Below are 143,565 nucleotides of genomic sequence, written 5' to 3'. Positions count from 1 at the left end.
CTCTTCGATTTCCCTCACCACTCTGAAAAATATTGGAGCCAGAATGATCCAGAAATCTTTGTAGAACTCTGCTGGAAACCCGTCTGAACCTGGAGCTTTCCTATTTGTCATGGATTTAAGGGCTTCCTGGAGCTCCGCTGAGGTTAGTGGCGAGTCCAGGACTGTAACTTGGCTGTCTGATAATTTAGGAAGTGTTATCCTGCCAAGGAACTCATCGATCTCGTTATCTGATGGGTTTATCTGTGGTGAGTACAAAGTTTGGTAAAAGTCTCTGAAAGTGTTGTTTATTCTTTCAGGGCCATAAACTATATTCCCGGTTGAGTCTTTAACAGCAGATATGGTAGTTTTCTGCATTAGTTCCAGTCTAATAACCCTTGATACGTCGAGAGGAGCCAGTTGAGGTGGCCTCCTGGATGCCTCCTTGGTGAGGTTTTCCGGGCACGTCCAGCTGGGAGGAGACCTAAAGGGCGACCCAGGATGCATAGGAGGGACTATGTCTTTCACCTGGCCAGGGAATGCCTTGAGATTCCCCCGGAAGAGCTGGCTCAAGTAGCTAGAGAGAGAGAAGTCTGGGTCTCTCGCTGCTGCCCTGGCGACCCGACACAGGATAAACGGAAGAAAATGGATGGATGGTACCAATATGTGGTTTCCTCATCATTATTATTATTATTATTATTGTTGTTGTTGTTGTTGAACATTAAAAAAATTGTGCTTGACAAGCTGCTTATGATTTTTATCTTGAAAGGCGGTAAATAAAAAAACTCCTCTTCTTCTAAATGCATCTGAAAGCGAGAAGTTTTGATTGCACCTTGCTTGATGATTCACTTACTTTTCGAGGTTAGCGGGCATCTGATAATTTGCAGTTATGGCGAGAACTTTGAGGAGCAGGAACTCTGAGAGAGAAGAGAAAATCAATCTTTTTACATCTGAATCAGCTTTATTGGCCAAGATCAATTAAGGAATTATGCTTTGGTTTCACACACTCGCATCTTATGATTAATATGGATAACTAAAACAATAGGAAACAAGAAAAAACAAAAGAAGAAAAAAAAGTTTTCTTTTTTAAAATGTAACAAGAAAAGCCAAAAAGGGTGGGTTGAGTTAGTGCAGTGCACTCGTTACATCGTAGAGTCTGTCTTGGGCCATTCCCATCTGTACCGGGTCGGCCCGGGCCGGGTAGCGTAGGTTGTTTACATATCTGGGTGGCCTGGTATTTTTCCGGGCCAACCAAGGCCCATTCTCAGCCCTCTTCTTGAGGGGGTCTGCTTCAGGCCGACCAGGGCCAACACACCCACTGCTGACAGTAAATTCACACCTTCCATTAGAGCAAGCCTCTGATTGGTGGGTAGAATCAGCCCACATGGCCTTAAGGCAAGGATGTGTGGAATCAACCGGGCCAGGCTGGGGCCGACTGGTGCTACCCGGCTGTTCATCAGAGAGAGAGAGACTGGGGCAAGAGGCTATCTGTGTGGTGGCTGGTTGCTAATGGAAACGCTCTGCAGCACCAACTGTAAAAGATTCAAAAGTGTGCAGGGTGTGTCTCCCCCGGGGACGTCCACCAATGCGAAGAAGTCATGCATGACACAGAGGAATGTTTCACCCAAAAGTTCTGCTCACTCCTCAAGCTCTGAACCAAGAACAGGGAAATAATCAGAGCCACATGGTGCCAAAACATTTACATGCTGACCTGTAGTGTGAGTGTAGCTGCCTAATGGCCCACCACACACACACACACACACACACACACACACACACACACACACACACACACACACACACACACACACACACACACACACACACATACAACACCCAGACAATCCATTACAGGTCTAAGTTCCTGATCTTGATCAATTTAAACCAGCCAGAGAAGTTAAACCTGGGTGGCGTGGATCCCGCCTGTTAAAGTCAATGCTGGTGTGGGCGAGAATGGTGCCAGAGGTAAAGGAAGTTGGCTGTGCAGCGAGGGGGTCAAGCCCCCACAATGTGGCTCAAAAATTGAGCCCAACCCGGAAGTACCAAAAATTGCAGTTCCACCCTCATCCACTGGGGGCTGGTACCAGAAGCGAGCAAATCCTCATTGACTCCCATGTTAAAAATACCAATTTCACAGCAGAAATAAACATGTTTACAGCCTGGTACCAAAACATGTTTTTGGTTTAAATTATCTAGTTTACACTCATGACAACTCTGAGGGGGTTGAATTTTTTTCTCACTCTTCTGTTTAAGTGTATTAAAAGCCTAAAATTCTGTATAATTTATAATATTTCTGCGTAGCAAAATAAAGAAAATAAACCCATTTTTCATGTTCTCTAGTATTTTGTGCTATTCTGCTAACTGATTGCTTCCAAAGATCAGTTGGCCAAGCTGGCAGGTCTCGTTAACTGATTTTCCAATAAAGCTATTGTGGTCTAGTATACAGGTGCTGGCCAGTAAATTAGAATATCATCAAAAGGTTGAAAATATTTCAGTAATTCCATTCAAAACGTGAAACTTGTACATTATATTCATGCAATGCACACAGACCAATGTATTTCCGATGTTTATTACGTTTAATTTTGATATTTATAGGTGACAACCAATGAAAACATCAAATCTGGTATCTCAGAAAATTAGAATATTCTAAAGGCCAATGAAAAAATGTTTGTTTCTCTAATGTTGGCCAACTGAAAAGAATGAACATGAAAAGAATGTGCATGTATAGCACTCAATACTTAGTCGGGGCTCCTTTTGCCTCAATAACTGCAGTAATGCGGCGTGGCATGGACTCGATCAGTCTGTGGCACTGCTCAGGTGTTATGAGAGCCCAGGTTGCTCTGATAGTCGTCTTCAGCTCCTCTGCATTGTTGGGTCTAGCGTATTGCATCCTCCGCTTCACAATACCCCATAGATTTTCTATGGGGTTAAGGTCAGGCGAGTTTGCTGGCCAATCAAGGACAGGGATACCATGGTCCTTGAACCAGGTGCTGGTGGTTTTGGCACTGTGTGCAGGTGCCAAGTCCTGTTGAAAGGTGAAGTCTGCATCCCCATAAAGTTGGTCAGCAGCAGGAAGCATGAAGTGCTCTAAAACTTCCTGGTAGACGGCTGCTTTGACCCTGGACCTCAGGAAACAGAGTGGGCCAACACCGGCAGATGACATGGCACCCCACACCATCACTGACGGTGGAAACTTTACACTGGACCTCATGCAACGTGGATTCTGTGCTTCTCCGCTCTTCCTCCAGACTCTGGGTCCTTGATTTCCAAAGGAAATGCAGAACTTGCTTTCATCAGAAAACATAACTTTGGACCACTCAGCATCAGTCCAGTCCTTTTTGTCCTTGGCCCAGGCGAGACGCTTCTTGCGCTGTTTCTTGTTCAAGAGTGGCTTGACACACGGAATGCGACACCTGAATCCCATGTCTTTCATGAGTCTCCTCGTGGTGGTTCTTGAAGCGCTGACTCCAGCTGCAGTCCACTCTTTGTGGATCTCCCCCACATTTTTGAATGGGTTTGTCGTCACAATTCTCTGCAGGGTGCGGTTATCCCTAGAGCTTGTACACTTTTTTCTACCACATTTTTTCCGTCCCTTCGCCTGTCTGTTAATGTGCTTGGACACAGAGCTCTGCGAACAGCCAGCTTCTTTAGCAATCACCTTTTGTGTCTTGCCCTCCTTGTGCAAGGTGTCAATGATTGTCTTTTGGACAGCTGTTAAGTCAGAAGTCTTCCCCATGATTGTGGTGCCTTCAAAACAAGACTGAGGGGCCTTTTAAAGGCCTTTGCAGGTGTTTTGAGTAAATCAGCTGATTAGAGTGGCAGCAGGTGTCTTCTATATTCAGCCTTTTCAGAATATTCTAATTTTTTGAGATACCAAATTTGGAGTTTTCATTAGTTGTCACTTATGAATATCAAATTTAAATGTAATGAACATTGGAAATACATTGGTCTGTGTGCATTGCATGAATATAATGTACAAGTTTCACGTTTTGAATGGAATTACTGAAATATTTTCAACCTTTTGATGATATTCTAATTTACTGGCCAGCACCTGTAAATGAATGCCTTGTGTCTTTTTCTGTGGAAAAAAAATGCTCTGACAAGGCAGTTTCAGAAGTTTGTCAGAAGTGGACTAGGTCGGTAGAAAAGGACAGGACTACGAGTTTTACTAATTAATATTCAAGATATGTACACATCTTGCCTCTGATTGGCTACCAGCAACATATGCTGCCTTTGTTCACTCTATTTTCTTGGATAAAAATAATGCAGCATTGATGTTTTATCTGCACAAATAACATAAGCCTGAACGTGGTCTGCCATGTTGCGGAGCTGCTAATGGTTAGCTTGTACTAGCTGAGATGCGCTCTGCTCTCTCCAAAAGAGCAGTGATCCCGAGAGCTGATTAATATTCAGCATGTTTTACTGTTTTCCCCACTTATAAACATCTGATTTTAATCAGCATGTGATTTACAGGTCTCTGCAGAGCTTGATAAGCTGCTGAACAGGTGAATCAAGTGTGTTGGATTAGGGAAACAACTAAAACATGCTGGATTGCAGCCCTCAGAGAAGGGAGTTGGGGATCGCTACAATAGAGCCTTTCCGTGAGCAGTCGCAAGCCAAGGTGGGCGGGGCCATGAATAAGGATATTCTCTGTGACATAAATGAGTCTGGCTTTTTCTGACCTGATCTTTTCCCAATATATTTCCTTTCTGCAGCTGATGCAGGCAACGTGGGTTGAAGGACCCAATGGTATTATAAAAAGAGGACGTATTACACGATTTCTCATTGGATAAGACCTTTAATAATAAAATAAGTTGGTTAAAAAAGGGTGAAGGAGAAGACAAGACAGAAAACAAAGAAGCCAGTCCAAACAGAGGCAGCGTTTGCATGCTTGTGTGTGAGAACCAGAGCAAAAGTACAATATGAATAAAAGTATAAAGTCAACATACCACTGCCCTTAACGCCATAAGGCAACGGCAGCTTTGACCGATGCTCCTTCCAAAAGAAGTCCTTCAGCCTCAGAAAAAGCTGCGTCTGTCTGCTAGAACTGCACGAAATAAGCAAATGTAGCGATTACAACAGAAAAACTACACTGGGTTTCAGGATATAGGACGTATGCTACAGGACGATGTGAGTAAGGCTTGGGGCAGCAAGGAGGAAGAAAACTCGTATGCAAAAACAAAACGCATAATAGCTAATACCTTTTTATCTTTGGTGTCTATAGCAGCACAGTAAAACCGGCTCACACGCTTGACTTCTGTTAACCATTAAAGTAGGTTATCCAGTCTTGGTTAAAGAAAATCTGCCACTTTCATGATGTCATCTAACAGCTATTTTCCTCAAAGGCCCTTTTGAAGCATTTCTCAGCTGAGGAAACTGAAAAAACAAAACCAGTAACATCCAGAGAGTCTTTTCTGTGCTCACTGGCTTCAAACGGCAGCCGTCTGTGAGCTGCTGTCTCTGACACAGAGTCCCTCAGACCACCTTCACCAGCCAGCTCTGCAGGAGACCAGGACCAACTGTGTTTGAAAAGGTTTAATTAAAGAAACATCACAGACTGCCAGAAGAGATTTAAGAACCAGGAACCTCAGAACAAAATGTTTTTTTCTAAGAGTGTCTGTTGAGTGAATAAATGGTGTCTTTGCTCTAATTGACAATAAAACCAAGCTGATGGAAGCTCCACCATCACATTTTGAGGAAAATAAGAAAATGTTTGAAATGATCAGGCAGAGATTGTGTACCTGTAAAGAAGCATATTCATGAGCCAACATTACTTTCTGGTGAAGGCATTCCAGAATAGAAAAATGGAAACTGTTTTCGTATTAACGTCTGCTCTTTCTCACTAGAATAATCCTTTCCTTCATGATGGATAAAAAGAAATCCAAGCCCAGGGAACCTGGGCACCTCGTGTGAAAACACTGGCACACTGTTTTCCTTTAATAACCCACCCACTCCCTTCAGTTTGTGGAAAAAGGAACACACAGACATGCCATTACTCACTTGAAATTAAGGCTCTCCCACTTCTTCTGGGTTAGCCAGCCACCACACAGCGCCTTGCTACTGTTCGGAGACTTGCTGGTGCCTCCATAGCTGGAAGACATGCAAACGCCACAGCTGCCATCAAAACTCATGGCCAATTCTCAGAAAATCTCATGTGCCAAAAACTGGTTGGTCCCAAACCACAGAAAGAAAGTGCAAACGTGGGCATTAGTGAAGGTCTGACCAGCAGCTAAGACCACTGGATGATCAGAGAACTGGGCTCACAGTAACTCAAAACCTTTTGAAAGGTAACAGAAATGGCTCTTTGACCTGAATACCCAAAAAGAAGTGTCAGTGTGTGAAGTTACCTCTGTAGTATGGAGTAGGAACAGTAGTACATGACAAAGGAGATGAAGGAGAGGAGAAATGGGAGAAGCCGAAGGCTCCATGCTGGAGTTTCAAAAAATATAAAAAGAAAAGAGAACAGAAATTAAAATGATTCAAATTTGTCTTCAAAATGTTTGAAACCTTCAATTACCTCTCTGCTTGGACCAATCAATCACATTTCTTTTATAAAGCAGATTTTATTTTTAAAACATCAGCCACAAGCGCTCTACATTAACAACAATGCAGATTAAAAGCACAGCCTTCACACACCAATGCTAAATCATAAATTATCACCAACACCAGGGCCATCCCCATGGCAAAATACATTTTAAAGGAAGTCCAAGTTAAAAAGTTCATAAAGATGCTTGAATAAAATACAGCAATAAAAATAATACAGAAAAAAAATGAATTCAAATGAATGACTCAATAAAAATCAGCTCATACAAACTTGGATTGACTGAATAGTGTTTGTTGTTAGCCTGAAGGGCAACCTGCTGGCTTGATTATCATCTGTAGGCCGCTTTGGACAAAGGCGTCTGCTACAAACATAAACAAACTAAATTATTAACCCCTACTTCCCACTGGAAGCACCAGCACCGTGGAATGACAGCGGAACGTTGTCACGATTCCAGCCCTCCACTTTACACCAGACCATAATTAAGACTCCACTTCCCAGCACTCCCCGCATCGGTATTCACCTTTCCATGTCATCACGCTCACCCTATATCAAGAAGTCCACCGCAACAATCGTGGCTCCGTCATCGTTCTGTCCGTGTCCTTAGCATTCCTGTTTCAGGCCAGATAGCAGCGTCTTACGCGGTAGCGTGTTTAATGTTTGTTCAGCCTTTACTTTTTCAGCGCGTCGGCTAACTCGGTCACGCCACGCCCGTAGAGCTCCCACGCTCATTCCACTCTTTAGTTCCCTGGCTGCCGCGGCTCAGCTTCACGCTGGACAACCCAGAGCTTCCACGCTCACCTCATCGACCTGCATCTGAACAGTAAGCCTATTCTTTTTATTTTCTGGAACGCCGCCACACACTCACTTCCCTTCTAGGCTTGTGTCGATGTTCCTAGCTTAACTGCGTGTCAGACGTCTCCCATAGCTAGCACTTCCGTGTTTGGGTCTTGTCACACGCCACAGCTCTCTTCACTGCTCACTATGTTGAGCCCAGGTGAAGAGCCTGGCAAACGTCACTGCTTCAAACAGAATCCATTATAGTCTATGGGGGGAATTCAAACCAACGGCAATGCAGAATTTTTCAGGTGTGTCCCAGAAGCTCATGATATGATCAGGTTCTGTTTTTACCACGACCCGCTTCTGGGATGTGACAAATTCTGCAGTTAACATAGAGCTAGACAGAAAATTACACAAGGTTTCATGTAAAACCCCTGGTGATTTTCAAAATAAAAGACTATTCCAGCGATGCAATTTCATATCTATGTAGATTAAGTCAATAACTGTGACCTAACGGCTTATTTACTCTGTGCATGGTTCCAGAAGTGCAACAGGGTTTTACATGGCTTTGATCCTGGCAGTGGAGAGGGACAACATCATATATGACATCAAATATTGGTTTAATGGCAGATGGCATAAACTCGAGGGATTATGTGATGTCGCCAGTCCAGCGAGGAGCACATCAGAGATCCTCCCGGTGTTTACTGGACCGCAGCGAAAGTCACGAGCAAACCGCTCCGCTCCGCTGATGCTTCCAGTGTGACGTAGGGGCAAACGACGTTAAGCTGAAGATGTACATCTTGAGGCTCTTTTTACAAATGAAATGGACATACCGACAGGTTGTATATTTATACTGCTAGGTACAAGGATGTCGTATCTGTCATACACCTGTGACTGGAACACACCTGGCAGCACCCGGAGCTCAAAACAACAGTGACCCCCAACAGGAGCGTGAATCAACTCCCACACTCATCCAATCCATGTCAATTCTGGTTTTTCCTCAATCTAACTCAGAGCTCTAATTTCCATAATCAAATAAGAGAAATGGTTGGCGGATCTTGACCCAGTCAATGACTTACTAAGAAAAACAAAAGGTTATTTCACCCAACAAATGCCCAGTAGAAGCAGGTGGGCAGTTTGTGTCAAACTGGGTAGTGAAATAAGAAACAGAAATACCAACGGCTTTCCAGCATCACTTACGTTTTACAGCCACCTACGAGGGTTGAATGAAACCCTCTAACTGTTTCATTATCCATAACCGTTTAAATTCAAACCAGAACAAGTTTGAACTGGAGTTCAGTGCTATTCAGTGAAATAAATTTGGTGGGCTTCTGACTGCTGTTATCAGGGCTTTAGCTTTTTCTGGCAGCTGCCAGGAATCTTTGAGCAGAGAGGATTAAGCACTGCAGGTGAGGCAGCACAAAGAGCGTCCAGATCCACATGCTACGCAGGGCACAGCGGATAAATGGAACCAAATCAAAGAGCAGCCTGGATGAAGTTCAAATCCAGAGAGAGAAATCTAATCGGCTCCAGACTTATTTCTACTTTATTTAGGCTTCATAATCTTGTTTGGTGGTGTTTAGAAAGAGAGTGCTCAGAAACCGTGGCAGGACCAGACAAGAACCACACGTTTGGCATGTTTAACATCAAATGAGAAAAGTTTGAACAGCCTCGTTGGTTTAATTTAGACAAGCAAACCACTTCTGATGAGTTAATGAAAATAATGTTTTCAGACAAAAAAAACAAAGAAATGGTCAATCCACTGTGAAGATCACATGCTGATGCTGTTGTGATGTTAAAGTTAGCATCATTCAAATATCTCTACTCAAGCTAGCATCCTCCTGACAAATACTCACAGCAAAACAAAAACAGGTCAGGACACAAAAAAAAAGATTTAAAAGAAATAAATTCTTCATGAACAGAAATAGTCCTCACTTTTAGCCGTCTTCTGGGACATCTTCACGTCCTCCTTGGTGCTCTCACGCCTACATAGTGCCTGAGCTCATCCTGGGTGGTGAAATAAAAGAGTTATTATCTGTTGCATGGTTCATAGGACTTCTTTTAAAAAAGCTCTGAAAGAGGAAGCCAAGTAAAATGAAATGTACAAAAACAAGTTGCTTGGGGTCATGGTGCACATGCATCGCATGTCAAATAAAGGGCAATGTTTAGAGGAGTACTATAAGTTTTATAGGTTATAAATGATCTTGTCCTGAGTGTTTATGAGCTGCTTGTATCTCATTTCAACTTTTTAAAGAAGCAACTCCTCCACTTCATGAACTGGGTGAAATAAGATGTGAGAATTATAATAAAATCACACTGAAAAATGTAGCGTAAAACTTCTTTCTAAAACATTTCAATCAAAGATGAAATAATAACCTGAATTAAAAAAAATAGAATCAGTAAATAATTCACTAAATATTAATCAAATCCAACTAAAGACGAATAGGGTTGTCACGGTGTGAAAATGTAACCTCACTGTTATTGTGACCAAAATTATCACGGTTTTCGGTATTATCGCGGTATTTTTTTTAACGTGTTACATTTTCAGACAACTAAATAAACCCTGTATATCAGGAAAATATTGTCCTCAGTTTGTGTCTAAATTTAGCCTAAAATGTGTTATTTTGTAATTATATTGTTTATTTGTTTACATTTTTCCCCTTTAGTCTATAAAATACCAATATTTGACCATTAATAATATCCGTGGATGCCTTTCGGCGCTGATCTGTGGTGTCCCTCACTCCAGAAGAAGTCGTGCTCTGCTGATGTTTTAGTAAAGTCCTTCATGGACGGATTTCATAAAAAGACAACGGCTGAGAGGACCAAGCCAGTCACTTTTCTCCTTCCCAGAAATTTCCCGGAATGCCGATAGCGGAAAAATGGCTTAAGCTCCACCCTGCATCAATGGCCTTTGTGAAATTACAGAGGTGGGATGAGGCGCTAAAGTCGATCCGCCTCTGAAGTTCCTCTAAGCTGGAAACGGTGGTAGTCACACAGCCCGACTGGCGACTAGGTGTGACGAATAGAAAAGATAACATCAAATGTGAGTAAATACAATTTAATGGCATTCAATCTAAATGTGTAAGTCAATCTAGATATTTAGAATTAAAGATATATTTTTCAAAATGTTATCTAATAGTAAACAAATCTAAAGCGTAAATTTCAAATAAAAGCTCCGTAGCTCATCTACGGTAAATAAATCTAAATATTGTGACAAATATAAACAAAACACTTAGCTTCAATTTACCATTTCCACATAAAAAACATTCTTTCATTTTTAATGTTATTCTTTTCATATTTTTTTCTTAATTGTTTATTTTTAAAATTACAGTGTGTACGGAAAGTCTTCAGACCCCTGCTAAAATCAGTTGAATATTTTTTTGTCCTTAATAATGTACTCAAACCACCCCACATTGACAGAAAAACACAGAATTTTAGAAATTATATCATAAAATTAGAGGTAAAATACCCAAAGATCACTGTGAATGAGCTCTACAGATGCAGTCAGGAGAGGGAGAGGGTCAACAATTACTGCAGCCCTCCACCAGTCAGACCTTTACGGCAGAGCGGCCCGTCAGAAGCCTCTCCTCAGTGCAAGACACATGAAAGCTTGCATGGAGTTTGCTAACAGACACCTGAAGAACCCTGAGATGGTGAGAAATAAGATTATCTGATCTGATGAGACCAAGATAGAACTTTATGGCCTTAATTCTAAACAGCATGTGTGGAGAAAACCAGGCACTGCTCATCACTTGTCCAAAACCCTTTTCAGATTGACATTCTGGAATATGTGTGGACAATGCAGTCCGGTTTTTAACCAGAACTGTGTTTTCAGACACACAACTTTTGTACCGGAACTTGTCCTTTCGGCTGCCTTCACACAGCAGGGAAAAGTTCCAGGTGTCTGAGGGGGGTGGGAAGGCTGTACCCAAATATTGCGTAAACATGGTGCGGCGGGCATACAATGCGTCATTTACCCAAACAAAGCCATTCAGTCAAACATGGCAGACGAAGAGATATAATTCTTCTCACTGATCGGACTTATGTTAAGCATAATTCTGCGCACACGAAGACACATAAGAGACCTGGATGATGAAGCTCAATGGTTAAAGGAATCACGGAAGCAGTGTGAAGCGCTCCATCGCGCGTCTAGACGGTACTGTAGGAGGCGAGCTGCCATGGTTCGCCGCATGCTACAGGAGCGAGCTATCTAGGTGCGCACAGCGTCCCCCGGTCCCCTCCTCCTTGTCCGGAACTCGACCTCACCAGTCTGAAGCAGCCACCTTGTCCGTGACAAGTCCGGACCTGTTACTAGGGGCGTTGTCCGGTTTAATTACGTAAAAGGTTATCCGGATGTTTGTATTCAGACACAAAGGTCTTACGGACAGAGTCCTGAACATTTCCGTTTTTCATGGCCTGTCTGAAGGGGGCTCAATACAGTACCCACAGTGAAGCATGGAGGTGGCAGCATCATGCTGTGGGGGTGTTTTTTAGCTGCAGGGACAGGATGACTGGTTGCAATTGTGGCCAAGTGCAGGGATATCCTGGACAAGAACCTTCTCCAGAGAGCTCAGGACCTCAGACTGGACTGAAGGTTCACCTTCCAACATGACAATGACCCTAAACACACAGTTAAAATAATAAAGGAGTAGCTTCAAAGCAGCTTTGTGACTGTTCGTGAATGGCCCAGTCAGAGCCCTGACTTTAACCCAATTGAGCATGTCTGGAGAGACCTAAAAATGGCTGTCCACCAACGTTCACCATCCAGCCTGACAGACCTGGAGAGGAACCCCAAATCCAGGTGTAAGAAACTTGTGCATCTTTACCAAGAAGATGCATGGCTCAAAAGGGTGCTTCCACTAAATACTGAACAAAGGGTCTGAATACTTAGAACCATGTGACATTTTTTAATAAATCTGCAGACATTTCTATAATTCTGTGTTTTTCTGTCAAAATGGGGTGCTGAAAAAATAATGAATTTGATCAATCTTAGCAAATGGCTGCAATATAACAGAGTAAAACATTGACTGGGGTCTGAATACTTTCTGTACCCACTGTATATTAATATAGATTTAAATTAGATTAGACATTAAATCCCACTTCCAGATTAACTGAACTATCCCTTTAAGAGGATCTCGGTGGACTCGTGGACAGCTGGACCTCGACCGAAAGGATGTACTGCATCAGCTTGCTTTGACTACACAAACAGACAGCTTAGAATATAGACCGGATCAGTTCAAAGAACATGTAATCCAACAGATAACTGAACATTTTTACTGCCGTGATGTACGTGCTATCAAGGTTTTTATCTGAATGCAGATTTGCAGATGCTTACATCTCTCAGACACACTCGCAGTAACAAAAGTAAAGCAGAAGCGACAATCAGCTGCACAGCTGAATGTCTATTTTAAGATGTTTGAGTGCACCTCCCATGTTGCAACAGGAGTAATGTAATATTCCTGTAAATCTCTTCCTGAATTGAGCTAACACAGCCGAGGGGACGGCGGAGGAGAAGATACCATGTGACCAATTAAAATGGATGCTCTGCATGTTTGTAAAATCCGGTTTAGGGGGTTGCTGAATGTTTTTATCTCGAGCAGGATATGATGCTGGGATGTGTTTATTTCCCACACTATTGTTTTGGAAATGGTAGAAAAATCTGAGTATGGCTTTGTGTCATTACAGAAAGCCTTCTGTACATACGTGTCACTGACCTCGAGGATCATTAGGATGATCAAATATCTCTCAAAAACATAAACTTTTTTTTGTCATTGTATTTGATACATCCAGCAAAAAGTCAAATACTTCCAGTTAGCTTTAATGAACTGCAAGTGGAATGGATTCTGCTGCTTTAGCGTCACTCGGGACATTAGCAAGAATTCTGTTATGTTCAGGTTTAAAAAAGGATCCCTTGTTTCACACCGACTTGTGGCACAGAGGATTTTCTTTTGTCTGTTTTTATTTTACCTTAAAAAATGTTTTAAATTTGATTCCAGCAACAACTTCTAAACAACAGATGATGTCAATGTTTCAAAAGACTGAAAAAGTTCTGTTTTTCCAGTTGAAAATAACTGATGGAACTTGTCAACACTAATAAGGTACAGAGGTTAAAGGCAGAGCTGTGTGTTGTGTAAAAGATAAACTGCCCCGTGTTGCGAATCACAGATACAACAGATACAACGCACCATAATTAGGCTTTAAAATATGTGACCTCTAGCTTTCGAATAAACACGTGGAAAGTGAACTCTCCTGTTTATGAGGCCCTACTGCAAATTCCAAAGGAACAGGATACTGCATTTGTGTTAAAGCCCTTATTTAAACATTTAAGTTTGCCTAAAAATAAGTAGGTATTATTATTATTATTGTTAAATAATATATTATGATTATTATTATTATTATTATTATTATTATTATTATTATTATTAATTAAATCTGCTTAATTGTCCTGGAACAACGAAATTGGACTTCACAACACAACCCAACCAGGTTCAGGCGGGCTACAAAAAGCTGGTTTTCCTCAACAAGGGAATTGTGTTGACTAATTCAAGACATGCTGATGTGACAAAAGTAAAGACAGTGGTTCTTCTTATGTCTTTTTACAAGCACTTTCAAGGTGAGCTTTCCAGGTTTTGCAGCACCTTACATTGTTAGTGATTTTTTTATGCACCAATGATGCTTCAAAGTTCCCCTCTTTTCTCATCAATCATCATTTTCAGTTGCAATTCCAAGCTTAGGTATAGTTACAAGCCCTTCCAAAATCTTAAAAGTAACAGATTAGTATTCAAGCATTTTCAAGGTTTTTAGGAACCCATAAGAATACTGCTGACAGATCTGTGATCTTCATAATTTTCCTGTTGTTTAACAACGAGCCCGCAGCTGAAGCCTTGGGCCCGGTTCGGATGAACAGAACAGCGTGGTTGACCTGACGAAACACTGACCGATGACGGCGTCCCCAATCACCTCAAAACCAGGCACTCACTCGTGCATATGAGCAGCTGGGACTTTAAAGAAAAGAAAAAAAGTTTCCACGCACTGCTGCTTAAACAGTGAGACGTGAAACCAGAATTGTGGGTGGTGTGTTGCTATTTTCATGCGTAACTCAGTTTTGTAAATGCATAAACCTGTACCCACAGGAGATGTTTTAAAGTGTGTTAAAGGTCATCCTCGATATTCAGGAAGCTGAGCTAATCAAGGGACAAGAAATACATATAAGTGCAGGGGCCGTTTTAGGAGTGAACTATGATGAATGTATGAGAAATGTATGTTGATTGGAGCTTTTGGTGATGACTTGGAAGCTTCTGGAAAATGTAAGTGTTAGGCTTGGGCAGTATTACGGTATTACCGTATACACGCGGTATTACAAAATAGCGACGGTGTCAGTTCCAATACCGTCATGAAAAACAGCTGTGCGACTGATCAGTTCCTCTATCCCCATACTCCAGCTCTGCAGGGAGAGCGTGTTGGCTGTGACAGAAAACGACCTCCAGCTTACAAAGTCAATACAAACCACAATTCTAAAAAAACTGGAGGCCAAGTATGAATCTGATTCAGTGCGCAAATTAATGCGAAAATGCACTTTCCTCGATCCTCGTTACCGTGGCAGATATGGGCTTGATGACAACGCACTGGCTGAAATCAAAGCTGAATTACAGGCTGAGATCGTGAGCTTAGGGGGGCAAACAGCACCAGAAGCAGTGGCCATCCGAACTATAGAGGAACGAGCACAACCTGAACCCCCACGCAAAAAAATGTCTCTGGGGGCTCTCCTGCAAAAACGAGCAGCTGACGCTGCGGCGGAGGGTCCCGTCAGCGCAGCGCAACGAGCTGGAGCTGAAATAACAGTGTACTGTTTGGAACCTGTTATTCAAGGGGGCGAAGACCCTCTTCTCTGGTGGAAATATGCAGGCAGTCGTTTTGCCCAGATGTCACGACTGGCCCGGAGGTATCTATGTATTTGTGCCACCAGCTCACCATCGGAGCGGGTTTTCAGCAACGCAGGTAAAGTTGTTGGTCCACAACGTGCAAACTTGAACCCAGAAAAAGTAAACATGCTGGTTTTTCTGGCGAGAAATCTTAACTAGATTTGCTGCAACATGCCGTAATGTTCACACTCCCGTGTGTGTGTGACTGTGTGTGTGTGTGTGTGTGTGTGTGTGTGTGTGTGCACACGCACGCGTGTGGCCGTGTGACGGAGTTTTCTTTTTATAATTTTAATGCTGTTGTTTTGGTTGCAATAATTTTTATAATTTCAATGTTTTTGGTTATTCAACTCTTGTTGACTGTTACGGGCCTATTTGCACTGTTTCATGCTGCTCGTTGATAAGTTGTTCACTTGATTTGCGCACAACAGCTGTCCTGGGTTTTTATGTTGATTTATTGCTGTTGACTCTGCACTTGTTTATAAGCTGCGTTTTTGTGTTAATAAATGTTGTTAATAGTATGTGAGTTGCGTTGTTATTTTTTTAGTAATTGTTTGGTATTTGGATTCAGAAAGGTGAAGGTCCACTTGAGGCTTACGTCATACTTTTTAAGTATTCACGGTAATACCGTATACCGGGGTAAAATTAAGTGGAAGTTAGACGGTATTCAAATTTGGATACCGCCCAAGCCTAGTAAGTGTAAAAGCAATGACAGGACAAAAATCACTGGCTCTCTTATGCCACTTATACATATTAGCAACGGCCCAGCCTGACCGTGTTGGTTCCAATGCGTTTTACTGATTTGTAACAAATGGTTACAAAACTTTGCCATTCTCAAATGTTGTTGTTTTACACATTTACCTCTTCACTTGTTGCCAGTGATGAAAGGGAATCGCCCCAGGGCTTTTTGACCCTAATGGGCATCCATTGGTAAGGTCTTACTCCAACACAAAAATATTGCTTGCGATTTAGGTATCTACTGTTCTATATCGCTCGGAAAAATACACAGTGTTGCTTTAAATCTCAATCTACTGGTATCAGCATTCACTATCATTTCTCTACTCAAAGTGATTTTGGTATATTTTGAACTTTTATTCATTAAGTTTCCTATATTTGAACCCAAAAAAGAGAAACATTGTCTCTGGTGAGTTATTTCTGACCTGAAAAGACTTATTTATTGGTTGACTGAGACACCTTTCTCATTGGGGGGGGGGGGGGGGGGGGGGGGGGGGGGGCTTGGTTCAGAATAACCAGATTTCCTTCCCTTCAGGAAGCCCTGACACCCGACAGCTTACAAGTGAAAGCAGCATCGCTTGGAGCTGGAGTGACCTTGTATGCAGGGCTCCTATCAGTATCCCAATTTACTCTCAGGCACACTGACAAGTGGGGCCCAGGAACCAGGACAGCGGAGGGAATCTCTGCAATTCCACTGGGCTCAGTCCCGAGCGGTAAGTCCAGAGTCCAGGGCCCACTTTTAAAACAAAATTGTATGGCATTGTTTCTCCAGCAGTTGCAAAGGACTTGCAAGCTGATGCTTGCTTGATTAATTTATTAGTCATGTGGTTGCACTGATGTTGTATTGAAAAATAAATGCATTAGATGCACCAATCTTTGCTCTGACTTTAAATTACATTTTAAAAGAAGATCTGACAGAAATAAGTGATATTTGAGAAGTGAAACAAAGTTTGTAGGGTTTACAGAAAGTGTGCAACCAACAATTTATAAAGGAAAAGTCATGGAAATTAACAAGGCTTCCCAAAATTAGACATCCCACTGTGTAGTTTTGTTTGTAAAAATCCATCTTTCCACGGTTCTAAACTTGTTGAATTAAACAATAACACACACATGCCATCATGTCATCTGGTCCACAACATGATTCCACATCTTCTGGGACATTCTGGGATTTATCCTGTTGCTACGTTTTCAAATCTTTCTTTCTGTTGAGTTTTCTATACATTTTTCCCCATCAGGCGGTCTTTTTTCAACAGTTTAAACTGGCTCCCCATAAAGAACCCTGTCTGAAACTCTAAACCAAGCTTCTTTTACAAGCGTTCCTCAGACAGAAACATGTGGCTGAATACAGTTCATATCTGTGTTGATTGGAAAATACTTTCTCGGTTTTCTCAGAAAAAAACTAACAGGTTGTCTGAATAACTCTTTGACGACTTGATTATTATTACTATTCTGAGCTACTACAGCAATCAATTTCCTTCTGGGATTAATAAAGTATTTTTGAATTGAATTGAATGGTTTTAAAAATGCAATCTGCTAACTGTTAATTAATTAATGCATGAATAAATAAATAAGTTTTACCTTTCTCCCCTTTCATTTCAAAAGATTGTGTCCTCTGAGAAGCACTGATGGTCCGAGCTTCCTCCTAAACAAAATAGAAAAAATAGACCATTTAAAAATTGTTATAATATTTATTAGTTCTTGCACTAAACCAACAATATGTGTAAAATAGGGCAAAATTAATGCAATTTTAACTTCTATAAGTGGACAAAATGTTGGTTGTCAAGATTCCAGCATTCATGAAGAGAAAGTTTGGGCTTTAAAGATGTTTCACCATTTTATGTTTACATAAATAATCCATAAGAAGGGTTAAGTTTGAGTAAAACTTGTAGATGGACTTGTGTTTTTATAGCTTTCCGTTTCCGTTAGCGTCCTGAACCAGCAGCAGCAACGACTGGATATTTGACTTGTGGGACTATAAGGCACAGGAAACACAAAACCTCCCCACGGGCACTGAAGGCAACACAGGGCTGCACAATAACAGCACAGCATGTGATACAGAGGGCTAGAGGGTAGCCAGACTAAAGCAGGGGGTGGGACAATGCTGCAGGGCACTCTGGATGGCTGACTGTCACTGCAGAAGTCCAGCACCAACAGAGACAGATTTAGTCCGTCAGAGATGTCCTTCACCACAGACAAACTGAAGGCAATGTTCTCCGCCTGCCCATGGATCAGGCCACGTACTGAGCTGTGTCACACACTGGAGTGATTAACAAAGGGTCAGGCTGCTACCACAGAACTCTGCAGTGGAAGTAATTCCATCAAAGGCTCTTCATGGGAAACTTTCTTTGTTAGCAATTCATTGGCTGAAGCATTTTCCTCCCAATTCCCAAAAAGGAAGGACAGCTACTGAAAGCTCTTAGATAACATTAGAGGAGCAGTTGGTCTAGAATAGAGCTTAAACATTAGCATTCTTGACTTGAAATGTTCTATTGATCACAAATGTTTGAGTAGCGTTGTGTGTCTTCAGGAAAAATATAAAGTGGATCTTCCCAAAACAAAATCACGACATATGTTAAAATATCCCGCTGGCTCTCTGATGATTTAGTTCAGTGTGCAAACACCTAGTCTGGATGTCCTACAGACGTGTTCTGGACCAACGGACTCAATATAGACATGATCTGCACGTCCATGCGACGTCGACTGTTTCCAGGGTAGGGTTCCTATGATTTCAGTGAAGCGGTAATTGCAAGACAGAAGACCTGATATAGACATTTAAAATGGATCATAAGGATTCTTTCAAGACAATCTATCTGTGCTTTTCATACCTTGATGGACAAATGAGAAGCAAAGAGGTGGGCTGCCCCCACCACATTTACACTTTATACCGGACCATGTGGACCCAAACAATAAATATCAGACAAAGATGAACAAGTGCTAGTGAGAAAAGAGCACATCACTCCTGCTCTTAAATCTCTACACCGGTTAGTAAACTATAGTACTGCTACTTTATAAATCACTCAATGGCATGAGCCCAAAATACGTACATGGATCTCCGTGCAGCATATACACCCAGCAGACGTCTGAGATTCTTAGGAAAAAGTCCGCTGATAGAACCTGGGTCAGAATCAAACAGGGTGAAGCTGCTTTTAGCTACTATGCTGCACAGATGGAATCAGCTTCCTCATAGTAACTTTTAAATAAAAATTGAAGACTTTCATGCATCCATCAGCCTTTGAATGAATGTCTCTTATACAGCACCTTCTGCACAGTAGCTGCTCATCCTTTAATTTTTGCCTTTTTATTTTATTTCTTACATCTAATTTTATTTGTGTATTTTACATAACATTTTATAATCTGCTGTTTTATGCTGTTGTGTTGGTTTTAGTGTTTCATGTCTTGCTGTTTTTGCTCCTGGAAAGAAAATTGATTTACTCATGTTGTTTGAAATGCGCTTTACAGATAAAGCTGGCTTGCCTTGCCTGGTGTAAGCCTCGCTTTTAGCTAACTCTTCAACTTCAACTCATCAACAGCAGCCCAAAAAAAGTCACCACCTAGATTTAACTAAGCAAATAGGTATAAGCCTCCTGTTGGACATTTGCTGCATGGGTAATCTTTCAGATCATTGAGTCAATAGTACTGTTTATGGGTAAAGTTCTGGTAAAATGGTTAAGATTGGAACAATTTATGACCTATAGTGAATGATCTTTTCCACTAAAACCCCTTATCATGTGCCTGCTAAATCACAGAGACACAATATTATCAAAAATCTCATGCATGTGGCCACATTAGAAACCATATCTGGGGCATTATAATCCCTGACTTTAATCCAGCAAAAGCACTTTAGCTAGTGTCCATCTCTGATGGTTTGGCTGCCTTGTATAAGACAAAAGCTTTCACTTATGTGGACCGATTATTCTTCCTTTAAGCATCTGCATGTGAGAAGGCATCTCAGTGTGGTAAAACGTGTGTCAAATGTACAGCAGATGGTAAATAGTAAATCTTCTGGGGTTTTATGGCAGAGTCTGCGGGGTAACTAGAGCTCTGCGATGTTTTGGAGTTTTGTTTCCCTCCAAATATCCTGATCCTTTGCATCCCTTCTCAAACCGAACACAACGTTTGCTTTGTTTTCAGGGACAAAACATTATCTCATGGCTTTAATTCAAAGTTGCAAAATATAAAGGCATTCCTGCGAGATCCCTGCAGGCAATCAGAAGTAGAAGAAGCTTGTGGGAAAGAAGACGTTTAGCAAAAGTATTTTATTTCATTTCTCCAAGAGAAAACCACTCCTACTTCCCAGCTCTACAGAGAGAGAGATAGGATGTTATATGACTCACATTTACTAAGAGGTTTCAAAGAACTTTGTGGGTTTTCATCTGGTTGTCAATAATTGACTCAGCTTTGATCCCATTTTAAAAGTTATAAATAACATGTATATTGGCCAAAGACTATAGATTCAACTGTTGAAACTGCTTCAAATCTGCCAAATCACTAAAAAATATATAAAATAAATAACATCCTATACAAAAAACAGCCAGAAAAAGAGACATATTGTAAAATTCAAGGTTCTTAAATCTTTTTCTAATTTAAATTCAAGCCCTTTTGAAGGAAAACGTTCACAACTTTACAGCAGCTAACAGGAGTTATGATTAAATATTCCTTTTGTCATGGATACATTTCTGTTAATTCCAAGCAATAATAAAACTCCAAACACTCTCAAAATCTGAATAAAGCCCCCTTTAAAATCCAAGCCTTTTTAATTGTTTCCAGCACCTGTAGGGATTCTGAATATTTAATTGTTTTCTTAAATCAAATTAAAATCAGAATCAAAAACTGAGAAGTGAATTAGTCCATCCAACAGAGGATTAAAATTTTCATATTTACATCAATTAAAAAATGCATTCTTTATTTTAAGGGGCAATGATACAATAATGTTTAAACAATTTGTATTCATTCCCAACTTTTAGTATATACAGTCAGGTCCATAAATATTGGGACATCGACACAATGCTAACATTTTTTGCTCTATACACCACCACAATGGATATCAAATGAAACGAACAAGATGTGCTTTAACTGCAGACTGTCAGCTTTTATTTGAGGGTATTTACATCCAAATCAGGTGAACGGTGTAGGAATTACAACAGTTTGCACATGTGCCTCCCACTTGTTAAGGGACCAAAAGTAATGGGACAGAATAAGAACCATAAATCAAACTTATACATTTCAATACTTGGTTGCAAATCCTTTTCCCTTCAGTTTTGTCTTCAGTAAGTGAAATGCATGCTCAATCGGATTCAGGTCAGGTGATTGACTTGGCCCTTGCAAAACAGTCCACTTCTTTCTCTTCAAAAAGTCTTTGGTTGCTTTTGCAGTATGCTTTGGGTCATTGTCCATCTGCACTGTGAAGCGCCGTCCAATGAGTTCTGAGGCATTTGGCTGAATATGAGCAGATAATATTGGCCGAAACACTTCAGAATTCATCGTGCTGCTTTTGTCAGCAGTCGCATCAATAAATACAAGAGAACCAGTTCCACTGGCAGCCATGCATGCCCACACCATGACACTTCCAGCACCATGCTTCACTGATGAGGTGGTATGCTTAGGATCGTGAGCAGTTCCTTTCCATCTCCATACTCTTCTCTTCCCATTACTCTGGTACAAGTTGGTCTTGATCTCATCTGTCCATAGGATGTTGTTCCAGAACTTGAAGGCTTCTTTAGATGTTGTTTGGCAAACTCTAATCTGGCCTTCCTGTTTTTGGGGCTCACCAATGGTTTACATCTTGTGGTGAACCCTCTGTATTCACACTGGTGGAGTCTTCTGTTGATTGTTGACTTTGACACAGACACACCTACCTCCTGGAGAGTGTTCTTGATCTGGACAACTGTTGTGAAGGGTGTTTTCTTCACCAGGGAAAGGATTCTTCAGTCATCCACCACGGTTGTTTCCCGTGGTCTTCCGGGTCTTTTGGTGTTGCTGAGCTCACCGGTGAGTTCCTCCACTCCTCCTCCACCTTCAAACCATCAGACCTCCTACTAATCCAGAATCTACTTGCAGGCCCAGAGACATTTTGGTATGGTACATTTAACATCCTAAGCTGCTTATATTTGACAAGATACAGTAAATGCTGTTTTGAATTGTAAAACCTCTTTAAGGCCAAACCAAATACCGGACTACCTGATCAACAGTGACTATAAGGACTGTTAAAGAACCACCCTCTACACAAACATGCACTAGTTTCACAGACATTACTGGATGAGGACATATAACAATGATTTAGAGGCCATTTCCAAACCGCAATATCCGGGTATCAATAATTCATTCCATCACTACATTTATTATTTATATTACAATTTATGAACCACATTTTTTCTCCTGTTAATATCACTGCAACAGTTAAAGTGTTTTATTGTAAATGTGTTGCTTACTTTTCTAAAGATAGAACATGTTTTGTAGTTTGTGTCAAAATTATTTTAACTGATTTGTCCAACTTTTTGAAACTCCAAGCAATGTTGTCCAACTCTGTTTACAGAGGGATAGCAAAGCTGAATGTCATGAAAACATTTTTATGGCTTTTCTTCTCTGTTTAAATTGTGACACCAGGTATTAGTTTATCTGAATCTGAGAAGTAAATAGCCAGCAGAGCCTCATGGAAAATGAATCTACTCATCGTTTGAGGTTAGAAAATGGTTCAATTTTGAGCAAAAACCCAAGATTATTGTGGTTATCCCTTCTTTTTAACGGAAAACTGCGGCACCACTAGGAGAATATCTCCATTAGATCAGACCACTCTCGCTTTTTTTGTTCCAAAACCTCAAAAAAAAAAGGTTTAACACAGCATTTAAATACAAACTGCTGCCTGATTTAATGCACGCACGCAAGCACTGTAGTAAGGTTTAGAGTACATCAGATCCACAGTACTGTTTCCCAATCAGAGACTCAATCTCCCTCATTTGATTATCCCAATTACTGGGTTACAGAGACCGTGCGTAGACAAAGCTTCTATTGGGATTACTGGATGAAAGTGTTTCAGAATAGTCTGAAAAAGAGCTGACATACAATTCTATATAGATAATAATTTTTATTATACTTAAAGTGGCATTGGGTAGTTTCCTGGCGCTAAGAGGCAGTACATACATTTCAGGGTAGTTTTACACCACATCGCCATGACTGTCGCTAGTCGCTACCACAAACATCTTAAAGGACTCAACTAGGGATGGAAGAAAATATCAATATGGCAGTATATAGCAATTTTTTTCAGCAATATTATATCGATATTCAAAAGCTGTTAATTGAAAATATCGATATGACAATATATCGTGATATCGTTCCTGCGATATTACATTTATATTCAAAAAGCGTGTCAAAGTTTTGAATTTCAATTTACATGACAACACTTGTGTATTTTCTTTTCTTTTGGTGCAATTTAGATGCCAACTGCTAGTTGGCAGCAGTGTGAAATGGGTTTTGCTTCCCCATTTGAAATGTAAATCACTCTATTATGGTTCAGATACCTCATGAATGTTAAACAGTCAAATATTACAACATAAAATCAGTCAAAAAACAGCTGATAACGTCTGAATATATCGGGATATGTATCATTTCCCCTGTGTTGTGATACTTATCGTATTGCTAGAATTTTACCAAAACAAATCCGTAGACTCCACTCACCCTGCTAACCATTCTTCCATCTGCAAAACGACACAGGGCAATAAAAGCACGCAGCACCAGGCTGTTAAACCGCTTTTATACAGGAGCCATCACTGAACTGAATGTTGCTGCTAGGAGGTCTCACTAACTGGAATCCTGCTGGACAATTAGTGCACTACAGCACCTTTACATTTAGCTAGTTCATCCTGATACCTCAACATGTGACTGTTTACATTTATATTATGTTTACTTTATTTTTCAGCTTGTAGTTTAGAGTTGTCTTATTGCTATGTTCACATTTATACTTTTACATTTTTGCACCTTAAACTGACTGTGTGTGCGTGCGTGTGTGCGTGCGTGTGTGTGCGCGTGTGTGAGAGCGAGAGTGAGAGAGTGTGTGCGTGGCATCTATGTTAACCTTGTTATTTTATTTTACTCACACTTTACTACCTCTTACATGAGCTGTCTTTTGTGAGCACAATTTCATTTGTAGACCTGTGCAATGACAATAAATTATCTTGAATCTTGAATCTAGTTTAAAAAAAACAATACGTAAACGTTGTTACCTGTGGAGCAGAAAGGATGCGACCTCGGCGTAACTCCTCAGACTTTGATGGTCCTTCAGTTAATTCCATCAACAGAATGCAATGCCGACTGCTGTTTTCTGGCAATGTAGTTACCGGATCTGCCCGGGGTCCTGCGAATGCTGATGATGTCACCATACTACGGCAATTCTGCTCGGCCAAAATATATTGCATTTCTTTTTTGATTCTGTTCTTTCACACATTTTGACATTAGTTTAGCAGTTTTGTTTTTAAATAAAATTTTCTTACTGCCTAAATGTTTTCGAAAGTGGTAACTTAACTTGCGTAAGTCGTACGTCCAGCCGATCATCTAGTGTGACGTCATCGACAGGCACAGAACCCCAAACTGGCCAGAACAAAACATGACGCCTAATATGGCGTACCCCAGAGACGCTAGACCCGCGCCCTCGTACTTTAGACATGATTTTTATGGTTATATTGTACGAAGCTGCCAATAATTTTCAACAAGTGGACGTCTTTTATTAATTTTCAGCAATATTTCGATGGATATTTCCAGAGATCAACAGTAAAGTACGCATTATCTCTTTAAAAACTGAGACTTTGCTAACACATCTACTCCACACAAAAGACTAAGTTAAAGAAAGATGCTTTTCTAATTCAGACCTGAGTACATAGTTGAAAAAAACCATAAAATTCCCACAACAGACAAAGCTTTGGTGCATCAAGAGGAATGTGTGTCTGTTGAGCTGCAGGAACTCCACATCAATCAAATCAAATCCACAGTAGATAACCGGTTGTAACTAAAATCTCTTCTGACCTCAGCCCTGAACACACAAGCTGGAGATAGATTTTATGAGGAAGGTGCAACTGTTCTAGGAAAAGACACCAATAACTGTTTTTTTTATTATCATTCTGCTCTAACTCTCTCTCTAGTGGCAGCAAAAGGTCACTCATAATGTTGAATTTAAATCAATTGTATGTATTTTAATGGCAACATGCTTATTTTGTTTTAACTTAGCAACTGCTGTTATCTCATATTGCTCCATCTGCTATAGGGTGTGTTTTCAGTCTAATGCTCATGTCAATGACAGATAAACTAAATTGTGCTAAAATCTAAAAATACTTGAGAATAATTTCAAAACACTTTGCAGTTGGACTGCAAAGCCTGTACCCATCATCAGTTCCTGATTTAAAGCCTTAAAGGCTGAATTCACAAAAAATATACTTTATATATACTGCAGAATCTCACGCCGAAGCCTCAGTGACGAAAGACCTTGCTCTGATCAGAGCTACGTGAGACACTTCAGGATGTTTAACTACATTCATTCACTCATTTCATTTATAAAGCACCATCCACTACCTCAGCAGAAGTCCAAGGAAGAATAAGAAGGATGCATACCTCCAGTTTGTCTTCCTCCACAGCAAGGTGTATTTCTTTAATTCATTTTGACGGGGCAATACACGTAAAAGGACACACTGCTTATCCTAAATGTGCACATTTTATTTATAAGACTAGGAATAAAACAGCAAACCCAGGCAAAAATGAACAGGACACGAGAACTAACAGGATCACGAGGGTCATAAAACTACCGATAAAGAGTAAAGCACATAAAGGTTTTTGTCGCTAAAGAGGTTGGTCACAGGTTTTATTTTAAGCCTTAAAAGAAGTATCCACCCTATTCCAGCACCGGCTCATATAGAAATGATGATGTGGGCAACATCTGGTCAGATACCGTAAGTGGTGCGAAGCCACTGGCTTGCAGGGGGAGGTTTCGTTGCTAGTAGCAGTTTATTATACCATTTCAAGAGGATTTTAAAAACTATTTGCCACCGAAAAATGTACTTGCATGGCTCGGTAACATGTAGTGCTGTTGGTCGTTGTACTAACTACCAGAGAAAGTTACATTTGTGGCTACAAGAGTGACTGGAAATGATCATTAAACTAAGGATGGACAATATATCGGCATCAATATCGGTATCGGCCGATGTTAGTCATTTTTTAACATATCGGTATCGGTCCGATAAACAAAACCGAGCCGATGTTAACAACCGATATTTTTTCCATCTTGGCTCCATTTGTTTGCTTGTTTCAGAGGGTAGCATAAATGTGTGTGGTGTGTGTACATAATAATGTAAATTCTGCTGATTTTAGCAGCATTAATGTCAGTATATCGGTATCGGCAAATATCAGTTATCGGCCATAATAGTGACATCTGTATCGGCCCAAAAATTTCATATCGGTGCATCACTACATTAAACCTATCATAAAAATGATCTTCCAGAGGATGAAAGGTCTACACCAACAACCCGCTGTTCAGATTTCACCTGGTGTGGAAACTAAAACCCGGGCTTGGTGATAAGGTAAAACCCAGGCTTGGTGATGGGGGATTTGTTCCAAATCTTTGGTGAATGTATGAATGCTTAAAGCTCCGTAGAAAATAATTTCACCCATTTTCATTGACTTGTTGCAATGAAAATGGCATAAAACTTGTTAGATGATTAAACTGGGTGAAATCATAAAGCTTAAAAAATAATGTAAATTTTAGTAAGTACAAAAATTGTAATTTGGAAAAAACAAGAGATTTAAAGATTCCTAATACCCTTTTTGAGCCTTAAGTAGACAAAAAAGTCTCCTGATTTTAATGAGAGTAAATAAGGTCAAATGGTCTGGCTACTGAGTCCTGTCATGTCTGGAAATCCTGCAGCAGCTGCCTTATTCTGCCCAGTTATGGTGCAGCCAGTTATATCATCCTTTCATGGGGGTAACTTGACCTAATTCAGTGACATTAATTTCCTTTGAAACAAAATGCAAAAACTCTCCAACCACTCAGAACACCAGCGGGCTTTAATCCCCATAACGAGTGCACCAAAGTCAGCGTGTGCTAGCATATCCCTAACATTCTGAGGACAGGTCTGGGTTTGTGGAGTTCTGCAAGCCAAACTAATTCATTCAAGCAGGGCTGAGTCAACGTTGCAGAGGGCAAATACTATTTTTCAGCTGATTTACAACAAACCACCAAACTCCATGTGCCAGGGAACTCACCTTATGTTAAACTTTTGTAGATGTGCCTATACGCCAACAGAGAAAACAGTCTGAAAACTCAGTAAACGCCAAACACCATTTTTCCTTCAGAAACCTGGACTGAAGACCTAAACTCTGATTGTGAAACAGAATCAAAAACAGTCCAGAAAATGTGAAATTCAACAGCAAAGGAGAACCAGTCCAAACTCCAACCTGGTTCCAACTGACTGCATGATGAACGTTATGAAACAACTAACGTCTTTCCCAGTGTCTGCTTTATCTCAACACCCAAGACTCGTTTCTGCATCCTGGGTCATGTCAGATTATGTCAATGAACCCAACCGCCCCAAATCATCTTTCCCAAAGATACCTCCAATGCATCTGCCCTGAAATGTTTTACAGCTTTGGCATGTTGTCTTTTATTGCCTCAAATAACCACTCAGATCCTTGTTGTCCAGATGAGATTGCTACTCCATTCCCATGATGAATATGAAAAGGCTATCACCCATAGAGTGATGTACAATAAAACGCGTGAGAAGCAGATTTTTACAACTGACCCCATGTTGAACAATGTGTCCATCTTTTTTAAGAGTTGCTAAAAGGGAAGTCTACTCCCAGCTGCTTTTATGTGTTTTCTGTTGCTTAATTAAAGCCATTTCTGGACTTGATAGCTTAAATGCTCTAAATTAACAAACAGCTGCTTTTTAAACCAGCTCAGAACTGCTTCAAGACAGATTAAAGATAATTTACAGTGACGTAGGTGATCTGCATGAGCAGCAGCGAATTCTTAAAGTCTAGATTCTGGTCTGGATCTGTCATCCAGACAGCATCACACATTGTGTTAGACTATATTTACCTTATAAAATGGGTGTTAATTTCATTCAAAAGCTTGTATTTGTATCAATAAATTGTTTGTTTGGGGAAATTAACATTTTTAAACTTGTACTAAAATACTGGTCATGAGCCTGGTCCAGGGTTAAAGAGCAAGTCACCCCCAAATAAACTTTTTTTTGCTGATAAACTAAATAAACGACTGTCTAATCGTGCTGCAGACACGTGTCGTCAATAATTTGGCACTTCAGTGCATCTTAGTTAAAATTTAAATATTCTGCCTAAAACTGGCAGTGTTGTGCCGTTGTCAGGTAAAAACTCTGCACTGTATTTTAATTTAAATCTGCCACCGCTATTGGCTAAGAAGTATGCTATGATGTAAACTGGTACATTATGATGTCACAATGCTGTCGTGAAACTGAGTGTGTGTGTATTTGTTAGCAGCTCCGCCCCCTCGGTCTGCCAGGCAACAGCATTTGTTGCATTTTTCAAACATGAAGTGGGAGTGGAGTTAGACTCTGGTAGGGGTTGACTTGCTCTTTAAGATCTGGATCTCTAACTGGGTATCAGATCATGTGAAAGTCCACCTGTCTGGGTTCAGCAAACTGTATTAACAGTCCTGTTCATTCTGTCCTTTTCAGTGACATCATCAACCACTGTAACACCTAATTTTGCACATTCATATTAAGGTATTTTAAAATATCAGTGTAAAAGCTCTCAATGTTCTGCAGAATCACAGCATTGTGTTATAGTTCAAGTTAATAAGTCATTGTTTTTTTTTTATTATTATTATTGTGTGGCTACTTATTGGTTGAATTGTTTTACATTTAATTTATAAATGTGCACTTTTTTGAGGTTAAAGCAAATAAAAACGTGGAACTCAGGAAAATAAAAATGGAAAAAGCAGAATTTGGAAAAATAAAAGATTTCAAACAGCATTATTGTAAGATGAAGAATTATTGTTACCGCTCACCCAGAGTGTTACATGATCACTGGCCTTGACGGCTACTGCGTTGTTACGTGTTCATTAGCCTCTGCCAGATGCACACACTAACAGCATGAATGTAGTCGCTGATGTTCTGAAATCACTCAAATAAAGAAACCCGTATGAAAAATGCCCTAAAGCTCAACGTGAAGCTGACCGTCTCAACTTAAATACTGTTTAATCCACTTATTGTGGGAAGAGAGTTTTCTTGAGGCATGGAAATTATATCACATCAATCAAATAACAACTTTAAATCTTCAGCACACATTAGAGCATTTTCACACGTGCAGGCAGTACGCCTTTGTTTATAGGATTTGTGTAAATATGATAGAAGGGATTTTGGTAAACGTATTTTTTTTTTCAAACTGCTTCTTGACATAAAAACATGTTTGTGGCTCTTTTTTTTCAGCGGACAACTTATTGATTTACTCAAAAGAAAACGAAAATGACCACAAAGTGTAGTTACTAAATCCTAAACTGAAAACGCGTGAATGACAACGGCTACGGTATCCTCCAGATGTGTCTGAATTAAAACCGGGTGACATGCTTGTATAAAACCTAACTAATTCGCGTGATCAGCCCCTGTGATGAGCCGTTACCACCGTCAGCATACGTGTCTGTGCCACCCCTGTTCCCCTCAACATTTTTACCAAAAACAAACAAAAACATCACTGGTTGAAACTTTTAAACAAAGGAGAAAGATGGCAAACACAACAGGTTAAAGTCTGAAAAGGGACAAAATATATATATAAAGTTAATCATGGCTTTGTGTTCTCAGAGCGCGTAAAAAGTCCACAGAGGGACAGAGGGAAGGGGGCTACTCCCTGTTCTGTTCGCTAGACCCGGGTCGGAAACACTCACCCGCACCGCTTCAGTCCACGGAAGGACCTCTCCGTCCACAGCTATGATGTTGGAGCCGAGCTCACGCTGCGTTTGTGGACATTCTTTGCACGAGACAAGAAAAATGCCAACGTCTATAAGCGCAGGGCGCGCGCGCACGAGGTCGCACGCGATTGGAAGCAGCGATGCGTTCAGGGCATCGAGAAGCTCGTCCCTCCTAAATCAATGAACACCTCCTCCTCCAGAGGGGCTGACAACTCGGCCTCTCGAGCGTGAGTGTGGTCAGTAGATAGCGGTTTACGGGAAGCCTTTTTTTTCGCAGCGTATCACCGTTTTTCACGCTTTCTTGTTTAGTACGCAACTACGCATGCGCGCGCGGGTACACCCACTAGTCTGGGGAACGGATTAATTCATCAACCTTTCAGCCAGAAAAGTTTTGAGCACAGACTTGCATTATATATATATATATATATATATATATATATATATATATATATATATATATATATATATATATATATATATATAATACTATACATATATTTTTCGTATTTGTATGTGTATGTATATAAGTGTCTTGCCCAAGGTGGAAGGAAGGATCAAACTTGCAACCTTCCAATTACTGGAAAACCCGCTCGACCTCATGCTGCTGTCTGCACTTCATGCACTCAAATCATTTTCTATTAGCATTACAGTCAACTCATATGGAAATGATTTGTGGATGGCTTTACCTTTTTAAACAAACGTTCATCTAACTTTGTTAACATGTAAGGTGAACAGAATAGCGTTTTTCCTGTACAAATTACACTTGGCAAAAAAATGGAAAACATCATTTTGACAGTTGTATTTCTACTTTAAAACAGCTTTTTTGTGGCTGAAAAACCCCATTAACTGTAATATTAATAATTTATGTAATTTACCCAACAAATTATTTAAAAAAATCATAATTTCAAAGCAGTGTTTAATGCAGTTGAATTGGTTTTAGGGTTATTCCAGTGCAAACCTGAACATTTTACACAAATAATTCCTCTGTTTACTGACTTCTATTCAGATGATTTCATGAGAAACATCTGTCATACCTCCCATGATTGTTGTTTTTTACACCTGAAGGCACACACACGTTTCTTGGCAGGGATCTGCCTGATGTGATGGAGAAGAGGTCTCACCTAGCACAGAAGTGAAGCTTGTAACCAAAAACAGATGCATACTGTGTTGTCTTTCAAGTGAGCAACAACGTGAATATGTTGGCACCAGTTATATTTCATACATGGTGAACTTTTGCTGAGACAAGTTGGCTCAAACACATCCAAATGCCGTAGCTGTATAAAAATAGCCTCCTCAGGGGCGGAAACTGATAGTCCTGGTGTTGAAAACATTCGAGATAATCAGTTCTCCCAGATGAGTGATTCTCTGTCTAATGTTATGGTTGATTTCTCCCAGACAGGCAAATATATGAAAGGGTTTTGACTATAACGAAATGTATTATTATATACGAATATCCATCTTCTGAAGGCTACTTCCAACAGGATAAAAAGCTCAGATCATCTCAAACATGATGATGAGCTCAATGGAGTCCAACAACCTCCACAGCCTCTAGATCCCAGTCCAGTCCAGAATCTTTTAGATGTGGACGGGGAATTTACATCACAGCTGGCAAATCTGCACAAACTGTGTGATGCAATTCTGCCATTAAGATAACCTAAAAACTATCGTTTGAGCAAATATTTGCCCGCTCTGGAGACCAAGGACAACGTGTGAGGTTTGCAAACAAATGGAGGCCATTTATCGCTCTTTTACGAGCTCTTTTACAAGCTCATTAATTTCATAGCAACATTGCATGATTATAAATACATGATTGTGTCTTCTTCTTTTTTTTTTTTGTTGTTTTTTGTTCTCTTTTGTTTCTGTTGATGCACCAATGCTGGAATGTGATTTACCAGAGAGACCCTTCCCTGGCCGTAGGAGGCAGTATCTACCTAAATCAGAGTAAGACCGTACCATCGGATGGCTGTTACGGTCAAAAATCTCTGGGAGCGCAACCTCCAGCTACATGACACAGCAGACTCCCTTTCATCACTGGCAACGACCAAAGAGGTAAATGTGTAAAACAACAATGTTTATGAATGGTGAAGGTTTTATGATCGCTTGTTACAAATCAGTAAATGTATTTTTTCCTCATGGGCTCACATACAAGGAAACATGGCATCTAATATGGCGTCGCCCAGAGACTTAGGCCCAATCCCAATACTGGCACTTCCACCCTTGCGCCCTTCAATTGCATGATCCCAACCAGGGGTGTGAGTGCGTAGGTTGTCCCGACTCTCAAGTGCGGAAGTTGATCCCGCCCCTGTTGCACCCTTGAGCCACACTTCATCCAAGTCTGCATTGATTGTGGTATTACCAAGCCCCCACAATGCGAGTAAAAAATTGAGGCCAACGTGGAAGTGAAATAACTTGCAGTTCCACCCTCATCCACTAGGGGCAGGTGTCAGAAGCGAGCAAATCCTCATTGACTCCCATGTTAAAAATACCAATTTCACAGCAAATATAAACATGTTTACAGCCTGGTACCAAAACATGTTTTTTGTTTAAATGATCTAGTTTACACTCATGACAACTCTGAGGGGGGTGAATTTTTTTCTCACTCTTCTGTTTAAGTGTATTAAAAGCCTAAAATTCTGTATGATTAATGGGCATCTGACCCATGTGACCGCAAAGCTAGCTCCGGGGAAAGGCCTCAGCCTGAGCCTCGGCCTCGCCTGAAAACTGTTCGGTCATTTTCAGTCTCTCAACTTAGACCATTAGTTGTAGCGTTTGTGTATTCTTTTTTGGATATTATTTGTGCAATTGTTGGACAAAACGACTTGCTGTGGCATTAATTGCACTAATAGAGCGTCCAATGAGTCTCCACTTCATATTTTTCGGTACGTAAAATTATATTTATGTATTTTAGGTCACTGCCGAGCTGAGCTTAGATTTTAACATGTACTGTTTAACCATGACATTTATATGTAATAAGGTAAAACCCAGTGCATTTAACATAATGCTGCACTTTAGAAAATGGGTTGAAATATAACATGTTGGTGGAGCTGGGTTCCTGATATCGGCTTGTGGAGCTCTCGGGAGACCGATGTTTTCACCCGGTTCTCCCCTCCCCGCAGCTCGGCGCATCTCTGTCTGATCGCAGCTTCTGTCTGCTGCGCGGGCTGCCGGCTTGTGGAGCTCTGGGATGGAAACCTTTCCACCCGGTTGTCCCCAGCGGCAGCTCTGCGCATCTCAGATCGCAGCGGCGCTTGTCTGCTGTGCGGCTGTCGGCTTGTGGAGCTCTTGGGAGACCTCTGTGTTCCACCCGGTTTTACCCAGCGGTCAGCCCGGCGTATCTCTGACTCAGAAGCTCTGGTGTTGTGCACAGTTAGCTCCAGTTGTAGCTAGGTTGCTACCTCCATTAGCTTAGCTCCCACCTCCGTGTTAGCTTTGGGTTAGCTTCAGCTTAGCTTGTAGCTAGTTCAACCGGGTGTCGTCAGCTGATCCCGGCCTTACAGCCCCACCCTCAGCTCCACCTCTCTTCCCTTTTGTGGAATTGTCTGGGCTTGACGGAACCTGTGACACAGTCAAAATGGCGGTGGTGGCCACCTCCCATTTTTCTTCAAAAACGTGTTATTGTAGTCTATGGAAACCCATTGTCCAATATTTATATGTCGATGGGTATTACCCACAATCCATTTCTGCAGGAGAAAAGGCTCAAGTACCTTTTCTGAAACTATGTTTTTTCGAATGAAAGCCGTTCATTTTAGGACGATTAGTTGATGCTCTTGCAGAAACGCATGTAAATTTATTTCAAATAATTGTTTTTTTGAAAGTTAATAAAGTTTTTTTAAAGTATCACAGCAACCAGCATCCCGGCATGCGTTGAAATCGATGACACAACACTCCCTGTCTCAATTCGGCAATTATTTGCACGCTTGTATACTACGTACTCGAGCCTTACAGCACACTTCCTCCAAGTGCACGTTGTTGAAGACCGCCGGGCGAGTACTGGGATTGGGTCATGTATAACTTAATCAGGCATTTATTTTAGACCCCATTTTTAAAGTTAGATGTTACAAAGCTGCCAAAATTTTTCCACTACTGGACATCATTTAATCTATTTTCAACAACATTTTGACGGATATTTCCAGAGATTAACTACACATTCTCTCTTCAATTGTAAACTCATAAACTCAGCTTTGTCTGCAAAATAGTCACTTAATAGAAACATTTCATAAAATCAAACCAAAATACCTGTGGGGTTTAAACATTTGCTTTTTTCTCTTCCTGTTTCAGGATGGTCTTCTTTGCACATAGCTCGCCCGTTTTGGGGGCTTCCCTGCATGTCAGCTTATTTACCTTCAGAAGTTCCTGAGAGCTTGATTCGTGTTCAGTCAGCTGCTTCATATTATTCAGTTCTTTGCTGAAAATCATAACGTGTTCATCCTGCCTCAATTACAGAAAATTAAACGTTCATGACATCCTTAATCAGATCACGGTTCAGTTTTGATCATTTTTGTCAAAAGGAAAGAGAAAGGCCTGACGTTATTCCATAAAATCAGAATAACAGATGTACAATTTTATTGTAAGAATAACTTTTAACAATAAAATAAAACTCTTAAGTGTTTACAAAACTAAAGACCATCCAAACTCGGCTATGGAGCAAATAAGACATAATTTTCTAACAGATGATGTATTGCCCCATCAAACATCTGCTGTTGGAATGGAATTACGAAGAGCTTATACACACATGTCTTGTTCAATGAAACTACACACTTAAAACTGCTGGGTTAAAAATAACCCAATTTAGGTTGTTTTGTAACCCAGGTGCTGGGTCAAAAAGGGACCGACCCAATGTTGTTGTTTTTTTAACCAAACAGGGTTGGGTTATGAGTTTGACCCAGCTTATTGGGTTATGCTTTCTACCCAATCAATGGGTTAAAATGACCCAACTGTATAGTTAGGACTACCTAAAACGGGGTTAAAAATAAAACCCCACTTCTGGGTTATTAAATTACTAAAGCTTGGATTAAAATGACCCAATTCTATAGTAAATACAATACAATAAATAAAATACAAATTGAATAATTCAATAAAATTTAAACTCTTTATTAGTAACATCTTACCTTATTTTAAATCCTTACTGGTGTGAAGCTCCATTAATGTCCGTGTCAACCTCTGGTTTAAAATGGTGAAGCAGGCTCACAGACAAGGGGGAGAATCTTACTATTTCCTGCATTTGTTACTCCAATACGCTGGGTCAGAATTTTTAACCCAATGATGTGTTAAATTGACCCAACCTCTAAAAATTCAGCCTTAACCCAGCAGCTGGGTTAGAAAAATATCCCAGCATTTTTAAGAGTGTAATATAACGTGCATGTAAGAACTTCACACATTTTTCAACTTGTGTTTGGTTGATTATTTCTTTGTCATAGCAATGCTTCTTGCATACATCTTATATAGGGAGCCTAAATCTCCTCCTCTTGCGGTTGGCTCATGGGTCTCCTGAACAAAAGAAAATGAATGTCGATGAACAAGGCCATAAAGTTATTTTTCAGTCAGCTTTGCCTTATGCCCTGAAATGTATGAACTTCGATTTAAATAAAGTTAAAGTCCCATTAGTCATCACACACTGGTGAAATTCCTCTTCACATTTGACCCTTCCCCATGGGGAGTGGTGAGCTGCAGCGGTGGCTTTGCTCGGGAACTATTTGGTGGTTTTACCCCCCAATCCAACCCCTTAAAGCTGAATGTCAAGCAGGGAGGCACTGGGTCCTAATTTTTGTGAAAGCCTTAGCTATGACTTAATTGGAATTTGAACCCCAATCCTAGGGTGGACTCTACCACTAGGCCACCGAGAAGGTAAAATAGTCAATAATTATGTGTGTTTCGACTATGTCTGTGTCGTGTAATTTGAGATTTATTTGCTTTCAGAGATCTGTAATTAAAAAGACTACAAATCAGACATTGCATGCATGACATCACAGCAGGATCTCTTCTGCCCCAGCGTAGCTGCCACTTTCATGGCCAGATTTATGGTGGTTTCCTCCACGTTGCCTTATGTTTAGTTATCCTTCTCTCGTCCTGGAAGAGGGATGCAAAACTCAGCCATTTTTTTCTCTTTGTCTGCTTTGATAATGTAAATTTGCTGAGTTGAGCAGTGTCACACAAAACCTAAAGCAACTTTTGCCACCTGTGGAAAATAGGCGCTTTCTTGGCATCAAAATGTGTCTTTAAAATTCGCGGACATCACATGTGAAATTCATGGCACATATGAAACAGGATCAGAAAATAACTTATAGACTACCATTTGTTTGTTTGGCAATGCAGCCCATGGTCTAGAAGTAGGCTCCCTATTGCTGGAAAACTTATATTTTTGCAGAACTTCTTAGTGATAAGTGATGCCATGTGGTCTAAGAAGAAAAGATTCTTTGTAATCACAAATGAAATGGCACAGTTTATTGAAAACCTGATATTTGGCATTAGAGGGACAGAATGCAGACTCACTTGTGCCATTTAATGATGATAAAATTATCTTGATAGAAGAAAGAACGTGTTATTTTGATGTATTCAGCACATGTTTTCTCTGGTTTCCATCCACAGGTCAAAATCCTGTCGGTTAGTTTAACTGGAGACTACACAGTCCTTAGGTATTAATGCATGAATGGTTATTTTATTGTGCGTGAGCCTAGCCTAGCCTAGAAATCTAGACAAACCGTAGCAGGTCTGTCTAGCCACACTCCATTGTAGCCTCAGCAGGTCTATCATTGGCCCAAACAATTTTAGGTTGGCCCAATCACAGTGCTCTGTGTTTGTAGAGAAACGTTGGGCGGGCTTAACAAAGGAGCAGCAACGGAGAAAAACTACAAAGATGGTGCCAGGTCAGGAACAGCACACGTTCAGCATAACTTTGGAAGATTTATTAGACTTGGGCTTGGAAACATTAGCAGATTTCAAATAACGATGCATTTGCTTCTTCTTCTTCTTCTTCTTCTTCTTCTTCTTCTTCTTCTTCTTCTTCTTCTTCTTCTTCTTCTTCTTCTTCTTCTTCTTCTTCTTCTTCGACAGTGTATGGCAGACTGCTTTTGACTGTTGCCATAGCGATGAATACCTCATGCAATTTGTTGCTCTAATTGGTCCTAGCAATGTCCAATCACGTACAGAGACAGTTTGAAGGAAACCTGTCGATTCTGCTCCACGACTGAGTCTGTATGTGGGTCAAAGCAAGACAATATATTTACACATGCATGATGGCTTACCCAGCTTAGAGCATTTTAGCTAAATGTATCAAAGTGCTTCTCAATAAATCTCATACAAAGATGTCAATAAAATCAGGATTCATTGATGATCATTCAAAGCCTTTTTTGAGAAACAAAACTTAACTGCAAGGGATCTTTGTTTGTGGGAGTTTCCAGTTCTGGTTTGCACATTTCTTTTGACTTGATGCAGGAAATAACCCTCCTTGATGCACAAAGGGAAAGGTTTCCTGTTCTATGTGAGAACATCCGCAACACGTATACTCAACAAAGTCAAAGTGAAATTAAATTGACATAAGTGTGAGTTTACGTCAACAGCAGCAGTGGTTTTTCAATCCACCCTGAACAGGTTTTAATCACAGCAAAAACCTCTGATGCTTCTTTTTTCTCTGTCGTCCTGCCAAAGTTGGGCAGTGGTGTCACTTCACCCTCTTATGCGCGTCACCTCCACAGACCGAGTCACTCAAGTCGCACCCGGACTTCGTTTCATTATGAGTCAGGTTTTCTAAGTCTAAAGAAGAAAACAAATCAAGTCATTAAAAACAGTTTCCTAAAAGCGTTACATTATTCCAGCACCTTGCAGGAGGTTTAATATAAAGATGGTTGAATCAGTGACTTACACCTGTAGACTGTCCTGTAGACCAGACTGAAACCATGGTCTGGGTTCTTGCTCAGGTCAATGTAGTAGTAGAACCTCATTTCCTGTGGGTACTCAGCGTGAGGCAGATTCTGAAGCAAAGGAATCATCCTGTTGGACATGGGTCCCTCTGCTAGAGCCTGATGCATCACATAATTGCACCAATCATCCTGCACAAAACTGGGAGTGATGAGCAACGCCCGGATGTGGCTGTCCTGCATCGCCTGACAGAATTCTGTGGAAATGGCGCCTCCTGGACAGGTGTCCCTGTGCCACAAAAAGCACCGGAGGCTGCGGGGCACCGCCTCGAGGAAAAGTACCAGGCGTATCGCCTCTTCGATGTCCGTTTGAGCAGAGCTGTGGCACACAAACACGTCATATTTCTGCCTCCATCTCAGCTCTGAATTAAGCGCATTCCTTAACTGGCGGGGTTCAGAAGGGGTCAACGGTAACAGCGAGGACGATGAAGATGATGTTGATAGAATACTGATAGGCATTGCTGAGTTTTCTCTTATGTTGCCTTTTCCACATTGTGTTGATGAAGTTGTTCTAGATTTTATGTGTTTTTGCAACCAACCTGAAAAAAACACAACAAAACAAGACAACAAATTTTCAGATTCATTCATATTCAGCAATGTGTCAGAGGTTGCAACACGTTCTCACTCCCAGCGCGTCTAAAACAAACGCTTGGTCAGCCACCCTCCACGTCAGACCCCTGATGCCAAAAGTGCCCTTTTTCGTTACTTATGTGCGAAAAGGGGTTTTCCCTTATTTGACTGCAGATCCCAATGCAGCGTTACACTGACGTGATGGGATGTCCGCAGCCAGGACACCAAACAAGCTCATTGTACCTCACCTTAACCTTATCCTCTTATTAAACCTTCCCCTCACGCCTATCCTAACCTTAACCATCTTGCTAGCGAACACGTTAGTGATGTGTCGATCGCTCTAAAAGCCGGCTCTATGAAGAGAACGGTGGGAGCCGCCTCGTGATGGCGAGTTGGTCGAGTTTGGACCGAGCCAAAGCGAGGGGGAGGTTTCAACTACCACGGTGGAGGTGGGTATGTGTAACCTCCCCCTCGCCAGATGGTATGTTCTAACGTTCCCCTTGGGCGGCAAATACGAAAATTGACAGTCAGACTCTGACTGTCAGAGTCAGAATGCAGGGGAAACAGACGCTTGATCACAGTGAGAGTAACGTTTAGGTAGCAAGAGGGTTAAGGTTAGGATGAGGGAGAGGGGAAGGTTATAAATAGTGAAACGTTAAGGTTTAGGTGCGGTTAAATGAGCTGGTTCTGTGTCGCATCAGCGGATATCTAATCACGTCAGTTTTACGCTGCATTGGGATCTGCAGTTACAAAAGGGGAAAACCCCTTTTCGCACATAAGTAACGAAAAAGGGCACTTTTGGCGTCTCGGGTCTGACGTGGAGGGTGGCTGACCAAGCGTTTGTTTCCGACGCTTAGGGTGTGAGAATGTGTTTCGTCAGAGACAGAAATAGACTAAATGTTACTTAAGCCAGTCCAAATAAATAAAATACCATTCTGTTACTTTCATATGATAGTTAATGAGTCATAGCTTCAAGAAAGGAGCTGTTCCTTAGTCTTGTTGTCCAGGCTTTGATGCTGGTCAGTCCACTGCCAGAAGGCCTGATGGTGAATCTCTTTGTAAATCAGAACCGTATCTGAACCCTTTAACTACACTGACTGTGTTGGCGATCATGTGCAAGTTCAAATATTTAAATGTTTCACCAGTTCCTACTTTGCCTTCACTGATGAAGGGAAATGTGATTTACGCTCAGATTCTGAAATCCTCATCTGTCATTTTTGCCACATTGATGGCTAGCTTTGTCATGGTCTGCCTCGTGTGTCTCCTTGTGTTCTCCATCCCTCTCTCATGTGTCTCCGTGTGTTCTCCATCCCTCTCTCATGTGTCTCCTTGTGTTCCTCACGTGTCTCCTTGTGTTCTCCAGCCCACTCCAGGTTTTTTTCCCCTTAGGTGCTCCCCCCAGGTTTCAGCATCCCTGTGTGTCCCCAACCCCCTCCAGGCTCTCTAGTTTCCCTAACGTTTTTCTTTGGACACCTTTTATCATTAGTCTTCTGTTAAGTGTTTTCTCTAGTCTGTTTTCTCCCTCTAGTTCATTTTGCTCCCTTCCCCATTTTTAGGTCTGGTTTCCTCCCCTGCTCCGTTGTGCTCCTCCTCTGTTTATTGGTCTCACCTGTGCACAATTTCCTGATCACCCAGCCCTTGTGTATATAACCCTGTCTGCGTCTCAATGTAGTTGTTGGTCGACTGTTTGTGTCAGCGTTGTCTCGCCCCTTCTCTAGGTGTTTGGAATTTCTCCATGTCTCTTGTGTTTTAGGATATTCCCAGGTTTTAATTCTTGGATGTTTGGTTTTTGGCTTCCAGCCCTTTGGATTTACCCCTAAATAAAGGATTTTTACGTTTTCACTACTCCTGCCTTGTGTCATCCTGGGTCTGCATCTTGGGTCCTAACCTCCCCCCAACTCGCAGCGTGACAAGTTTACCACAAAGCTCAACTTGCCCCCAGAGAGGGGCGGGAGCCAGCTCAAAAATAACCAATCACTAAAAAGGCGGAAATGCCACGTGTTTTTTTTTTTTTTTTTTTTTGCTGTAGTCAAAAGTGGCGTCTGGTGATAGCGCAAACATCTTTCTTTAGAAGAAAAGCTTTTAGCACTTCTGCTTGTTCTGGTTTTAAAGACACATCCAAGTCATTTAGAACAGACGAAAGAGCTGCAGCAAACTTGGCTTCAGACGCCATCTTGTTTATGAGAAACTGAGCGTTGCGGTGTGTGATATACATCTTGTAGGGAAACTGGTATCTCAAATGTTCTAAAATTAGACAAGAAATCAAGAAGTCAAATCCTGCACAAACGGAACAGTAAATGTAGAGAATAAAAATGAACAGTGTCCTGTGGGGGTGTGCTTGTTTGACTGAATTAAAACATTTTGCAGGAGGCTTTATGCTGTCCACTTCGGAGACGTATTTTGATGAGCAAGCCAAAGTTTGTCCAAGATCCAACTCCACGATTCTGGTGAACTTCTGAATGATTTTGTCTTTTGAAAGAAATTGTCCAACTCCCAGAATTTGCTGACCCAGGGTCAATAGAGCCTCCTTGTTCTGGTTCTCTTGGAAATTTCATTCTGTTTTTCCTTCTTCTGTCTCCCTGTGGTGAGGGGTTGTGGCGAAGTAAACATTTGATCCTTTATAGTAATTGTTTAAACTTGTTAGCCTCCTGAGTCTGTCTGATTACACTCCCTTTTATAACGCGCCCACTTGTGGTGCAATAATAGTAAAGGCTGAAACTACAAGTGGCTCATCGGGATGCATCTAGAATCCTCCTGGTGTTCCCACGGTGCACTTCTGCAAGTCAGATGTTTGCCGTGTGGTCCTTTCATGCACTACCGAAGACCTACATGTATAAACTCATCTGCTGTTTCAGTACGTCAAATATTGTAGTTGATGCCCTGTCAGCTTTAACATGCAGCGACAAAAATTATTCCTCAGGTCTTTACTGGAACAACTTCCTGATTGAGACAGGAATGCATTTTTATTGGTTTTAAAAATTCATCATCTTTGCATCTATGTCTTGGTTTATTTTAGGCGTCTAATGATACGGACAAAATATTTGTCTGGAATAAAGTTTGATTGTATTACTACTCGACTGAACTGATTGTAAAAGATAAAGGGGTTTAAATCTAGACTTGTTCTGATTCAAATTGGACTTTTGTTGTGAATCGGCTTGTTTAAATAAACCTAACATTCAGGGTAGATTTGAACTTTGGGCCAGGTCACACAAGAGAAAAACCACTATGGCTAACTGCAATTTCACACAAAGTCACCACAGAAAAACTGACTTTTGGCTTTCCGGCAGAGACTGGTTTGGTTTCAGATCAAGTTCCCTGTTGCGTGCAGCAATATTTCTATTCATCACTCTTTCTTCTGGTTCTTAGCCAGGAATCCAGCAGGTACTAGGCAGTTTGTGTTTAAGTGCAAATAACATCCAGTCCATAAGGGTTTTTATATTAGACAAACAACTTGGCAAAGAGTTCAAACATGTGCATTTTAACATGAAAAGGACTAAATAATAGTAAGAATACATTTCTGAGACTCACCATACATGTCAATACCAACATTCTAGTTCAGCTGCATTCCAGAGTTCTTCCAGCTAATAAATAACCGCCCAGTGGTCCTTTAGGAAGAGTCCATCTGCCCCCACTCTGAGATGGGAGCTGCACACAAAGAAGCAAACACAAAGTAATTGACATTACTTAAAAATAAGAGGAAGTTGCTGTTTGCTGGAAGAGACGCCCAGAAATGTTCACTCAAATTTCAAATGCAAAGTCCCTCAGACTTGATACTTGATTGAGCAAAAAGTTAACCCTTTGGTTAAAAAAGGAAAAGAAAAAGAAAACATCTAGTTTTCAGGTTGATACTTGTTCTGAAAACAGCTGGACACTTCACGGGCATAATGTTCCCGCATTTATGAGTGAAATGTTGTCATTACTAAATCTTATCTGATCAAATGAAAAAAACATTAAAAATTATTACTACTTTGAAAGTAAAAAGTCAGACAAAGAATTTGAATTGTACACACAATTTATAAAATACTGCAAATAAATGCCAGGTCAGTCAGAAAGTACCCGTGGGATTAAAAGAGCCTTTTCACAACCCTTAATTTCACCGTGTAAGAGTTGTTTTATTTTGAAATGTATGATTATCAAGGGACTGTTAAACATTAGTAAATCTGTTGCTTTAATCATAAAATATTCTGAGGGATAATTCATAAATCGAAACAGGTATAAAGTTTGTGTCCAGTCATTTCCTTTGCAGGAACAGAATTAGGTGTACATCCTGGTATTTTAACTGGCCATACAGGGCTTTAAGTGGGGCGGTAAGCACCGGTACTTTTACCTTTCAGCATACCAGGTGTTTTTTTCCAGGGTACAATGCATATTTGGTTTTCTGGTCAGTCAAAATCTGAGATTTCTGAAAAATAATCTGTTTGTTTTCAAGTAAGCACCCACAGGCGCCCCCAGCACTGCTGCTCCTGATACGCAGAGCACACTCCATGAGGGGCCTCATTTTATACACGAGCTTCTTCTCCAGGCAAGCAAAAGGTGCATCACTGCTGGGAGGCGCACCACGGCATCAGCTACCGCCAGCCCAGACAAGAGAGGAAAAAGGGAACGAGTCATCCTAGACCCAGGGGCAGGTCCACGGTATCTTCTGGAAGGGGGCAATGTCATAAAATGGAGTTGTTGTTGGACCCAAATGCAGAAATCCCATAAGCAGCCAGGTACGATGGTTTTAAATTCTTTAATCCAGATCAGATCAGGAGAACAAGGAACCAACAGCGAGTGAAGAACTGAGCAGACTGGGCAGTGAAGAGCGTACAGGTATGGTGGGTACTGATTAGTTGCAGGTGTAAATGTTTAACAGGACACTGGGAAGAAACTCAAAAGCTGCAGGGGGAAACAGAACTGTGGACTAACTGAACATAGCAAACAGAAAATAAATCGCTAGAAAAGAATAAACAGGAAACAGGAGTGTAATAAATAAATGGGCTGAACTAATAAACAGAAGACAAGAAGCAAATACCAACACTGGAAAAAACCAAAACAGGAAAGCAGACGAGGATGAATGAGTCTAACTAAACTAACTGAAGACCAAAAGAATAATAAGGCTGAAGTCAACATGAGGAACAGGATGACTAAAGAGGTACGAGGACCAGTGTTATGTTAAAAGTCATTAGTTACAGTTACAAATAACTTTATCCAAAAAGTAATTGAGTATGCGACTCAGTTATCACATTGCAACAGTAACTAGTCACGTAGCAAAGTAACTTTCAATTCTATTTTTCAATTTAAGTTTATTTATATAGCGCCAAATCACGACAAGAGTCGTCTCAAGGCACTTCACATAATAAACATTCCAATTCAGGTCAGTTCATTAAGCCAATCAGAAATAATGTTTCCTATATAAGGAACCCAGCAAATTGCATCAAGTGACTATACAGCAATCCTCATACTAAGCAAGCATGCAGCGACAGTGGAGAGGAAAACTCCCTTTTAACAGGAAGAAACCTCCAGAGAATCCTGGCTCAGTATAAGCAGCCATCCTCCACGACTCACTGGGGATTGAGAAGACAAAGCAGACACACACACACACACACACACACACACACACACACACACACACACACACACACACACACACACACACACACACACACACACACACACACACACACACACACACACACACACACACACACACACACACACACACACACACACACACACACACAAGACAAAGTAATGTGTCTATGGTTACGTTGTGATTTCTTAGTAAATATTCTATTTGGTGAGAGATCAACTTTATTGTATTTATCCTAGTGGATCTATAATTAAACAGATAAACTAGCAGTAGCATATCCAACGTCAAGGAAAGCAAAAGTTATTATCAGGAGAGGGAGAATGATTTTAGTGGTTAGCTGCAATGATGTTACTTTCATGTTCAATAACGCAGTTACATTTTATAAAATACATAACATCAAAGTTTCGTAACTGAAGGATTTTTACCGTCTAGAATGAACCTTTCAGACGTCTGACATGTTCGCTCTGTAAAAATGTTCTAATGGATATCTAGAACGTTCATTTCTACCAGGAAACATAGAGATATCTAGATTACAGATCCAGTCTGTCTAATAAATGTTAAAAAGGCCACCTTAGGTTTTTTGGAGTACAGAAACGGTAACAGCATTGTAATTCATTAGATGACTCTGTTAAAAAAAACGCTGTTACACTTAAACGCCATTACTCCCAACAGGGACATGGACAAAAGCTAAGCTGAAAGGTGAACTAAATATAAGAAGAAGCAAGCAAAAGAAACACGGGGGCCAGAGGTCATTGGCACGCGAGGACTAAACCAAATACCAAATAGAAACTAAACTGCACTGGAGGACAGCGGGGCAACTAAAATAAATGCTGAGGAGATAGGAGAACACCAAGGAGACAGGGTTAAAGGGGAGAGACATGGAAGGGACTGGGGACACACAGGACAGGGGCAGCAGAAGCTCAACAGGTTGAGCAGGGTTGTCCAGTAATCAGAAGGTTGCAGGTTCGATCCCGGCTCCAGACAGAGAATTCTGCTGTTGTGTCCTTGGGCTGGTGCTGATCGGACCAGTGGCACCCGTGCTCGGCAACCATGCCTCTGTCAGCGCGCCCCAGGGCAGCTGTGGCTACATCGTATCACCATCAGTGTGTGAGTGTGTAAGGCACTTTGGGGCATCCCTGGCAAGAATTAAAGCCTCCACCAATGTCTCTTTCATGTTTAAACTATGACTTCTTTTAGGTTAAACAGTTACATGAATTTTACTCGATTTTATGAATTATTTCCAGGTGAAGTGGAGCAGCGGAAACACTTCCTGTTTGTGTTTTGACATAAAAACCAACAAAGGTCTTAGCGTAATATTAAGCATTGATAAACTATGAAATAAAGTATTAACAACTGCTCAATATTAATGTTAATAAATGCATCACTAAGCAGACACCTCCCCTCAGCCACTTTTCCTAACCTTAAGGACACTTAATTGTTAACAATATCAGGAACATTAAAGGTGCAGTTGACTGATGAATCTATTATTTTATGTTTTTACTGATTATTATCAGTTGTTCTGAGTTTTTCTTGAAGGCTGAACATGAAAATAGTCTCCTACACATATGTCTGATAGGAAATAAAGGATTTAAAAAGCCTGACAGATCTACGTCACCCTGTGAATTAGCACCCATGGACTCATCCATCTTGACTCACGATGGGGAAGGCTGTTGTTGGTTTAACGTCCGGGAAACAGCAGAGAACATCTCGGCTAGTAGAAGCTAACCATTAGCATTAGCAACATCATCACACAGCAGTAGCTGCTCCAGGCTTGTGTTGTTTGTGGAGGTAAAATATCCATGTTGCAAGTCAGTGGTAGAGTCGTGCTGCTGTTATCCAGTCAGAAGAAAGATGTCCAATATCAGGAAATAAGACACCAAAACCTGCTGTCTTTCATCCTCCATATTTGCCCAGAGATGTACTGAGAAGCATCCTGTCCGCTCAATAGTTGGTCAATGAGACCGCCGCAGATTGGTCTATGTGACAGCGATGAAAAGTTTAAATTTTCTCAACTTTCTGCAATTGTGTCGCTGGCTCGCCTGTACACGACACATACATGAGTGCAAAATTTCACATGCACGTTTTGTTGCTTAGCAGGAGAAAGACCTGCAATTTTCGCTTTGCTGCTCATATCTCATTGAAAATGAATGAAGAGGTGGCGTCGCCTCTCATGTGTCCAGCCCATTAGACATCAAAAGATGGAAATCTTTGCCCATTCTTTGTTGCAAAATACCTCAAGCACCCCCAGACTGGATGGAAAGTTTCTGTGAACTGTAATTTTCAAGTATTACCACAGATGCTCAAAACTTTGACAGGGCCATTCCAACACATGAATATTATTTTATTTGAACCGTTCCATTGTAGTCTAACCCCAACCCTCCACCAGGATTTTCTTCCATTATTGCTTAGCATTTACCTCCGTTCATATTCCCATCAACTCTGACCAGCTTCCCTGTCTCTGCTGAAGAAAAGCATCCCCACATCATGATGCCGCCACCACCATGTTCGACAGTTGGAATGGTGTGTTCAGGGTGAGGAGAGGTTTAACTTTTCCGCCACACATAGAGCTTTGCATTTATACCAAAATGTTCAACTTTTGTTGAGATACAGTGTGTGTGTGTGTGTGTGTGTGTATGTGTGTGTGTGTGTGTGTGTGTGTGTGTGTGTGTGTGTGTGTGTGTGTGTGTGTGTGTGTGTGTGTGTGTGTGATTAAGAGGAACTAAGATTTTCAGAATAAAGAGGAGGAGAACCAAAAAACAAGATGTGTTTCAGTAAGGGGAGTGATTTTACGGAATAGTCTTAATGACAGATTAAAAAATCTTGCTCGTTGAAAATATTCAAAAAGTGCTTTGGGGAAAAAACTCTGTTGGAAAATACTGTGTACAGACAAATTAATGTTTGACATCCGTTCATACATCCAGGTTTATTGTTTTGTTGATTCTAAGAAGATGTATGTAACGGCTGTTTTGTCATAATATGTTGCTTTTCATGAGCGTGTAAACTGTTTTGTAATGAGTTAATGGGTAGGCTTAAATAAGTTTAACTTCAGCCTATACCATTTCAATCATATGTAAAAAGTTTTTATTTACAAGAGGAAGTTGAAATTGTGTTTATGATTATTATTATTATTGTTATTATATATATATATATATATATATATATATATATATATATATGTGTGTGTGTGTGTGTGTGTGTGTGTGTGTGTGTGTGTGTGTTTTCTCTCTTCCTTTGTCATATGTGTGTTGTTATGCCTGAATAAAACTCAACTCTTAACTCTACAGACAGCATTGTCTTGGTTGATTTAACATTTTTTTCATTTTTAATGGTCAATTTAACGAAGCTCCCTGGGATTTTTAACTTTTAATCTTTATACCTGACCTGTCTGGTCAGTTCCTTGGTTTTCATAATACTGTTTGTTCAATAGGGTTTCTAAAAAAAACACTTTGGCTTTCACAGAACAGGTGTGTTAATAAGATTTACAAAAATGCTATTGTCTAATGATGTAACTTCAGAAGGAAAGTAATTACTTTGGATGTTTTTAGGGGTATCAGAGTTCATGGAACTGCCAACTCGTCAAAGCCTTGGAGTGAGACTGTCTTTATTTGAATCTTTATTTCTGTGTGTGATGAAACTGATAAAACTGGAAATAAAACAATCTATTTTCATGTACTTAGGTTTTACATGTATTGTCACTGCAGAACAGTTACATCCCATCATGGCTTTAAAATTATAAGCTTGCAGCATACAGGTAGCCAATTCTTGCCAGAAAATATATTTTGCTATTCAGAGTTAAATGCTGTGCAGGTTTTCTCCAACACACAGGTAACTCTGGAAAAATCAGGAAACATTGTAATAAGTCCATTTATTTCAGTAATTCAACTTAGACTGAGAGACTATTTAAGTTATTAATGGGTAATATGAAATAAATATGTGTAGTTATAACTTTTAGCAGCATGAGTTTTTTAGTAATCAAACATTTCAGAAATAAAATTGTTAGTCATTATTTCAAGACCAATACATCTAAACACAGAGAAATTGATACGGATATTGGTTTATTTAAAAATGTACCTACCCACGTTGTTTAAAATCGGAAAAGAACTAATGTATTTAAATGTCACAATAAATGTATAGATTGTTCAAATAAATTAAATTAAAAAACAAATTCAACAAAAGTAACTAGTGGAAATATAGAATGCAATTCTTTTTTTTTTTCTTTTTTTACTGTTTGTCCAAATAAACATTTTAATTTAATTATTTGTAATCTGTCGTTTGATTTAATTTATGGTCACATAATCTGTCTAAAAGGGATTTATTTATGTTTTATTTAAGTCAACTGGATGGAAACACGAGAACTGAATCTCTGACTTTCGGGATTAAAGATATTTCCGCCCTCTGCTGGAGAGAAGCAGTTACTACAGTAAACTGCAGATTATTTCAAAATAAAACACATCACTTAAAAATTACTACAATTTTCAACAATGGCGTTAACAACATAGTCAAATAATCCAGAACTTCTTCCACAATACAAACTACTTAACCAAAACTCGATAAATCATCAGATGAATGCGGGGTATGATTGGGACAACGTCGTTTTGCGACAGAGACTATCGTCTTCCGGTGTAGAGCGTCACTTCCTAAATGATCATCTGACGTGTCTAAAACAGTTTTTCACCGGTGTTGGGTTTGTACTCGGGGGATATTTATCATACGTACTTGTGTTTTTCTGGTAAGAATTGTTGTTTACTAGAGAAAACACTTAAACTAGAGTTACAGAGCGATTTGTTTTGACCGATTTGATCGGGTGTATCTTGTTGATCTCTGTGTGCTTTCGTTAAATCCAGATACGTGGTGACAAGATGCTGGATTTCTTCACCATCTTCAGCAAGGGGGGGATAGTGTTGTGGTGTTTTCAGGGAGCCGGAGTCACTGAATCTTTCACGGGGCCAGTTAACGCGTTGATCCGCTCGGTGATCCTCCAGGTAACCCACGCTGACCGGTCCACTTTCAACCCCCTTCCTGTATCTTCATCAAACTGTCACTTAGAGCTAATGCTAAGCTAATGCTAACTGTTAGCACTAGCTTTAGCCGTGGAGTAAACACGTTTCAAGTTTTTTTTTGCGTATGTTTCTCGTTTCGTTTTGAAAGCGGATTTCTAAATAATGTTAAGTAGATACAGACATCCACATCTTGAGCTCATTTCTGTCTTTCTACAGGAGCGCGGCGGGAACAATTCATTTACCCATGAAGCTCTTAGTCTCAAATATAAACTGGACAATGAGTTCGAGTTGATTTTTGTGGTAAGTCACTGATGAGCATCCAGCCAACTCCCCATCTCCCGGTATTTATGATTAATTTCACTGTTCCACAAATGGTAAGTCATTCTAACTTCAGCCTTGTGGTGTGCTGCTGTGTGCAGGTGGGTTTTCAGAAGATCCTCACGTTGACGTACGTGGACAAGTTTATAGATGACGTCCAGCTTCACTTCAGGGATCGCTATAAGAATGAGCTGGAGCAAAAGGGCACTCTGAAGCTTCTTAACAGCACTTTTGCGTTTGAAGATGCATTCAGCGAACTCCTCAAGTAAACAAGACCAATCTGACTTTGCACACAGCTTCTGTTGAGTGTAAAAGGGTCCTTTCAACTAACCTGGTCCAGTTAGTGTAATAGGAAATTTCCAGCTACATCTAGACCTGATTACCATCAGACCTGTAAGATTAAGAAACTACTTTAATATGACCTGCCTGACAGAACAAAGTAGGCTGAAACGTCTAGCAATGTTCAAAATCAAAGGAACGACATCGGTTGAGGTCAGAGTTAATGTTTCAAAAGTGGAAAATACTTGAGAATCCCGCTGATCAGGTTCCTGATTGTCTCCAACACATGCTACTCCAGGTTGCTCATTTTCCCCTAAAAGAAAAACAGTCTGACATTTGTGGTGTGGTATTTTACAAGTGCTGACAGCAGATTTTAAAGCAGCAATACATTCAATTCAAGTTCAATTGAATTCGAGTTTATTTATAAAGCGCCAAATCAGGACTAGAGTCGTCTTAAGGCACTTCACATGGTAAACATTCCAATCCAGGTCAGTTCATTAAGCCAATCGGTAAAATGTTTCCTATATAAGGAACCCAGCAAATTGCATCGAGTCACTGACTAGTGTCAGTGTCTTTACAGCAATCCTCATAGTAAGCAAACATTTAGCGACAGTGGAGAGAAAAACTTCGTTTTAACAGGAAGAAACCTCCAGAGGATCCTGGCTCAGTATAAGGAGCCATCCACCACGACTCACTGGGGATCGAGAAGACAGAGCAGGCACACACACACACACCCCAAGTAGTGTTTCTATGGCTACATTGTGATTTCTTAGTAAATATTCTATTTGGTGAGAGGTAAACTTTATTGTATTTATCCTAGTGAATCTATAATTAAACAGGTAAACTAGTAGTAGCACATCCAATGTCAAAGAAAGTAAAATGTTATTATCAGGAGAGGGAGAATGTTTAAGTGGTTAGCAGCAGTATTCAAGCCAATGGCCCCCTCCACGAGGCCACCACAGCTCAGCAGAACATCGTCGTGGCTTCTTCTGGGGAGAAAAACACTTAGAGAAAAAAATAAAGTTAACAGCTGAAATAGCATTCCTTGCTTCTCCCTCCTACTGGTTGAAAGCAGAATTGTAATTGCTGTAAACAACTCTGCTGCAGCCTGCTGTAGCTAGCGCTAACATTAGCAACTGCTACTAAATGGAAACATGAAGCAAAACTCTGTTGGACAAAAACTATTATGACTTACAAGTCTAGTAGCAACAAAGCCAGGTCATCATCAGTCTGTGATTTCATAGCCTCCTTCAGACCATCGGTGTAGATTAGCTCTTTACACTGGTGGGGACTTATAAATCTACCCCTTTATAAGTCAAAAATGTTTCAAATATTTCATGTGTCAGGCTTTAAATGATAAACTGTCTCTAAAGATAAAAGTCTGAATGGAAGTTGGCGAGCGAGAGAGAAAGAGAACCATGTGACACTGGAGGAATTGTTGGCTCTTTGAGTCTTGTGTGGTTATGTGTCTTAAAGTGGAGAAAGTTCAGAAAAGGGTTGAGTGATCATAGAAGACAAATGAAAGATAACTTTACAAAGTATCGCTATTGCCAGGTGAGGAAAGGATGGATGCCTCAGCTGAGACAGTATTTTATGCCAGCAGACAGTCGGATGTGTTAACCGGATGTAAAATCATCTGAAATGATGTGTTTCACTAAACTAAGTCTTTCTTTGTCCTGACCAAAATCAACCAACACAAGACTGGCGGAGGAGAGCAGTAAAGCTCGGAGCCCCGTCCCCATGAGGTCCTTTAAGGAGTCCGAGAAGTCCCAAAAAACTGTGAAGTCAATGATAGAGACTAAGGGTGGAGACAAGGGCAAGGAGCAAGGTGGTAAAAAGAGTAAAAATACCAAAAAGGAGGGTGAGTGCTGTTTGTTACGAGTTGTAGTTCGCATGTTTGGTTCGTTGCTTCATTCAGTGGCGAATGTGTTGCAGCTCCTGCAGTTGAGCCTATCAAAGCTGATCAAGGCAAGATCACAGCTGCTGACCAGAAGACGGTTGTTAACGGCAACCAGGGCTTGACTCCTGAGGAAATCATGCTGAAGAAAAGGGAGGATTTTATCCTCAAACGCATGGGAACGTGTGAAAAACCCAAGTATGGCAGCTTAATTAAAGGTTTAAAGTCAGATAGAAAAGAGGATCTTGTTTTTAATTGCTTTCTGGTTTTGTCTACAGAAAGTCCCCGAAGCCTCAAAAGCCAAAGGAGAAACAAAAGCGCGTGTGGGACAATGCTGGCAGCAGTGACAAGAACCTGGACTACAGCGACAAGAATGGAGCCGGTTCTGGAGATGGAGAAAAGAATCTGGAAGCACAGTTTGACCCAGTATGTTCCACCTCTAAAGAGCTTGCTGTAGGAGCAGAAGCGTCCGCTTCCCTCACGATGAAGAGGGTGCAAATAAAGTTCCTGAATGTGTTTTAGGAAATGCAGGTCAGCTCTATGAAAGGAGACCTGCTGTCTGTGGACTACGACTCCAGCGAGAACGGGGAGGAGGAGGAGGAAGAAGAGGAGGAGGAGGAAGAAGTGGTCATTAGGGGAACAAGCAAAATAAGGTACTTTTTTTTTACTTTATAGTTGAAAAATAAATTGTCAAATCTCAGTTGTTAACTCTTCTTCTGCCCCCCCCCCCCCCCCCCCCCCCCCCCCCCAAAAGCCCTAAAAAGGGTGGTGGTTTTGGGGGGATGTTTGGGATGCTGAAGGGACTGGTGGGCTCCAAGAGCCTGTCCCGGGATGACATGGAGCCAGTGCTGGAGAAGATGAGAGACCACCTCATTGGTAAGATTTTTTTTCCACCCACTCTTTGACTTCTGCAGACTGCAACATTTCATTCTTTGCTAATCAAGGCTGAGCAGTTGAGCAAAATTCTATTTCGAGTTTGATTTTAACTCTAAACTTCCACAAACAATTGCAGAAAACACATTTTACTCAGCAGAAATGATTCCTTTCTAATTACTCGCATTTTGCCCCTTCTGAAAGTTAAGCTCATGTGTTTGTTTGTTTTTTGGCAGAACAAGGGTAAAACACACAGGCATGGTGTCATGCACCCTCCTTTTATCAGTAATGACCCCCACACAACCCATTAACCTTTTTCTGTATGGTTCTATTTCCAAACAGCTGACCAAACACATTTTTTATTTACCAACTTCCTGTTTGGACATCTGGGCTCCTGTAGCACTTCTTCTCTGTTTTAATAGCAATGCTGTTTGCACTTGTTTTTATTCATGTGATAGATAAGTCAGGTTGAAAATTGAGGGTTTATAGTGTCTAAAAGTCCAAATATCAAAACAACATTCCCCCTAAACTCAAACTGGTCTTTGTTTGTCTTTATGATTCCACAGCAAAGAATGTAGCGGCCGACATCGCCTCCCAGCTGTGTGACTCTGTTGCCAAAAAGCTGGAGGGCAAAGTCATGGGCACGTTCACCAGTAAGTACCCCATTTACCCCGCTCACAACTTAAGAATGACCTTTTGGATCTAGACTCTTTTACAACAACAATGATCTCAGTTAAATAAAGCTGGTCTGTTGTGACGTCATCAGATCCAGTTTGTGATCACATTTTATGTCAATCCATTATAGTTATGGTCTCTAACAAATGGTGTGTGTGTGTGTGTGTGTGTGTGTGTGTGTGTGTGTGTGTGTGTGTGTGTGTGTGTGTGTGTGTGTGTGTAGCTGTGGCCTCAACAGTAAAGCAGGCCCTGCAGGACTCTCTGGTGCAGATCCTGCAGCCCAAACGCAGGGTGGACATTTTGAGAGACGTCATGGAGGCCCAGAGTCAACGCCGGCCTTTCGTCATCACATTTTGTGGTGTCAACGGAGTTGGGAAGTCTACCAACCTGGCAAAGGTGACTTTGATGGTTTTATGGTACTTCTAGCTTGTTGGAGTCTATATTTCTAGAGTTGTTTAGGACTTGAGTGAGTGACTGAGGGCTAGTGTGGACACGAGCATAAACTCCTCCCTGTCCTGGTGCAGATCTCCTACTGGCTGATAGAAAACGGTTTCAGCGTGTTGATTGCAGCGTGTGACACCTTTCGTGCTGGAGCTGTAGAGCAGCTTCGTACTCACCAACGCCGCCTGAACTCGCTGCACCCCCCGGAGAAGCACGGAGGACGTCCGGTGGTCCAGCTCTACGAGAAGGGCTATGGGAAAGATGCTGCTGGGATTGCTATGGAGGCCATTGCTTATGGTAAAATATTTAGCCCTTTTGTTGGTTTATCTCATCCTGGCCTGCCAGACTCGTCCTCTGTCTACACAGAGAACTTCCCATAAGGAAGCATGGGGCTGGCTGGTCAGGCTAGGTTTATCTACCAATGAGTCATTAATCTCCAATAATGAATCAGTGATTTCCTCTCATGGCTGTTGGTAAAAGTCCCTCTTTTGTTTTGCCTCTCCATTAGCTCGCAACCAGGCTTTTGATGTGGTGCTGGTGGACACCGCTGGGCGTATGCAGGACAACGCCCCGCTGATGACAGCTCTGGCCAAACTCATTGCAGTCAACATGCCTGATTTAGTGTTGTTTGTTGGGGAAGCTTTGGTGGGCAACGAGGCAGTCGATCAGTTGGTAAGATCACCGATAATCTTAAATGACTTGGTTATACGCATTTCTGTTGGTGGCTAAATTCAAATGGGTAGTTACAGATTTCCATTCGGGAAGTTTATTAAAAAGTGTAACGTCTTGTTTTCCAGTAAAAACCAAACTGCTGATAGTTGATCGTTTATATACGGCTGTGGATGAAATCATTGGTACATTCTCACTGAAAGAAAATCACAGTGGTCGGTGAAATACCTCGAAAATGGCAAAAGTAATAAATAAATAAATAGAATTTACTACAAATTAAAAATGTATGCTTTTAATTTGGGATTTAACAAAGCAAAATAAAACTGGCCATTTGTGAGGAAGTCACCGTGCCTTTTGGTATCGGGGTGTGTACCACACTGGTTATGAAACACCGAAGGCTAGAGGACCGTGTCCAAGCAGCTACAGGCTAGAAGATCCTCTCTAAACAGTGTGATGTTTCTATGGTTACAGGCGTGTATTATTCAGAGGTTTAAAGGCCCACAGGTCTGTAGTTAATCTCTCTGGCTGTACACAGTCCAAACCTTGTTGGCAAACTAAAGACACGGATACTGAGTGGTCACCAAAGACCTTAGAACTCCAAAGTCTAGGCTAATCATTGTCAGATCACTCCATCAATCCCTGTTTGAGCCAGAGAGAAGACGACTGAGGAGGACGCCAGTGTCTCAGTCGCTGTATTGGGTCCTCTCCTCGGTCAGGATAACAACCAAAAACACTTTAAAGCCTCTAAGAATGCTTCAGAACCACACATGGAGTTATTCTGAAGTGACGTTCTATGAGTCCTGATCTGAATCTGGTTGGATATCTGTGGAAGGAGCTGAAACATCTGGAACCCTTCAGTCTGAGACAGTTGGAGCAGTTTGCTGTTGAAGAATAAACCAGATGACCTGAGAAGTGGTGCAGATGTCTCACGGAGTTCCAGAAATTACACGATTCTCACAAACAGCAAATCGGTGGTCCCATCATTTCAATCCAGGACAGTTTCATTACCTTGTTGAGTCTGGCAGACCAGGCTATCATTCAATATCCCTGAGATTGTTGGACTGTTGTCATGGTGACGGCAGTGAATAGAGATTTGAGTGTTTTGGGTTCCTTATGATAACTGTCCAGCAGAGGTCAGCATCACCCCCTTTTAGCTGTTTTTCTGTTGATTAGTTTGTGTTTACACAGGTGTGTGTGCCTCCCTTCCCCTTCCTTTAAATAAACATCACCGGCCTTTTCAGCCGCGTCCTGATCAAATTTCACCTGCATCATTCTGTTGTCCTCAGGTAAAGTTCAATCAGGCGCTGGCAGACCACTCCATGTCTGACAAGCCACGCCTGATCGACGGAATTGTTCTCACGAAGTTCGACACCATCGATGACAAGGTTTGATATTTTAGTTCTTCCCCCGCACTACTGGTGATGTTTATGAACGCAGTCTGGTGTGTTTTTGCTGCTAATGTTTGTGTCTGGCTCATGATTTTGCAAGTAGAAAGCAATAGCACCTTGAGCGTCATCTCCTCTTCCTCACAGGTTGGTGCAGCCATCTCCATGACTTACATCACAGGCCAGCCCATCGTGTTTGTGGGAACAGGGCAGACCTACAACGACCTGCGTAGCCTGAACGCCCGCGCCGTGGTCAGCGCCCTGATGAAGGCTTAAAGTTGTCTGCATGTTCGGTTGTTTCCAAGGAGGCAAACTAACTTAAACGTGATCCAGGATGTCTCACCCATCTTTTCACATCTGTTTACTACCCGTCTGCATCAAAAATGAACTCTTCTCACGAGATTTGATTCTCCTAGTGTCAGGAGAGACGGGGCTGTTCTTCAGCTGAGGCACACGGGAATGACCTTTTTGCAGAAATGAGTTCGAGGAGAGCTCCAAGTCTCTGACCCTAATTAGCACATTACACCCGTGCTTGGCCACCTTTGATCTGATTGGTAGATGTACAAAAAGAGGTCAAATAAATTCTGGATCTTACATCTTCGTCTCAGCTGATCTAAAGTCAGAGTGGATATTCTTTAAATCCTGTTTTTCTGCAAACTTACAACCGATCAGTGGACCATTAAAGAATATTTTAATTTGTTTTAATCTGTCAATTTCTATGTTCCTTTAAATTATATTAATTTTGTATTTGTTTTTCAGAAGGCTCATTTTTAAATGATCTTCAGCCCCCTTTAAGTCACGGCAGTGCAATATGAGAGGAGCGAGGGTTACGCTGAGGTTTGACTAATTTATGAGAATGTAAACATTTCTACATAAATAAAGCTGCTACATGCTAAATCTACCAGTGCAGTGGGACTTGTTTTTGGAGACGCAGGACAAGAGGAATACCAAAAGCTTTTAATTTGAAAAGACAATACCAGACACATACAAATATTAAAAATACAAAAAAGGAAAACAGCTTAAAGACCATTTCAGCACAGAGGTGGGAACTGCTTTATATCCTGACCTCACATGAACTCATTCGTCCTTCCCCAACTGTCAAATTTTCCTAATTAATGTGAATCGTTCCAGTTGCAGCACTGGGTGTGACCCATCCAGTCAGGCACATGGTGTGGTTTGCAGACTGTTCTCTTAAACTATGTTGGAACAATCCCAGTGCATAAATCTGATGGGTTACAAGGTGAGTGTTGAAAGATTTAATAAAAGGAGCACAAAGAAATCCTGACAGATTTACGATCAAAATCCTTTTTATAAAGCCAACCTGAAGAGACGATCTAAAACATGCACCTGTTAGGAGCAACAACCTGGGGCAAAAGAACAGAACGATTTCAAAACATTTGAAAAATAAACGGCGTCAGTGTGCATGCAGAGGGGGGTGTGTGTGTGTAAGAGGACCCAGAAGTTTGTTTTATCCCTCTTCTTTCTCAAAGCAACAGCACACAGTAAGAAAACAAGAGTCCCAACTGAGTTTTGGTGATGTCATCCAGAAAAGGTCTTTCACAAGACGCCACTTCTCCAAGTCCCAGAGCAGCCCTAGGTCCTAACCCTGGAGGAGGCTCTTCTGCGTGTTAAAGCCATTCTGCTGCTCCTCGCCAGTTTGTGACGGCGATCCTGTGGCTGCAAACACAAAAATAAGAATGAGCACAAGTCAGTCTACAACCTGCATCGATCACACTAGTTTGGCTCAGTATCATTTTTAAGGATGTGTTCTTTGTGCTGTGTGCATAACAACTGTGTGGTACAGATAGAAACATTTTAAATCTGTCCTGCTCAGTAAACTGGGTTCATGGATCCAGGTTTGGTTTTTCCTTGTTGTGTGGAGAGATAGGGCAAACTCCCGGTGTAGCCGGCTAACCGGTACGGCGGCTGCAGCGGCCAAAATACCTCAAACTACCATGCATCTTTCTTTACTCCTTGGAGTACACAGAGATTTCAGCCACATTAGACCGTGCTGCAGGACCCACGTGAGCGTACCGGATGTAATTACTTCATGACATTAGCACATCATTTTTGCTGGGCATGAAACATAGTATATGCCCCAAACAAGTGGATAATAGAAGTGGCTGTGTGCCATCTGAGACATGAAGCTTTGACTCAACTGATTTTTTTTTTGCAAATATTTTATAAGAAAAATAGATTTTTTTTGGTATACAAGGGGCAAACTCCATCTGCCAAAAGTGAAGCCAACGTGGACGCAACAAAAGTTGCGGTTCCCCTCTCATCCTCTAGGGACTGGACACAGAAAGGAGCAAGTTCCCATCGACTCCCATGTTAAAATTGCCAACTTTCGGCTTAGAGTTTGTTAGGCGTCGATCATCCGTCCACAATCACAGCCTCGCTCTCGACTCTTCCAGGAGTAACGAGACACAGCCAAGATGGCGGTGGTGGGATCTCAATGGGCTCCAATTCAGGCCTATCAGAAAGCAACAGGGAATGGCGCAGAGGGTCTGTTGCTTATTTATTAAGGGGTAATCACCCCAAAATCATCATATTGGAGTGACATTTAGGTGATGTTAGGGTGATCACAACAAAATCATGCCACTCTTCCCATGGTCATTTAGATGTAACATTTGTGAGGATGCACGCTCCAAACCAAGAGATCATGTTCTCTGGTGAGGAAGAGACGCATGCAGGCGTTTGAACTGGCCAGGCAGACTGAAACATGAACACACCCAAAATAAGAAAAGGTTCTGTGTTTTTTGCTAATAATTTTGCCATGGCAAATCGGATCACTTAGAAAAGTAACGGCACACTTCCCACGGCTGAGCCGCTCATTTCAATGTAAAATTAGTGGGGGTGCACACAGCCGTCGGAGCCGCATTAACATCTGTGAAAGAATAATAAAGAGATCAAATCCTCCGGCGAAGAACAATAAAGACCCTGCTTGCCGCAGCAGCAGGTCCCTTAATTATAAACCAAACTTTATTAGCATAGCATTTTAAAAACAACACGTAGTTGACCAAAGTGCTTTACAACACAAATGCAGAATACACAATAAAATAATAAAAGAAGAAAGCATTCAACATAAAGTTAGAGTCAGATAAACACCGCTTTAGAAGCCAACGCATAAAAGTACATTTTCAGTCTGGACGTAAAGTCAGCCACTGAAGAAGACCGCCTAACATCATTCCAAAGTCTTGGGGCTACAATTGAGAAAGCTCCGCCTCCTCTTAGTTTCAGCCGTGATATAGGGATAACCTAGCCTAGTGAACTAGACCACATTCTTGCTTTGCAAAGTTTGGTCTACGCTCCATTGGAACCACTGCAGCTCCTACCAGGACTCTGGCTAGCCAATCACAACTCTCTAGAGGGGTTTCAAACACACAAAGAGCTGTGACTGGTCCATAATGGTGGGCCAATCATAGTGCTTTATCTGCTTAGTGAACAAATCACAGAGCTTTATCCGCTTTGTGGGCCAATCAGGGCACTCTATATGCCTGGTGGGTGGGATGATGCAACAGAGTGAAACGAGTATGTCACATTCATTGTCCAGTGGAATGCGGAGATCATTTGAAAGACAACGGTAGAACCCGTCCCACAACCGAGAGCCGTCAATGGAGCGTGGCCAGACTAAATGATACATTTATTTAGTCTGGCTTGCCAGGCTAGTGATAACCAGCAACAGCTGACTGAAGTGGCCGAGAGGTAGCATAAGGCCGGAGCAAAATGGACAAGTAAATCAGTGCAAAACCATTTAATGACTTAAAACCAATTATAAAAATTAAAAATAAGTAAAATTAAATGGAAGCCAGTGTAGAGGCCAGGCTATAATACACACACACACATATATATATATATATATATATATATATATATATATATATATATATATATATATATATATATATATATATACACACACATATGTGTGTGTGTGTGTGTGTGTGTGTGTGTGTGTGTGTACATATGTGTGTGTGTGTATGTGTGTGTGTGTGTGTGTGTGTGTGTATGCATGTATGTATGTGTATGTATGTATATATATGTATATATATATATATATATATATATATATATATATGTGTGTGTGTGTGTGTGTGTGTGTGTGTGTGTGTGTGTGTAAATAAAAAATAGGGCTTTCATTTTTTATTATCAAATTTACTGACATGGGAAAAATTCTCGATAAGAGTAAGAAATTTTGATAACGATACATTTTCGATTTATTGCCCAGCCCTAAGTGGTATTTTCACATGTAAACAAAGGAAACGCACATGCATGAAGCATATTTGTTTTGGTTTTATATTTGGAATAATAAAAAAAAGCTGCATAAATGAACAAACATTAAAAAAGGTCAAGAAATGTTATTTTGGCTTCTTTTTTCCATTTACTTAAAGTTAAGCTGCATTTCTTTCCCTTTATGCAACAAAACTGAACCGCGTTTCAGGTTTCAGAATAACTTATCACCTGACCTGAAGCGTAATTATAGGAGGATCTTTGTTGGCATCTTTGTGCACAAGCGTGAGTGGCTGTCTGGCAAGAAAACACACAATATCACACAAGACGTACACCTTCAAAACACTTTATCATCTAAAGACAGGACCGAAGATAAAATTAAAGCTATTAAAAGCCTGCGAGCTGTGGGATGATGAAAAACGTGGGTCTGATTCACCTGAGCTTTTTTCACAAATATGCTGGAGAGACATTTATTCCTAATTAATAGAAAGCTTTATAAATTAATAGACCCTTCACTCATCAAAAGTTGAAGGCTTTCAGAAGTCTGGAGGCCTACGACAGTTCGGGCGGATTTCTTCTGCGAAACTGAACGCCGTGGTCGTGCTAAAAGCAGCGGCGAGCAGTTACAGCATGATTCACATCACCCACGGGTGGTTCCCAAACAGATAAATCATCTGCAACTGCAAAGCTGAGCAAACTTCATTAATCAGTGCCCTTATTTATTTCTTTATTTATTATTATAATGATCGCGGGTTGAGACACGTGAATCAGAATGCAAGAACAATGCGACTATATGACAACAAGATGAATGTTTTCAAAACCATCTTCTCTAATTAACAAATACTTCGTCACGAGGACTTACCATGACCAAAATGAGCCTCACAAACTGTCCGTTGTGGCAGGACTCCAGGCTTCCTGCGGACGGTTCGGGTTGTTTCCTATCATCTCTTTCGTATTTCGCGGTCCTTTACGAGAGGAAATTCCAATAAAATTTGATCAAGCCTTCCACGGGCCGAACAACCAACCACACAGCAAGAATGATTCATCTGCATTTGCTAAATCCTCCAAATGTGCAAAACCATCGAATTAGAGGCTAAATATGCGGTTTGTCGCCACACAACACAACCCTGTGATGCAACGCGAGAAACAAACACCGACGTCAAAAAAGATCCTCCTGTTGTGCAGCTGGGCAAACATGAATCAGTGTGGATCTTTCTTTCATTAGCATCACTTGGTGGCAGAGATCTAAATAACACATTTGAATACAATTAGATGGAAAAACAACAAAAACTAGAATTTTAATTGCCGTTTTGAAAACAGATGAGTATTATTTTAGGTAGTTTTTGGTCAACAAAAAGCCACGACAGTAACCTGCGTTGGAGACACTTCTAGCAGCCATTGTGTGTTTTTACAGGATGCAACATTCATTTTGCACTGAACACAATGTTTACCTCTTTACGAAAAACCCAACTAAAAATGTAAATGATGACTATGTAAACCACAGAGCTCTCACCCCAGCTGTTGGTCAACACGTCTCTGTTGCAGATCTCGTTAGCCAGCCTCTCAAAGTACTCAGGCAGGTCGGCGTACTCGTCTCCATAGGAGATGACCTTGATGCCCTTGTCCAGCATGTTGTCACGTAGCTTTTTGAACTCCCCCACATCCTCCCGCCGCACAAGCATGAAGTGTTCCAGGTCAGACTTGTGCTTGACGGCCTCCAGGAAAAGGGCCTGGAAGGTCGTGTCGTCTACCGTCCGACCGCAGCCGAGGAACACGAAGGACTTGGTCTCGTACAGCTTCTGGATCTCACGCTGTAAACAAGTAATACACCGTACCACCTGGTACCTTTACACAGCGGTTATTGCTAATGGTTAATAATGGAAAACAGGCTCACCATAACCTCCGTGTTCCGCAGTACGTTCTGATAGCCAGCAGGGTGTAGCACGATCCCACTGGGGTTGGTGTAAACACCGTGGATGTGCAGGACACTTAACCTCCGTTTCTCCTGAGCCCACTCCAAAACCTGGTTACACACACACACACGCACGCACGCACGCACGCACGCACGCACCACACACACACACACACACACACACACACACACACACACACACACACACACACACACACACACACACACACACACACACACACACACACACACACACACACACACACACACACACACACACACACACACACACACACACACACACACACACACACACACACACACACACACACACACACACACACACACACACGCACACGCACACTTAACAGTCCATTGCACTAAATCCTGTTCTGGCTGGGTAGGGAGTTTAATCACTAAATAGTTGTGGGAGGATATTAGCCCTGATGGAGATGAGGCATAAATACCAGAACTGAGAGGCAAAGCGAGCGTTGGGTTGTAGAGATTTTGTTCAAGACCGATTCAAAAGCAAACCAAGAGAACTCGGTCCTTCAGCCGAGAGCAAATACTGTTGGATCTATAGAATCAGACATCAGCTGATTGATGGTCTGAACTAACTTTTTTCCACTCATCAGAAACAAAGACCCCATTCCAGGCTAAAAGCATTATCTGTGTTTCTACTAAATCCACCAACAAGGAACTTCCCTTGCAGGCAGAGTCAAAGGCATGTCTGACACTTCCATGTGAAGAAAACCTCTCAAACAGGGAAAACATTACCATGAATGCGTTTCTGTCTCCAACATTAATGAGCACGAACACTTCTAGTTTGATGTCAAGCAGAGTGTAAAATTCAATCAAGATTTTACATTTAACGATATTTTAAAGTTCCTCAAACTGACTCACTTTAACACGTGTGTGACCTTTGCCCTTATCTGAGGGGGGGGGGGGAGCTGACTGCACGCGTTATGGCGGGAGAGATCAATCTGTGCCACATCACACTGGAAGCTGTGTTTACCTTTTTCTCGTCTGTCAGGTCTAAAGACTCCAGCTTGGTGGCCTGGTGGGCTGCGTAGATCTCTAGCAAGTTGTCAAAGTTGGTGGTGAGGACCAGCGCGCCACTCTCCATTAGCTGCAGCACGGAGCGCAGGAGGTGTTTCCCAGCATGCTCCATCTTACACTCCAGGTCATCAAACACTTCGTATAGGCAGTCTTTGAAGAACGTGGATCGCACATTTCCAGTCCTCTGACGAAAAACCATTAATACACAAAACACGGGTCGTTACTACCCCAGCTGTTCTGGATCAGGAGTCATGCTGCCGCTCTGACTTGTAAAAATTAAACACAAGATAGTAACATTACTACAAAAAAGACCTAATATGGTTGGTATATTTATATATATATATATATATATATATATACATACACACACACACACACACACACACACATATATACACACACACACGTGTAATGTAATATTTATTACCCTACACTTTTGACATGGTGAGTGACCACACCACCTACATTACTTCTCTGCTTCACTTAAAATCCTCACAATCCTGTGCTGCATTCACGCTGCCTTCACTGAGTCCACTGATCTCAGGCTCAGGAGGAAAGAGTTCAAGAGTCTGGGGGCCACAGCAGCAAATGATCTGTCACCTTTGGTCTTTAGCCTGGTGCAGCACAACCAGTAGGCTTTGATCACTGGACCTCAGGGACCTGCTGGGGGTATAGGGACTAAGAAGATCACCAATGTAAGATGGTGCTTGTCCATGTAAGGCCCTATAGACCAGAACCAGGATCTTGAAATGAACCCTGAAGTTGACTGGCAGCCAGTGAAGCTGGAGGAGAAGCGGGGTGATGTGGGTGTGTTTGGAGGACTTGGTCAGAAGCCGAGCACAGGCATTCTGAACCACCTGTAGACGGTTCAGGGAGGTTCTGCTCAGACACGTGAAAAGAGAGTTACAGTAGTCTAAGCGTGAGGAGATGAAGGTGTGGATAACTGTCTCAAGTTCAGAGCGGGACAGAATGGGACTCAGCTTAGCAATGTTCCTGAGATGGAAGAAGGAAGAGCGAACAAGAGAACTGACATGAGAATCCAGGGTGAGAGCTGGGTCAAAGGTCACACCAAGATTCCTGACGGAAGGTTTGGTGCGAGAAGCAAGCTGACCAAGAGAGTCTCTGACTTTGGGAACCAGCTTGTCTGGGGCACAGATGAGGATCTCAGTCTTATCTTCATTCAGCTGTAGAAAGCTCCCAGCCATCCAGGTTTTGATTGTCTACCCAGGGATTCCCTAAATGTGGTGCGCGAGCTGCCGCTAGGGGGTGCGCGAGGTGAAAAGTGTAATGGCTGCGGAGCTCAGAGAAGTCTGTCAAAAGTCACCATTAGCATAGCCAGAAACTCATTTGTGGGTGGGCCTAAGAAAATGTAAGAGGGCCCAATAGATGTAATTGAAAACAAGTATATTTTGCATGTGCGTGTGTGCGTGTGTGTGTGTGTGTGTGTGCGTGTGTGCGTGCGTGCGTGCCCTCCGCATATGCCCTAGCGAGACCGGGTTGACGGGTCACGCTTGTGCGTAATCATAGGCGCATTCTGAGCTGAAGACGATGTGAGATTCTGGGATTCTCCTCAGACGGCTCCTGGATGTGTCGCCACATTGGAAACAGGAACAAGCGCTATTCAGCCAAAGTTTCATAATCAGGGAAAATTTTCTAAGTGACAAGTCTCTCTGAGAGACAGGGTTTGGAAAACGCTCGCTTCAGTCGGAGGAATCTTCCCGCATGCGCTCTGGTTCTGCAACGCGCTCCAAGCCCCTCTCCACAACTTCAGCTCGCTGTGCACCTTATGTACGCGCTGACAGCGAGCTGCGCTGAGCAGTGTCGAGCTCAGATGTTCAGATGGGAATCATTTCTTGAGTGATTTAGCTACATCTGCGATGTGTGAAACGAATTAAGTGTCAGTTCGTCTGCATGCGTCGGGGTAATTCTTTCTATTCTTTCTCCGTCAAAATAAACGGTCAAATACGGGAACTATCCGGTCAACACAAGCCCTGCTTTTAGCTGTTCTGTTTTCTTGTGAAAATTGTTGCAAAGAGATATAATTTAACTTGATTAACACCAGAGCCAGGAGCACTGCACCGTTATCTCCGTCGCTGTAAATGAGGGGAAAACAAATTGATCGGATCCTTTTCTGACCTTCCCCACCTACAAAGTTTAATTACAACAAACGTGACAGAGCCTGGATTTGTATTCTGAACAGTCTAAACATGTTTTAAAAAGAAACGTATGACAAAAGTGGCACCTGCTCAGTAAAACCACCAACAGGGTAAAAAATATCAAAATACTGTAGGCAGAGACGGGCTACAGCTTCTGGATCCACTTTATATAAATCGTTTTATTGATTATCTTCTTATGAAAGATAACTGACGTACACGAGCGACCGGTACTGGCTGCTGTCACCTGTTGTGATTGGTTAAAGCAGCTCTCTGCTGTCTGAGGGTAGGCCCCGCCCACAACACCGCGGCTGCTGTGGCTCCCAGTGTTTTCTTTACTGTGGGAAACGGGTAATAATGGCTCTTTGATGGGAACAGGTTGCCGACCCCTGGTTTAGCGTGACGTCTGATATATATATATATATATATATATATATATATATATATATATATATATATATCTTCTGAACCCGCTTAGTCCATGTAGGGTCGCGGGGGGGCTGGTGCCTATCTCCAGCGGTCAACGGGCAATCAGGCAGGGTACACCCTTGACAGAGAGCCAGTCCATCGCAGGACAACACAGAGACACACAGGAAAAACAACCATGCACACACACACACGCCTAAGGACAATTTAGACAGACCAGTAAGCCTAACAGTCATATTTTTGGACTGTGGGAGGAAGTACCCGGAGAGAACCCACGCATGCACAGGGAGAAAATGCTAACTCTATGCAGAAAGATCCCAGGCCGGGAAGCGAACCCAGGACTTTCTTGCCGCAAGGCAACAGCTCTAACCACTGCGCAGCCCTATATATATCCTATATATATATATATATATATATATATATATATATATATATCCTATATATATATATATATATATATATATATATATATATATATATATATATACACACACACGCATATATATACATACACATATCTCGTAAATCCTCTAATACAGGCCCGGGCCTGTGTTTGACTCAAGCTCATCAAGCTCCAGGCCTTTATTGGGAGGAGGACCAGAATTAGAGGCAGGCCTCTATTTCTATTTGAGCAAAATGAACTAATGGTTCGCTGGAGTTTTTGACAATTACAATTGCGCCCACATTTTCTAAGTTAAACACATTTCTTTTAACAACGGTAGTTTCTGCTTCAGCCCTCTCCCCCCTCCCCCTGCGCAGCGGCCGCAAACTCACTGATGCGCCTGCAGCCTCTCGGAGTTCCTGCTGCTCTAAACATTAAAATAATTATTTCATTTTCTGTCCCTCACTTCTGATTACCTTCAATGGTGTCTGTTTGTTGCAACCAGCAGGTACAAAAACTAACTTGTTTTTATTTGTCTATTTTTCTGTCCTGCCTGTTTATTATCTTCCTGCATCTCCTCTCAATCCTAAAGAAAAACTGCTACCTGGGTTAATATATATTCACCTTATGAGTTACCTTTGAACTGCAGTTCTAAAAGATCTACCGACCACAAAAACAGCGGAGTGCTCACCGGCCTCATCAGTGACCGGTGCGTCACCGAGGACAAAACAGGTGATGCACCCCGATCCACAGCAGCGAAACGCATCAGGCACAAATAAAAGAATAAAAGACAGAAAACATAACAGGAAATGAGCCGACATGAACGATCGCGTGTTAAATTAGTTTTTGAGGTGGCGACACCTGATTTGATAATGTTACTGTGGCCGTGCTCAGGACGCAGATGTCTGGAGCGCGTCAACAATCAGAGCTTTGCATGCCCACACTGGTTAAGGTTAGGATGGGGGTGAGGGGAAGGTTAAATTGCAAGAGGGTAAACGTCACAATTTGGTTAAATGTCCATTTTATGGCGGGTGTCGGTACAGACGCTCTGGCACAGCGAGTTGCCTCCCGACGCGCAGGAGCTTGTCACCTGCTGACAGCAGGCTGCTGTCTTTTCCGTGGACTGCATCTTGCCGGTCATTATCACGTGACAGCGACTAGTCGATGACAGGCATAAAAAGTCACTATAGAGCAGTGAAGTCGACTAGTGACTAGTTCATACAACCCCGCTACTGCTCCCCAGAGTGTTCTGCAGCATAATCAGCACGTTCTCTTTGAACTTGATATCCAATTTTCGCCTCCTCTTCGTCTCCGCACGGTTAGTTACCCTCGCAGTCTATCACTGGCAAATCAAAAGTGAAACGGATGACACAACCACCCCCCGTACTTGCTTGTTACCACATTCCAACCTGGCCACAATAAAAAACCGGCCATTATTCACCTCTGCCGACTCCGACACCGGCCAAAATATGATACCCGGCCGTTAATTAAATACAGGCTAATATTAGAGAATATGCTGAAGAGGAAGAAGGTAGAGGAAGAGCAGAGGCCCCAGCACAGAACCTTGTGGGACACCATGAGTGAGGGAGGTGGAGGACCTAAACTTGGAGACGGCCACAGAGAAGGAACGCTCAGAAAGATAAGAGGAGAGCCACTCCAGAGCAGTTCCTGATAGGTCTACCCAGTCTCTCAACCTCTCCAGTAGCAGGTGATGGTCAACAGTGTCAAAGGCTGCAGTCAGGTCCAGCAGGACCAGAACAGAACAGTCCCCTGCATCACTGTGAGTCAGAAGGTCATTAGAGACCCTAAGAAGAGCTGTTTCAGTAGAATGAGCTCTACGAAAACTTGACTGTAAGCAATCATAGATGGTATGTTAATCAAGAGCAGCTGTGAGTTGTTTAGCAACAACCTTTTCCAAGATCTTGGAGATGAACGGAAGTTTAGAGATGGGTCTGAAGATGCTATGAAGAGACGGGTCGAGACTCGTTTTTTTATGAAGCGGATGGATTACAGCGTTCTTAAAGTAAGCAGGGACCTGGCCAGAGACCAGAGAAGCATTAATTATAGAGAGCACGCTGGGACTGACCGACTGAAAAGCACTTTTAAACAAAGATGAGGGTAAGATGTGGAGGGGGCATGCAGAGGTCTTCATAGAGTTAACTAGTTTGGTTAACTCAGGCAAAGAAACAGGAGCAAAGCTATCTAGGATGATGGGCCTGGTTGGAGTTGGGAGAGGCAGAGATAAGGCTGAAGGAGAGATGCTAGAGCTAACCTTATTGACTTTGTCCACAAAGAAAGACAGAAAGTTTGCACAGTCTATAACAGAGTGGATGGAGGCTGGCAGGGGAGACAATGCTGCTGATGGTGTTAAACAGCACCTTGGGGTTCCCTTTGCTCTGGGACACCAGGTTGGAAAAATAGGAAACCCTAGTGTCGCTGACTGCAAAGCTAAAGGACATCAGAAGTTCCTTTAAGTGCAGCAGATGGACGTGGAGATGGGTTTTCTTCCACAAGCGCTCAATTTTTCCGCATTGGCACTTCAGGCTGCGAAGGCTGTCATTAAACCAGGGAGTAGGGTTCACTGCAGGAACTGATCTGGTTCTGGCAGGAAAGATGTTGTCAAGAATGGAGAGGCAGTGCTCGTTAAACTGAGAAGTTAAGGAGTCTAGGTTGTTATCAGAAGAACAGGGTGGATAAAAACCAGCAGAAAAATTGCTAGCTGTGCTCTCATTAAGAAAACGAGAACTAACCATACGGCGAGCAGGAGGTGGGGATGCAGAAACTGACAAGTTAAAGAAAATGCAATGGTGATCTGAAATATAAACGTCCTCAGGACAAACACTGTCAGCATTTGGACTCAGGGTAAAAACAAGGTCTAGAGTGTGCCCCCTGGTGTGTGTGGGGCCAGAAACATGCTTGGTAAAGCTGAAGGAGTCCATAAGGCTGGAGAAATTAATGGCAAAGAGGTCAGAGGGATCATTAACGTGGATGTTAAAGTCATCAACAATCACCAGTCTGGACAGCTTCACAGTGGAGGATAGAAAGTCACTAAACTCCTGAAGGAAAGAACTGTTTGGACCAGGTGGACGATAGACCACAGCACAGTAGAACGGGTCCTTATGCCTGACTTTAATCAGCTGCAGTTCAAAGGAAGCAAAGTGACCAGAGGTTGTAGAGCTAAATGGAAGATGGTCTCTGAAAACAACAGCTAGGCCTCCACCACGACCAGAACCCCGGGGCTGGCCAAGAAAAGAATAACCACTCGGGCAGAGTTCAATCAGACCAGAATAATCAGATGTTTGCTGCCAAACTTCAGTCAGAAACAAAAAACTCCAGGTTTTTAAGAGAGAATTAGATCATTGAGCAAGAAGGACTTATTGTTAACAGAGCCGCCTTTGTTTAATTTAAAGGAGACACCGTGGACTCCTCCGCGCATCTTTTGCCCCGTCCACATGCTTGGAGATCGGAGGTCTGAGCATGTGCTCTGAGAAGTGTGTATGAAAAAGCCCTAATGGTGCAGGACCCGGAACGATGTCATCTAGACCAAACAGGGCCAAATGTGGAAGCGGCATGATATTTTCCTTATACACTGCAAAAATGACCACTTTTTAATAGGTTCAATTTAAGCTGATGTGCATAGGGGCACCAGGCTGGAGGGGGCGCCATAGCAATGATGCAAAACTATTTTGGTCTGTGTTTCCTGTGTTTAATAACAGCCGTGTTTTGTCAATTTGTGTATCTATAACTTATTTAATGAATAACAGAGACGCATATGCGATTAGGCCCCCCTCCACGTCTTAACACCCTCTCGACGCGCTGGGGAGTGGTTGAAGAGGATGGTTTTAAACATGAGCCACAGAACCAAGTTGTATGTTTATTTATGAAAACTTTGTAGAATAAAAAGCATTAATAAGTGCCAACGGAGCCTAGCTCTACATGATGTGCAGCTCATGACTAACGGGGACGGCGGAGGTAACCAGGACTAGACTGGGGAAATTCCAGGTGGGCCGGTCTGGTCGGTGTTTTTAAGACGTCTTTCTGTTTGTCTTTTTCGGGCCGGTGTTATGTGCCTGCATACCCCTCCAAAAGTACTTAGTTGCGCCCCTGACATAGGGGGCAGCAGTAGCTCAGGAGGCAGAGCGGGCTGTCCAGTAATTGGATTGTAGGTTCAATCCCAGCTCCTGCCAATGAATGCGGCTGTTGTGTCCTTGAGCAATACACTTAACCCACCTTGCCTGCTGGTGGTGGTCGGTAGGCATAACCAATCAGATAAAAAGCAAAAATGCTGACTGTACCACGCGATGCTGTAGTTTTTTTAGCTGTAGTTAGTCATAGGCCAATTACCATAAACATTTCATTTCATGACTGATTTTTTTGGTTGTTCTTTGTGAAGCATTTTGTGATTTTTCCTTTCTACGCTATATAAATAAACTTTAGAGAAAAACACAGGCCTGGAGCCTTTGAATTAGCATCCCAAAAATAATGTTTACAACAATAACATTATATACCCCATCCTGGGCCCCACCCACTTGATGACATCATGGTTAATTTCTATTGGACTATTGGATCAGCACAAGGAACTCTGTAAGACATGGCCATATGCCATATCCATGCTATGTGAAAAGATGTGAAAGCCATTGGGTGTTTGAACCTAATCTGGTTATGTGAAACCCACAATTCCAACCTCATAAAAATCAACAGACTGATCCACAAGATTTGACAGAAAGCTGAGGGGAGCCAGGCAAGTTAAGTGATCCAGGTCAGCATGAGATTAAATACATTATCTAACAAACCCCTGAAGGGGGCCATTTCATAAAAAAGGAAAAACCTTGACGAAATTTTTCTGCAGACAGACGAGACAAAAGTGGAACTTTTTGGAAGATGTGTGTCCCGTTACATCTGGTGGAAAACTAAACTAGATCATACCAACAGTCAAGCATGGGGGCAGAAGACTGGTGGTCTGTGACTGTCTGAGGTTTTCACCAGAGGGAGTTACGAACAGCCAATAATTAAGTTTAGGAGTCAGGTTGGTTTAGATAGATTTTTTAAAAATATTTTACCCTTTTAAATTAAATAATCATTTGAAAACTGCATTTTGTGTTTACTCAGGTTAACTCTGTCTTGTGTTGACATTTTTTGCTAAATGGAGTATGGTATGCTCATGTCCTCCTTTGCATCTTGCTATTGGCTCAAGTGGGGATTTAAATGTGTTTAAATGAGAAATATGTGTTGAATGGGGTGGGTGGGGGGAGTTGGGAATGGGGCTCTGGTTCACATTATTCCATGTTTGTTGATTTTTTTTACCCCCCCCCCCCCCCCCCCCCCAGACCTGCTATGTGAGACCCTGCTGTGTCTGTAGCCAACGGAAGTGGGGCTAGTGTCTGCACGAATGTGGGCTGAAATAAACACGTTGGATAAAGCCATAAAAGCGCTGTTTGTTCCCTTTGTTACAACAGGCTGAGGGCTGAAACAAAGCGCGTTTTACCAATGTCAAAGGTGCGATGAGACATGACTAACACAGGAGGCAAACGGTTTTAAGACTCCCATCTGCCGACCCAGCTCCAGATCAGACCGGCTCAGTGGGGAAGAAAACTCAGTTACATGAAAAACTCCATTGAGAGATCCTACATCATTGATCCGGCTGATTTAAAGCTGAACCGTAAAAGAAAACTGAAAAGTTGCAATAATAGTTTGAGAATTTATGAAGCCTGTATGTCTGAAAATTAATGTGAATGCCTGTAAGGCTTTCAGTATGTGGGATCTTGTTATGCGTGTGTGGTTGGATGGCAGGAATTTTCAGCCACTTTAGACGAACTTGTTGGATTTACTTTATTTAAAGCTTTGTCGTTATCACCTGAGAGAATGATGTTTTTTAGACATAATAAATACTTCTCCATCTTTGGTTTTATCCATTAGTCCGACTTTTACAGTTTTCTCTGTCACATGTTTAACACAGTTTATGTGACTTAACAGCTAAAATGAGAATTTAATCAGACATTTCAATACAGAAATCTCACAAATGTAGCCAACCCACTGAACACAGAAGAAAATACACCAACTTTGACTTGATTTGTGGGATTAGAAACGACTTATTTGGCCTTTATGAAATGTTAGAGCAAAAGACCACCTTACCTGTTGTACATAGCTTGCTGAACAACCTCATGCTGGAGAAACAGAGCTTTCATTTTATACAGTATAACTGATGAGTTAACGGCTAGTTTGAGCACCAAAATACATTGCCGTCATCTTAAAATGGCTCTAATCTCTGAAATTCCAACTTAGTTCATGTTACTGCACAAAGCTTTAGAATGCCATCCAATTCACATTGCATGGCATTTTCAGATTATTTCTGAGGGGAAACATCAGCAACAGAAAAGTCTAGTATTTCTGCAGCATCCAAGGTTCTGCAGATGTTTACAGATATTCTTTTCAAAATAATCATGGGACTGAAAACTGCTGATGCTGTAAATGTTTAAAATAACATCTGGATGAACCAATATGAAATTTGGGAGGTTGGAACAGCTTTAAAGCAAAGCAACCAGCTCAGCTTTAAAGGGGCTGGATTGGAGAGTGAAACCACCAAATGTTTCCTGAGTGCATCCGTGTCTGCAGCTCACAATTCCCCACAGGGATGGGTCAAATGCAAAGGACAAATGTCACCACACACCAGTGTGTGTGAAAATTGGGTTGGGCCAATAAACATTTGGGTAATATTAAAGCAACACAAAAGAGCTCTTAACATTAAGCTATTGCTTTTTTCAAGATGAAACAAAAGCACTAAAATTTACTGCTGTTTTTGACATTTAAACTTGTAACTAAGAGAACGGAGCACATCACTCCTGTTCTTAGATCCCTACACTGGTTACCAGTAAACTACAGAATAGACTTCAAAGTGTTCCTACTAATTTATAAATCACTCAATGGCATGGGACCAAAACACATGTCCGATCTCATTCCTGTATGTACACCCAATAGGGCTCTGAGATCCCTTGGAAACAATCAGCTGGTAGAACCTCGGGTCAGAACCAAACATGGTGGAGATGCATTTAGTTACTATGCTGCTCACATATTGAATCAGCTGGCCCAGGACCTCAGATCTGCCCCCACCCTAGTGTTGTTTAAATCACAACTAAAAACCCAAATGTACTCAGCCTTTAAATTAACTTTCTTATTCTGCATCGTCTCCACTGTAATGCCTGGTTTATACTTCTCCGTCAGCTCCACAAGGGACAGACACGCACGGATTGACGGAAGCGTTCGCTCTCATACTTCTCCGGCTCCCGGAGAGTGTTGCAAAGCAATTGCCCGGCAGGACCACAGAGGGCGTAGCGCTGTTCTGTGGTATCCTGTCATGTATTGGTCCAAGATAGTGAGTTTATATTGTTTTTTGTGTTTATAAGAGACTTTTAACACGGACAAATTTGTCTCTTTCTTCCACCTCTAAACCCACGTTTCCTGTCATTTCCGTCCACAAATAAAACTCTTGCTGCGCATCTTTTCACTCCTCCAGTCACGGGAGGATTAAACGTTCATGTTTTTAGTTTTTTTCGCGAGGTATTCTTCAAGCTTCTCCGTGTCTGCCGCTAGTTAAACTCGGCTCTCTTTGCAATGGCGGCGCTGTAAACAACAGCGGCGTCCTGACCAATCACAAGCTTGCGTAATCCGTCTCGTTCAACGGATGTTTAAAAAAGTGGGCTAGACTCCGTACGTACTTGCGTGCCTGCCGGAGCCCTACGCAAGGACGGATAATGGCGTTGCGTGTCTCTGCACTGACGCAGACGGAGAAGCATAAATCAGGCTTCAGTCTTCTCCTTTAGCTTTTATCTGTGTTTATTTTAATTTGTGTTTTTTTGTTGTTTTCACATCATGTCCTGATAATTGTAAAGCACATTAAATTGCCTCTGTTTTTGAAATGTGCTCTATAAATAAAGCTGTCTTGCCTAAAATCCCATAAATATTGATGGAAATCAAAAGGTACAAAAGTTTCTAAAATGACTTTTCCATAAACTCTCATGAAATTTTAGAGATTGGAGCATTTTTAAATGGTATTAATGTATGTTGGCCTTGGCTGTGTTCTCACTCGCCATTAGCTCAGTCATAAATTTCATCTCTGAATAGAGGCTGTTCAGGAAGCAACAGATAAAATAGTAACAATTACCATTTTAAACTAAACATTAGAATTAGAGGTCGGTCGATATTGGTTTTTCTATGGCCAATACCGATTATTAAAGGTCATGGTCAGCCAATGGCCGATTTGTGCTGCCAATATTTTGGGCCGATTTTCGGGGTTGATTTCTAGACGTTTTTTCCACCTCCGTGTTCAGACTAAAATAACATCAGTTGATTCACAAAACTTCTATAACTGAATCTGTTTTTGAACACCTAATTTAACCAGCTGTTAAATCTTAATTTTGTGCACTGCTCCATGTTAAAATCGGATGTCTAAAGTTAATCAAACAAATACTATACAACAGTATACTGACCAATTACTAAACATTCAAAACCAGTAAATTATAAGAAATGTTAGTTGAAAAACATTTGAGCATTTATTAAGCATTCAGGAACGTAAACATACACTGGGCTGCCCGGCGATGTGCCTGACTTAAAATCGGCTTCACTAAAGAGGCATATCGACCGGTAAATGTCGGCATGATATCGGTTGACCAATATAACAGTCTACTGAATAGGACCCACAGCCACCCTCACACCTTGGCTCATGTGATTATGTAGAAGATCATCAGGGGGTCTTTTGTTCCCTCTTCGGGGGGAAACTCCCACTGGGTTTGAATCTGGGACTCTCCGCCATTTGACCTTAGAACTGAAGAAGCCTCTCGGATGAGAGGTGAAACGTCTTCAAGTAACTCAAAAGAAGTCCCGACGCTTTTCTTTCAAAGCTCCTTAGACTACAATGACCTGGATGACTGAGAACCTTCACAGACATAACGGTCTACTCCTAATATAAATGTTGAAATTATATGTTTCTTATATGAAATCATACAAACATTTTTTAATACTGAGCTAAATGTTTTAAATGAAATAAGTCCAGGGAGTGGTCATTTCTCCAAAACCTGCTTTGTGCAGAAGAAAGATTTAGAAACCAGAAAGGGAAGACACAAAGTCAGACAGTCTTACCGGGGAGAGTTTCTGAATGAGGTCATGAGCCACATGCACCAAATTCTTATCTTCCTCCATGTGCTTCTGGAAACGACGACTTTCCTCCTCCTCCAGCAGGTCAAAGTCATTAGCTGCATCCAGTAAGGCCTGAATAAGCCCTTTCCAGGACCGAAGAGCAGGGACTTGTGGAGCCACAGCTGAGCTCACCCCTGTACCAATCACCAGGACGAGCTCTGGGGCTCGCTTGGTCTTCAGGCTTGGCAGAAGTTTCCTTAATAAACAAACAGAGCCGGATTAATGCAAAGGCAAAGTAGGCACATGCCTAGGTCCTGATTGGCTGGATGGGGCCAAGATAAGAGGGACAAAATTTAAAATAAATTAAAATAAAATGTACAAATGTCCAATGATAGAATTTGTGGATAGGACTCCCATCTAATATACAACAAATGACTTATGTTGGCATACAAACAACCAATTTGTAACCAAAGACTTCTATGTAAAATGTGAATGAATTTTTATTAGTAACTTTGGTAAGTTTGAGATTTCATTTCATAAAATAACATCGATGGAGGGGAGGGCCAAAAAATGCAGCCTGCCTAGTGTTGTCCATTTATTTAATCCGGCTCTGTAAACAAATCAACAGTCATGTTATTTAAGACTGGACTTGCAACCATTTGGGTCAGATCCTCAGATAAAGTAGCTAAATGAGTGATGATGTGCATTGTGCAGCTAGGCTTACCTGGGCTTTTTAGCATTTGAATCCGCATCCTGAGAATCAGCTGCAGGTCTCTTCTCAGTTTTCACAGCTACTACAGAGGCCATCCAGCTCCTGAAAGCACCACGGGCCACGTGGGATCATTAAAAGCTTCACTATGCATGAACTGTGTGTTTACTAAGAGTTTGGGGAGTTGTCCTCTTGTCAGCTTTAACATATCAGAATGGAATCACCGCTGTGTCATCTCATTTCCTCCAACCTTACCTGGCCCTTCATGTTCTGCAAACAGGAAACAATCGACTTCCTTCCAGCACACCTAACCGGACATATGGTGTGGGAGTGTGTTCAATAATTACTTACAGCATCATGGCCACTAAACGGACTATCTTGTGTTTAAACTCTATAGGCCACGTGTTAAGTTTGTAACCAGCATCACAAACCGGGATGTGACATTTTACTAGCTTAACCAGGAGACAAGCTAACTCGTACAACTTCGGCTCACTCACCTTGGTGCAGGTAATCCAGTGTTTACTTCTGTTGTATAAATCCTGAACTCGGCAAAAGCTAATCTATAAAATCAATGTTGGTTTGGAAATCAATTAGACTTCCAAGTACTAGTCGTCCAAAAACAACCCAGTTTAACTAAAGCAAACAAACAAACCAGTGTTTTGCTAGCGATAACTCGTTTTAATGCTTTATTTAAATAAAGCCGCAGTTGTGAATAAGATTGCTGAACGTAAGACGCTTCTGCTGAATTGTCATCCCGTCGGTAGACTCGCGAGCAGTAAAAACACTACACTAATCGGTCTCTATGTCCCAGAACGAGCGATTCTAGCCCAGAAAAGTCTCGGACTCCTGTTGTTGAGCCTCTCTGCTCGTCGGTGTCTGTGCTGACTGCTGAAGTTTCTCAGACGCCGTTAAAGTCGCCGCTTGCAGCGGTGTGATGCGTTCACATGCTATGCTCGCAGCTCGTAAATTTGCCCCGCATTTACACAGCATTTGCCGTCATGCTCACGTAACAGCCACATTAAACCTAAAAATGTAAACAGAATAACAAAAAATATATCAATTTATATCAATATGTATCAATTTTAACGTTTTACTATTTTGGGGGTACATTAATACAGCTTCTACATTTCTTATTACAAATTATTTGTATTTCAAAATTAGAAGTGTGTTTTTACAAGGAGTACATGAATGCAGCAAAGGCCATACCATATATAGCTGTGTTACAGAATGCCATGGTTTACTTCGGAAGGTGTGCAGCTGTTAAACACATTTTCTGAGCAGATAACTTGTGTTTTTGTTTAAAAACTAACGGCATATTTCTTTGATTTCTACACGGGGATTTTCTATTATATGTTGAAGCAATTTTTTAATATTGTTTAAAAATAAACCAAGCTTCTCTGCCTCCATGGACCTATAATAAGACATGTAGAAAAAAAAAAAGAAAAATAATTGTTTAGCATTTTAAAACCAACTTTTTTTCTATGTGGGGAATACGTTCTGCTTTCACAAGTTAATAATTCGTTTGGATTAATTTTATTTTAACAAATACAGTTATAAGTTGAGCTGAGTCTCCTGCACAAATCAATGTTGTTCATTTTTTAAGATTTTAACAAGTCCACGTCAGCAGATCAGCCTCGTTATATGAAAAAAAAATAATAATCACTGCTAGACTGCCATCTCCTGTTTGAAAAGAGGAAAACATGGAGCAAAAGTCAAAAACCTAAAATAGCATTATAAGAAGAAAACTGAAGATTTTACTGGCAGTTCCTGGTTTCTTATATTTATAAATATATATATTTGAGGCTAGTTTCCTTTTGACTTGTGGTGTGACGTTTACTGTAACAAATAGCAGCAATGGTATTTTAATGCCACTGAAAAACAAATTATGAAAAACTAATTTAATTGGACTCAACACATTATTTCTAATAAATTCTTGGCTGGAATGATTGAAGGGTAAATGAACTGATATCTACACAAAATCACACATATTACATTCATTCTTTTTTCCAATTTATTTGAGAATTAACATTTTGGTCATCAACATTTATAACCTCAAGTGTGACATTTCCCAAAAGTACCAAACAAACCCTTTCTCTTCTCATGCTTTTAAAAACCAACTTCTGATTAAACTGCAGCATTTATCTTTCATAGCGCCCTTCATACAGTTATGAATACCACCTTACTATGAACTAATCAGCATTAATCATCACTTTACATTCTCAATAATTCACCAGAACCCCTTCTCATCTGTACATAGTGTATTTAAAGAGGCAATCACACTTAAAAAAGGCAAATATCCAAATAAATAGTTCCAGTTGAACTAATTATATCAAATCATCAACTGAGACAAAAGCCAAGATTTCCTGAATCCATGTAGAAGGCCCCGTGTTCATGTCAAGAGTGGAAAAGCCTAACGTTATCTCTACTTCATGAGTGATCTCAGGTTTCTTTGCAAAGCTTGCAATAGGAAGGAAACTTCCTCAGCACTATAAGCATGTCCTAAAAGTCAACTTTTCCCTTTTTAACGCAGCATTTATTCTTTTGCAGAGTTACGACAAGCACCTGAAAGTAGCAGGATGCACAAAAACAGATGAGTCTGAAGTGGTGTGATATTAGCGACAGTTGCATCACGGTGGTTTGGATTTTATTTTAGGTTTTGTAGCCTGATGAAAATGGAAAATTGTTAACTCAAAGCTAAATAAGGCTTTAATGTCTCAAACAATTAGCAGGAGACCGATCCGAATGAAGTCCTTCGTAGAACTAATCTGTAAAAGAGACTAAATCAAAAGAAAATGATGCATTCTACTTCAAATACACAGCAGCTCTATACGGAGATGGAGCCCTCTCTGAAGTTGGTCTTCCCAATCAGAACATTTAGTAGTGCAGCCTTTCCCTCCTTTGTCACCTTCTGAGCTTTTCGAATGATGTCACTTAGCTGATCTCCGTGTTCCCGTCCTACAAGGTAGCCCTTACCACCGTAACCGTCAGCCACTATGTGATAATCTGCAAAAACCAAAGAATTTACCAGTCAGCAGACGTAGTGCTGTTAAAAAGGATTTTCCTTTTTGCAGATTTCTTGTGTTTTTGTTTCAGATCAGCAAATGCCAGCATCAGACCGAGGTACTTCATGAATGTTTTTTGTGACAAAGAAGTATCTGTTCCAATCACTCTATCAGAGAAAAATCTGAGTTTTAGAAATAACCGGACACTCAGTAGAGCCATTAAATTATATTTTTTACAAGTGTATGTAAACTTCTGACCACAACTGTAACCCCAAATAATACACAGAAATGCAGTTCTCTAATTATTTTGTTAAATAAAAGGGGGACAAATCTATACAAACCAACCTGGCCCCATGCAAAAATAATGATGCCTAAACTTAATGAAATAATGCAGAGTTCGGTCTATGGGTCGTAGCCAGTCTATATACTGGACTTACTTCTATAGGATGGCTTGCCTGGCTAGGGTTTTCCTGTATGAAAGGACTGTTGAAGCTGCTTTAAAAGTTGTTCTGGGTTATTTTAAATGAGGCATGGCAGGTTGCTTTTTCAGATCTTTTGTCTCCATGTTGTCTGACGGGTTCTACTGAAATGATTTGTTAAATGTAGGAGTCTAGATTTTTTTATACTGATGTTATAATCTTTTTTCATTAATTAAGTGTAACAAAAAAGCAAAAACAGAAGAAACCAGTAAGGGGGCGGGGGGAAACTTGTGTAAATACTTGAATCAAGCTAGTTTTTATTCCACTAGCGAAGCTAAATCGGACACATGTTCGTCTGAAACGTACCTGTAAACGAGAGGCCACACGCCACGTTACTACCCAGGATGGGAACCTGCTCCCTGGATATCTGACTCCAACATGCATCATTTCCCACCACAGCTATCACCGGTGTCTAGGCAATTTGAAACATCAAATTAACTATAACACATAGATTATCGGATTATTTAGTGTTTAAATTAAACACGTACAGGGTTGCAATAACTCAGCACCAACATGCATCCACTCACATGGACACTGTAAAACTTCAAAAAACATTGAAGTATCAAACAAATATTATGGATACATAAGTTTCCTACCTTGTGCCGAGTAAAAGTGTCGAACTCTGCAACACTATATGCCAAGGAGCCGTCGCCATAAACAATCCAGACCTGCAAAGTGTCAGTTTATGGGCAAAGGGTTAAAACGTATACGCGTCCTGTTAAAACGGCCGACTCCTCAGACTTTTCTCTCTTTTTAACATGCAAGTAAAAATCATTCCTGTTAACACAGACTAAATATTGTCCACAAAAAATAGACACCAGTGGGAAAAGAAGCCTGTTTTTATGATAAGGGCATTTTCTCCAATTAATAAGGACTGTGTCATTTTGTTAAATAATCAAACTAAAGTATTTTAGCGTTATTGTTTTACCTCAGATTCAGGACGGCACAGTTTTGCACCCAAAGCAAAACCTCCTCCAACTCCCAGAGTCCCAAAGGCTCCTACAGGAACAGAAACCAGCACCAATATGACATTTCATTCAAATCTATTAGCTTATTGCTCTAAAATTGAAATTTTTATGTGCCGACACACGTAAGATGCGGCTGGTTTAATCAGTTTTGTTGTTTGCTTTGACCTGGATCAAGCCAACGCAAAGGTCCTCTTGGTCTCATTATGTAAGCAGCACTGCCTACAAAATCTCCTCCGTCTGCAACGATGATGCTGTCCTCAGCCATCAACTCATCCACACGGTGCAGCACCTTCAAGGGATTTAAGTGCTGCTCGGTCTTCTCATCAGCTTTAGCCCTGCAGTGCAACGTGGGTTGATAAGAATGCTGCAGTGATACCGACCAGAGATTCCCACCCTCTCCCTACCTGTTAGCATTTTCTTTGGTCAGATCTCCAGCTTTAAGGGTTTGGGGCCATTCCTCTGGACAACGGTGGCCCTTCAGTCCCTTTGAAAGCCGCACTAAAAAGGATCCGGCATCACCTAACAAGTTGTTTTAAAAAGCACATTTGAGGCTTGACTTCAGGTTAGGGTCAAACAGGTTATTATTTGGCGATACTTTTTTCATGATCACTGAAACAGGACGCTATTTTTCAAAGTTATAGTTGTGTCCAAATTCAGGGTCTTCCAGGTCCACATTTTAGGGCCAATTATGTTTCATTAAAGCAACAAGACTTTCCAGATTCACCAAATAAACAGAATGTGTCCTGAAATACACTCTTATTTTCTAGGATGGGTCTGATGTATTCCTCCTGTCCCAAGACTCATTACGGGCCCCACTTTTGTTCTTGTAATAATGGTAGACATAGCAGGAGATGATTACAGTTTTAAATGCAAGTATGTTAACGTATGGTGGTGCAAAAATTAAAAGCCTAAAGCAGCTGTGCTGTTAGGCTTTTGTTGTTTGCATTGTTGTTTTTCTAAATATATTTTTTGTCAAAAAAGAAATACGAAAAATCTTTGCAAATGAGTTCAAATGGTGGGTCCTGTATTTCTTCATGCATTGCTGTTAAGTTTAGTTTCAACTTCTTTTTAGTGCCATCAAAGTTGCTAGGCAACAGGACACATACTGAGGTAAGAGCAGGATTAAATCTGAAGGCTAGACCATCCAAATTCAGCCAGTGTTGGTGGTCGAGTAAGGAACTGACCTACATGGACTCGGCAGGCTGAGCCCCTACAAGGATGCTGCCCCTGAATTTGAACACATTCAACATCTGTGTTGCTAATGTGACCATACATGTCATATGATTTGATCGTGGTGACAGAAGGTTGCAAGCGTACCCTGAATTGCTACAGTGGGTCTCCAGAACATATCAGAGTTTTTCAGCAGCTGTGACTTGTCTCTGTTGACTGCGATGATCTTGCTGCGTCTGCTGAGAACTCTGCCGTAGCTCAGGCGGAAGTCACACACGGTGCCTGCAAAACACAATCAATCCCAACACAACTAAATGAATTTAGGCATTTCTGACTAGTCTACTCACTACAGTTGAAATGCTCACCGTATCTGAAACCAAAAATAAAAACCAGAAAACCCCTAAAACATAATTACTTTTATCTAATTACTCTAAATGTTATTAAGTATTGTTTTAAACATTTAGGAGAGAAGACGGTTGGTTTTCACAGCTGCTGAATGTCACTCCCCTGAGGGCGCTGTTATAAATGCTGGTGTTGGTTGGTTTAAAAAATAGTTGTCACAAATAGTTGCCGAGAAATCTAGAACGTTAGTAGCAGAAGCTAAACGATTTTGCTCTGCATGTCAGGCTAGCCACGCTTCATTGGAACCTCTGCAGCCCCGGAAAGTCTTGTAACTGGCCAATCACAGAGCTCTATCAGTTTGGTGGGCGGGGCTTTACTGCGACCGAGTGAAACCAAGACGGCAACGAGTCGTTTGAAACGGCTTTAGCATCAACTTTGAACTATTTAGACTTGGGCTTTTATTTAAGTCAAGAGAAGATAGAGGTACTTAAAGGATCTTTCCGGAGTTTTTCTCTTTCAGAAATTATGTATGACTTTTCAGAAATCCATAAGAGTGATTATCTTATCATGTACTGTGATATAATGTAAGCAATGTCTCTTTTTTTTTTGCTAAGCACGCCCCTGCCCTGCAGAGCTCCGTGCAATAGGAAACTGAGCGCCAACCAGAACTAACCAATAGCGTTAGACTACAGCTTAGATGTTTCTAAGGATTACCTCAGCTGATGCAGAGTTGATGAACTTTTCATGAACAAGAAAGTCTCTAAAATATAAATATATGAGAACACAACAAGACATGAGAATAATACTCATAAAACAACGTGTTTTAGCTCTGTTTGTCGGCTACAGAAGCACATTTATAAACAAGAAACTTGAAGTCGCCATCTTAAAAAAACAAAAGGAGAAATGATTTGTGTGATATGCTTGTCAGCCACTAGATGGTGCCATCAGACGAGAGAAATACTCCTGAAAGAGACTTTTAAAGTCTTTTATTTAGAAAAAGAATCGGCATCTTTTTCAACGATGCATGACTGACATCCGTAACGGTGAGTAGGTCACGTTGTTTGTTGTCCAATAGCATACAGAGACGGTTTTAAAGGCACCCATAAATCCCGCACCATAACGGAGACCCGTCAGTGGGCCGTGGCCAGAAAATATGTTCACATATGTAGGATGGCTTGCCAGGCTAACAGACCAGCTATGTTTTCAGGTTGAGAGTTTGAGACTTGACATTCACTGGTGGTTAAGGTTTTCAAAATCCTATTGTTAACAAGTAAATGTATCTAATATAGGTCAGGAAGACCAGCTATGGCCACACACCATATGATATAATGCTCAGGACAGTCCACGCTGTGAGACTGTAAAACAAGTTTATCAGAAGTACTGCAAAGGAGTTTCATATAAATGATCAAACACTGACATGATAATAAAATTAGTCCATCAGAGATTTGGGAGATGTATTTTGCCCACCGTGGGATACATTAATATTTAGGGATGCGTGATAGATCGGCATCAAATCGGTATTGGCCGATGTTGGTCATTTTTGAGCATATCGTTATCAGTCCAAAAAGATAAACGCCGATATTAACAACCAATGTTTGTTTCCATCTTGTTGCTGTTTGGGTATGTGTTTATGAGAGGGAGGGGAGGGGGGTGGCCATGTGGTATTTGTTTGGGCAGTTATGCAGCACAAAAGCAAATGTAGGTGTTGTAGTCGCTTTTACATTGTTGAAAGGCTAGAAAATTATTATTTATTTAATTAATACATATATATGGTGTTGAACATCTAGAAATCTATGTTTACATGTGCCAGTGCCTTCAAAAGCACACTTTGGATTGTTCTTCACTGATCTGGAGCACATGAAGAAAGGACATCAGTTTGGGCCCCAGTCCACTTGGATAGTGGATAAAACAGGCATTACTATGGTCCACAAACTAAATAAGGTAGAAGCTAAGAGACTACAAGCAAGCAGAGGGTGGAACCCTGGTGACCCTGGCCTGCGATGTCTCAGCCCTTTCCATTTTCTTAGCTTTGTTCCCACAGGATGTGTAGAAGGTGCAAAGCCCAGTGGACGGATGGAGGAGAATATTCTGTACTTTCTAGAGCACTTTGCAGCACTCACACAAAGTACAACAGAGGCCATGCCTGTTGCTCCCTGACAACCACAGCATCCGATGGGCTGAACTACACCAAACAGAACGGGGCTGTTATTGCTCGGACCACCTGCAGCCCCCGGATCTGACCGTCTGTGGTCTCTTGAAGAGACAAGTCAACACTGCTGCCTCTACATGGAAGTTGAGTAATCCAGGAAAAACAATGACATGCACAACACACCAGAACTTGTAACTACAGCATTCCATCTTGCTGTAAACATGACAACCATTCAAAGAGGTTTGTGGGCAAGGGGTATTTATCCCGTCAATAGGGCAGTTTGCTCCGAGTCAGCATTTGCTCCTGCTTTTGTGACGCCCACGCTTTATCTGTCAAACCTGTGACTCCGGTAGGGAGTACATAAATGAGATGTGGGAAGGCCCGTTTCTGTTCTGTTGCAACCATCTTCATTCTATTTTTAACACAGAATTTTGTCGAATAGCCTACATGTTGTCAGTTCATGGAACATACAGTACACACATACATACAATGTTGTGTCAACTAAGAAATGAAATGAAGCTTTGTAAATTAAAAGATGTAGTTATTTTGTCATTCTCTACAGGTTTTATTCTAAGGTGAATTGTCAAACTGATCCATACATGTTCCTGATTGGATAAATAACTAAGCACATCTGTTCTTAATTAAATATAAAACTATCTGCATGTTAAATAGTTTTACTATAGATAAACAGCGACTGAAACCATGAAGAGCTCTTTGGCCTTTTAATATTATTTCCTTTAATAATGGTTAAACACATTAGTAATGAGTAAAGTTGCCCCCTGCTGGACATTAGATTGAATAGATTTCTGGAACAGTCCGTGCATTTGCAGTGGTATCTAGTAGGAATGAATACCTTGCAAGTCTAGTCTTGGGAAACAAAGCTCCGGTGCACCAGTTTCAGGAACTAGAAAACCGCCACGTCAGAGGAAAGCTTTAAACATCAGGATTAGGAGTCTTATTTCCTGAAATGTGGACATCAAATAACAAGTCTGAAGGAGTTCTGCTGTGTGGTGGCTTTGCTAATGCCAACGATGAGCTTCTACTAGTCGAGACATTCTCTGCTGTTTCCTGGACGCTAAACCGACAACAGCCTTCCTCGTCGTGAGTCAAGATGGGTGAGTCCATGAATGTTAAGTGACAGTGTGACGTAGAGCCTACTGGCTTTAAAATCCAAGAGTTTCACCATCTTATTTTCTATCAAAAGCGAATGCAGGAGGTAGTTTAGGAGACTTTTTCATGTTCAGCCTTCATGAAAAACTCAAGAGTGACCAATTATAATCAGAAACAATCATTAAAAAATGTATTTTCAGTGTTACACACCTTCACACTTTACATCAAGACTGTAGCTTAAGTCTTACCTGCTAAGAGAACCAAGTCGGCCTCCTTTAGAGCGTCTCGTCTGTTCTGTCTAATGTGGATGGGGCTGTCTTTACCCAGCAAGCCACGAGACATGCCCCCTAGGAAGCAGGGGATACCCAGATCCTCCAAAGCCTTTCTAAAAAGCAGGACCATATTCGAACAAAAGAAATGGCATTTAATCAGAAAACTGAATAAGTTGTTTCATTTGTAAACACACATTTATGTTCTGATTTGGCATCAGCCTGAGACCTTCATGTTTATTCTTTTGTAATAGATCTAGTGTAGCGGGGTGGGTGCGGATGGGTGGTTGTGTGTGTGTGTGTGTGTGTGTGTGTGTGTGTGAATTTTCTTTAACATTGTTATGTCAATATAAAATAAAAAGACATTGTTCAATAAGAAAACTGAATCCAAGAGTATATACCAGCTATACAGAAACCATAACTTTTTTCATTTCAGAAAAAGAAATTTATTTTAAAAGTTCTGATCCAATTAATTATTTGTTATTTATTTATTTATTTATTCACTTTTATAATATTACTGGCAGACTACAATCCAGACAATAAATCAGGGAAACAACCAACTTGACACGTTCATCGCTACGGAAATCAGTAAAACGGGAAGTCAGCCATACACTGTCGAAGAAGAAGCAAACGCCTCCTTTTTCAAAATAAAGGACCTACATTCCTCTATCTGCTCATGTCTCAAAGAAAATCCTGGGTCTGAATCGGACAAAGTTGATGCCAAAGCTGTTTCAAATGGCCGCCGTTCCTGGGCTGACACCATTTTTGTCGTTTTACTGCATCGCAGTTCTGGAGCCAAGCCTGCCCGACGTCTCTTCAAACACAGAGCGCTGTGATTGGCCCAACCTTAAATTATTATTTTCTAGATTTCTAGGCAAAATACGCCAAGCTACAACATCACCAAGCTAATCAGCCATCTTTAGAGATTCCACTCTTATGAGCATGCCGAGTTTGTGGAATGAAGTAACAAAAGACGAGGCGGCAATTAGATGGCAAACTCCGAAGGAAATGAAGGAAACAGGTCAAAAGTTCCCACATAATAACTGAGCAGGCAGCAAAAACCACCGAGAGGTTTCCTAACTGTATCGTCAAGGACGGGCGACCACTCTCAATCGTTGGGGAATAGGGATTTCGGCTGCTCATCAGCCACCTAGAATCACGCAACATTTTCAACATGGTGAAAAATAGTTGGAAACCAAAGGTGTAATACTAACAGCAGGGTAACGCATCTAAATATGCAAGCTTGAAGCTGTAGGCAGAAATCTGAATAAACAGTAAGAGAGTTGGTGTAAAGTCTTTTGTCATACACGACTGTTTTAAGAGTCTGAAAACAACCAGAACTTTGCAGAACTGACCAACACATATATTCCTTTACCTGATGTCCTCCACTGGTGTTGGCGGGAGTGTGGCTTGACTCCCCAGAAGAATCACTGGGTTCTTAGCTCGACTCACCAGCTCTACACACCTTTGTACCTGATTTATATTGTGAGAAGAGCAGAAAATGGTACATGACCTGTATTTGATATAGAAACACATGCAAGACACTTTATGTAATAATCAATATATCATAAATGTAATGATTTTAAAATACTACACCCTCAGGAATATTTAGGTAACATTCGTTGTACGCTTAAAGCAGGACTACCTGACCGTCTGTGGCTTGAGGGATGTGGACAGGAAGTGGAGAGACATCTCTGGTCTCCCAGGCTCCGGCGAAAAGGTTCATGAGATGGTTGTTGAGGTACCTTACAAACAAACCACAACACTGGTGATGCTCTTCCACAGAGAGTATAATTTAACATCTCTTAAAACACATCGACATACGTGTACAGAGAACTCTGATGATGTACCATGAAACTACTTTTCCCATGAGGCCTTTAGGCGGGTTCTTCACAGCAAATTCTTTAGCCACCAGGTGGTACGGGTACAGCGTGTCGATAGGGAACTCTATGAAAACAGGACCCGGTGTTCCCGACTGAGCAATCGCAAGAGCCTTCCTAAGCGTCGGTACGATCTCCCGGACAGTCCGGATGGAGGCACAGAACTTACACAGTGGCTTAAAGAGAGACATCTGGTCAATATCCTGTAGAGCTCCTCTGCCCTGTGACACAAACAGCTTGTTTTAGAAGTTCATTCTTCCTATTTCGCATCCTATTTCTTTAATATCCTGATATTATCCACCTGGAGTAGTGTACCAGCAGCTCCTCCTAAAAGTAGCAGAGGAGATTCTGCCATCTGAGCATTCTTCACAGCCGTCACTGTGTTTGTCAGACCTGGACCAGCGGTTACTGCTGCTACACCTACAGTACCTGTTGTGGAGAAAAAAAAAACACGACTCAGTTTGCTGCAAAAGCATTACAATGTCCATTACATGTCCAAGGCTTGAACAAAAACACGTCTCAACGCGATACGACAGTTGAGCGTCACTTGAGGACTCATACCCGAGAGCCTCGCCACGGCATCAGCAGCAAAGACAGCAGTGGCCTCATGTCTGGTGTCCACAATCCGGATGCCGACCTTCTCACAAGCCACGAGGATGGGTGAGATGTGTCCACCCACAAGGGTGAAAAGAAACTTGACTCCATGTGCCCGAAGGACCTCTGCCACACTTTCTCCTCCATGCCTGGGGCTCTTTGTCTCCGTCTAAGTTCACAGAAAAAAACTCCATTTGTTGCAGCTGTTGATGCTGTTTGTGCAAGCAACAAATCGGTCATTTAAATTGTGCCTTTAAGTGCAACTTATGGGGTTTTTGAGCAGTCATTGTGAAGGCATTGAAGGCAGAATATTCCAAAAATGTTTTTTTATCATTTGAGAAATATTTCCAAAGAGAAGGCTGGTGTCAAAACAAGGACTTGAGATGGTTATCCGTGCTTTTGGATATCCACATTTTTTTCCACATTATAACAAAGAAGCTTCATCTTCATCTGGTCTGGATTTATGCAGCAAGGCTCCAGGAGTAAACAGGAGATCACACCAGTCCTGTTTTGAAGATATTATGACCTTTAGTTAAAGTTAAAAAGTTCTATGGTGTATAAAATGTGTTTGTGATGCTCTTTGCACAAAATCTTTCTCACATAAAACAATTTCAGCTGTTTTGTTTTTGACATATTCAGTACCTTCCAGAATGAGCCGTTTAACAGCAATCTCATTTTGAAAAAAACAACCTAGAGCTAGCCACACCCACCCATCCCCTGCTCAGGCTGCTATAGGCTGAGAAGCTCAGATGTCTAGGAGGGGCTCCGAGTATAGGGAGCCTACTTCTGGACCATGGGTTCCCAGAAGAACAAAATTATAGCAAGTCAATGGGGCTATAAAAGCTATTTTCTAATACCATGTGTTATGTGCCATGGATTTCACATATGATGTCCATGAATTTAAAAGCAGTTTGATGCTAAGAAAGCGCTTATCTTCAAACGAGGGCAAAAGTTGTTTTAGGTTTTGGTTGATAATACATCCTGGACTACAAATGCGCATCACCAGACTGACATCATCAAACCAGAAATGGAGAAATACAGAGGACAAATGGCTGCAAGTTTAGCGAACTTCAAATCCTTCCTTTAGGAGGAAAGAACCACCATAAATCTGGCCATTTGATAAGTAGCAGCTATGCTAGGAGAGAGGAGAATCTGTGGTGATTTGTGACGTGTCAATGTCTGATTTGTAGTCATACTAATTACAAACTTTTACAAGCTGATAAATCTCAAAGTGCATGACTGTAGTGGTTGAAATACACATAATTTCTTTATTTAAATTGATGTACAACAAATAAGCACTTCAGGGCGTAAGGCAAAGCAGATATGAAAACAGCTCTTCTAACTCTGCTGACTTGCATTCACTTTTTCTTTCTTTTGGGGCAGGGACCCATGAGCCAACCGGAAGGGGAGGAGACTTACCTCTACTGCACACTAGAAGCATCAGTGGCGCGTGAAATGGCACCGCTTCAAATAGAATCCATTACGACGCAGCTATTTTCAGACGCGTCTCTGAAGCTAAAGATAGGACTGGGTTCTAAATTTTCCGTGAGCCGCTTCTGGGATGCGTCAATTACTGGAATTACCATAGGGCTAGACAGGAAATCACACAGCTTCAGTGTAAAATCCCCAGTAATTTTCAAAATAAAAGTATTGCAGCAATGCTATTTCTTATATTTGAAGCTTACATGTAACCTAACGGCTTATTTACTTACGGCATCGTTCTGGAGATGCAGCAGTGTGTTTTCATGGCTTTAATCCTGGCAGTGGAGAGGAACAACATCGTACATGACATCAAACAGCCATAACAACGTGATTTCCTTCTTTTTGGTTTAATGGAGGATTGCATAATCAAACCGTAACCTTTGAAGTCTCGAGGGATTTTGTGATTTTTCGAGTCGAGCGAGAAACATGGCAGAGAAGCCGCTTCGCTTTTGAGACTCTCCCAGTAAGCACTGAAGTGCTGTGATTGTCGTGAGTAAGCTGTTCCGCTCCGCTGATGCTTTCAGTGTGCAGCTGGAAATAGGCTCCCTATAGCCGCTCGCTGCTCCTGCAGCAGTTCTCTCTTGCACATGAGAGTTGGCTATATTCTACTTTCCCCATTTGTGATGTCACAAATGGGATCACAAATGGGGACTATTTGAAATGGCTTGTTTTAGGCTCAGTACTCCTAAATCCAAATACTGACAGAAAATAGACAGATGCTGTTTTTCAAGTTTTGTGTCATTTTGTGCTGTCATGCGGGTCTCGGTATGATCAGCAGTGTGGAATGCTTTTCATAGGTTAATAAACGCACATAGGGTGTGTTTTTACTTACTTTTTGGAGTTTAGTGAATCAGCAAGTGAGTAGTTATGAACATCCTTAAATAAACAGCGGTCACTCATGAATGAAAGCCCCTCCCAAGGTCACCTGTCACACCCGGTCACACCTCAGTGTTTCCACACAGCAGCACATTGTTTAGGCCTGCGGTGGTGTGTCTCTTTGTACAATCCAGCTAATAACCAAGGTGTTTGATAGCCTTTTGTGTTCATCAACCGCGCCACTGGTCAAAGTTTAGAGTAACAGACCTCTGCTTACCTGTGTGTGACAGCTAAGTCTTAGCTGTCACACACAGGTAAGCAGAGGTCTGTTACACAGGCGGTCCTAGGATAATAGTTACACCAACTGAATTGCACAAGGGTGTATTAGATTATAATGTATATAGAAGAAAAAAGCCCCATAAATTTTGTGTTTTGTGAACACCTACCTTGTGAAACAGCTGGTAAATTACACCGAGTTTGTAGGCAGCAAGCACAAGTCCACCTACTGCAATGCAAGCAGAGCATCCAAGAATGCTACTAATGCATCCAAATGACTCCATGTCGGGAATGCGGAAGCAAAATCCTACTCGTAAAACAAATAAGACTTTAATTAACTACAATGAAACCTACTTTTTATACCACTTTGCAGTACCCCACTGACTCACACATGCTAGGCTAAATATTAAAGCTGCCTCAAAAGCGCTTGTAAACCATTTTAAACGTGTATACTTCCAAAGACACACTATACGACCAGTACTTATTCAACGAATAACTTTAAAACCCATCACGTCGAATCCAGGTGGTCTAATGACAAGCGCTTCCTCAGCAGAAGCGACGCCAACCAAGTCAAGCTAGCTAAAAGTGAAAACTTCACTTCCGTAATATACTTTCAAAACAAGTGACCAACGACACATTTGTTCTTTTTAAACGACATGTATTGTGATGAGTACATCATTATTTGTTTATTATTTTACACAATATTATCTTGATTTTGTGTAAGATAAAAATTGCCTCTACAATTGTTGTTACAGCAAGTATTTTGTTTTATTGTGAAAGTTGATTTGCAATTTCCGGCCTCTTAAAGGACCAACGTTCTATTTGGGAGGCGCATATTTAACAGACAGGTTTTTACTCCAATGGGAAGCTTGCTATGGCGTCGTTATCCATCTTACGTAATCAGAGCGAAGTTCATACAAAAATTATAACCAAAGAAAGTTTTCCACAAAACAAAACAATCATTGGCACTCTATTGCACACGTCATTATGAATAATACAGAGTATTACAAGTTTAGTAAGTGTTTGTGCACAAACACTTCTTGTGTGCATGTGAAAATGTAAAACTGCTGGCAGCCTTTACAGCACTGAGCAAATGGGGGGTTTATAAACAATGGTCTTTCCATGATCAGGATTTTCCAAAAACTGTATTTTTTCCATCCATTTTGTGTTCCTCAAATATGATAATCTGGAAGAAAACAGAAAAACATAATTTTGAACAAAATATCAGAAAAAAAAGGAAGCAGAAGATTCATTCATGTGTTTATACAGGAATAGATGATGTACCTGATTATCTCCACTCTTGAGCCAAGGTCCTGGAAGATAAAGAAAATGCTGGGGTCCGATGAACCAGTAGAGGCCAAGGTTCTGAAAAATGCAACTCCTTTACCCCAACCCTACATGTGGGTGAGAGCAAAATACTCAGAAAACAATACAGAAATTATTTACAGTATATTATCATATACAACCAATACAGAAAATATGTTTTCTTGTAAGATCTGGAGAGTTTTCTAAGTCTCCTCAATGGGTTTAAATTTCTTACACTATTAGATTAAAAATGTAGAAACTATTGTACTTGCAGAAAGATTGATGAAGGTGTCTTTAGGTGGGCCATCCACATGCAGACCGGTCTGGACAAATCCTGGGACCGGCAGTGATGTGTGCACAGTTTTCCATTGATCTGAGTTGATAAACTAAGACAGACACACAAAAAAAATATCAATATTGTTCCTTTTTCATTGTATCAATGTAAAACAAAATATTGCTCGAGATGATTTTGAATAAAAACAAACAAACCGTTTTATAATGTTTGGCTTAAGCTCTAAACAGAACATGGTGAATCCTAGGGGGGTGAGGTTCAACTCGATGTCTCCAACAATACCTTCAAAAATAAAATAATAAAGAAAAGCCATAAAGTAACAACATTGCATGGCAGGCAGAGGAAAGATCAGAGGTTTTGAAAGATAAATACAAGTTTGTAAAAGTGCACGGGGGTGTGGCTTGTTTCAGTAATAACAAGTAACTGAAGGAATTATTACCGTGAAAAAAGGCTGACGTGAGGACACAGAGTTTGAGGAAGCTACCCAGAAATCCATGCAAGAAACTTAAATGCATCAAATAAAAACATAACTTATACAATAGATTGCGCAAATATTTGAATACCTTTGCGTTGGTCATCAAGAGCTTTCCCATAGTTCACTCTTCCACTCCACAAGTAAAGACAATGCCCTCTGACCCTTTGATGCACAATCGTGGGTGTTATTTGGAGAGAAGAAATAGAATTGAATGTTTTTTTAAAGATGGATTGAATATTTAACCCCTTAATGCCAGTTGTCGCAAATTTGCATCAAACCTGCATTCACTCCAAATGCAACCAAAATACCACATTTACCTAAAGGAAAATGCACAAGTGAAAAAAATGTTTATAATTGAAAACAAATTCAGGCATTAAGAGGTTAAAACCAGGAGATCTGTGATGATTAAAACATGATGAATTTGATCATAACTTGCACAATAGAACATTTATAAACAAATAGAATGTATCTATAAACTATTTATTAGCTATTAATGAGTACATATATATTGTGGAATGGTACCCCAGATACACTAATGTATTAAAACATTAAACATATCTGAACAAAAACACAAATGGGATGATGTAACATGTTGTTTTGTGTTTAGACAAGCTGTCATTCACTTTTTGCACGTATTTTTTAAATACATCTGTATTATCCTACAAATTTTAAATAGAAGGAAACATCTTTATATTTACACGCAGGCAAATCCAAGTGTCACCCTAACCCTAACCCCAAATCAGACTCCAAGACCACATTACCACAATTTACCTGCAAGTATGCTAAGTGCTGGATGGCTCCAAATGACAGTCTCTGTAGATTTATTGTCTTGAGAACTGAAATGAGGCACATATAAATTTTTTGGGTAAATTTCATAATATAACAGCAAAATTGTTCTAAAAAATTAAAACTACCAAATTTAACTGAGAGATCCACTTTGTTACCTCCCTCCAGCCCTCCATAACTCAAGCCTTCCCAGTTGTCTGACGTCAACAGGAGCTTGTTGACCCCTCTAGATTGGGGACTCCATCAAAAAATGGAAAACAAAAACACAAAACAAGAAGTAAGTAGAAAATTGTTAATTGATTATAAACTAAAGAAGTCAATAAACGCTGAAGTCACATTTTTTATGAAAGCTATGTATTCCTCGTCTTTAGCATATGATCCATACTCGTTCTCAACTTGGACTGCAATGATTGGTCCTCCATGTTCAAACTAAGAAACACATGATGTTTCAGCAAGATTTCTATTAATATTAATGAAAGAACATGAACATAGAACAAGGTGGATCTAGAATTACCATCAGTGGTTTGATGACTGAGATGAGCTTATCAAAGTACAAATTGACAGCATTTACAAATCCAGGATAAGTGGACCTGCCTTTATCCTGTAGCAACCAGCTGAAAAATCAAGAGGACATCATTTTTGCTTCTTTAGTTCAATTCGATTCCTGCTTGATGGTTTATTTGTCCTTGAGAGACCAAATTGAAAGCATTAGGGATGCCATTAAACAATAATGACTATACTAGAAGAAGTCACCTGGGCAATCCAGCTAAGTCCCATTCAGCACAGATGTACGGTCCAGGCCTCAGGATCACCCAGAGGCCTGTCTCAGCTGCTACACTGATATAAGCCCTGAAATAAAATCAATGTTTTTTTTTAAAGCACTTAAAAGTACTGTTATAGAAAGGAGATTTTGGGATCCTTACTTGAGGTCCAACTGATCCTAAAAGTTAAATGTTCCTCTCTCAGGCTCATGCAGGTCCCATGGCACATAGCTAATAAAACAACCAGAGAGGGGTCAATTGATCTTTTTCATTAATTCTGGTGGCTCCAAGTGTTGTCCCAACTTGGTTACTCTATATTAATAAAACAACAAAACAATGACACCACAACTGTTAGAGGAAAATGCTATTTGAAAGCCTACGTTGTGAGGGTATTGAGACCACAGGCCTTCATCTTTATCAGCCAGTCCTTCCAGTAGGGTCTGGGGACACGGAAGTAATGGATGGAAACCCCCAGGGTGCGGAAGGGCTCTCCCTTCAGAGTGAACTGGGACAAGTCAGCCCTCAGACCGTCTGTACTGCTCATTTCTCTCTGTCATGGTCTGCGTCTGTGTCTTCCCCATGTGTCTCCTTATGTCCTCCATCCCTCTTTAGATTCCCCTTTTGTGTCTCATAGTGCCCTCATGTGTCCTTTGTCTGCATCTTTCCCCATGTGTCTCCTAATGTTTCTCCATCCCTCTCTGGATTCCCTTTTGTGTTCTCTTAGCGCCCTCATGTGTCCTTTGTCTGCATCTCTGTTGTGTGTCTTAAGTTGTAGCCCCAGCCTCTTGTTCCCCAGTTCATTGTATGTGTGTATGAGTTTGTGAGTGTCAGTATGTGTATGTGTTTGTGTGAGTCCTTCCCTTAGTCTTTAGGTTTAGTTTTGCGTTTTATATAGTGTCAGGTTTATCTGCCCTCCACTGGTTCTCTTCCCCATCCAGATAATTGTTGTCACCTGCCTTTCCTCCAGCCTCACTCCACACACCTGCTTCCTGTTTCCCTATTGCTCCTCCCTGTCTATATAAGCCCTCCTTGTCTCATTGTTCTTGTCAGTCCATTGTTGTTTGTCATTTGTTCTGTCAGTCTGCTCGTTCCTCTTGTGTTTTTCACTCCCTGGATTTTTGGATTTTGGCTCCCTGCCGTTTGGATTTATTTTTGTTCTTCCTCCAAATAAAGGATTTTTACTTACATACCCACTCCTGTCTTTTGTCATCCTGGGTTCTGCATCTTGGGTCCTAACCTCCTGCTCCTAAACGTGACACTCTCAAGTTGCATATCTGATCAAAACAGCTATCTGGTAGAGCAATGAAGCATGGATTTGTCATGTGTTGTGGTACAAACATAAATAAAAACATTGAAAGGAAAGCCTTACCAAGTCTTGATATCAGTGTCCAAGTGTTGGAGCAGATCCAGATCACAACAACACCACAGTCAGAGCCGTGCCCTGACTCTGAGCTTACCAGAGAGCTTTTGAGAGTCAGATGGTGCTGGGAGGCCTCGGACACTGTAGATGAGAGAGACTATTGTTGTTTGAGAACAACAATATTGTGATGTTTGCTCTCTCTCTCAGTCAGAAAGATGAGACCTAAAATAGTTGTCATACAGTTTACAGAGCAATACCACTAGGCCACTGAGAAGTTGGCCACCAAATAGCACAGCCACTGCTGCAGCTCACCGCTCCCCACGGGGATGGGTCAAAGACAGAGATGTAGTTTCACCAGTGTGTGATGATGTCTAATGAGACCTTAAATGATGGACTGAGGCAGCTCTTGAGGAAACCTTATTGGCTCAGGTAAGGTGTTCTGATAATTCACACAGCTCACAGGTCACAGTTCACAGTTCAGTAGGTGTATGTCCCAGTTACGTCTGTGGTGAAGCACCAACTCCAGCCAGAGTCAACTCCTTTGTATCCTTTATCTTCTAAGTTTTACATGGTCTCTGCTGATCCAATACTCTCAAGACATGTTGTTTGTGAACCCTCTGGTCCCACTCCTCCTCTGTCCAATTGACATCCCATTGACATGCTTGGATACAGCAATCTGAACATCTGGTTCTTCTAGCAATGACCTCACCCAACATGTGGAGGGCAACTGTCAAATCAGGACTGTTCTGTGTGATTGTGTATCCTACCCATTTAAAAGTTCTTTATGAGTGTTTTCTGCTTATGTGACTAGGTGAGTCTACAATCCTGAATGTTTCATCCTAATTATCTAACATATCAAAAGCAGGGTTTTCATTGGCTGTAAGCCATAATCAACATATAATGACATATAATGCAGCGTAAATCTATTGAGAAATTAAAAGCTGACACATGTCTTTTTTCGTGTAATAAATTTCTTAAATATAATTCACAAATGTCACTATATGAATTTAATAATTGAAAACAAAACTGAACTTTTCAATGACATTTATTCTAAATTGTTGAGATATATTTAAATGTATTACCATAGTAATCAAATTTGATTATCATGAAGTGGCAAAAGGTCTTGAAAATACAAAACCCTATTAAGAAAACACACACACACACACACACACACACACACACACACACACACACACACACACACACTTAGTGACGGTGAATTTAACTAATTTGTGTATTTTAAATAAAAATAAACACCAGTAAAGTGTTATAAACCAATGGCCCACTGGTTTTCTTATTGATAGATGAAGTAGAGAAGTAACACACAAGATATGCTCATACATGTCTTTATTTAAACATTCAAATGTATTTTAAATATGTAAGTTTAAATGAGCAGATTCCAATAATTTATTTGGTCAAAGAAGTGCATTTTGACTAGAGGATCGTCGTTTACAACTTTTTACAAATGTGGGAACCAGGGGCGTGTCCAGGGAGTGGCCTGGGGTAGCACATGCCACCCTTAGAATCTGATTGGCCACCCCATGTGCCACCCTACTAAGTTCCAGTTTAAATTGACTTTACATTGTCGACAAAGGCTTGAGTTGTAAACTCCAAAAATAGTGTGTGGTAGCATGCACCTTTAACATTGTCTTCTAGCCCAGGCCTACAGAACATTTCTGTAGTATTAATATTATTTATTATTTTTTCATGTTCACATAATAGTATTTAGAGTCCCACTCAACTCCAGTTGGTGGCAATAATGCAACAAGAAGTGACTTGCTAACCACCACAAAACTAGAAGATGAATAGAAAAAAAGGTGATTGTGCAATGTGAAACTGCAAAATTCACTAGAAAGTAAATAAATAAATAAACAATTTGTGTAAATAAATAAATAAGCATAACCATTGGTGCCACCCATGCATAAAAAAGTGCCCCACATGGGCCACCCCATTTTAAAAGTCCTGGACATGGCTCTGGTGGGAACAAACTGTTTGAACTATTAAAATCTTCCTTCAGTTTAAAAATTGCACAAATAATTTACAACGTCTAAAATTAATTCTGCAGCATTAAGAACGTTAGCTGGAACGGACTTGCTAGGGAACTTTTATTTATTAAAAGTAATTTCCGCTGAAAACATGATGTTTAAAATTGCAAAAAGAAACAAAATGTAACCTCTCCAATCGGATTTCACTAATTCGTACAAATATGAAGGGTTGTAAACACTTTCTTTGAATAAACAATATTTATTTCGTTTTACATTTTCCCTCCCACCTGAGTAATTTCGTCACGGTCCCAGCTGTCGCGCGCCGCTGGCTCTGCTGAACCAACAACAATCCTCCTTCACAAACTGGGATACTTTTCTCCCCGGAAGTTGGAATACTGTGATAGCTCTTGAACTTTTGGTGTTATTTATCGCAAATTTAACGTACCAGCTTCGAGTTCAGCGTAACGTGAAATGAGAGAATACTCTGGAAACATGTTTTCAGACGACTAGACTCCAGATATGCGCATTACTTTGCTGAAACACGAGGAACAGCTGTCAGTGAAGTCATGTCGTTTTCATCAATGGAACACTCCTCTGTATTAGGAGTTCGTTTATCCCTAAAGCAGCGATATTTTCTCCTCATCCTTATTGCTGCTGCAGTGATCATTACTTATCAGTTTTCAAGGTAAGACAAAATAACGTAACCAAGGGGATGATAAGCCCCGCCCACCGACCTTTTAACCACGGAGGCTTCTGTTTGTTTAGTTTCTGGACTTCTAGCTAGCCTTTAGCCTTTAGCATTTTATGAATGAGCTCCTGCTGGCTTGTGGACACTTGGCTCACAAGTCTGTGAAAAGTCTGTCTAATCAGAGGTTGTTTGGATCTGCTTGGTTGTAAATAATAACCATTCTCTTAATTTTACTGATCATTTGTTCAAGTTGGGCTCATATGACAGTACGTCCACAAATTAATTGTTTCTGGTCGGCTCAGGGTTAACACAGAGGTGTGACTTTCCTTTAATGAATAATCCAGAAACGATAATAACAGATAACAGGCTGCACTCCTTCTTTCTTATTACTGAAAGGGATTTCTAAACAAGTGAACTGAAATAATCAAAGCTCAAAGGTTTCTCCCAAATGTCTTCTTCGTTTACGAATCTGTGCTTTTTTTCTCTATGGATATATTAATATGCTTTTTTCCCCCTTTTCCCACTCAGGAGCCATCCTGAAGTTGTAAGAATGCACCGTGTAGAGGGTCTGAGGGCCGACTCGTCTCAGTTCACCTTAGAGAAGAGACCGTTACGGATCCTGGGAGGCTCTGTGCATTACTTCAGAGTTCCCAGAGCCTACTGGGAGGACCGACTGCTGAAGATGAAGGCATGTGGCCTCAATACTCTCACCACGTAAGGTCCCAGTGTAACACTAACACAAACGTGTAAGGCCAATCAGAGCAGCAAAATGTAAACTGCAATTTTACAAAACAATTTTAAAAAATGGCCAGAAGCCAGTGGAATGATAACGTTTCATAAAAGAAATCTACTTCATTTGCCTCTCAGGTATGTGCCGTGGAACCTGCACGAGCCAGAGCGAGGGCGGTTTGACTTTGAGGATCAGCTGGATTTAGAGTAAGGACAAATAAAGTGAGGATTTATTTAGTCTTTGATAGAAGATCCTGCAGAGGGCACTGTTGCACTTCAAGAGTTCTTGTTGTTAAACCCAGATGGTGAATGCAACCAGTCACGCTCCATAAACATTTGTGATTGATTTGATTTATTAGTTGAGTCCCTTTCAAACTCAATGATTTTAAGAATATGTCGCGTGCATCAAATGAATAATAGAAACAAATGTCTCACAATGATATGTGATTTACAATTAATTGTCAGCTTCATCTTAATTTGACCGGCAACAGCATTACAGTGCTGTGAAAAAGTATCTACCCCCCTTCTGTTTTTGCTTTTTGGTCATATTTTCATTTAAAAATTTCTAAAAACAATATATAAAGTATATATAAATGAGTACACCCCCACTACATTTGTCAGAAAACCTTTAGTTTTTTTTCAGAATCAATTTTTCTTTGAGCTACCAAACCACAAAATACTCCCACAAATGTGGCCCATTGATTGCAAACTAGATTTGTTTATTTGAACACACAAAAATGTGATTTTCCTAACAAATCCATTTAAGCGCATGTTGCAAAACTGAGTACACCCCAATTATAGTCTTAGGAGAAAAGCCACACTTAAGACTACAAAATTCGAATTAACAGGTGTTCAACCACAGGTGAGTCTGATGATTCATTTCAGAGGTGTCCAGCAGACAGGTGACTGGAAAAGGGCGTTACTTAACAAAGAAAAGCCTTTCCTGTTTCATGCTGTCAGCAACGGCTCCACACGGAAGAGAAATGTCACAAAATCTGAGAAAGGAAACAATTTCTTTACACAAAAAGGTGAGGGCTACAAGAAGATCAGCAAAGCTTTAGATATCAGTCAGAATACTGTAACAATAGTGACCCAAAACTGTTAGAAAGATGGAAGTGCAACCATCTTACAGAGACGTCCATGGAAGTTAACATCTGAACAGGAGCCTCTTCTGATGAGCAGGGTTGGAGAAAATCACCATGCATGTTCACTACAGTTAGCTAAAGCAGTAGAAAGCCAAACTGGAGTGACCGTTTCCCGTGACATCATACTGCAGAGGGATGGCCTGTATGGGTATCGTCTACGAAGGAAGCCTCTCCTAAAGCCCATACTGAAAGAGATGAAGGCTGCTGGGACTCTGGAGTGATGAGAAAGATCACTGATTTTGGAACTAATGGTTTCAAAACTGTGTGGTGTCGTAATGGTGAGGATTTCAAAGAGAAATGCATGGTGCCTACAGTGAAGCATGGTGGTAGCGGTGTCCTTATGTGGGCTGCATGAGTGCTGCTGGTGTTGGAGAGCTGCGTTTCATTGATGGAATGAACTCAACAATGTACTGCTCTATACTGAAGGAGAAGATGCTGCCATCACTCTGTGCACTTGTTTGTCGTCGTACACTTTTCCAACATGACAATGATCCAGAACATACATCTAAAGCTACTGTTGCATTTCTGAAGAAGAACAGGATGAAGGTGATTAAATGACCAAGTATGTCTCCTAATCTGAACCCAGTCCAACACCTGTGTTGAATTCTGAAGCAGCAAGTTGAGCGTCACTCCATCCAGCATCTAGGCTCACAAAGAGGTTATTCTTGAAGAATGGAAAAAGATAGATGTTGCAACATGTCGCCAACTTCTTCATTCAATGCCTAGAAGACTTGGTGCTGTCCTCATAAATCATGGTGGTCATACAGAATACTAGATGTAGTAGTTTTTGTTGTGGGGTGTATTCATGTTTGCTTTAATCAATTTTAGTTTGTGATCTAAGTTATATTATTAACCTTAATTTCATGTTATGGATTTAAACAAGTGTTCAATAAAATCAGCCTTGTGAAAGTTCTGGAGATTGTTTATTTGCTCTTTGAGCTAACGATTAAACTCATACTCTTTAAAGGGGGTGTACTCATTTATGCTGACCACTGAAATGTAATTATATTATATTTATATATATATATACATATATATATATATATATGTATATATATATATATATTTGTGTTTATTTCGTAATTTTACATCCTATCTTTAGGGCTTACCTTCGCCTTGCAGCCAGCTTGGGACTCTGGGTGATTTTGCGTCCTGGACCGTACATCTGTGCTGAATGGGATTTAGGTGGACTACCAAGGTAAAAAGAAATCCAAGAAGTAGAATTAAATGTTTTTTAATCTGTCTTTTATGCAATGAATAATTTTAGTATAGCCTGCGGGTTAGGGGATCTCTAATCCCCAATTTTGGACAGGAAATGGGCTGTTCAGTCAAACAGTAATCTGTTTGTTAGCTCTGTCTTTGCTTCAGGCTGAAAAGTCAAGTGAATTTCTTTAAGTGCACATTTCAGCACTTGTGTTCCCGTTGGAGAGTAATTTGTTTTAGTGGCCCACCTTACAAGGTATTAAGAACAAAGGGCAATAAAATCTACATCATTTAGGCTGAACATTTCTCTTGATGAAAGTCACTGATGACTTTCAGTGAGATGTCGGGAGTGAGCGATAATTAAATCTGACAGGCTCATATCCCTGAAAGGATGAATTCACTTACTTCTGTAATTAAAATACATTTAAACCAATAATTGGGTAGCTGTTGGCAGGAAATGACTGAAGAAAAGTATTTTGGGGGTCGCTTTGCCCTTGAGAGTGTGTGCTTATTTAAGAAACACCAAAATAAATTGTTTAAAAGGACAACCAGTGACTTCTCCTTGAGGTTAAAGCCCTAGCTGTGCTTGGGCTGGTGCTTTACTGCAAAGAGAATCCGCAACACAGAGGTTTAAAGATCAGATGAGTCATGTTTTGATTTATCAGCTGGCTGCTGCGAGATGAGAAGATGAAACTTAGAACGACCTACTCCGGCTTCACCGATGCGGCCAGCTCCTTCTTTGATCAGCTCATCAGGAGAGTTGTTCCTCTTCAGGTACTCTGGAAATCACTAACCGCTTTAGAAAAATCATTTAGGCATTATTATTCTTGGAAATGTAAAGTTGGTTAAAACTTCATAATCATATCATAATTAAATACACTGAAAAGCTGTCTAGAGATACATGTGTTTTCTATATCGATACTTAAACATGACTGCATCTTATGTATTCAGATCTATTAGTTTATCAATAGATCAGGCTGAAGATTACATTCAGAGTGACTTAGCTGATTGCTGCTGCTTTTCTCCTTTTGAACAGCAGGTTTGTACCAACACAGCAGAAATGGCAGCAGCAGAAGAGTAATGCACTGTAAGAAGAGCCCTTTAGGAGATACATGCCCCGTGTCCCGACTTATCTACAAGCATGTAGAAACAAAACTACCTTCATAGGTTTCATGTCACAGTTAAAAAATTCAGTTTGTTCATGCTTAAATTAATTATTCTTTCTTCCTGAGGACAAGCACATTTAACCTTGTCCAACAACATCATTTAACATCATCTTCTCTTTCTTGTCTACCTAACCATATTTATGGCAGACAGATTGTATTACTATTCCCCATAAGGCATTATCTGGCTGCTCTAGGTGTAGCGTTACACATATACGGTAATGTAAAGACCTCCTTTAGTCTGGCTGCTTGTTTCAATAGATTCAACAAGGTCAAGGCCTCCCAAGTCAACTCCCTGGTTCACCGGGAAAACTGTAGCTTTGTGTCATTTTGTCATTTGAAGACTTGATGACATAAATTTCTTATTACTATTTATTTATTTTTACTACAACCCCTCCAGTTTGGACAAATGTTCGATGGAAGCTATCAAACGGCTAGCACATGTAGCCAAACAAAAGAATATATCGACATTTGCTGATTTTGAGGTCAACTGAATGTTTGAAAGAAATATTTTGTGTAGTTTGCAAAATAATCAGCTGTTAGTTTCTGTGTTCATCTTCAGACACAATCATCAGAACCTGTAAATGGCAAAAACAGAGTTATAGTTTTTTGAGCTTTCCTTATAATAATTATTTTAACATGCAGTAATTGCATAACAAAATGTTTCACTTGTCAAGTGTTGATTCGTTTTTGGAAACAAATGGTAACAAAATTAGCCTCTCATGTGTTGTTAACTGCTGTGTAAAGGTCGTAGGTCCTCAGGATTATGTTTCATCATTTTCTCATTGCTTTGTTTATGGTGTTTGTGTTTCCCTATCTTCAGTACTTTTGTTACTGATTCCAGTCCATCTCAACCTGCACTTCAAGAGTTTTCACAAATAGAAACGGGTGGACTATAGTGGCGATTGAACACGTAGGACACTAAAAGCTTAAAGTATAAATTGCTGTGTTTTGTCCAGATGGCGAGTTAGGCTCCCTATTAGGGGTAGACCAATATATCGGGCCGATAGTTACCATTTTTTATCAGTATTGGCCGATATTCATCAGAGTAAAGCAGATTTAAAATCAGGCACATCTTTGGGCAGCCCGGTGATGTTGCAGAATTTAATTTAAATGCATTTGTACATTCACCAATAACATCTGCATAATAAATACTAGGGGGGGGGGGGGGGGGTGTTTTGGTGAAATTCTGGTGATACGATATGTATCACGATGCAGTGTATCTCTATATTGTGATACATTCAGTCAGACTTTATTAGCGTCCAAACTGATACGTAACATGTTTAACGTGAGGTATCTGAACCATAATAGAGGAATTTACGCTTCAATGTTGGAAACAAAACCCATTGCACACTGCTGCCAACTAGTGGTCGGTGTTTGAATTGCACCAAAAGAAAAGAAAATACACAAACCTGTGCATGTGAATTCTTCCAAAAGTTAGATACACGGCTTGTAAATATCAACGTAACATCACAGGAAAAAAAATCACGATTTATTGCTATATTGATATTTTTGATACACAGCTTTGAATATCGATATATAATATCACAGGAATAAAATATCACGATATATTGCCTTATCGATATTTTCTTACACCCCTAATAAATACTCCAAATGAACTTTATTTAGGTGTCTGACTTTAACACTGAGAAGTGGACAAAATTAAGATTTAACAGTTAGTTAAATTCTGACTTCAAAAACTAATTCAGCTACAGAAATTTTGTGCATCAACTGATGTTATTAGTGACATTTTAGCATGAAAATTAGGTGGAAAATGTCAAGAGATCATCTATGAAAATCCGCCCATAAAAACCAGCCGTACATATCGGCCATCGGCTGACCATGACTCCTACATATTAGTATCGGCAATAGAAAAAACTGTATTGGTTGGACCTCTACTCCCTACCCGCCTTTTAAGGATAATGTGTTAGTATTTACCCAACGTGTGTGATTTTATTCACACTGTCGCTTTTTAATCAGAAATGCACACACAGGCCTGCAAAAATTCTGGACAGCAGGTCTGACATTAGGGGTGTATTTGTGAAAAAATCTAGTTATAAGATTAATATAACAATAATGAGTAAACAATACTATATTGTAATACTAAAAACCAGAGGATGTGTTCAACATTTAGGGCTTAACAAATTTAGAAAACTTAGGTCAGACGCTTCCAAGATCCATCTAGTGTTATTGCAAGTTAGTTGTTCCATCAGATTGAAGGCATTAAAAACTGCTGCCACCTATCTTCTGAAGTTTGAATTGCAACAAAAGCAATATTGTAAATGTTTGCATGTCAGTTCTTAATAAAATACCGTTACATAATTTTAAAATATTGATTCGGTATCATACTACAAAATACCACAATATTTCTGTGTATTGATATTTTCTTGCATCCCTATCTTTCATGGTCTCTTTGTTTTTGTCATAAAGGAAATAGAATAGCAAACTGATCCAGGTTTTATTAAGGTTTTCTGTAAAGAACAATCTGGTCTGCAGTGCTCTGTGAAACTGCTAAAAATAACAACCCTTTAATGTTTACCCTATTTTCTTCTTTTCTGCTCAGTGCATCAGTGATTTTGCACTTTCATATCAAAGGGTTGTTAACGTTTGGCTGTTTTGAGAGAGAAAATGGTCCAAAAACAGGTGCCAGCCTGTCTCCTAATGTGTCCTGCTTTCATTCACTAATGAATGTGCAGTACTCCCAGGGCGGCCCCATCATAGCAGTTCAAGTGGAGAACGAATATGGCTCCTATGCTGAAGATGACAAGTACATGCCTTTCATCAAAGAGGTATGAAGCATTGTAGAAATAAAATCAGAAATGCAAATTAAATCCACCAGCGTTAAGTAGCCGGCTCCTCTGTTCTGTTGAGTTGATTCTCTAATCCTTCCTTCATCAAGGCGCTGCTGTCCAGAGGAATCACAGAGCTGCTTCTGACCTCTGACAACAGAAACGGGCTAAAGCTCGGAGCAGTGAAAGGAGGTATTGTCAGATAGGCTGAACAAGCTTGTGCGCACACATGCACAGTATGTTGGTTTGTGTGTGTTTTCATGCACGATGACATCACGCCTGAGCCGGTGGCAGCCCATGTGACTGCAGTTCAGGACCAGTTTGTCCACAGAGGGTCGTGTGTTGCCCTATGAGGTTGCTCTTTTAAGACGCTTGCAACAAATGTCTTGTTTTAAGGAGAAAAATAGTTTTCTATTCCATTCAAGTTTATTTATATAGCGCCAAATCACGACAAGAGTTGTCTCAAGGCACTTCACATAATCCTGAACATTTTTAACAATTTTTTATTGAAACCAAAGCAGATGCAGTGCTGGTCTCAAATTTGTGCCTAAAGAAGGTTTATTGGGCCATTTTGAAGTGTGTGTCTGTGTAAAAGCTATAATTACTGTCTCTTGTTAGAAGCCATAGAGTTTAAGTCCTGCAGGATGGATGTGCTAACAGCTAGTCTGAAAGCAGCAAAGACCTTTATGGATTGCTTCTGTCTTAAACCAGTTCCAGTCTCTAAAAGTTTGCAGCAGTTCACATGAATGTTATTTTATAAACCTCTAACCCTCTGGAGGCAGGCGTTGCAGATTTGCAACAGTTAAAACCCACCTAACTGGTTACTCCACATACGTATTTCATGAGCATTTTTTTACTCAGAAGTACCCCTGAAGCACTTAGTTGTTCGTCCTTTTGTCAAAACTTATTTTTGAGCCTGAGAGGGTTAAGCCACTGTCACATTTCATACTGCGGAAATTTAAAAGCTGTCCTACCTCACGTTACAGCATAGGTGGAGCAGGTAATATTTCCGTTGGTGAATAACCCTGTAATGTAACAACGATGGAGGTGTAACGGTTTATGAAATAACATCATATGAACTCTGAAGGCTTTGGTTCCAACAGGACTTTTAACAGTTTTTATACAATCACAGGCTAACATCCGTCTCAGCATTTTATTATATACTCTTAAATAATTACTGCATATTTATGCCCACTTTAAAGGTGTGATTCACTGAAACAAAGCTTTTTTAAATCTTCTGATTTAAAATCGGTCACTCTGAGTTTTTCCTGCAAGCTGAACATGTAAATAGTCTCCAGCACCTATCTCCTGCGTTAGCTTCTGTGAAGTTGTGAAACTAGGATTTAAAAAGCCTGATGGATTCACGTCAAGTAGTTGTTTGGACTCGCCCATACTGACTCACGACGGGGAAGGCGGTTGGCGTTTTAGCATCCAGAATCAGCAGAGGACATCTTGGCAAGCAGAAGCTAACCATTAGCATTAGCAACTCCACCACACAGCAGAAGCTCCTCCAGGCTTGTGTTGTTTGTGGAAATAAAACATTCATGTTGCTGTTATCCAATGGGAGGCAAGACATCCAAATATCAGTAAATGAGATTTCAGTACCTTGTTAAATTCTCCTCTGATGTTGATGCAGGCATTTATGGGCTCTTTTTTTCTGCCTTGAATGGTTTTCAAGGCATTCATTCATGCGAGAGACCACTGCAAATGTATTGTTTAAATGGGTTTCCCACATCTTTAATGTGCATGAAGTCTCAGTCCTCAGTTTTTATTGGAAAAAGTTGTTTTTAGATTTGTGATTTTAACTGTTATTTATCTTAACAACAAACTTCAAAACAGACCTTGATAATAAAGCAGTGCATGTGTTTTCTTTTTCTTTTTTTTTGTCAAAGCACTGGAAACACTCAATTTTCAGAAACTGGACTTGGATGTCATCAAGTATCTGGATGAAATTCAGGTAAATCACAAAACCTTAAACTGATATGTGTTTTTTTTATTTTAGATAAACCCTTCAGCCAATCAAAAGCAGGAAAAATCTGGTGAAACATTCAAACATCAGCAACAAAGGTCTCATTTAATGAATTCAGTCGATAAACAGAATTATTTTAATTCAAGCTGCAACCACCTCCCGTGAAGGTCTAAGTCTGCTTTCTGAGCATTTCTGTTTTCTTTTAATTGTTTCTTAATTAGAATCCTAGAATCTTTCCAGTTAAATGCTTATGTATAAATAAACACAGTGTTTTAAGTTTTCCTGTAACTTTGTTTTGCTTCACATGACTTTACACCACCCGTAACTCTGATCTGTTTGCCTTATAGCCTCAGAAACCCAAGATGGTGATGGAGTACTGGTCTGGCTGGTTTGATCTCTGGGGTGGCCTTCATCACGTTTACACTTCTGAGGGTAAGAAAGATGTTAGTTTTGTAAAAATAATTAGCAACCAAGGCTAGGTGTCTATGGAGAGAAAGATACAGAGCAGCAAAACACGGGCTCTCCCCAGAGAGAGGGAGAGGCTAAAAGGTGAAACGTTTTCTCTCTGCAGAGAGTCGATAACACTGGCTAATTTGAGACAGGGCCGAGGCAGGTTTCTGTGCTGAAAGCCTGTGCAGAATCTCTTTAGGTAAAACAGACGTGTCTGGAGGGTAAGACAAAGCCTTGGTGCTTTGAGAGAAGAGAGGCTTTAGACAGACCTTTTGAGCTGTGAATAAAACTATCTTTGTGTCAAGGAAAGTTTGTAGAAGGACAAACTCAAAGCCAGTGTGATGTAGTCAGATCCATTCTCAAGCTGGTGTTAAAAACTAAAGTCTACACGTCAAAGTTCAGCGCATAAAAAGTGCAACATGTTCTTATCAGCAGCGTATTCCACAGTTACGCCACCGAGCAAGGGCTTCTGGGTAGGGTCATACAAACAAACCGCATTTGCCAATAGAAAAAAAGTACTTTCAGAGCGCTTGGACATCGATGTGAGGGCATGAAATGGAGGAAGTTGTGTTGGCAAGCCAGGGGCTTTTCTTGATGTTGGTCCTGCTAGTTACCGATTACCAGGACTGAAGCGCTGGCGCGACTGTCACGGTCAAAGTAAAAATTAACTCCTGCTGTAGCGCTGTTGTTCTCATCACTGCCCCCTCTTGAGTTATATAAAAATAAGTTTGCTACTCATAGTGCTCAAGTAACATTTTTTAAGACAATTTTTTTAACTGTCAGATTATAATTTGTGTCCCTAGTTTTTACATACCACCCACCTCTGGTCGAAAGTTTTCTTCGTGCACGTTTGAGTGGCCGAGACATCCAGCTGGACCCCTCCACCAATACCGCTGCTCCTCCTGGATAACTCCCCATCTGAGAGCATCATTAGGACCGGCTGGTCATTCTCGGAGGATCTTTCCCCCCTGGGAAAATGTATGTGCTCCTCTTGATCTGCTTCACACAGTTAAAATCCGTTCTTCCACGTGAAAATTATCACTGCTTCGCATTTTCTATCTTAGCCCGTTTCCCTTTCCAGCTGTTTTATTTGGTCGCAGATGTTACCCAGCTTTGGAAAAGGGATAAAAATTCCCCTCTGATGTCCGACCTGGGTATCTAGAGTCAGATTAACACGTCTCTCAGCAGCTTCTGACCAAGTCCTCCAAACACACCCACATCACCCCGCTTCTCCTCCAGCTTCACTGGCTGCCAGTCAACTTCAGGGTTCATTTCAAGATCCTGGTTCTGGTCTATAGGGCCTTACATGGACAAGCACCATCTTACATTGGTGATCTTCTTAGTCCCTACACCCCCAGCAGGTCCCTGAGGTCCAGTGACCAAAGCCTACTGGTTGTGCAGCACCAGGCTAAAGACCAAAGGTGACAGATCATTTGCTGCTGTGGCCCCCAGACTCTGGAACTCTCTCCCCCTGAGCCTGAGATCAGTGGACTCAGTGGTCTCCTTCAAAAAGCAGCTGAAGACTCACTTGTTCAAGCTGGCTTTTGTAAGACCTTCTTCACCACTCTCTTTATTCTGCTCTCCCCACCTATTCCACCTTCCTCAGGATCCACTGATTTCCCTCTTTCCTGTTCACTCTGTCTCTTTCTTAACATTTTTTTAATCACAATTGCCTATTTTTGCTCATTTTAAATATATTTTAACCATTTTCTAAATTCTTTTTTATATTTTTGCATTGTTTGTTTTTGTGAAGCACCTCGTGATTTCCTTCTCCTCCTCCTCCTCCTTCTTCTCTTCTCCTTCTTCTTCTTCAGCTCCATTTTGTTTAAACATCTTTAGGAGAAGAATAAAGAACTTTAGCCAGATCGGAGCAACTCAGACCCATAGGAAGCTATACTGAAGGCCCGCTTGCTTGTATGACCCTACATGCTTTGCGATGTTACGTCTACAATCTATTTTTAGCTACTGTAGAAAATGCTATTCAACTTTTTTACTTGAGCTTTAAAATGGCTAAAATAGCATTTTAAATCATAGATAATCATATAAAAACTGAGTTAAAAAGTCTGTAGATGGGCTACACGAGCATTTAGTGGCATTTTGCCATCTTCAATGCAACTCTGTGGTGGAGCATAAAGGTTCAAAAGCCTCCATGCTGCATTCTCTGCTGTCACCAGATTCTGGGCGTAAAAAAAAATCACTAAACACAAGGAGATAAAAAATGTATACACACACGGAAGAGTCCTGCCTTTTAATTCTAAAACGGCTCTGCGTCACATAGACTAGTGCTCTCTAACACTGTTCCTCCAGCGCCCCTTTCCTACATGTTTTAGTTGTTTCCCTCCAACACACTGATTCAATGATTTAATCAACTGTTCAGCAGGTCATTAATCATTACTGATTAAATCAGGTGTGCTGGTGCAGAGAAACCTCTAAAACACATCAAATCCAAGTCAAACTAACCAAAATACCAGGTCTATCCAAAATGAACATACAGCTACTGTCTTTGTACAGTTCTTATAGCTCTCATGTGTTAGGATAGGAAACAGGTAAAAACAGAAGGATCCAACACCAGCTGCAATTCCATATCAGCTGTACAGAAATTCAGGAAGTCCTGAAATTTTCTTATGGCCCGGGTGAAGAATGACCCATCATTGTGTACCTTTTTCTGGAAGTAACTAAATCTAAAAAAAATAAATAAAGGAGGGCAATATTTTTTTATTGTTTGGTCTGCTTCCAGTCTTAAAGGTGATGCATTGTTTGAGACGTTTCATATAAAAGACTGAAATAAACCAGAAAACTTTGTTACGCTGCTGTGTAATAACCTTCCAGTGAGTAAAGCCATCCACCTTTATCTGTGGTCAGCTGTGATGTCCCAGCTCTAGCCCTCAAATTTAACTCTTCTGCTCTATAATGTAAAATGTTTGGTGGTTTTTCTAGGATGGGAATTTAAAAATAGAAAAAGCTGTTTGGGTATTTTGCCTTCATTTTTATCTGCTTTGTAAATAATGGAATTAAGCAGCGTTAACTTTGTTGACGAATGAATTGTTTGGGGCGAAAACAAAACTCAAATTAGAAATGATCACTTCTATCAAAACTAAGTTATGACAAATATAGATAAACATTTTCATCGAATAAAAGACAAGAAAATTGACAGTAATAAAAATCCTATCAGAAAACAAGAACAAAAGAGCCAATCAGCAAACGGACCAAGTGGGACTAGACTAGAAGAGAGCCAACCAGAGTCCAGAGCCAGCCACTGTTTGAACAAGCTACCGATAACAGTTGAACAATTTTTAATAATCCACAACTGGGAGGAAATGCATCAAAGGTGACAATCCGCGCGGAGCGACGCATCTGGTTGATTTGTTTTTTCGTGGCGCTGCTACGGCCGATTTGATCAGCATTCGGTGTTCTAGAGATGCTTTTGTGAAGAAAAGATTCAGGTGGCCCAGAAAAATGTTCAGGCAGCCCACCTTGGTCAAACAGTGAAAGAAAAACTCTAATAAATACACCTGAAAACAATTCTTACTTTCAGTGTACCTCCTTGTGTTATTAGAATACCACCTTTAATGTTATCATGTCATTTCCTGTCAAGTTTACACATATTACTGCACTTATACGTATTTGTTTACTTGATTAATACTGAGAGGCACAGTTTCAAACTGTCAGTGTTCATTTAGGTATTTTCCATTAATTATTGTTATAGAAACAATCATAAATGTAGAGTCTTATTGATCCAAAGTGCAAAATGAGGATTTTTCATATTACTTTACAGTTTCAAGTAGCTTTTAACATTTCCTTTATAGAAGTTAAAATTACACCTGTATAGGTGTAGGTAGAATGACAGTGGGAATCTGGAGTCGGTCCACAACTGCCTGATCCAAAAGGTTCTGCTCACTTCCAGAATCCACTAATGCTCGAAAAGGAAGGCTGTGCTGAGAGAAGGAGATGATACAGGAAAGTAAACACCGGGATAAACCATATGCACTTGCACCCACCCGTAGTCCCGGTTCTACTGATGGGTTCTCCCTTTTGGCTGGTCAGGACATTGAGAGACGAAGTGACCAGGCTGGCCACAATAAAAGCAGAGTTTGGAGGCCATGCGTCTGTTTCTTTCCTCAAGGCTGAGTCGGGTCCTGCCAATCTGCAGAGGTTCGTCAGGGTCCGTGGGAGGGAACCGTGCGGGGGCGCTCGAGATGAGGAAGGTGGTGGAGACTGAGGATTAATGTGAGAACTCCTGAATCTATCTCTCAGGCGTTGATCGATGCGAGTGGCCCGAGCTATTAGTTCCTCAAGGTTACGGGATTCAGGTCAGAGGGCCAACTGATCTTTGATTCTATCATTCAGAGCTTCCTGAAAGGCTCCCATTAAAGAGTCTTCATTCCAAGTAGAGGCAGCAGCAACGGTTCTAAAACGTAACGCAAACTCAGGAACAGATTGACGTCCCTGAGAAAGGCGCCAGAGTTGTCTGGAAACATCTGAACGCTGCTCAACAGCCCCAAAAGTTAATTTAAAATCCTTAATAAACCCTTCAAGAGGCCCTTGTAAAAAAAACTTGGGTTCCGACTTTTTGCCTCCGCCCACTGTAAGGCTCGGCCCCTAAGTAACCCAATAATAAAATACATTTTTGCAGGATCTGAAGAAAAAGAGGTGGGTGTATGTTCAAAAGCCAAATTACATTGTAGGAGGAAACCCAAACACTGACTTGGATCTCCCTCGTACTTCATCGAGGGCAGGGATTCGGCTACCTGGAATAGTGCAGGAGCAGGAAGTGGTCACGAAGCGGGGACCGGAGAAACGGGATTCGGAACCGGAGGTGGTGGAGCGGAACGCTGCTCATGGAGACGGCAAACTGCAGTATCTAAATTGTGCAGACGCTGATTAGTAAGGGACAACTGTTCGAGTAAAGTACGGAGCGTGGAGTCATGTTCGCGGAGAGTTTCGGAGATACGGGACGGCACGGATTCTGCGAGGTTAGCTGATTGGTCGGATGATTCTGTCATGTCGGAGTTTTAACTTTCTAACCCACATGCAGAATCAGAGCCGGAGACGAAGGTAAGAGAAAAAAAGAATATTTATTAAATGATGATAAGAGTCACTCTCGAGGAAGCTCTGATGTTAAGGGCAGAATCTGACGGGAGAAAAAGATCAGGAAGATGAGGAGATGGCAGTTGGGAGAGGAAATGGTGCAAACGGAACAGTCTTACTTTAGAGTGGTGATCTGTAGATGCTGAGAAGAGAGTAGGTCAGGCCTGAGGTGGAGGGGAGCTGAAGGAGGGTCCAGGCTTTTGAGACGAGGGATGAAGGTGATGATGAGTCCCAAAACGTTGAGCGAGGCAGGCGGGGGGAGAGAGCGAGTGGGCGAGCCGGCTGGCAGAGCAGACGAGATGAAGTGGATTCTAAGATCCGTAGGTTATGGCTGGAGAGGCGATGAGGGTAAAATCTGCTGAGGAAAAATTAGCGATCACTAGAGAGACAAAGAATACGCACAAAGAGCTCGACATTTGGTTGTGTACCCAAACGAGTTAATCATCCGACGCCGTGTAGGTCTCAGACTGCTCCTTATATACCCGGCCGGTGATTGCAGCTGAATGGCTGCAGCCGGGCAGCTCTCCGGCACCGCCCATCTGCAGGAGAGAGGTTAGTGTGGGGAATAATATACCTCAGGCCACGACACATGGAGTCTTCACTTATTCAGAGTGAAGAATGTTGACGTCTGGCATTCACAGAGTGAGTGCAAGAACCTTGGGTGAGAATGTTTGTTTGAATGTTGTGTTTTCATGGAATGTAAACAAGCACTGCAGAACCTTCTGGGTTTGGAAGGCCAAGTAGAAAGTGGATTTATTTCTGTAGATGAAAGGTCACCATGTTGGTCAATGTAGATGGTGAAAATTGACCCTTTTAGACGTTACAACGTCCCCTGTAAACTAATAATTTATACATGACAATATATGAATAATGAGATGTGATGTGGTGGGTGTGAGGCGTTGTGATGGAAGCTAGATGTTGTAGCAACCGTTCTTTGTATCTGAGAGAAATAGTGATGTCTAGGAGTAAAAGAATTTCTATAATGAAAATAATATTTCAAAATAAAGCTATAATAAAGCAACTTTTATTGTTGTTTTCTCCCTCCTCTCTTTCTGTGACAGACATGATACCAGTGGTCACCGAGATTCTGAAGCTGGACTTGTCCATCAATCTCTACATGTTTCATGGAGGGACCAATTTTGGCTTCATGAATGGTGCACTAGCTGTTGGAATACCAGCGCCTAAACCTGTGATAACAAGCTACGGTATGTCAACCTGACTTCAATTGCTTCCATACTTTTGTACAGAGGTCTTCTTTTTTTGTATTGACTTTTAAACAAACCCTCTTATTTAGAGGAAACAGGCAAATGGGCTGACAGGCTAAGTTTCTACAAGGTTTTTCCACAACTAAAATTTTGCTCTTGTATCCTTATATCCTGTCTTATTTATCGTTCGGTAAACAGACACCACATGTTTTTATCGCAAACAAGCTCTACAGCTAACCATTCATCACTTTTACTGAGACAGTGCCACTTACGGGTAAAAATCTCAGCGTAACAAACTTTTTTCTACTTTACAACAAAGGGGCTAAGCTGAACCAAGCCGCTGCAACACAGTTCAGATTTAATGAGTGTAGTAGTGTGAAAGAATGTATAAGGCTGGACATATGGAAAATGTTAGTAATTGTGCATTCTATCAAGTAATCCATCAATTTATCAAGTACTGTGCTGTGCAACAGTTTCAGGCAGATGTGAAAAATGCTGCAAACAAAGAATGCTTTCAGATATATAAATAATGATTCTTTATTTATGTGCAAAGTGAGTGACCCCAAACACACAGCTAAAGTAATTTAGACCTATCTTCAAAGTAAAGAACAAGAAGTTCTGGAAGTGATGTTATGGACCCCACAGAGCCCTAAGCTTAACATCATGAGGCGTGCTTCCATTGTTGGAGCTTCAGGGTAAATTCTGGGAAGGAGAAATTGACTGGAAGATCTGATGGCACAGTCTTCTCAGCTGTTGTGTCTCCACTTCATACAAATTCAGTTCTTTTTAGGACTTTACACAGGCATCAGCATTTTGCAACGGCTTTGGCAGTGAGTGATGTCACTGATCAGTGCAAAACAGCGTCCACAGTAACATTAATAACATTAAAAGTTTTATTCTGTTGAGGTTTATCATGATTTAATCCGTCCAGAGGATTGGGAAAGCAGCTGCATGATGCAAAATTTAGTGTTTAATGACCAGAAATATAAAGCATAGAAAATGTTTATTGTTTAGATTTAAATTTGCTGTTGAACGTAAGTATTTGAACACCCTCCAATTTTGCAAGTTCTTTTAGAAATTATGGGGAGGGGGTCTGAAACTCACATTGTTGCATTCCCACTCTGAGAGACATTATTTTAAAAGATTTCATGAAATCACGTTGTGTGAATTTTAAAGAATTTATTTGTAGACTCCAACTACTACTATGGGCAGGGCCAAAGCGCTGACAAAAGAAACAAGAGACAAAATTGTGGACCTCCACATGACTTGGTGAAAACAGATCAATGTTGGGGCAATTGTTAGAAAATGGAAGAGGCTAAAGATGACTGTCAGTCCTCCTTGAACGAAGGCTCCATGCAAGATCTTACCCGATAGGGTAACACTTATGTTAAGAAAGGTAAAGAATCAGCCCAGAACAACATGGGTGGAGCTGGTCAATGTCATGAAGGGAGCTGGAACCAGTTTCAAAGGTCACTATTGGTAGAACACCATGCCATCATGGTTTAAAACCATCCATTGCTCAGAAGGTCTGCCTTCTCAAGTAACCACACGTCCAGGTCCCTCTGAAGTTTGCCAGTGACCATCTGGATGATCCAGAGGAGGCATGGGAGAAAGTCATGTGGTCCAATGAGACCAGAATAGAACTATTTGGTCTAAACTCCACCTGCTGTTTCTGGAGGAAAAAGAAAGATGAGTTGCATCCCTGTGAAGCATGGGGGTGGAAACATCATGCTTTGGGGGTGCTTTTCTCATAAGGAGCCAGGACGACTGCACTGTATTAAGGAGAGCATTGATTGAAAATGGGTCGTGGCTGGGTCTTCCAACATGGTAATGACCCGAAGCACACCACCAGGTTAACCAAGGAGTGGCTCTGTAAGCATATCAAAGTTCTGGAGTGGCCTAGCCAGTCTCCAGACCTAAATCCAATAGAGAATCCTCTAAACCTGACAGATAGAGGAGATCTGCGTGGAGGAGTGGGCCAAAATCCCTGTTGCAGTGTGTGCTAACCTGGTTAAGAAATACAGTTCTAAACGTTGGACCTCTAAAATTAAAAACAAAGGTCTCCGTACCAATTATTAACACCAATTTCCTCAGGTGTTATAATACTTATGCTCCTCACTGGCTGCATGGTTGCATTTTTAATTCTCCTTTTGAAAAGTGTTAGAAAACACACCTCTGACCTTCAGCTTTCGTTTCTTAGTGTTAACCTCATTTTGAATGCTGTTTAGTATATATATATATTTTTTTTTAAAAGGCTCAGTTTTCTGTCAAGATAACCCAGAATGTGTTACGGTCCGTTGCTGCCTCAAGATTTTTGATAGTGAAGCACAGAGAAAGCATCTGCCGTGGTAAGAGGCAGCCCTGCCTCTCCCCGGTGCCACGCTTGCTGTTCTGATAGCGTATTATCTTTCAGATTACGATGCTCCATTATCCGAGGCTGGGGATTACACCACCAAGTATCATCTTCTGAGGAATTTATTCAGCCGCTACCACAGTGAGTGTTGTATGTTGCTGCCGTGATGGGTCTTGCATCTTCTGTCTTTCTTTGTCCTTCTCTTTCATCTCCTCACAGGTTAATTCTCCTGGTAGAACCTGTTCCCTCTTCGCTCAAGCAGGATAACTTTGCATATACAAGAGAACGTTTGTGCATGTGTCTGAGCTTTCTGCCGCCTCAGTAATCAAAACCACACAAATTATGGCCCTTTGTAAAAGGGAACATACGAGTGTTGGATTCTGTTTATTGTTTATGCTGCTTCCCCTGTTTGTCAAACATGAGTTTTGTGGGCAAGGGCAGAAATCTCAAGTGTTTTTGAGGCCTAAAAAGGCTTTCTGACAACGTGGGAATGAATCCAGCATGACAGAGTAATAATTTTAGCCCAGCACTGAGGTGATTGAACATAAAGGCTGCCTGAGCGTGATTCATCCTTATGTTTTTGTAGTCTGCTGAACAATGAGCAGTGGCCTGAATTTGAGAGTAAGTCTGAAAAATCATCAGCAACCACAAAACATGACCCAGTTCTTTCATTAGATCCAGTTTTTGTTTTGTTATCGTTCCGCTGTCATATCATTTACATAATGTCAGTAATGTTTATGTTTAATGTGGGGTTTGGAGTTTGGTTTGACTTACATTAAAATATGGTTCTTAAAAATTACATTTTGCATATAAACCTGCCCCCCCCCCCCCCCCCCCCCCCCCCCCCCCCCCCGTCCACTCCTTTGTTCCCTCCTCTCCACGATTGATGTCAAGTTGTTGTTAATCTTGTTGTTAGCCTCAAGGGCAACATGCCGATTATCACTTGTAAGTCACTTTGGACAAAAGTGTCTGCTAAATACATAAACATAAACATTCTAATTTTGTCATTTCACTATTAAATTATACGCCCATCTCCTACTTTATTAATTACACCTACAATGGTTTGTTTACACAAATAACTGCAGATGTAGTGAAGATGACTTACAAAAGTTCACATTTTTAGAATGATAAAGGATGGAGATTCAGGATTTGGTGGCAACATGGACCCATCCTTCCTTCTACACAGCTAAATCATCAGTGTAAATTTAACTTGGGCAGCTAATTTGAACACTGTTGCAGTGTTTCTGTAATCTTCACCAGTCCAGTGTTTATAGTAGGGTTGTCACGGTATGAAAATTTAACCTCACGGTTATTGTGACCAAAATTATCACGGTTTTCGGTATTATCGCGGTATTTTTTAAACGGTGTTGCATATGTTCAGAAAGCATTGATAGTCCTGTTCTACACAAACTGAAATAGTTCTGAAAAGGTTTAACAGTGTTTATTAAACCTAAAATAACACAAAGCCTTAGCAAAAGTGCAACTTTTCACAAGTAAAGGAACAAATAGCTTATTTTTCTGGAACTTGTTACAGTAGTCAGTGCAGGTTTAAATTATACAAATCCAAACATTCAAAACATAAACAATATGTAAACAAATCAAAGAAACACCACTTGTTTTCTCATATACTTGTTTTCTTCATTATCAAAATGAAAATCTAAAACTCCAGTCCACACTTGACTTGAGCACTGTACAAGTCAACCTTAAAAAATATGCATTTAAAATAAATAGCCACTTTAAACAAATTACTAAAATAACTACTACACTATGTAATCAAATCCAAATGTTCAAGTATAAATGGCATTGAATAAGTAAACAAATGCATGACAAGGAACTAATTGTAAATTTCTCTTCATCATCAACAAATAAGATGCTTCATCCAGCAACAGGGTGTCCGTGACACGGTTTAAATGCTGGCAGAGGGCGCTGCGGCTGCAGGATATAGTGACTCGTTGCATTCTCCCTCAACCAAAAGTCCTCACGTCATGCATTTAAGCTAAAATGTTAATGTTAACTTACCTTGCACTGGCTGTGGAGACGTGGGTGATCGTCACGCAGATGTGCCATGAGATTTGAAGTGTTGCTGCCTTCCGCAGACACTTGTTTCCTGCACGTTCTGCAAACGGGATAGCCGTCTTCTATTAACTGTCCCTCAGCATTTTTCAGAAATCCCAAATATGCCCATACTTCCGATTTAGTCTTCTTTGAGGGCTGATGGATGTCCTGGGCGCTGCCGTCGCCTCCTTCGGCCATTATTTCAGCTTCAAAGTTTTGGTGCCGTTGCAAATTAAAAAGTGCGTGTGCGCGCAGCGGGAACTTCAGCTGAAGCGACGGTGGCTGGTAAGGGTCACCGCGCCGAAACCGCGGCCACGGTAAACCCACCGAGATAATATAGTTTTTTAAAAACTGGACGGTTATTTTTATTGTCAACTTTTTTACCGGGGTTTACCGCTATACCGGCTACCGTGACAACCCTAGTTTATAGTGTATTTTCTGACTCTCATAGTGTTATTATCTAACACTTTAAAGTTTTAGAAACTATGCACCACTTTTTAATTTTGACAGCGGAACGGCACAGCGGTCCCATTCCTCTGACCGACTTCCTCACTTACGGTGTCGGTACCAGATGTGCTCGGGCTGCCACATCGGCTCAGGGCCCTGCACCTGCATGAAGACAGTGGGAGGGTTAAATTGGACCAACACCTGAAAATGAAGACAGTGCTTCAGGCTGCTGCTGGTGGTCTATGGGGGTAGAATTTTTCTTGTCTCACTTTGGATCCGTAGTGCCACCTGAGCCTGAATTAAACACCACAGTCTACTTTCTAATCTATTGTTGCTGACCATGTCCATCCCTTTATGACCACATGGACCCATCTTCTGATGGCTATGTTCAGCAGGATGATGCACCGTATCACAAAGCTCAGATGTAACTGGTTACATGACCACAAGTTCATTGGACTCCAGTGACCTCCACAGTAACAAGATCTCAAACCAGTCCAGAAACTTCGGGGTGTGGTGGAACAGGAGATTCACATTTTGGATGTAACTATGTGATGCTGTAATGGACCAGAACCTCTGAGAAACCATTCCAATGCCTTGCTGAATCTATGACATGAAGATCTAAGGTAGTTCTGAAGGCAATAGGAGGTCCAGCCTGGTGTAAGCAAGGTGTAGTGGCCAGGAAGTGTATAACAGTCTTTTTGTAGATCGTTTGTACACTGATGGATGATTATTCCCTCTTGATGTCATTAATTCAGTTTCAAGAATTTTAACACTTCAGTTATTCTGGTAGCAATCATATGTGGTGAAATATTAGCATGTGTTCCTCACAGAGACAAATCACAGCTGGGTGACAGAGTAGTGTCAGGACTGTCTTGCTGTGACTTCTGATGGCTCTGCCTTGTATTTGTTGGAGTGTTGGACCCAGAAAGACTTGTTAGGAATATGTGTTGGCCATTATACTCCAACCTGCCTTTGTGTAAGCCAGCTTTTACCGCTCAGCAATAAGGAACTGCTGTCAAGTCGTTTTCTAGAAGGACTGCCAGTGTACTTGTAGGCTCTAACACTTTTAAAAGCAGCAGGCAGATCTGAGCAACTGCTGTTAATGGTTGTAAAGAGACCGAAAAGGTCTGTCCATTGGGTGGTCAGGCTTAGCTTGAATGCCTCAGAAAGAGCTAGAGAGAGAGATCTCTTCGTTTCCCTTCTAGAACTGCTACCTTTTCCAACTTGACCTTAGATGGGCATGCAGGCAGAACGTTTTTGAGTATTTAATTTTTCTGTTGCATTATTCTCACATTACTTTAAAATGTTGCTCAAGTTATTGCATTTGTACCAGTCACTTGAGAAATAAAGGGTAAATGCAAATAAAAGACGCACTTTCCGCACACTACCTTGTTTTCCAGCTCAGCCTCTCCCTGAACTGCCTGCTCTACGAGAGAAGAGAGCATATCTGCCGGTCATCATCCAGCAGCACCTGTCTCTGTGGAACAGTCTGCATCTAACTCAAAAGGTGAGGTTAACAGCCGTTCACAGGGACAACGTTTAAAGCCCAGATATGGGAAATTGTCAAGCACTAAAAGTTTGACACAGAAAAGCTAAACATTGTTTTTTACAGCACCGTTTAAATGCACAACATGTAAGGAGATCAACTGAATACAACTTATAAAGAAAATATTTGTTTATTGCATTATTTTATAGTCATTTAGCTTCTAAAGTAGAGTATCTGTTTGCACCTCAATTGCATCTCTTCTTCCTCTGATTGAGAATTCTGCACTGATAAAAATTATGGCTGAACGATTTTAGGAAACGATAGAATTGTGATTTTTGTAGGAGAAATTGCGATTTAAGTTCAGTTCACGATTTTCTTCAAATCAAGGTTCAACGCATAATTCATAATATAGAATAATATGTATTTGATTTAAGATATAATAATAAATACTATACAATATGAAATGTACAATTAGGACATTTTAAAGCTAATAATTAATTTTTAATGAGCTTGTTGAAGCAACTTGTGATTTTTATCTAGGTGCTTTATATAAAACATATTCTTCTTATTCTACTCAATGGAAGGAGGAAAACTGAGGGTGAAAATAACTTTCAAGTGTAAATAACAAAATATTCATTGGTTGCAATATTTACCAATGCAGGCTGCCTGGACGTTTCAGTGCCATCTGAACTCACTCAAAGCTCGCGCTACCTCTGGCTCATTTTACATGCTTGTTTGAATAATCGTGCGCCATCAGAAAAATTCAAACCGTTTGTGCTTTCAAGTCCACTAAAGTGTGAGACTCTGTGCTCGAGCGGACGCTGAAGTTAAAATCTGTGTTATGCTGAACTCGGTTCTGCTGCAGGAGATGTCTCTCTCTCCCTCACTCACCTACAGTGCTGAGAGACGGGACCCGCTGCCGACAAACGGCCACAGCCATCATTATCGGCTCTAGCAGCGCTATGTATTGAAATATAAAATGGGGGAAATAACCAAAATGTACAGCTCTGCCAGCTAATCAGTTGGGCTTGGCTCTAGTACACCAGTATACCTCCTCCCCCTCGCCGCTCTGGCAACTTTTGCAGTAACACAAGGAAAAAATCCCAGATGTCTAAAAAAGTTGACAAAACAGATCCTGGATCAGTCAGGAGCGCTACAAAAAAATGACGATCATGTGATCGCATTGCTTAAAATCGCCTAAAACGATAGATCGTTCAGCCCTAGTGAAAATAAACTAAATCTGGCTTAAATCCTATGTTTAAAATCATTTTACTCATTGATTAATAAAGTTTTGTGCTTTGACAAACCTTTGCCTGCAATGGATGGATATTTCCAGAGCCAACCGAGGAAAATGAGTGGCTTTCTTAGCCCTTACCACCACAGTGGCCTTCTCAGGAACAAAGTAATCAGCCCTGTGCAACTTTATGAGTATAAAGCAGCTTGTTGTTGAAATAAAATCTAAAGGCAACAGCAAGTGTTTCGTTGCAGTGAAGGAGAAGCTACAGCAGATGTTGAACTGTGTCACAGCATCATCTCTCGTTTTATGTCCAGTGGTCTAGTTCAGGCATTTACACAGTGTTCCTCTGAGGCATTTATATTCCAACCAGGTGTAGCATGTCTGGCATTCCTCTCTGCATTAATTATTCATTTCCCATCCCGATAATTTGCTTCCCTCTGAGACACCTATTACTTTGCCCCTGACCAGGAAACACACCCTAGTTTAAAGCGAGTGGTTTCTCTTTGGTCATGAGTTTGATATTTTGCCTTTGTGTTTAATAATAATAATGCATTGAACTTATATAGCTCTTTTCAAGACACCCAAAGACGCTTTTCACACACTCTCACATTCACACACTGCTAGTGATGGTAAGCTACTTGTAGCCACAGCCGCCCTGGGGAGGTCTGACAGAGGCGAGGCTGCCATTTGGCGCCGTCGGCCCCTCTGACCACCACTAACACAGGCAAGTTGGGTGAAGTGTCTTGCCCAAGGACACAACAGCAGGATACCCCTGGCGGGAGCTGGAATCGAACCCATGACCCTCCGATCATGAGGCAACCCGCTTTACCACCTGAGCTACTGCTGCTGCCCCTTCGTTTAGTGTTTGAACAGATAGTGTTCAGGTTGCCTTGTGGGAAGTCCACAAGTTTATGCAAATCCATGTTGTTTCATAAAGGACTTCTGACTGAAAAGCTTCTTTCATTAGGTTCGACAGCTCATCCCTTAGTTTAGATCAAATCATCTGGCTGGTAGAGAAATGACAACGCACCATCTGCATTAAGATTTTTCTTCAAAAATAAGTGGATCAAGCATTAGGTGGCAAGTTTAACACGTGAGTCAAAATGAATTTCAGAAGCACATTGAGGAGGGAAGACTATTGCAGCGCCATACTTTGGAAAGCAGCCAAATGGGTCCAGTTTTATCCTACAGCAGCATAATGAGCCAAAACACACTTCCAAAATGAGTCAGCAATATGGAATGGCCAGCACAGTTGCTTGATTTGAACCCTCTTGAGGTGCTGTAGGAGCAGCTTGACTCAGTCAGTGTGTTAAATGTGCATCTATGTCGATCTAGGTGGATCTAAAGTAATAAACTGGGTGCCTTTATCCTAGTTTACATGTACTTTAGAAATCCAGTCTCTCAAAAGAAATGTGTTGCACTTCGGTACAGTATGGTACTACAGTTCGGTCATCAGTCAGACGCAGCCAGCTACATTTAAGTTTCACTCTCTGTTCTGACTGAAGCTACTGCAGCATGGAGGTGTAGTTCTCAGTTATCCTGGACATGATCATCCTGAGAGTTTTAGCTGAAAACAGCTGGACGTTTCTGGATATGTTGGAGACATTTAACCTCTCATCCCAGAGGCTTCTTCCAGACTTTGGTTGTGGTCAGAAACAAACACACTGTTTGTGCTGCAAGTCTTTTTCTTTTTTTCTCCAAAACGTTTTTGTCTAAATGAAGGTGATGCTGTTGTTCATAGAGTTAAAATTCATGTTGAAGTTAAGATTATTTCATCGAGTAGGACCTGTGGTTAGCTGGCTCATGTAAAACATGTCATGTCTTGAAAGAATCGGAATCGCGAATCGATAGGAACCAGAATCGAAACAAGGAATTGGAATCGTTCAAAATCAAACGATGCCCAACCCTATTCTCATCAGGTTATCAAAAAAACCTCAGTAGAATGTCTAACGTCTGCTAGTCAGGAATTGCTGTAAAAGGTGTGTTTTTAAATAAAGCAAAGTTTGAAGAAAACACTCATCATTTCCTTTAAATCCTATTTAATAACTGGCAGCATCTGCATGTTAGACCCATTTTATGTGTGATTAAATGTAAAACAAGAAAATGATCCCAAATCTTTTGGCGGTAGGCTTGGCTGGTCTCCAGAGTGGACCTGTGTGTTTCTTAATGTTTGTCTGACACAAGTTGTCCATATGGAACATTTTTGTGTAGCCCTTGAAATCTGAGAAGCCACTGAACATGGAGAACCTCCCTGTGAACAATAACAACGGTCAGTCTTATGGCTACACACTGTATGAGACCACCATCACCGGCGGAGGATTGCTCAACTCAAAGAACAACATCAAAGACAGAGCACTGGTGAGAAGAGACGACATTGTCGCAGTCCTGTTTTAACTTGTGCTTGTTGGAATATTTGTGCAGACAGTTTCATCCTGCTCATTAGAAATCTCCTGAGGCCTTGGCACCATTAGACAGTTTTCAAATCTGACTTTGATCAATAAAACTAGTACTTTTGTTTCATCTTAGCCCAATTGCTGGACTCTGCTACCATTCATAAGCTTGGAACGAGTCTGATTCGTTTTTCACTGCACAGTTTTAAAAAACTAGAAACATAAATGGCTATTTTTACATAAATATTTTAGTTCCTTGAATGTTTTCAAAATTTCTCCCTTTTTTAGGTTTTCGTTGACAAACAATTCGTTGGTGTTTTGGACTATAACGTGCAGGAACTTGCAGTACCTGATGGGAAGGTACAGAAGCTTTTGGTTCTTCTGCGTTCTTTATATTTTAGACTCACTCTGCAGTTTCAAAGAGATAAAGTTATTAATATTTAACAACTTGCAGCATGTGAAAGCTTTAGGGGGATGATGATGGATGTTTTTGGCAGCAGCGTCCCAGCGTGAAGCCAACGGCAAATCTTCAAACGTGTTTATTTTGAAAAATTAGTATAGTCAGTTTTAGGAAACAGTGCAGGTAATGATTGGTGTGACTGATTACCTAAACTTGACCAGGTGCAAGAAAGACACTTTTTTTGGTATTGTTTTAGCACTGAAGACTTTCTTAGCAGCTCATGTTTCATGCATTTTTGTCCTAAAGGGAAGGAGAACTCTGAGTTTTCTGGTGGAGAACTGTGGGAGGGTAAATTATGGGAAAACTCTGGATGAGCAACGCAAAGGTACAAATAGTTCAACAAACCTTTCACTGGTTGTTGAAGTCGTGTCAGATGATCTGTTTAGAGGTAACAGAAACTGAGCAGCTTTAACTCACCTTCCAGGTCTCGTTGGAGATATTGAGTTGAACGCACACGTCCTTCGAGGCTTCACTATTCATAGTCTAGAGATGAAGCCCAGCTTTGTAAACAGGTTTGTGTCTTTTAATTATGCTCGCCTTGTTTGTGTTCCTTTGTCGTTACATCTGCCTGCCTCTGATTTAATCTAGCAGATTATGTCCTTGCTTAATGCAATTATATTTGAACAAGGGTGTGAAATTTAGAAAACGAAACACATGCTAATCCAGTTTCTCGTGTCACCTATTTTAAATGACAGGTTGTGAAATGGGTTCATTACACTTCTGGTCCACTTAAATCCTGTATTGTGATGTAAAAACAGTGACCAAACAAATTATTCTTTATAGCTAACTGTACATTATTTGCAGGTGACAAAAACAGGAACATCTGAGGAACAATGGTTAGTTTCTAAAAGGAAATTATAATGCAAACCTGTACTCTCTACCTAATCTTCATCTGCCTATGGGTCCGAGTCGCAGAAGTAGCAGCCCTAGCAGGAAAACCCACACCATCCTCTCTCCAACCACCTCTACCAGTACCTCCGGTGGGACTGCAAGGTGTTCTCAGGCCAAACCTGTTGGCAGGACATGCACAAAACACTTTGCTGAAAGGTGTCCAGCAGGCATCCTACCAAATGCCTGAACCACCTCAGCTTGTATGTGGCAGCAGTTCTAAGTCCAAGCTCCTCACCATTTCTGAGGCTGAGTCTGACCACCCTGTGGAGGAAACTAATGGCCCTTCCACACTAGGGCCATCTCCACTCCTCGCAGTCAGCCCCAGCCCGCCCAAGCCTGGCCGGGCTGATTACACACATCCTTAGGAATGCGGATGTGACTAAGCATACGGACAGCCTCCAAAATTAGCACGAAAAATTGGCAGGGAGATGTCAGTGATATTATGAGTGCATCTCTGAGCATGTGGGCTGGGCAAAATACACCTGGGGAAGTCCGTGGTGCCTCCTTTAAATTAAACATGGCTGCTTGGAGCAGTGTTGCTTTCATTGACTCTGATATTGCATCCTGCTCTGTAGGGCTGCAACAACGAATCGATAAATTCGATGAAAATCGATTACTAAAAGCGTTGGCAACGAATTGCGTCATCGATTCGTTGTGTTGCGCAACTCTTCCAAAAGCCCCCACCCCTCCTGCCCGCCGTTGCGCGCAGACCGGTGGAGAGCCGGCAGGTGTTTGTAAGAGGAACATGGCAGAAGCAGCGAGACCCCAAAAAAGTAAAAACTTCTAAAGTTTGGGAGCATTTTCAGTTAAATCAGGCGAAGACATGCAACGTTTGTAGGTCAGACTTAGCATGGCACGGGGATACTACGGTGATGATGCAGCGTCTTAAACGCAAGCATGTCAGAATCATCAGCGAGGAAGGAGAGAGCTCGGTGTCCGGGTAAGTAAAAAACTTTTCAAAAGTGATTCACCCAAGCCCCGGATTATTACACAGGCTAGACATGCCCTAAGCTCGTAAAAAAAGTCTATAAAATTGTAAGCGCGACGCTATTAGATAGGCGGGGGGGGGGACTCGCGCCGCTGCGAAACGGTTCCGCCGTCACATTCCCGCAGAAACTGGTTGATCACACCGGGGCCAGACTACTAACATGTGGCTTTACAACCACAGTGTCCTCACAAGCGAAAACGCTTTTAAAAGGGAGGAAGGAGTCCTAACTGTTGCTGCAGGCGTGTTGTGTGCGTGTAGTTATATACTGGTTAATATATTTTTGGGTTCAGTTGCTTTCATGTGTCCTAATGTGAGTCTATTTGGGATCATTGGAATGATCAGCAGCATCTCTTGATGTGACTTTATGGCAGTTGCCCAGGGCATCATCACAAGGAGAATGGCATTCATTTACTTTTGTTTTATTTGGTATTTTTCAGTCATTTTTGGAAATAGTGATTAATTCACAGCCTATGTTTAATTTCATTTAAAAATTAGTTGTTTGACATCCCCAATTATAATAAATGTCTACAGATGAGATCAAACAAAACAGATGAGAATTGCTGTTTAACTTGGACCAAGCATTTTAGGTCACAGATAGATGTAGCTTAAGGTCTCTGTCTATACACCTTATAAGACAATTTAGGTGATGGCATGTTGGTTTTCTGCTATTGAACTGTTTTCTAATAATGTTGTGTTTAATAAAGTGAAGGAAGGAGAAAAATAACGTTTCCCTAGCAGTTTTAAAAAATGTCCCTATGTAATCCGATTAATCGATTAATCGTGTCGAGACCCCATCCGATTAATCGATTATCCAAATAATCGTTTGTTGCAGCCCTACTGCTCTGCTGTGTCTGTCTTGGTGCAGCTCAAGCCTGGCAACGCTGTCTGTGTGTGTGTTCCTCAGAGAGAGACAGAAAAAAGAGACAGCTTCAGTCAGAAGCATTATTTATTCCCCAGTATGCAGCATGATAATGAATCGCACATGCAGGAAGCTCCTGCTAGCTGATTCTATCCATAGATATGTATATATAAACACTAGATGTCTCGTCCCCGCTGTTCGCCAATGGGATGCTACGTAAGCACGTGGCGGCCATCTTACCTCAGAGACTCCCACTGAGGTAAATAGTCAACTTTGTTTTGCTAAGCAGTGCACCCACCGTAGCCTCGTCATCTATAAGCCAAATTAGACAGCTAATAAATACAGAAACATCCACAAACACAGCCATTAATCAATTTCCCTCTGGGATTAATAAAGTATTTTTGAATTGAGTTGAATTTACACAACAGTTGGGCTGTCGTAAAGTCGTTATTGGTTTTGTAGAACCACATAAAATATCGATTGTGGTCTCAACCTGAATAACATGCACATAACCTAGGCTGGACACATGGTTCACAATTAAGCCACTTTCAAAAGCAAAAGTGTTACTTTCAACATGTGCAAGTATATTGTCTCAAGCCCATGTTTTCTAAGGTTTGTAACAAGGCAAACCGCTTGTAAATCTGTTAATATTTCATCGAGTTAAGAGTGTTTTTGTTTAAGCTGATCACTCACCTTCCAGCTGCTACCATTGAGAGCGGAGTGGTCTGTTGTCTGAGGTAAGATGGCCGCCGTTTAGCTACGCCCTCGACTTCTGCTTTCGTCATCTAGTGTTTATATCAGGCCCCCACAATGCGGCTCAAAAATTGAAGCAATCCCGGAAGTACCAAAAATTGCAGTTCCACCCTGATCCACTGGGGGCTGGTGTCAGAAGCGAGCAAATCCTCATTGACTCCCATGTTAGAAATACCAATTTCACAGCAGAAATAAACATGTTTACAGCCTGGTACCAAAACATGTTTTTGGTTTAAATGATCTAGTTTACACTCATGACAACTCTGAGGGGGGTGAATTTTTTTTCTCACTCTTCTGTTTAAGTGTATTAAAAGCCTAAAATTCTGTATAATTAATGAGCATCCGACCCACGTGACCACAGCGCTAGCTCTGTGGAAAGGCCTCAGTAGAGCCTCGGTCTGGCTTGGAAACTGCTCCGGGATTTTGTGTTTGTGTATTCTGTTTTGGATATTATTTGTGCAATTGTTGGACAAAATGACTCGCTGTGGCATTAATTGCACTAATAGAGCGTCCAAGGAGTCTCCATTTCATTTTTTTCGGTATATAAAATTATATTTATGTACTTTAGGTCACTGCCGAGCTGAGCTTAGATTTTAACATGTACTGTTTAACCATGAAATTTAAATGTAATAGGGTAAAACCCAGTGCATTTAACATAATGCTGCACTTTAGAAAATGGGTTGAAATATAACATGTTGGTGGAGCTGGGTTCCGACTATCGGCTTGTGGAGCGCTCGGGAGACCGATGTTTTCCACGCTTATCCCCTCCCCACAGCTCGGCGCATCTCTGTCTGATCGCGGCTTCTGTCTGCTGCGCGGGCTGCCGGCTTGTGGAGCTCTGGGATGGAAATCTTTCCACCCGGTTCTCCCCAGCGGCAGCTCTGCGCATCTCAGATCGCAGTGGCGCTTGTCTGCTGTGCGGCTGCCGGCTTGTGGAGCTCTCGGGAGACCTCTGTGTTCCACCCGGTTTTACCCAGCGGTCAGCCCGGTGTATCTCTGACTCAGAAGCTCTGGTGTTGTGCACAGTTAACTCTGGTTGTAGCTAGGTTGCTACCTCCATTAGCTTAGCTCCCACCTCCGCGTTAGCTTCAGGTTAGCTTGTAGCTAGTTCGACCGGGTGTCGTCAGTTTATCTCAGCCTTACAGCCCCACCCTCAGCTCCTCCTCTCTTCCCTTTTGTGGAATTGTCTGGGCTTGACGGAACCTGTTACACGGTCAAAATGGCGGTGGTGGCCACCTCCCATTTCTCCTCAAAAACGTGTTATTGGATCCTTTGGAAACCCATTGTCCAATATTTATATGTCGATGGTTTATATACATATCTATGATTCTATCCACCAATCAGAGGCTCCCTCTAATGGTAGGCATGATTTTGAGTCAGCAGTGGGTGTGTTGGACCACTTCAGCCCAAGACAAGTTTCCTAGGGAAGAGTGCTGAATAAACGACAGGTTGCGCGTGGAAAAAATCTAAGCTAAGTGGATGTGAACACTACTATGTGAGATTTGACAAAACAGAAATCTACAATGAGCCCAGTCACTAACTATTTGAATTTTGTTCCATGTTTAGGGTGAAGAGCATTTAAGAGTAAGGACTACATCTGAAAGAATTATTTAATTTTTTAATAATTTCTTAATAGCAATCAACACCAATGTGAAATTCATTCTTGCTTCACTTGAAAAAAGTTTTGTTTTATGGATTTTGATTGTGGTTGATTCTCCTGATGCTAACAGATATTTTGCACACATACGTATACGAGTGTCAGTGTCAGAAAACTGGCCTGACTTACTGAGATCACCAGCTTTATTGTACTGCTAAACATGGTGGTCTGTGTTGTTGCAATTAGCTAAAAATTCATGCTTTCTAAAGATGTCATCAAACCTTTTTGAATGTTTAGAGCTCTTCTCAACTGTTTATTTTGGGTGCCATTGTAAGACAGTACTGTTGCAGTACGAAACATTTTTCTACACTTTGCACCCAAAGCTAGGCAGTTTATAATCAATCAGAGTTCTGGCATGGCAGATTTAAATTAAGCCTCGTTATATTTGTTTAACGATGCTTACCTGCTTTTAGTTGTGTTTAATTAGGACTAGCTGGAAATTTACTGTAAATGTGCAGAAAGAAAGCATGATGATAGTAACTGCAGACAGTAGTTACTAAATACATTTATTTACTAAGTAAATAAATCAGCACCATGAACATTTAGAATTCCATTTCACACAGAATTGGAGGTACGACGCAGGTTTTAGGAGAAGACTTCTGTTTCCTCATGCCAGAACAGAGATTCAAAATTTCTGTTGTGGTATAACTTAAGAACACAGGTTCTGATGAGTGAGCTGATAGGGCTGTGAGGAGAGGATGGAGGCTTGAAAGCTGGGAGCTGGCCTGGAAGTTGCGCGGTTGTGTCTGGGATATACAGACCAACTGGCCTTGGTCGAGTTGCCTGACTGAGGGTGTATGGCTCAGTTTAACGTAATGGATAATGTGCTCTTAAATTTGAACCGTGATGTTTCTGAAACTAGGGCTGGGCAATAAATCGAAAATGTATTGTTATCGAAATGTCTGACTCTTATCGTGATAATTTTTCCCCTGTCAATAAATTTGATAATAAAAAAAATGAAAAGATGTGTGATGGTTGGCAACAATCATGCCCCTTTAAGAAGCTGCTCCACCTTGAGTCAGTAAAAATGTGACTCAACGTAATACACGTGACATCCCCATCTAGCGGGCAACTGTTGTTTCTGTGCATACCTGTAGTTATCATCCATTTATCCTTATCGAGGTGAAATCCTCAGTATATCGTGATATTAACTTTAGGCCATATCGCCCAGCTCTATCTGAAAGTGGATGTTCTGTGGTTTTAGTGTAATACATGTATTTTAATGTTTCACACCTGACATTTTCTTAAGACAGTGAGAAGCAGGTTTTATTTTAATGTCAGTTGCTTGAATGCATCATGTAGCCTTTACTGCATAAACAAATAGTTCTTACAGCATGACAACCTTTTCAGTTTAGTTGGAGGTAAGCCCTGCTATGTTGGTGAATATGAACATTTCCCCCACCATCCGTGTCCAGACATTAACTTGACATTTACTGGAACCCAATAATATTGCATGAGTGACATTATATATATTCTTTTTGTTATTCTTTTAAAGACTTGAGACTTCAGGACACTGGGCATCTGTTCCCCAGCGGCCCTCCTTTCCAGCCTTTTTTCTGGCCAGACTTTATGTGAACAGCTCTCCTAAAGACACCTTCATCAAACTCCCTGTAAGTAAGAGCTTAGAGTCCATTACACAACCACCCAGACACTGTCAGGAAGTCAAACACCTCTTTGTCTCCACCGAATATGTAACAATCCATCTAAATCGATGTTACTCATACTGAGACTTTTTCAACTGAAAAATAAATCAAGGATTAAGTAAAGAACTGTATATGCGACATACAAGGACAGTCAAATGTTTGATTATTGTACATTTATTATTCATACATTCTAAAGAGAGAGAGAGAGAGAGAGAGAGAGAGAGAGAGAGAGAGAGAGAGAGAGAGAGAGAGAGAGAGAGAGAGAGAGAGAGAGAGAGAGAGAGAGAGAGAGAGAGAGAGAGAGAGAGAGAGAGAGAGAGAGAGAGAGAGAGAGAGAGAGAGAGAGAGAGAGAGAGAGAGAGAGAGAGAGAGAGAGAGAGAAATTATGTATTTCTTTGCAGTGGTCACTGTAAAGTAAAAGAATAATGATTAAATTAATCTTCGGTAACACTTTAGTTTAGGGAACACAAATTAACCATTAATTAGCTGCCAATTTATATGCATAGACTACTAAGTCTGAATTGGTCATTATTAAGCTATTATTAGATGCTTATTACCAATGTTGTAATTCTCATATTAGCAGGCCATAAATTAAGAGTTTTTTCGAAATAAGCCACTCATAATTGTTTGTTGCCGATTTAATATCATCAATATGTGGCTTTTAACGAAGTAATTAAAGGGGAATAGTTATTCTGCATTAATAACCAAAAATATTATGTTCTGGTAATATGCAAATAAACACCAAACTCCACATGTTGATAGAGCCTAAACAACAATCTAACCACTTATAAGGAAGAATCTGTTCCCCATTCTAAAGTCAGATTTGTTTTCATACTTAATTACTAATAGTTTAGTGATAATTAACCACTTAAAGGCAAGAATATGTTCCCCTTGAATTACTTCTTCTAAAGCCACATATTGATTTGAGCTACTTAGTATGCGTTAATCAGCAACAAACCATTTACTTTCAGTTAACAAACCGTTATGAATGGCTTATTTAGATGAAACTCTTAATTTATGGCCCGTTAATGTTAGAATGACGGCATTAGTAATAAGCTGTTAATAAGTGCTTAATAATGACTAGTTCAGACTTAGTTGTCCACTAATATGCATATTAATTGGCAGCTAATCAATGGTTAATTTGTGTTCCCTAAACTAAAGTGTTACCTCTAGATCTTAGCCATACAGACTTTTTTATCATCCATGGAGTCGTTTTCTCACTAGATTCGTTTGCATAAAAATATAGCATTCAGAATCTTTTTCAAGCTTTTTGTAGAAAAACATTCAGATGTTCTGGTTTATGCACGCCTACATAATGCTGTTATTGATTAGGAAAAGGCCACTTCCCCTGGGTTGTACAGAATCTCTGCTGTCTGTGAGTCTAACACATCTAATTACACTTTTAATTACATTCTAGAGCGGGCTGTTTCTGTCTTGTGTTCACAGGGCTGGAGCAAGGGCGTTGTGTTTCTAAATGGCAAGAACCTGGGACGCTACTGGTCTGTTGGTCCTCAACAAACTCTATATGTTCCTGGTCCCTGGCTTCACAGAGGAGACAATCAGGTACAGTGTCTGATCCATATGGTTGTGTACATTTGTGGTAAAATAAAAGCTTACCTTCTACAAAATATGAAGTAAGTTCAGAAACGTATGATAAGTCAAACCATCAAAAGAGCCAGATTCACTTAGAAGCTTCTAAAGCAATAGCGTGGAAGATTCATATGCAACCACAACATCTTGGCTCCTCCTCTTGCTGGTCACCAGTTGGGTCACATGTCGCTATGGGATGGTTTCCCATTCCTCCAAGGTATCCAAGAGGTGTCAGTCAGGAACACGTCACACACCTTTGGCTGTACCATCAAGATGCTGTTGCAGGGGTTTTTAGAAATCGTTTTCTGGCACCACTACTTACATGTTTAATTGTGTCACTCATTCCATAAATGATATGCTTCATTGTAAAGGTACGGAATCAGGCTTTTTAATGATAGAAAATGTATTGTCATGAAACATTGTAACACAGAAATAATCAACAAGTTTTATTTTTGTGCTAAGTTCATATTATAAAAAAAAGGTTGCCCTTTCACACTTGAATGCCGCAGATAAGGAAACTGCCAAAGCATCAGTTTAGCTTTGCTGATGATCGGTTAAACAGCTGCATTGATTAGATCTGCTTCACAATGAATGACTGCCCTGCTAAACTCTTCCTGACCTACACTATCCATTAGAGTGTTGCTGGATTGCAGCAGATTTGGACAACCTCCTCCAGTGCATGCTCACCAGATTGTTCTGGCTGTTTTCTGAGTCACTGAGATGCTCTTTGCATCCTGCCTCACCATGCTTTAAATATCATCAGCACCATAATGATCCTACTCACCGAGTCCCTGCAATGACTATCTGTGTTCTCCTTGCAGAAGCAAACATGATCCCTTTAAGACTTCTTTTTAGTAAAAAAGAATGTCTGATAATGCACACTCAAGTAGTGAAGTCATTTTTCTATATTTGTCTTCTTTCCAAAACTGATATTAGTCCATAATATGCTCTTCATTATAACTTCCAATCATCTTTCTAATTTTTTTAAAAACTAAATTGTGTCATTGGGGAATATTCATATTACTCTGTAGCTTTTAATGATAGTTTCACCATTTTCTGGTGAAACTTATCCCAGGGTTTGCCCTCTTCCCTTCTCACACTGTTCTTCTCTGAGAGCTTGCATATATTGACACCAATGCTGAACCACCCACACTCACTGTCCTCTCTTGACTTTAACTGAGCTGTTTTTTTTTGTGTGTTTTTACAGGTCATAGTGTTCGAAGAGCAGGAAACTGATGGTAAAATCCAGTTCACCAGCAGCCCTGACTATGGTATGACGGTAGATGTCCAGTGAAGCGGACAAACATCAGAGTGGAAGGATTTTGAGCAGAGCAGTGTGGTAGGAAATGATGGAAGTGACTGTTAGTAGATGCATGGGATTGGGCCAGACCAAAAGCCTGTCAACTCATCATATTAAAGTAGAGAAATGTGTCTTTCCTGACTGAGTTAACAACACTTTGTTAAATTGTCTTAAAAAGTTTTTTTATGAGAGTCTTTTATTTGCACTACATAAATGAATTAAAAGAAACTGTGAAAGTGACTTCAGGTTATAAATGCTAACTGAGAATAAAGTCTTCTTTGACTTCTGTGTTGGTAACTGAGTCCACTGCATCGTGTTGGTTTTTCTTAGCCCCCGTGGCTAAATCAAGGTTACAAACTCACTTTGAAGACTTTTTTTAACTCAGAAACTTTTGAGTCTGACTTTTCTTTTTTTTTCAAAGATTGATGCTGCAGTTTGGGTGTCTTTGAGAAGACTTTTTTATATAGATACAATGACAGAGCCGATACAAGTACTGGTAGCTTTGTTGGCGTAGGGTTTAAAGCATAATGGTAACGTAGATTTTTGTAAAATTGTTTCATTCTAGGTCGCCCGTAGGAGCTATTTGAAGAAATGCACTCCTCAAGAAAACGTTTGAGTTATAACCAACAGACTGACAAATGTCTAGTAGCATGAATCAGATGCATTAATGTGACATTGAATGACTCCCTTTTATTCTGGCAGCGGAGGACAATATCGCACTCTGCTGCCCGCACCTTCTCTGCTGATCATCGTGTTCCATGAGTGGTCCAGGGTGTAAACTTCTTCTTCCCTGTTCACACCACCAACATCGACAGTGCTCTGGGGAAGGCACAATATGAACACTGGATTGTTCTCATATTACTGTTAAATCTGTTCAGTCACCGTAATCTGGAGCTAATTTGTCTGCATGAGAATCTCAGATGACAAGTTGGGAGTGTCACAACTTTTTTTTCTGCCTGCTCTGCAGATGGACGAGCCATTGCTCAGAATTTCTCTTTCAGCAGCTTTGGGAGTCTAAAATATTCCTTCACAGGAGACTTGATGCACTAGGTGGAAACGGTTTGTTGGGGTTATTAGGAGCAAACAATTCGTAAGCTTTAACTTACTTTTGGATTCTTCAATAAATTCTGTAAATATGGGAATATTTACTGATTTATTAATTAATTAAGATATTCTTAGATATACGGGGCACCATTCCCCTTTAACCGGGGAAAAATTGAATCCAAAACTCTTATCAGTCTTTCTTGAAGTTCGTAGAATCCTTGGAGCAGAGACTTCTCTTCGACACAACAAAGCTACTGGAGACGAAAATCTGAATTTTATAACGTTTAATTAACAATTTGTCAAATGAATAAACAGTGGCATAGATGAATAATAACCATGTGATATAATAAAAGGATGTATATTCAAAATAATGTTCAAGGTGTTTTGTGTGTATGTATGTGTGTGTGTTTCTAAAATGGTGTCTGTATGCAAGATGGCTGACCCCTTTGTCTGGCTAAAGTGTGAGTGGCAACTTGCACTTTAACTTCCAAGGCACTTAGAATCATCAGTAACTTAACCTTAAATCACTCAAAACATTTCAAAGGATCATGAAACAACACAAAGGATTAATCACGAATAATATCTTTTAGTTTAACCACGTGGCCAAGCAGAAAACATTTAAAGATACCAAACAATGATCAATAAGCAGTTTATTTATTCAAAATGACCCGGCGGACGTGTTTTGGGAGCGAAAGAGGAAGACACGAAGCTACTTTTAAGCAATAGCGCGGTTTTATTGCTTATTCTGGACTATAGAGGAAACGGGAGAAGAAAAGGAGAGAGAGAAATGAGTTTTCTGATCACCAGAACAGTGAAGCGTCCCTCACTGTTTTGATTTGACGGTTCTCCGTATTTCTCCGCAGTTTGGCGTCATCCGTCGGTTTGATGCTTTCTCCGTTGTTTACCTCCACGAGTGTTTCTCCACGGGCTGGACACAAAGAGAACGAAGTTTCTTTTGTGCTGAGTTTGACAACTTACAGCGTCTCTGAGAGCTGGATGGAGCTCCGCTCGTTCCCAGTCAGGTCCTGATGGAGTTCGAGTGGCTTTGTAGCGGTTTCGTGGCTCAACTTGGGCACTTAGAGCTTCCGCGTGCTCAAGTTGTCGGAGCGTTCGACAAGCGTGTCCTTACCGCCAGGTATCCTGGGCAAAAGAACGAGGTTTCTTTGTCTCATTCATGATTTATAGTCTTTGAAGTCGCGGGAAAACTGTCCAAGCTCCCGCCTCCCGCAGATCGTGTTTCTGGTATTAGGCGGTGACGTCATCACAATGCTTCCGTGTGCAAAGCATCATGGGAAATGAAGTTTCTTGGTGCTGATGTGATTATTTGCTTTTCAGAGCAATTTAAGCACAGTCATTTTGGAGAAAATCACTGCATAGTAATTTCCTCATGAGGTCAGACCCTCAACATTCCCCCTTTTGGTTTCGGGGATCGCGCCCAAAGCTCGATCGTCGGAAGCACAGATGGGTTTGTTCCTCATGAACGTAGGTCGACTTGATTGTCGGAAGCACAGGTGGGTTTGTCCCTTAGGATGTTGGTCTCCTTGGACGCCTTTGTCTTTGGTCTTTGTCTTGGATCCTGGCGCCTTTGGTCTTTGTCTTTGTCTTGGATCCTGGTCAGGCACAAAACAAAAGAGGATAGGAAATGGGATAGTCCCCAACGCGCATAACGAGAAGAAGCCACTCACGCAGGTGGTACGCAATGAAGATGTCGTCCATGCGAGAGGTAGTAGTGTAGAAGGAGGAAGGTCGGTGGGCGGTTAACTCCACGAGGGGACACAAAGGCATCTCACCGCCGGCCATACAGTTCAGTTTATGGAGCACGCGGTGATGTACGAGGTCCATAGTTCGCAAACGTGCATTGACCTATGTGGTCCCAAGATTCCCCCCTTTTTGGTCCAAAGGGCGGATCAGGACAGTCTTTGGGCTAAAACAAGGACCATAAAACTAAGAGGTACTACAATGTGCTGGTGCGTCAGACAGAGTCATTGACAGACTGAGCTGGGCCGGCACATAACCACTAGTTAATATGTGACCAAGTAAGAAACAAAAATACAGAAAACCCAAAAAAAAAAAACATATAACATCCAAGAAAATTCATAGCAACCTTGAGGTCTCATAAAATACATTCTTAGGTCATACATTCAGTGTGTAGCTTATAAAGAATGTGACATACTGCAACACTCAGATAAATAAGTGAGGTAGACTAAAGTGAGAACTACTCTTCGGGTTACAGAATAACAAAGAAAATGTTGCTCACCCCCTTTAGACAGGTGTGGTACATTCACGCTTGGAGTCTCCCCGAACGCAGTTACGAGGCACACCGTAGGTGAGCAAGTGCATCTTATCTTGGAGTTTCTTAACACGCCTGTAGGCGGAATAAGCAATCACGGCCGTGATGAGCCATCCCATCCCCAGGGCGACCAATGTGCAGATTAAGGTGGTATAATCTGTGTCAATGTAGCGTCTTGGGCGTCAAAGTAAGTTCACGCGGGGTTTGTGTGAACTTAACAAATTTGGTTCCTTCAATCAGTAATTGTTGGTCAATTTCTAAATCGAAGGCAAAGTTATAACCCTGGAAAGCGTCCATGATCTCAATCTCCGAATCATGCTGTTCGAGGTTGAGGTGATGGAGTGCCAGGTTTCTAGTTCAAAGTGGAAATGCCTACCGTCTTTTCAAATACCAAAGTTCAGCATCGACTTAAACCTATAGATGTGAGGTGTCACAATTATGGGAACATGTAACAGGAAACCGAGTTCTAATTTTTCTGCATCAACGTGAATGGGAATTGCACTACCTAGGCTGTACGCTAGGTAGATTTGTGAAAGGTGCACAGTAGAGGGGTAGCAGCTGTCAAGCTAACTTTGAGCAGGTCCAGTGGTACCAAGTACGGGGAAATACGACTTTCAACCAAGCTGTCCAGCGTGGAACTTACTTCCCTGAGCAGGTCCTACATCAAATCTCTCACCACTCGTGTGTACACAATATCCTGAGGTATGGTTTCAGACAAAGTCTTGATTGCACGTAGAGATCCATTAATCAGAGCCTAGTGTAGGTACCAGAGTACCCTGTAAGGTTTTAGTAGGTACATCCTGTTAGCGGTCTAGGAAGGAGTTTCTCTTGGTTAGTGAAAGTGACGGCGGGGGGGGAGGCCTGGTTCTTTGTCGGTTAGTACATGTTAGTGGGTTAAACGTGCACTTTCCCCCCCTTTCCATTTCCATGCATAGAACTATGTAGAGACTACGTCTACCTCCTGCGGGGAGTCTGGTCTCTGTACCCGCGGGGATGGTTTGACGTAGGGTTTGATTTGGTTTGCATGCACCCATTTGTAGATAGGCTCCTGTCTCGCTTTGGTGATGCGTAACCTGTATGCAACTGGAGAGAGTTTTGCCACGATCTCAAATGGTCCTGACCAGCAGGGCAGGAACTTCTTAGCTTTGCGTGCCGGTTGGGCGAACCGAAAGTAGAATACTTTGTCACCCACCTCGTATTTGCGGCTGGTTGTCTTTTGGTCGTAGTAGGCCTTAGTGCCTTCTACGTTGGTCTCCAGTTTTTTTTGAGCGTGCGCGAACGTAGCTCTGAGGTGTGTTTTCAAGTCTGCCACATACTGATGAGCGGTATAGGCAGTGGCAACACTGACATCCTCTGGGTGATACAGGAGGTGCAGTGGTAGAGTCATCAGTCTGCCGGTCATCATCTCAAAGGGCGTAACCCCCGTGGATCGCTGGGGAGTGGACCGTATGGCCATCAGGACCAGAGGGAGCTTAACGTCCCAGTCCTTCCCAGTGGAGCAGACGTACTTTTTGAGCATAGAGACGACCGTGCGGTTCATCCGTTCGACCTGTCCGGATGACTGTGGGTGATAGGGGAGGTGGAATCTCACTTCCACTCCCAGAAGTTCAAACAGGGACGTCATTACACTGGATGTGAAATGAGTTCCTCGGTCAGAGTCAATGCAGAGTGGAAGTCCCCATCGACTGAAAACGTGGTTAATCAGCAGTACAGCGGTTGTGACGGCTGTATCGTTTGGCGCTGGAAGGCACTCAACCCACTTTGTGAAACTGCAAGTTACATTTAGCATATATTTGTTTCCTCTTGCCGATTTGGGAACCGGTCCAACCCAGTCAATCTGTCGATCGTGTTTCTGCTTCAAAGCAGCGCTCAGGCAGTGAGAGGAGGAAGTAGCCTCTATGTAGAACTCTTTATCCTTGTCTGGGTAAGCCAGACAGGGTGCGGACGCCAACTTCTGTTTTAGAAACTGGAAGGAGTCTTCTTGGGGTCTGTCCCACACGAAAGGTGTGTCGTTCCGAAGCAGCTCAGTGAGGGGCCTTGCTATTTCAGCGTACTCCTCAATGAACTGCCTGGAGTAGTTGCAGACTCCGAGGAAGCTCCTGAGTTCAGTCAGATTAGCTGGGGCTTTGATGTCCTGAATGGCGCTAATGCGTCCCGCTTGGGGCTCGACTCCATTAGGGCCAACCAGCAGTCCAACATACTCCACTTTGGTTCTACACCACTGTCCTTTGAGAATCGCCAATTTAGCTCCGGCGTCAGCGAGCTGTTGAAGCACGTGACGGAGTTCGGCCAGGTGCTCCTCGAAGGTTCGACTCCTCATCAAGATGTCATCGACATATATGAGGTTCCCTCTGGAAGCAGCATCTGACATGGCTTTGTGGAGGAAGATGTTGAACTCGGCAGGTGAGTTAGAGTAGTCAAAGGGGCAGCGGTTCCAAGTATATTGGCGATTTCCAAAGGAGAAAGCCAGTTTATACTGGTCCGCCGGCTCAACCTTCATGGTCCAGAAGCCGTTGGCTACGTCAACCGTAGAGAAGAAACGAGCATCTCTGACTCTGGCTAGCTCCTGATCTAAATGGATCATAGGCCACCTGGAGAGAGGTACTTGTTTGTTCAGTGCACGATAGTCTATGGTGAGACGCCATTTCCCAGTCGGTTTCAGAACCGGCCAGATGGGAGAGTTGTAAGTGGAGTTACACTCTCTGATGATGTTTTTCTCCTTCAGCTGATCGAGGATCTCCTGGATCGACTCATAAGCAGCGAGGGGAATCTTGTACTGACGTACAAAAGTAGGAGGGGCATTCAGGTTCGTTGGAATGCGAACCGTATGCAGGTTTGTGAGTCCACAGTCCAGGGAGTCCCTGGATAAGACGGACTGAAACTCATAGAACAGGCTTCTAAGCTCTGCTCTCTGCTCCTCTGACTCCAGCGCATCCGCTTTGTCAAGCTGCTGGCTGACTTCGGCCTCGAAGCCATCATAAGGTTCAGAGGAGGAGGGTCTCTGGTCTTCCGGGCTTTCAACCGGTGACTCAGAGGATTGAGTATTTATTGCAAAAACCGTTAGACACTGACCGCCGTCAGTATCTAAGGTTGCACTGCAAATGGGTTCCTCAGGAAGGGCTTCATGCCGCTTGATGGTAATCATTTGTGAGGGGAAAGTACTGAATGTGTCTGCACCAACCTGTCGGTCGTTCAAGAACAACGGAAGTTGTCCGATCACGGGGACTGAAAGTTCGAAGTCATGGAATGAGCTATCTATCAGCATGCCCAAGGGCTTTCCTGCCGGCATGTGGATAGGACTCCGGGTCGGATTTTTGACCAACAAGTAGGCAGAACGATTGTTCAGCTCCAAGAGTGGCGTGCCACAGACGGCTAAGTTGAGCTCCAAGAAGTGTGGTGATGGCTGGAAGAAGGCCTGTGTGCCTGGCAGCTTCTGATGCTTCATCAGAGTCAGACGAACAGGCACTCCTTTGACCAGTGGGGGCAGAACCGTGCTGGCCTCAACCACTGCACGGCAGGCCTGTGGAATGGTCTGACCGGACAGCAAGTGTTCAGGGCCTTCTGAGCGAGGCTCAGAGGATGGTGTGGCCCGGGCCCAAAGGACTTGATTGCAAGTGTCCAGCTGGGCACCTAGTCGAACCAGCAGATCTGCTCCAATGAGTGCAGGTGGATCAAGCTGTGGTATGATGCTGAATGTATGTGTGAGCTGTCTTGCTCCAAGCTGGATAGTCAGAGAGCAGACCTCTGGCGCTTTCAGGAGCCTCTGCGGCCAAGTAGCTGATAAGAGCCGATGGCTACATGTCACACTGACCAGAAGGGGGTCCTTCTGACGCAGGTGTTCAAACGTCTGCTGGCTGATGGCTGACTTTTCTGACCAAAGAGCAAGGCGAGCATCTGAGATGTGGGTGCAGTTGATGGTAAGACCACCAACTATGTGTGGTGCATATGGCTGCAGGCTGACGTTCTTCAGCGAGCAGAGAAAAGATGAATGTGTGCGGAGCGGAGTTCCAGGAGCGGTTTCGTGCCTTTGCAGGCGGACATCGTCTGTGGGAGCTGTAGGGAGGGGCATGACCTTGGAACAAGGGTTTTGCGGCTCACTTAGGCTGACTTCAAGAATGGAGGATGGTCGGCTGCTATCTTGGTTCCAGGGCTTCGGTGTGTCCACCTGGGCCCACAGTTGACCCTTCTGGCAGTCGATGAGGGGAGCTAGACGTTCAAGCAGGTCCTGACCAATGAGAAGTGGTTCAGTGTCTAGCTGGCAGACATAAAACGGGTGAACCAGAGTCATGTCTTGGAAGGTGATGTCTAGCCACGCCCGGTGAGTGATACACTCCCGGGTCTGGGTGTAGCTGGTGATTTTCAGGTCACAAGGTTCAACCTGGACTGGTTTCCCGAGCGACCGCATGGTGTCAGACACGCGACGGAACAGTGTGGAGCACATCAGGGTGATTTCTGAGCCGGTATCCAGCAGAGCATCAACCTGTATGCATCCACCTACGTTGGTGCTACAGTACAAACGGCGAGCATGATCGTGGTTTGTTAAGTCACCAAGGAACTTCAGAAATTTATTATCAGGTTTCTCTGGGGGGGTAGATTTCAGGAGACTCCTGTGATCTACCAGTAGTGTTCCCCCAGCTGATCAGGTAGGTCCTGGCCACGCTGGGGTTTTGAGCCACGCCTAGTCATGCGGACGTTGGCTCTGGGTCTGGCTTCTTAGAAGAAGACTTTGGTGCAGGGGTCTCTTCTGCAGATCTCAGCTGTTCCTTCTGTTTAGCTAGGAACTGCTGAAACATCTCCTGGAGGTCGGCTTTGGTCAAGTACTCACCTGCGGACTTGCGTTCAGGACTTACCTGTTGGCGGCGCTCCTTAAACCTTCCACTGTTCCGACCTGCCTGCCGTTGGTTTTGGTTGGGCCACTTCCTGTCTGATTGTCCAGACCTAGGCGGCCAATCAGCACCCCCCTTCCCCTGTTGAGGAGATTGGGACTGCTCTCGCGGTTTAGCAGGTCTAGGTTTAGCAGGTCTAGGTTTAGCAGATTTTGGCTTAGTGGGTGGAGCTTCTGTGCCTTTGAGCTCCAAACGCGGCTCGGTGTCGGGAGCTAGGTGCATGACGCGGTGATGTGCGTCAGGCTTTTGGGGCTTTCCGCCGGCTTCCCAAGCCTGTTGAGCGTATCTCCTAATCTCCTGAGTTGTCAGTTTTTTCATCCGATAATACATTGAGACTTCGGATCGAACACACTCGTGCAGGTTGTGAATGAACAGGGATCTGAAGGCAGGGTCTTCCTCGAGCCCAGGACCGTTTCGACCTTGGAAATAAGCACTTTTGAGTCGGCGATAATACTCTCTGGGGGGTTCGTTCCTCCCGTGTTTGATGGAGAAGGCCCCCATTGTAGCTGACGCAGAGTCTGCATACGTGGCGTATTCATCCCTCAACGCTCGGCAGAGCGAGGAGTACCGATCTCGAATGTCAGGTGGTAGAGTTTCCATGAAACCGTGCACCGTTCTAGATTAGGTTTTCCAAATTAGCTTGAGCTTTTCCCTTGAAGAGGGTGCTGGAAGATCAAGCAGACAACGTTCTATCTCCCTGAGATAATCGTCGACATTGGATTCATTGGTGTTAGGATCAAAGCGTTCTATGTCTTTAGCTAGCGATTCAATTTGACGTACACGGAGCCCTGACTCACGGTACGGCGCATCATCCTCTGACTCTGACCCACGGTCTGTCTCAGAGGGTGCTGGATATCGCTGGTGTGCTCTGGGCTCCCAATGTTGACTCCTGGGGCCCAAATCGGGGTTCGGCATGCTGTGGCGGGCTGCTGGCACGTCACTTGGGTGTCCTGGGAGGTCCTCCTCCCGGGGCACGTCTGCGTAGTGCAGCCTGCGTCTTTCAACTGGGGCTTCTGCGTAATACGCTCTGTCCGGGTACGGACTGGCGTATGATGCTTTGTCCTGCAGCTGGTTGCTGGCATGCCAAATACCGGAGTAGCTAGGATGGGTGGATGGTGGAGGTGCAGGTTGGGCTTGTGCATAACCCCAATCGGCACCTTGCACCCTTCGTGGACTGGGGGAGCGGTCTAAATAGAGGTGCCGCTCAGCTGGTCGACTTCTCACAGATTGAGAAGGCCGTGAAGATGAGGGTGGTGGTCCAACCTGGGGTTCGAGGGCGAACTGCCCTCGACCCCTAGGTGGTCCTGAATGCCCTAGAGTGTGTGTAGGGAACAGGGCCGAAGGTTGGGACAGATAAGCTTCATCTCTCCCCTGTGGCGTGCGTCCGTCCAGAGAGTCCCACACTACATACTGTTGATTATCGTATGGAGATGTATCAGGAGGTGGCCTACCTTTACGGCGGGACGACTGTCCCTCGCTTCCTCGGGTGGAGGAAACCAATTGCGGTTTGCCGGTCGTCCTGGGCGGACCCTGGTTGGCTTTGCCGGCTTGCTTTCGTACCGGTGTGGGAGAGGACTCTGGCTCAGCCTCAGCGTCACGGTGTTCCCCCCCTTCCCACTGTCTGTTGTCATCAGCAGAAGGGGGCGGGGTCTTCTCCCCATCTTCCCCAGAATCGGTGCTGTCTTCCTCCTCGTCATCCTTCTGCCTTCCATTTTGCTGCCTTTCAGCTAGCATGCTCTGGAGCTTCATGATCTCTCGATCATGTTGGAGTTCTCTCTGATAGAGGATCAAGGCTAACTTAGCTAAGTGAACCTGGATTGGTTTTGTACCATCCGGGTTTTCTAT

The 143,565-nt window shown here is 41.6% G+C and overlaps 6 protein-coding genes and 1 pseudogene across 11 annotated transcripts in view; 2 read left to right on the top strand and 5 right to left on the bottom strand.

Annotated features, from left to right (window-relative positions):
- st3gal4 (ST3 beta-galactoside alpha-2,3-sialyltransferase 4) overlaps positions 1-30,165 on the bottom strand; it is a 47,106-nt gene extending 16,941 nt beyond the window's left edge. The window contains exons 1-7 of one of the 3 annotated variants that reach the window (XM_054742859.2): positions 29,846-30,165; positions 17,530-17,593; positions 9,233-9,304; positions 6,324-6,405; positions 5,977-6,066; positions 4,926-5,023; positions 830-893 (exon numbers count right to left, since the gene is read on the bottom strand). In XM_054742859.2, coding sequence (XP_054598834.1) covers positions 830-893; positions 4,926-5,023; positions 5,977-6,066; positions 6,324-6,405; positions 9,233-9,254 — 356 coding nt within the window. In that variant the 5' untranslated portion in view covers positions 9,255-9,304; positions 17,530-17,593; positions 29,846-30,165. Of the gene's footprint in view, positions 1-829; positions 894-4,925; positions 5,024-5,976; positions 6,067-6,323; positions 6,406-9,232; positions 9,305-17,529; positions 17,594-18,995; positions 22,492-27,189; positions 28,120-29,845 lie in introns of those variants that run through there. The other 2 variants (XM_070543422.1, XM_070543423.1) reach the window with 2 other exon arrangements.
- Positions 30,166-37,324: 7,159 nt separating this feature from the next.
- Positions 37,325-42,009, bottom strand: tirap (toll-interleukin 1 receptor (TIR) domain containing adaptor protein). The gene is made up of 3 exons (XM_015952023.3): positions 41,881-42,009; positions 37,728-38,321; positions 37,325-37,618 (listed from the first exon to the last, which is right to left on the bottom strand). The coding sequence occupies exons 1-3, from the start codon at positions 41,885-41,887 to the stop codon at positions 37,527-37,529; spliced, it is 693 nt and encodes a 230-aa protein (XP_015807509.3). The 5' UTR covers positions 41,888-42,009; the 3' UTR covers positions 37,325-37,526.
- Positions 42,010-48,523: 6,514 nt separating this feature from the next.
- On the top strand, positions 48,524-56,362 carry srpra (SRP receptor subunit alpha). The gene is made up of 15 exons (XM_054742860.2): positions 48,524-48,653; positions 48,769-48,906; positions 49,141-49,224; positions 49,344-49,507; positions 51,222-51,382; positions 51,457-51,616; positions 51,697-51,844; positions 51,941-52,071; positions 52,173-52,294; positions 52,858-52,944; positions 53,190-53,362; positions 53,491-53,704; positions 53,916-54,079; positions 55,363-55,461; positions 55,609-56,362. Exons 2-15 carry the CDS (start codon positions 48,784-48,786, stop codon positions 55,735-55,737), a joined length of 1,959 nt encoding a protein of 652 aa, XP_054598835.2. The 5' UTR covers positions 48,524-48,653; positions 48,769-48,783; the 3' UTR covers positions 55,738-56,362.
- A 35-nt stretch (positions 56,363-56,397) lies between these two features.
- On the bottom strand, positions 56,398-77,217 carry fam118b (family with sequence similarity 118 member B). 2 transcript variants are annotated; one of them, XM_054742869.2, is made up of 8 exons: positions 75,959-77,217; positions 75,717-75,768; positions 75,477-75,566; positions 74,756-75,008; positions 62,619-62,846; positions 61,586-61,714; positions 61,205-61,502; positions 56,398-57,138 (listed from the first exon to the last, which is right to left on the bottom strand). In XM_054742869.2, exons 3-8 carry the CDS (start codon positions 75,557-75,559, stop codon positions 57,062-57,064), a joined length of 1,068 nt encoding a protein of 355 aa, XP_054598844.1. In that variant the 5' UTR covers positions 75,560-75,566; positions 75,717-75,768; positions 75,959-77,217; the 3' UTR covers positions 56,398-57,061. The 2 variants fall into 2 exon arrangements, with proteins under 2 accessions (XP_054598844.1, XP_015807517.1); XM_015952031.3 differs by lacking the exon at positions 75,717-75,768 and having other exon boundaries at positions 75,959-77,212.
- A 241-nt stretch (positions 77,218-77,458) lies between these two features.
- ilvbl (ilvB (bacterial acetolactate synthase)-like) lies at positions 77,459-90,570 on the bottom strand. Its single transcript, XM_015952029.3, has 14 exons — positions 90,169-90,570; positions 87,392-87,593; positions 87,132-87,259; positions 86,801-87,051; positions 86,596-86,695; positions 86,326-86,423; positions 84,930-85,066; positions 81,228-81,362; positions 80,315-80,429; positions 80,076-80,245; positions 79,871-79,941; positions 79,539-79,610; positions 79,249-79,354; positions 77,459-78,464 (listed from the first exon to the last, which is right to left on the bottom strand). Exons 1-14 carry the CDS (start codon positions 90,280-90,282, stop codon positions 78,286-78,288), a joined length of 1,878 nt encoding a protein of 625 aa, XP_015807515.3. The 5' UTR covers positions 90,283-90,570; the 3' UTR covers positions 77,459-78,285.
- A 100-nt stretch (positions 90,571-90,670) lies between these two features.
- On the bottom strand, positions 90,671-95,242 carry LOC129163956 (beta-galactosidase-1-like protein 2; annotated as a pseudogene).
- Positions 95,243-97,273: 2,031 nt separating this feature from the next.
- On the top strand, positions 97,274-134,912 carry glb1l2 (galactosidase beta 1 like 2). 3 transcript variants are annotated; one of them, XM_054742861.2, is made up of 20 exons: positions 97,274-97,647; positions 98,179-98,364; positions 98,518-98,586; positions 100,627-100,722; positions 101,393-101,501; positions 104,587-104,679; positions 104,790-104,871; positions 106,572-106,636; positions 106,996-107,080; positions 113,248-113,391; positions 115,805-115,885; positions 119,647-119,753; positions 123,181-123,327; positions 123,648-123,719; positions 124,066-124,144; positions 124,244-124,331; positions 130,463-130,577; positions 132,057-132,173; positions 133,408-133,539; positions 134,203-134,912. In XM_054742861.2, the coding sequence occupies exons 1-19, from the start codon at positions 97,529-97,531 to the stop codon at positions 133,492-133,494; spliced, it is 1,941 nt and encodes a 646-aa protein (XP_054598836.2). In that variant the 5' UTR covers positions 97,274-97,528; the 3' UTR covers positions 133,495-133,539; positions 134,203-134,912. The 3 variants fall into 3 exon arrangements, with proteins under 3 accessions (XP_054598836.2, XP_015807512.3, XP_015807514.3); XM_015952026.3 differs by lacking the exon at positions 134,203-134,912 and having other exon boundaries at positions 133,408-133,797; XM_015952028.3 differs by lacking the exons at positions 97,274-97,647; positions 134,203-134,912 and adding an exon at positions 97,678-98,087 and having other exon boundaries at positions 133,408-133,797.
- The last annotated feature ends 8,653 nt before the right edge of the window (positions 134,913-143,565 follow it).

Source organism: Nothobranchius furzeri, chromosome 13, assembly GCF_043380555.1.
Source record: "Nothobranchius furzeri strain GRZ-AD chromosome 13, NfurGRZ-RIMD1, whole genome shotgun sequence".
NCBI classification, from domain to species: Eukaryota; Metazoa; Chordata; class Actinopteri; order Cyprinodontiformes; family Nothobranchiidae; genus Nothobranchius; species Nothobranchius furzeri.
Note: the sequence above shows the minus strand (reverse complement) of the source record. Positions and strands in the feature narration are given on the sequence as shown.

Excerpts from the sequence above, each read along its gene's own strand:
- fam118b (XM_054742869.2), bottom strand. The coding sequence starts at position 75,559 with ATGGCCTCTGTAGTAGCTGTGAAAACTGAGAAGAGACCTGCAGCTGAT. Across the intron at positions 75,009-75,476 it reads TCAAATGCTAAAAAGCCCAG|GAAACTTCTGCCAAGCCTGA; the intron begins GTAAGCCTAGCT and ends TTGTTTATTAAG. Across the intron at positions 57,139-61,204 it reads CGTGTTGACCAACAGCTGGG|CCACAGGATCGCCGTCACAA; the intron begins GTGAGAGCTCTG and ends TTGTGTTTGCAG.
- srpra (XM_054742860.2), top strand. The coding sequence starts at position 48,784 with ATGCTGGATTTCTTCACCATCTTCAGCAAGGGGGGGATAGTGTTGTGG. Across the intron at positions 51,383-51,456 it reads TAAAAATACCAAAAAGGAGG|CTCCTGCAGTTGAGCCTATC; the intron begins GTGAGTGCTGTT and ends AATGTGTTGCAG. Across the intron at positions 51,617-51,696 it reads GGAACGTGTGAAAAACCCAA|AAAGTCCCCGAAGCCTCAAA; the intron begins GTATGGCAGCTT and ends TTTTGTCTACAG.
- glb1l2 (XM_054742861.2), top strand. The coding sequence starts at position 97,529 with ATGTCGTTTTCATCAATGGAACACTCCTCTGTATTAGGAGTTCGTTTA. Across the intron at positions 115,886-119,646 it reads TTTATTCAGCCGCTACCACA|CTCAGCCTCTCCCTGAACTG; the intron begins GTGAGTGTTGTA and ends CTTGTTTTCCAG. Across the intron at positions 132,174-133,407 it reads TTCACAGAGGAGACAATCAG|GTCATAGTGTTCGAAGAGCA; the intron begins GTACAGTGTCTG and ends GTGTTTTTACAG.
- ilvbl (XM_015952029.3), bottom strand. The coding sequence starts at position 90,282 with ATGGAGTCATTTGGATGCATTAGTAGCATTCTTGGATGCTCTGCTTGC. Across the intron at positions 87,594-90,168 it reads TTTACCAGCTGTTTCACAAG|ACGGAGACAAAGAGCCCCAG; the intron begins GTAGGTGTTCAC and ends CTGTGAACTTAG. Across the intron at positions 80,246-80,314 it reads ACCAAAGAAAATGCTAACAG|GGCTAAAGCTGATGAGAAGA; the intron begins GTAGGGAGAGGG and ends GTTGCACTGCAG.
- tirap (XM_015952023.3), bottom strand. Across the intron at positions 37,619-37,727 it reads CTACAGGACAGTCTACAGGT|ACTTAGAAAACCTGACTCAT; the intron begins GTAAGTCACTGA and ends TTTCTTCTTTAG.